Source organism: Cinclus cinclus, chromosome 11, assembly GCF_963662255.1.
Source record: "Cinclus cinclus chromosome 11, bCinCin1.1, whole genome shotgun sequence".
NCBI lineage: Eukaryota > Metazoa > Chordata > Aves > Passeriformes > Cinclidae > Cinclus > Cinclus cinclus.
Genome location: NC_085056.1, coordinates 21,369,398 through 21,510,575, shown reverse-complemented (window position 1 = coordinate 21,510,575; position 141,178 = coordinate 21,369,398). Strand labels below are relative to the sequence as shown.

The window sequence follows — 141,178 nt, the reverse complement described above, 5'->3', positions numbered from 1 at the left end:
CTGCTGCCAGCTTTGAGCATCGTGTGAGTGAGATCTGCACTGGCGTGAGGCCTCTGTTAGCTGGGTTAATCGGGACGCTCCTGAAGAAGCACTGTTTTGTTTCCAAAATCGTCCAAAATCGTACGCCGAGATCACATACAAACAAAAAACTCTGTAGCTATGAACTGCCCAGCACCTCTGGGCCACACTTTGCCCTCAACTTCCTGCTGTAAATCTGATTCTGTGCAAGTCAGCAGATTTCCTCTGCATTTATGTCATTGTAGTGAGATGAAAAATTTGTCCCTTAATTTGAATACAGTGGTGTGTAGAGCTTTCGTCTAATGTTTTAATTTAGTTGACCTATACCCTGATAGCAAGGTGTGTTTAACAAATCTGATATCGCCAGGAGTCTTTTGTTACTCTCAGAGACTGTGCTCTACACATGGACCAGCAGAAGAATTAAGGCAAAATCCTCCCTCTCCTTTAGCATGAAGAAAGAACTGGATGATATCACACGTGGGTAACGAGCTTTTGTAAGGAGGAATTTACTCCTCCCCTCTCTCCTCCCCTCCCTTCCCCTCTCTCCTCCTCTCCTCTCTCCTCCTCTCCTCTCCTCTCCTCTCCTCTCCTCTCCTCTCCTCTCCTCTCCTCTCCTCTCCTCTCCTCTCCTCTCCTCTCCTCTCCTCTCCTCTCCTCTCCTCTCCTCTCCTCTCCTCTCCTCTCCTCTCCTCTCCTCTCCTCTCCTCTCCTCTCCTCTCCTCTCCTCTCCTCTCCTCTCCTCTCCTCTCCTCTCCCCTCCCCTCCTCTCCTCTCCTCTCCTCTCCTCTCCTCTCCTCTCCTCTCCTCTCCTCTCCTCTCCTCTCCTCTCCTCTCCTCTCCTCTCCTCTCCTCTCCTCTCCTCTCCTCTCCTCTCCTCTCCTCTCCTCTCCTCTCCTCTCCTCTCCTCTCCTCTCCTCTCCTCTCCTCTCCTCTCCTCTCCTCTCCCACCAGGTGACCCTGTGTTCCAACACCGTGATGGATTTCTGCCGGAGAATGCTGGTGGACCTGGAGGGTATTGGCAATGGAGTGGCATCAGTGACCATCATGGCCAGGTACCAGCACTTCCCTGGCCTCCCCCAGCACGCTGCCTTGACCTGGATTTTCTGGCTGGAGCTGCCAAGGAGACGTGTTGTTTAATAACCTCATGTTCTGCCCAGCCGGATGAGAGAACAGCAGTGCTTGGAAAGCAGCCTGTGCTGAAAAGCACCCCTGCTCACAGCCCAGCATGGTCCTGGGCCTTTTTCTAAAGGGACCAGGAATGATGCGATTTATTGGCCTGGTTTTTGGTGCTTGAAGTGGAAGAAATTTCCCGGGGGACTCCTCTTGTCCTTCCTGCAAGAGGTGGAGTTGTGCTGGGTTGTAACCAACCTGCACTGGTTTGGGACACACCAAGCAGCTTGCTGAGAGTCAGGGCCTGCTTCTGTTAATGAGGGCACGTGACCGTGGGGAAGTGGCTCACAGCAAGAGTGGTGAGGGCAGGATCTTACAAGGGGGAAACAGCCCTTGAAGTGACAGGCCAGCTCTTGTTTTTCTCCTTGCCTCTGCTTCCCATTTTGAGCGTTAATGTTCTCAGACTAAAACCAAAAGTTGTTCTTGCTGCAGCAGCATTCCATCCTGCTATGCTGCCGCAGGCATCAGTTTAATGACAAGAGAGATGCAGTTCCCTGGTGCTGTTCCCTCTCCCAGGCAGAGCCATCCAGTCAGTGCCTGGGCTGCAGTTTTTTTAAGCACGTGCAACTGGAAACAGGCATAGACCTGTGGACTGAAGGACTGAGGGAGATGTAGGAACTGGGAAGGGGTGATCACCCACTCTGCAGGACAGGTGGTGTCTCATGCCCTCCAAGGTTAGGGCAAATTGTTGAGTTCTCAGGCAGGGCAACAGTGCCAAGGGAGAGAAGGGAATCATTTTTATTGAGACACTAGAGTCGTGTGTTCCTTGAGCCTTGGTGAACACTGCTCCTTGTTGGGAAGGCTCCCCCAGAGCTCATGGATCACTGGAACTGTTACAGGAGTCCTTGTAAGCCTTCTTGGGTAAAGGAGGGGCTGAGGCAGCTGTGAGACAGCTGTGCTCTGCTTGGGGCACTTGGCAGTCTCTGGGTGCTGCCTCTCAGGATTTGCCCCTCCTTGACAGGACATGTTTGAGTGGGAAGACTTTGAAGGCAATTTATCAGTGTCGGGCTGTTAAACGTCTATTTGACAGTGACAAACGTGTTATGCTCCATTTCACAATCTTCGAGGGTAAACGTTCCCCATCCTCTCAGTATCTCTGATTCCCCTGGGGTCATCTCATTGCCCAGATGTCTCGTTCCTGAGCTGCGAGTGTACCCTCACGTCCTGCTGCACGATGAGTGCCGCCTCAAGGTGCCCTACGAGAGGAAGTTCCTCGTTGTGAATAACACCGACCTTCCTGGCTGCTACGGGCTTATTCCCCAGGTTTGGCATCACATGCGCCTCCTTCTTGCAAATATTACTGAGGAGATTATTGCAGGGGAAAAGGGTTTGGATAAGTCCTTGCTGGTTTCTATTCAGTCTTAAAGATCTGCTGAGAACAGGATCCTACCTGAATGTAAACTTTAGGATGCAGTGTAATCTCCTGAGGAAACAGTTTATGTTTTAGTCTTCAGGGTCTTTTCTTGTGGGACACCTTAGAGGGCTGTGAAAAGCTGCTGCACACACAGACACCCATGCCTGTGTTGGCAGCCTCCTTGCAGGTCCCCCTGAGGATGCTATGCCTACAATTCTTGCATCTTGTTTCTGCCTTTTATCTTTGCCCTGGGGATTTTTAAAAATGTGTGTAAGTTGCCGTTGTGGTGGATGTTAAGGAGTTTGAAATTTCTTGAGAGGTCCCTCCTAAATTGCATTTGATTCTGTCCCTTCTAGAAACGCAAGGAGGACACTCCTGTGTTCTACTCCAGCCCCAAACCCTGTGGGATTGTCCAGCCTCACAGCATCGCAGAGATTCCAGTTACAATCGAAGTCCAAACATTGGGCGAGCATCGCACCAGTGTTCTTATCAGCGTGTTTGGGGATGAGAGAAACCCACGGGTGAGTGCAAGGGGAGATGTGTGCCTTTGTGCAACTCGTCCTGGCAGGCTGCAAAGGGTATGGGGATTGTTCTGGGGAAACCAGGCACAGGCTGCTTTGGAGGACAGGAGGGATTGGTGGCATAAACAGCTCATGCCTTATAGGTGGTAATCTCAGTGTCTGACACAGAAAGTAGCTCATCTAAGCTGGAATCGAGGATAATTCTAGTTAATTAACCTTTCAAATGCTAGTAACTTTGGAAACATCTGTTATAAAATGTCTTGTCATCTCTCTGAGCACAAAAGAAGATGTCAGAAGACTTCTGGGAACCTTGAGCTTTCTCTGAAAGAAAGGAAATGTGACATTTGAAGAGTTGTTGCAAGGATTTCAACTTCCATTAAAACCTATGCAAATGAGGATGCCAAATTCCCTGGATGGCACCAATCATCTGAACCTGGGCCACTGTGGCACTGCACAGAAATCAGTCACCAGGAAGGACTGGCAGTGCAGGCTGTGCCAGTGAACCTGAAGTTGGACAAAACAGTTGTTTCAACTCTCAGGCTGCTTACCTTTTAAGCTGAGTCTCTCCCCACCACAATAACTAGTTGTTCAACTGTCTGCCTGGTCTTAACCTGACATTTCTTCCAAAGCTTTTCCCTTGGGGCCAATAATTTGTACTTCGAAGGTTTGTCTTTACCTTGACCCTTTTGAATTAGGAGGTGAATGTGTAACTTTGTTTTCTTTTCCAAAAGCCCAGCATTTCAGCAGGAGAGTGGTAGCTGTCCCTAAAGAAGTAACTTAGGCAGTGTTGAGCTGCTTAAGCTTTTCTAGGTTTCCCTGTTGAGGTTTGTTTTGGTTTTTCAAAAAATCTTTCTTGCTTGCTTCCTGGAACAGAGACAAGAATTACAGAGCACTGGACAGCTGGCAGACATCTACCCGAGTCCAAGGCTGATAGAGTTTGGCATGATCCCAGCACTACAGCCTAATTCACAAACTTTTACCCTCTTCAACAAACGTCTTGTCCCTACAGACTTCAGGGCAGAGATAGTAAGTATCTGTGGGGCTGTTTTCCAGGGAAATTGACTGGTCAGTAGCAACCATTACTTGGTTTTTAGATGCAAGCTAGATCGCCCTGTGTGAGAGGAGGCAAGATACTCCAATATTCCATCTGAGCGAGGCAAGAGAAACCTGGTTCTGGAGGTTTTAGCTGGGGCACCCCTCAGTGAAATCAGGGGCAGAGATGCTGGAGCACAAATTAGTCTGGGTTGTGTTGACAAGTTCTCCCTTAATTTTACGGAAGGCCTTTAGCTGGGTGTGTCACAGTTTTGGAGCTCTGAGATCAAGAGAAACCTGTGGTCCTTTGCTCCCCGGAGCGCATGGATCGCCGTAATGGTTTCCCTACATTTCCCTAGGGGTTCCATCTATCCATTTGCTTTGTGCCAAACTGCTGTTACTAGAGGAGGGCAGGCTACAAGGTCTGTCCTCAGACTGCTTGCGGGGAGGCAATTTTCACAGCTCCTGTGGGTCGAGCCAGTTGGGCTGTCCACACAAAGACATGTCTGGGGGTTGTGCACCCCCACATCCTATGGTCTCTGTGCCTGACACGGTGCCAGAGCTGCTCAGCCAGCTCCCGAGCCCATGCCCAGAGTGGCTGCTCCCCAACCAACGCTGGGCTGGGTAGCAGGAGGGCAGGGCTTGCTCTCTACAGCACACAGATACGTGGAAGCGTGGAGGACAGAGGCAAAGAGAAGACAGGGATCTTCCCTGTGGAACCCAAGGCAGCCTATTCCAAGGAAGGCCCAGGCACAATAGACACAGACACTGAGTGTGCAGGAACTTTTATACAGGGGAGGTTCTAGGGGAGGGTACAAATCCTCAAGCAATAGGGGGAAGATTGGGGAGGAGCACAAGGCAGGGTTTACAATGCTTTAACCAATGAGGAAACACAGGGGGAGGGAGCAATTCAAACAAACCCATGGAGCTTCAAAGCTTAGGGGATTGCCCAAGGGGATTTCCAAAGCAGGGGCTTGGCACAAGGAGGGATTGACAGCTTGGCAGGGGGAAGGGCAAAGAACATTCCACAGCAAGGGGCAGGTACAATGTGGGATTGACAATTCAGGAGGAGGAGGGACAGAGAACATTCTGTAACAAAGGGGAGGTCTTAGGGAAGATTGACAACTGGGTAGGAGGGTACAACTTGGACTAGACCAGCAATAGAGGGGGGAACAGGGGCAAACCATTAAAGAAAAAACACACCGCAACATGTGCCGCTGAAGAGCATCTTTGGGGACCAGCTGCAGAGAAAGGCAGCTCCTCAATATGTGGAGGTTGCATTGGGCAGAAGGAGCTGGGGCTACTCCCCAGGCAGGGGGAGCAGGGCTGGTGCAGCCAGTGGAGGGCTTGTAGGCTGGGGCTGGGACTGGGGGGATGACTGATGGAGGGGGTGATCTGTGAGCAGCTTGAGATTTGTTCTTCTTCACGTTGGGTGTGTTGAACTTGTGGAGCTGGTTAAAACCTGATACTACGGACTTGTTTGAGTCTGTGGATAAAGCATCAGGCCGTGTGGGAGAGTCCAGGCTCAGCCTCCTGGGCCAAGGAGGAGGGCCGTGAACTTTCCTCTTGCTGCTTTTCCAGCTGTTTGGGGATAAATGTAACCTTAAAGTGAGGGATTTTTCCAGGACAGCTTTCTCTAGCTCCACAATGAAATTCTGCTCTCAGCCTGTGCAGGGAGCAATGCACCTTGGCTGGGTGGGCCTGGCGTGTCAAGGATGGGTTTCACAAGCTCGTACCAGGGCCGGACCTGCAGAGCTGTGTCCGTGCAGCTGTGCTGCTGCAAGGCCTTTCCTCCCTGCCTGGGGCAGCTTCCCACTCTCTTGCCCAATCCATGAAGTCCATGAGAAAGCAGATGAAGAGAAGAGTGGTGGGAAGAGTGGGCCATGTCCACACGGCGCATGTTATCCAGTTTCCTTTTTGCTTCCTGCTTTTCTGCCCTGCTGTAACCATTCAGAGGTGACTTTTCCAAAGCAGAGGGCACTGGGGCGCCTCTCTACAGCTGATGATAAGTGGGAAGTGAGGGCTTCAGTCCTTCAGGGGATGTTGAGAAGCACTGATGGCCCTTTGGGAAAGAACAGTTTGGTGTTGGGGTTTTGCTGAACTGGTTTTGCGGAGTTAATTCTTCAGGCTCTCAGCAGTATCCTCCAGCTCTGTGGTTTCTGGAGTGGGATTTGAACGGTCCTGGCTTCCTCTGGCCTCGAGCCTTTGTAAGAAGCCACGAGAGACAAAGCAGCTTTCCTTGGCACATAGTGCAGAGAAAGACTGGGGAAGGAACACTCTCCTGTGGAGGAGTGTCCCGTCGGTCGGGCAAAACTGGGATAATTAGGAGAGTCTGTTAAAGGAGGGGGAAATACAGGTTGTATAAGCTCTGCTGTTTCCCGATACTATAGCTTAAATTTAGGGAAATTAAGCCCTTACGATTTTTTATCCTCCCCCCTTTAGTCTTTCCTTTTCTTATATCCCCCAGAACACCAGGGTGTGTCATTTCCATCCTAAATGCGTAATATGCTTTTCTTACAGGCCTGCAATCTCCACTGCTATGTCATTGAACCCAGAGAAGGAGTGATCCCCGCTACGGGTGATATTCCTGTGACCATCACAGCAACGTTGGATGACACTGGGATTTTTGCTGACACTATTCAGCTTTTCATTGGGAACAGCCTTTGGACCACCTTCATGTTGCTGGCTGTGGGCACTGGCACCGCAATTGCCATGGACAAACCATTCATCCCAGAGCTCAGCTTGGGACACCAGTTCAGGTAGGAGATCTCTCCACTGCCACCTCTCCTCCTGTCTCAACAAGGAGCAGTTTTGCTGTAGTTCATCAGAAAAGATCTTCTTCAATTTACAAAGCCCTGACACCTTCCCCAAAGGCAGAGACTCCTTTAGAAACATGGGATGGCCAGTTGAATGTTGTTAGATACCCTCAAAAGCCACTGAAAGGGAAACCAGTTGCTAAATGGCCAGTGAATTGTCTTTAGTTCTCATACATTGTCCTGACTTGACCAAGTAATGCTCTCACAGGCTCCCCAGAACAAAAGGTTCTGAAATGGTGCCCGGATGAGGCGGTCCCTCCGTGTGGCTGAGGGACCAAGGGAAGATGGCATCACAGCCTTCCCTTCCAAAATGGTGCCTCTCAGGCAAGCAGGGGCCCTGGGAACAAAGAGACAGGAGGGTGATAACGCCCAGCCGGAGGGCAGGAGCCCTCAGAGCAGTTCCAGAGGCAGATGGAAACTTGCTGGTTTGTGTGGGGTCCACAGCACCGCTGCTGCCGCTTCCTCGTGCTGTTCGTGGGCTCTGCTGCTGCCCTGCTCTGCCCAGGACCTCGCTTGGTTTTTCGCTGCCAGCAGAGTTTGCAAAGTTCACTTTAAAACAGCCTCTAATTGCGAAATGGATACCAGTGCAAAAGTTTCTACAAATGGCTACCAGTGCAACCCAAAGGTGCTATGAACCTGGAGGAGAGTCCCTGCTGCCCTGGTTTCCGGTCCTGGAGCAGGCAGATGATTTTTACCAGCTTGCTGGGATCATTCAGAAAGTGCCTCTGAGCTGGCTTTTAAAAATGCCTGCAATCACACCCCCCCACACAAAAGGTCCCCAAGTGCAGGATCTCAAAGATTCAGTAACGGTTTTGGATGTAGAATACAATTATACAATATTCAGTCACAGTATGAAGCAGCCCAGAACAAGCATTTTGGAGGAAAAACCAGGGCCTGAAGGGCACCTTATCAGACACTGTTTCTGATCCACATTAAGAGTTGGAAATGCAGACAGTCTCCAAGCTATTAACACCTCAGACTGCTCACTGGGAGCACTCTGTTGACCAAGGAAATAGCTACTCCCATACTGTTTTCCATCCTGGCCTCTATTCTAGGCTCGTTCCCTGTATTTGTCAGTTCAAAGTAACAAACAGGGGCCACCATTTCCATCGGCTCTTCTGGAGTGTGGAATGTCACAGCCCCCCTAAGAAGAAGGGCCAGAGCATCCCAGCCCTCAGTAGCCCCCTGGCCGAAGATGATTGCCAGAGCCCCAAAGGCACCAGCCCCGTGTTTGGGCTGGAGCCACTGTCGATGGAGCTGCAGCCGGGCGAGTCTGTGGACATGGTGCTGCGAGGCTTCTCCCCCATCGAGCAGGTGAGGTCCCCACCAAGGGCTGAGCCTGGGGAGCCATCAGATGCCCTCCCCTGGGCTTGTTCCACATTCCTTGACACTCGCCTGGGGAGATGAGCAGGGGCCTTCAAGAAACTGGTTTAAGGCCACATGTTCCTGTGGCAGCACCAGTTGCTTTCCTTGCTGGCCACCATCAGACCAGCTAAGGCTTTCTTGTGATTCCACAGCTACAAAACCCAGGGCTGATCCCAAAGCAGGGGCGGAAGGAAATGTTGCCCTTTTGAGGCAAACAGTGTTTCATGCTTAGTCAGCAAAGAAGGGCAGAGAAATAACTTACAGTTAGACTAGGAGTCCAAAAAGAAAGTGAATTTAAAAAGTGCCAAGCGGTTTATCTGGGGTAAGAACAGAATAAAACATAAGCTGTGTGAAGGGATGGAGTTTCTCACAGGTGCCTTTTGTGGTTTTTGGGTGCACTGTTAGGGACAATTGAGTGGAGAATAAAGAAGCTGCCTCACAGGAAGAATAAAGGCACAGTGGCCATAACTCTAAGGCAACAATAGGGCCTGTGGTGGGTGGTGGGTGCTGAGCCAGGGCAGGGCATTTTCTGGAAGCTCTGCCACCACCCAGCAGTGACAAGAGACCCTTGCATGCAGGAGGTGCAGGATTATGTGATGTGTGAAGCTGTCACTGGGACAGCCAACAGGACAGAGAAGATAATGGAAACAACCATTACCTGCAAGTTTATTGATCCCTCCATAGAAATATCAGCCAGACAATTCTCTTTCTGGGTGGAGAAGGTAAGTTTCTGGATTGCATCCTGACATTTAACAGTATGGCTGAGGCGGGGTGTGTGCTTGTGTTAAAGCCCCTCTTTACCTTTCCTGAGGCACTTTGTGAAGTGAGTGAAGATGCTTTTAGGGATGAGAGTGGTATTTAACTTCCCCAATGTAAAATTGCAGTTACAGTTTCACTGCCAAGGGGGATTGTGGCCACTTCCAGAGAAATGCCAGTCTCTCTGCTCACTGTAAAGGGAGGTTTTTCAGGAACCTCCAAGGCACAGGGATGTCTGTACCCCGATGCTGTAGGGAGGCTGGGAAAAATGGAGATTCCTGTGAATTCCTCTGGCTGACAAGGAAAAACCCATCATCTCCTGTGTCTCTTTGCCCTCTCTGCTGTTGGCATGGATGCTTTATGATATAGCTATATGGTATAGCTCTGTGCATTTCCCTGAGCCTCACCTGCTTCAAAGGACCCCCAGACATCCTGCAGCTGCAGTGATGATAACACTGAGGCAGAGCAGGTGTCCTTTAGTCTCTGGATCCCAACTCCAGCATCATCTTCTCCTCTCCTGCCAGTTGTCTGAAAAAGAGAGGATGTTTCCTTATTTGGTGTCTGTAGTTTCAGGCCTCTCTTCCAATTCCTAGGCTTCCACTGAAGTACAGAATCCCTGGAACAGGCAGTTCAGGTGTAACTAGAAGCTTTTCAGCTCTCCCTGATTCTGCCTGGCTTCTGCTTGATGCCACACACACAAACTGATTCATTGCATGCCATGGCACAGCACCTGCCTGATATCAGTACATGCAGAACTAGTTTCCCAAACCCTCTGGTTTCTGCAAACCGTTCAGGAAGCCCATCACTATGGATAGAGAGGAAGGAGGAGCCTAGGCTGCTCATAGCTTTGAGACCAGACACTGTGTCCCTGTAGCAGAGGACACATGTTTCAGATGAACTGCTTTGATGAGGCTGCTAGAGCCATTAAGGTTGTAAGAAATGTCTGTATGTGAGTGATGACCATCTACTGCTGTTCTGCCCAACAGAGAGACAAAACTGGAGACAAATGGTCTGGATTGACTTTTCTGATTTAGATCTTGTTTAAGCAGTTGCCTCCTCTCAGGGGGCTATTCCCTCATCCATGTGTGGGAGTGTTTCCCTGTCCCCCAGGGAATGCTGTGGTTCTAAACATGAAAAACATCTGCTTTAAAGACAAATCTCCTGGAAGGGTAGAAACAAATAGAAGGGGGAAATAGAGATGTATGCACTTCTAGGGCTGAAAATTGTGAGATGCAGCAGAAGCAGAAGGAGGTCTGTGGCTAGCTGAGGCTTCTTTTTCCTTGTCTCCCGTTTCCATAGAAACCCAGTGATGATGTCCTGACTCTGCAGTACAAGCCTTTGGCTTTAAAGAACACCTGCTTGCTGCCACTCGACCTTATGCTGGACTTGGAGCAGCCGTTTCTGCTCTGCGATGCGGACCAGCAGCCCCTCCCAGATGGCCAGGTGAGCAGCCCTGGACTCCTCCAGTGGGGTCTGAAGAGGAGGGATGTGGTGGTGCCTTTCTGTTGGGAGAGCCTTGAGTCAAGAAGTTTATTCTGTAGTGTCAGCAGTGGATTGGCCTGAGCTGCATCAGCAGAGCTGCTGAAGGAATCAAAATCTTATCTGAATTGAGAAGGTCCATCCTGGCTTTAAGGCACAAGGAGAAGGAGCAGGCAACTAGGTCTGGGCCAGCCATGCAGTAAAGGTGTCTCCTGGAAAGCATCCCAGCTCTCCAGCAGCCACCCCCTTGTCTTGCTGCTGAGCACAGAAACAAGGTCTTGAGGGAATTCTGGACTAGACTGCTGTGGCTGCAGTCACACCCTTGCTGTAAAGAAATGCATGATGAACCAAGAAGCCCATGCTGGGAATCACATTTCAAGCATTTACTGTTTCAACTGTGAGACCTTGGGACGTCATCACTCGGGTGATTAATTACTGTTCATCTCCTTGCAGCCTGTGACAGTGGATGTAGGACAGACCTGTCATCTCTACATTGCATTTGACCCATCTTATAAACTGGATTTTCATAGCTGGAAGGAAGAGAAGGTTCTGAAGATAAACATGGTCAACGGCCATCCTTATGTGGAGTGTATCACCCTTCAAGGAGAAGTCCACTTCCCCAATCTCCAAATCCAGCCCAGCACCCTGGAGTTTGGCTGCATCCCAGCTGGCACTGAAGAAGTGCATTCTCCGGAGATAACCAACTGCAGCCCACGGCCTGTCCAGTACCACTGGTCATTCCATTCAGACGGCCAGGTGAGCAGGCTGAGGTATGTGCACCTTTGCCCTCTCCTTGAAGCTCTTCTTCCTGGCGTCCCGTTTGTACTTTGCAAAGAACAAAGCTGTTTGTGCACTGTACTGTAACAGTGGATAACAACTGGACATAGCCAGTAGGACAGCTGGATATACTTTTCAAACTTATTCTTAGTATTCATTGAAGTCTCATCCTTCTGTACACTTCAGCTCTGCTGTAAATTTCAGAGACTTTTTTTTTCATAAACTTCTAACAACTTACTCTGGATCTATAATCACTGAGACCAAAGTGAGCCAAAATGCCAAGTGGGATTACTCTTTCTCAAAGCCTGCAGTCACACAGAATGAAGCAGTAGATAAATCCTCGTGTGCATCCCCATACACATAATAGTCCAGTTACTGACAATACTACTTACAAAGGGAGATTCAACATGTGCAGTAACATTTTTACTTTTGCTACAAATTGCCTGAAAGAATAAGCTGCAAATAATAACTTGAACCTGTTTAAATTCAGGGATGGCATTGCAATACCCTAAAAAATTCTAAGGGTACCTGGTGCTGGTGCAGTATTACAAGAGAACTGTAAGTGTGTATTACTAGTTGTTATTCGTCTTAGGTAAAAATGGCTCAACTCAGCTTTACAAAGCAGGAAACAAGTCATGGAGAGTTGAAATGAAGGAGTTAGGACAGTGTCACCTGTCTGTTTTCTGTGAGAGATGCTCTTAAGCAGTAGCGGTAGTAATGTACTCATCTCCTATAAGTTTGCTCCTTGTCAACTACTATCCACCTCTGCAATTTTTTCTGACCTTTTTGTTTTCTCATTTCTGCAGTTGAGTGTCAAAAGGAAACAGAGAACTTAAATGTTACTTCCAAAATATTATGAATTGTTTTCAAAGTAAAAAATACTCAGAGCGTTTAGAAAACGCAACGGAAGGGTTGGAATGCATAAACAGTAGAAGATCTTGAACAGTATTTTTACATTATACTACGTCAGCCAAAGTTGCATTTACAAATTGGTTCACCTTGTTGGCAGCAGGACTGCATTTTTTCTTATAAAAGCTGCTCATCAGCTTGAGAGGGGAGAAGGTGCAAAAGGGTGAGAGGGGCTGATGGATCTCTGATGGTCTGAGGATCCAATGGAGCCAAGAGCTGGAAGGTGAAATACCATTTATTGAGTTCAGGGGTCTTTAGGGGAAAGGAATATGTGCCTGAAAGCTCTGTTCTGTCAGCCGCATTCACCTAGTCAAAGGGTTTTTTCCTGCACCCGTGTGTGTGGCCAGTGCCACGGGATGGCAGCTCTTTCTGCTGTGGGGGCACTGCAGCCTCCAGCTGCAGAGTATGCAAACTGAGCTGCATTGAAATGTGTTCCCCAGGGCTCAGTGTTGGGGCTGGTCCTGGTTAACACTTTAATCGACGATCTGGATGTGGGGATTGAGAGCAGCCTCAGTAGATCTGCAGGCTCCCGGTTGGGTGGCAGTGTGGATCTGCTGGAGGCCAGGAAGGCTCTGCAGGGAGACTGGGACAGACTCTATCCATGGGCCAAGCACAGAGGCGTGAGGTTCCACGAGGCCAAGTGCCACATCCTGCAGGTCAGCAGTCGCCTCAGCGTGAGCCAAAGCGTGCGCAAGGGGGCAAGAGGCCAATGGCCCCTGGTCTGTATCAGCACCGGTGTGGGCAGCAGGAGCAGGGCAGCGCCTGCCCCTCTGTGCTGGGCACTGGTGAGGCCACACGTCAAGTACTGTGTCCAGCTCTGGGCCCCTCACTTGGAAAAGGACATGGAGGGGCTGGAGTGTGTCCAGAGAAGGGCAGCAAGGCTCATGAAGGGTTGAGAAAATGTGCTGCGAGGAACAGCTGAGGGAGTTGGGTTTGTTCAGTCTGGAGCAGAGGCTCAGGAGGGGCTCCAGGGCTCTCTCCAACTCCCTGACAGGAGCGTGCAGTGAGGCGGGGCCAGTCTCTTCTGCTGGGCCTGCAGTGAGATCCAGAGGAACTGGCCTCACGCTGAGAGAGGAAATTCAGGTTAGATTTTAGGGAAAACATAAATTCAGTGTTCAGGTGTTCAGGCCTAGGAACAGGTTGGCCAGGCAGGTGGTGGAGTTGCTGTCCCTGGAGGTGTTCAAGAGGCCTCTGGATGTGACACTGGGAAATGGTTCATTGGTTTCGGGTTTGCAGTGGCAGTGCTGGGCTGACCTTGAACTGACGCTCTTCAAGATCTCTTCCACCCCTGACGCTTCTCCCATTCCAAGTGCTTCCCGCCGGGCTGAGGGGAAGGCTCAGTGCGGTCCCGAGTCCGAGGGTGGCCGCGCCCTGAGGCGCTCGGGCGGCGCAGCGGCTGCGGCGGATCCTGAGGGGCCGGGCCGGGCACCGCCCTCAGATCCCCTCCGCAGGGCTGCCGCTGCCCCTCAGTCCGGGGATCCTGTCCCTCAGCCAGGGGATCCTGTCCCTCATCCTGGTGATCCTGTCCCTTATCCCGGCGGGCAGCACTCGGCAGCGCAGACCCGCCTCTCCTCGGGGTCTGCCCGGAGCCCCCCGCGCCGCCGGATCACAGGTACCTGAGCCGTGCCCCATTTTCTCCCTCGGGAGTCCCCAGCCCTCCCACAGAAGAATGCAGCTGCCGTTTCATCTTTATAGACTGGTGCCTTCCTGTTCCACCCCACCCCCCCCCCCCCATTTAATCTTAAAATTTTGATATGTTCTTTTCCTTTTTTATATTCGGGCTGGAGTGCTTGCTAAGACTTCAAAGTGGAGCTCTGATAATGAGCTGTAAATCACACACGGCTCCTCTGAGGGAGGACGATGGGAGGGAGCTGAAATAGGCCAGGACACCCCCAAGTCCTGCTCACAGCGCAGCGTCCTCACGGCCTCAGCTGCTGCTGTGGGCTTTGGTTTCCATAGGGAGCCAACAATCCACACTTCTCCCCTCCGGGCTTTGGTCCCTGGATTCCAAAGGATGAGTCCCACCGAGGCTGCCTGGTCTAGTGACCGTGCCAGCCATGTGCTCTAGTGCTGCTGAACACACACATTGACAGATCTGCACTTCTGCGGGAATGGCTTTGGAGGTTTGAAGGGATGTTACTGGGTTATTTTCTGTAACTGATGGAGAAGAGGTAATCTGTTGTATATGCAACATTTGCCAGGTGTTTGTTGAAGCAAATCTAGTTGCTTGTCTTCCCACCTTGCCTTGTGATGGGACAACAGAGGTGTGCTATTTGCATCTAATGAATGGAGGCTGCCTTATAAATACTCTTTTGTGTACCTTCTGTAGGTTGGAAAAGTAAAAGATCCAGGAAAGGTCAAGATGTACCCTTGTATACCTACAGTTTTAAACCCCTTGTGCTTCCTATATTGTATAATTGCATAAACGTGTATTAAATTAAACTCTTCTGAAATGCAATTAGCTCCAGAGTGAAGTCTTTTTTACAGCCTTCCTTTTGTTTGGGTGATTTTTGTTGTATTTTAGGCTGGAGGGGTGGTAGCAGTAGGACAAAGAGGTGAGGAAGGCTCGCAAGCTTTTACCTGTTGTGGCAGGGTTGGATTTGCAGGAAAATGAAATGCAAGTCTGTTATCACTTCTGAAAGGCTAAAGGGAGATGAACTCTCTGAATTCTCCCTCTCTAATGGAAGCAGGAAAGGAACAGGGGCTATCAGTAACTCTAAACAGAAAGCAGGGCTGGCTATTTTCATTAAGATGACCATGATACTGCTTTGAGCCTTTGCTCCACTTTGAGAAGGTAAACAAATCCATTATTAAGCTGGATTTGCCACTGATAGGAAGTTTCTACCTGGAGCTAAGTCATTTTTTGAGTAAATGGCATAGGCTACTGTGATGCAGGACTCAGCACTTGGACTTGTTAAACTTCATGTTCTTGGATTCAGCCCCTCTATCCAGCCTGTCCAGGTCCTCCACAGAGCCCTCCTACCCTCCAACAGATGCTCCCAGATTGGTGTCATCTGCCAAATTACAGTCCACTCCCCTCTCATCCCACTTCTTTTTTAGTCCCTTCTTCAACCCCACCCCTCTCCCAGTTCACAGCAACACTGATCAAACCAAACAGAACAAGTCCAAACAATCCAAACAACAACACATAGAATCAACTACTTTCATTCTTTAACCTAATAACCTTTTGGCTTCAGCAAAATAGCGCCTCATCCCTCACAATCCACCCTTTCCTTTTATTCTCCTTTTCTGCTGAAGCCCTTGATTTAATTATCCCGTCTGGCCAGCTGTTGGGGATTGGTTCTTTCCCTTTTCCCTCTGTGGAATTTTCCCCATTGTCATGCTAAGATACCTGTTGGCTGGGCCCTGATGGCAAGGGGGAGGGGAGAGAAGAGGGAAACCCTGCGAGATTCAAACAGCCAGAAGAGGAAGCGGAAGGCTCTGGCTCGCCCCATTTCCCCAGCAGAGTTTGGACGAGAAGGACGATCGCCGCCTCTGACCCATTCCTGCCTTCCCAGCGGCGGGAGCCATCCTCACTGCTGTCGGACCCTGCACTGCTGCCTTCTCGCTGTAACCTGCCACCATCCAGCACTCTGCTGAGCATCGGGACCGACGCCGTGAGCGGAGGGCTCTCTCTCCATCTCTCTCTCCCACCTGGGACAGCGCTGCCATCACCCCCAGCCCTCCTGCAGCTCTGCGGGACCTGCCCGTCCCCAGAGCTGGGAACTGCAGCTCAGGGAAAAGGTGCCTGCAGCCAGAAAGGGACTGGGACTGAGTTACTGTCCTGTTTGTGGGCAATTTCATAGCTGTTGTTGTTCTTGTTTGTCTTGTTAGATATACTAGTAAAGAACTGTTATTCCTACCCCCATATCTTTGTCTGAGAGCTCCCTTAATTTCAAAATCATCATAATCTGCAGGAAGGAAGGAAGGATCATATTTTTCAGTTCAAAGGGAGGCTTCTGCTTTCCTTGGCAAACACCTGTCTTTCAAACCAGGACACCAGCATAAACGGACTGCTTTTGCGATGCAATTACAAATAAGATCGATCGGTCTTTTATTAGGTAGGTGTTACATTCAGTCTATTTAAAAGTTCCTGATTTGTCAGTTCACGTTGCTGTCCGTAGTTCTCCTCCAACTCAAGTAAAGTGAGCTGTAGATATACTTGTATGCAGTGCCTCCCATCAGCAGTTCCATCCGCGCTTGCTCGGATGAAGCAAAGCTCAGATTGTAACTGTGGCCACAAAGATAACCTTCCTCATCCATACCTGCTTCCTAAGTTCTGTGCACTAGAACAGCACGCTGTAGGGATATAGAGGTGAAGCACAGAAGCCGTGACACTCCACCCAGCAATTTCCAGAGTCTTGGAACATCATTTTCTATTCCTCTTTTGTCAAGGTCTGGTATGATTTCTATTCCCACTGCTCAACACCCGAGCGATTCAGCCCACAGTGGAGCAAAAGTCTCGCTGGTGGCAAATGCAGAGGTCAGTCCAGTCTTACCCTTGACTGTTTACTATTAAATTATCTTTTGAAGATTAACTTTCAAGGGTCACTTCCTTGTACCACTGTCCAGGTTTGGGGAGGAGGTTCCACTGGTCCTTTGACTTGAGAGGTGTGAGACCACTCCTTTTCTGCAGTCCTGATAATTGCTTTGAGATGTTAAAAGTGCCTTAAAGGGATCTTCCCATGCAGGTGTTGAGGTATCATCTTTCCAAGATTTTATTAGAACCAAATCTCCAGGTTCTACCTGGTGTACGTGAAAGTCTGGAGGTGATGCCTGGGGTAACAACCCTTTCCTTTGGAATTCCGTGAGAGAAAGTGTGATTGCCTGCAAATAGTTTCTGAGATACAAGTCATTAGTTTCAGCCCCTCCTCCCTTCCCAGATAAGGTAACCCAAGTAACATTTCTTAGGGAGAATCTCCTTTGTCCTTTCTTGGAGCAGTTCTGAGCTGTAATAATGCTAATCTGGTTTCAGTCATTAATTTGATAATATGGTTCTTAAGGAGAGCATTCATTCTCTCCACACATCCAGAGCATTGAGGGTGCCATGGGGTATGAAATTTCCAATTTACATCTAATGCAGCACAAGTAAAATGTGTTCCCTTATCTTAGTCCATTCTTTCAATGATCCCATGTCTGGGAATTATTTCTTCTAATAGCATCTTAGCCACTTTGGAGGTAGTTGCAGCTGAAGTAGGAAACCCTTCTACCCAGTGGGCGAGGTGATCAGCTATTACAAGAAGATACTTCCATCTCTGGAGTTTGGGAAACTCAGTGTAATCTATTTGCCTATTTTGAAAGGGTCTAAGGGCTCTTCCCTCACTAGGGTGTATTCTCATCACTTTCTTCTTTCTCTTTGAACAAATCAAGCACTGTTCAGTCACTATTTAGCTACTCTATAGACTCCCTCACAGCAATAAGTGTTTAAGAATTGATGACACAGCGCTCGACTTCTTCAGCGTATTCCTTGGTGTAGCTTAATTAAAACTTCTCTAGAAATTGCTTTATTCATTATTTGCCTCCCTTCCCTGCCCGGCTGGGACTGGAACTACACCACAGGGAAAGTGCCTGCAGCCAAGCGAAGGCTGTGGTTGGGTATCTGGTTCTGTTTGTTGTTGCTGCCAGTGCTGCTGCTTGTTTGTCTGGTTAGACATCCTAGAAAAGAATTGTTACTCCTTTTCCCGTATCTTTGCTGGAAAGCCTTTTAATTTCAAAGTTAGAATAATGTGGAGGGAAGGGGGTCACATTCTCCATTCCAGAGAGGTCCCGCAGAAACCTGTCTTTCCAAGCAAGACAAGCTGACAATTAACAATTTATTGCCAATTGTTTAATTAAAAATTAGTTAATTAACTTAGGTAATTAAAGATAGGATAAAGGTGTTCACTGGAGCTTGCAAGGGTAGCTGCAGAGGTCTCTGGTGAAGGGTGGAAGAAGCCAGCAGAAGACACGATGTTGCTGGCTCCTGCTGGATGCTGCAGCTAACACAAACGCTGTCACTCAGGTGTTAGTTTCCAGTGCACCTGCTTCTTGGGTCCTTGGCCTTTGTCTGTCTGCCGTAACGCAGAGCGTTTTGGTTTATCAAGACACTCCTGCTCCTGGGCTCTGCCTTTCACAATCACCTCTACCTTCTTCAGAGCTGGCTTCAGCTTATGAGTCCTAGGAAGAAAGGGACTGGTATTAGTCAGATGAACATTTCCAGCCAGCCACTTTTCTGTCTCCTTGCACTGCACACCGTGTTGCATCCTCTGTCTGTGCAAGCAGTGAGCAGCAAATTAAACAACTGCACTCGCTGCAGGGAGGCTGCAGAGGTGCAAGGGCAGCAACATGACCAGCTAAGTGCCTGGGGACCAACCACAGCACATGGGGTTCCATGTGGAGAAGCAGGCCTTGCTTGTTCCAAAAGGAAGCAGAGCTAGGGACTGGCTGGTCCCCGTATCTCTCGTTACAGATTTTGCAACCCTCCAGGAGCTTAATGTTTCATAGAGTGTCTTTTCACAGTGTCTCCCTAGCAAGGCCAGATGATGATCTTTCTGTGCTCCTCTGGGTGTTTTGCTGCCTCTCTGGGGCTGCCTGTCTCCAAGCCCACCTCCCCATCCCAGTCAGAGGGACTGAAGGGAGGGTCTTAAGGGATGAACCAGGCTGTGCTTGGTGATGGCCAGCAATAGGACAGGAGGCAATGGGCAGAATCTGAACAGGAAATTCCACTTGAACCTGAGGAAGAACTCCTCTCCTGTGCAGGTGACAGGTTGCCCAGAGAGGCAACAGTGAGGGAGTGTCCCTCACTGGAATTATTCCAGAGCCCTCTGGACACAACCCCGTGTCATGTGCTCTGGGATGGCCCTGCTTGAGCAGGGAAGCGGGACCAGATGACCTACTGTGGTCCTTTCCATCCCATGCCACCCTGTGACTCAGTGATACCCATCCGAAGCGGGAGTTCTGGGCAAGTGTGTAGACGTTGCCCACCTGAAGAGTATGCTGGTCCTAAACTTCCCCGCGTGCTTTGGGGAGAACAGCACGTGAAAGATCTGCTTTTGGCCAGGAGGGATGATGCCGTGGCAGGGGTTGATGTAGAACAGTGGCAGGTCTTTGATGTCATCTGGGCAGATTTCCAGGGAGGAACTAACACACTGCAAATAGAGGTGTTTTTGTTTGAAGCGCTGTAGCTTCTTGGAGTGGTCCTTCTGCTTGGGCTGCTGCTGAGAATAATGCTGCTGATGCTGCTGCTGCTCAGAATCCTGCTGCTGCTGATGCTGCTGCTGCTCAGAATCCTGCTGTTGCTTGGCAAGCTGCCGCAGTCCAGAAGGATGCATCTCAAAAGGATGGTCCTGCTGCCACCAGAAAGGATGCAGCAGCTTTCTGTGATGGCTCAGAGGATTGGAGGAGAGGAACTGACCTGCAGAGAAGAAGAGAACACCTTTCAAAGACCAATCCTATGTTCCCAGCAAATCTGCCTTCTGCTGCAGGTAACTGGAAGAGATCTGGAATGCACTTGGAACATCTCTAGCGGAGTACTTTCAGCAGGAAATAGAGCATCTGGGAGCAAGGTCTCTGCCTGCAGCACACATTCCTGTGCCAAATGAGAAGAGTTGGTTTTAGACAGTGACTTTACATTTGCCCTGGAGTGGGGAACTGCACACAGACAGTGGCTGCAGGGCAGCTCACTCATTACACCATTGTTTTTCCCAGTCTCAGACTTCTCAAAGAGATGACCTGATGTCCCCTTTCCCAGTCCTGACCCAGCGTGTGGCTCTTCCCAGAGCCTGGCTCAGCTCCTTTGCAGAGCAGAAGGGGCAGAGCAAGAACAGAAGGGGCTGAAAGGCAGAGGGGGACAAGGAGAAAAATCTCCAGCTGCACTTGGGAAGATGCTGATGAAAGTGAACGTGTGGACAAGGATGCAAAAGCAATTCAGGGTCAAGTGGCAGGGTCTGCTCCCCAGGCCCTCAGCCACCAAGTGAAATGCCCTTACCCGTCCGAGTGGTTGAGTATGGTTTCTTCACTGCTTTACTATCTGCAGCTTCCATCCAGCTGTATTCCAGGGCTATATTTCCTGTGTTGTGTATCCTGAAACTGAAAAGCAAGAAGGAGGAATAAAAAAACCAAGTCCAATAAATATAAAGCAAATAGTGCAATAACATTGTCTGATGGACTCCTGGTACCACTTTCTGCTGAGGACCATCTTCTTCTCCAGGCAACTCTACTGTGCTCAGACTGCTGTCCTGGGTGGCCCAAAAAGTATTTCGAAGTCTGGAAGTTTAAGAGGAAAGGGCCAACGCGGTGCCCAGGACATTGAAGCTAAGAGGCTTACTCTGCACTTTAGGTCTTGGCTTGACTGCAAACTTATTCTTGAGCAGATGAGGACAAGTGACATGCAGTAAAAACAAACCCATGGCTGGTCTCAGCAGAAAGATATGGCAGCACTGAACCTCTGCTGACCACCGTCTCCTGCTTGGCTTTGTATGCACATAAATGGGCTTGTGCTGGTTTTGGCTGGGGTAGAGTTCGGGGAAGCGGGCACTGGCTCAGCCCTGGCAAAGGCAGCTCCCGCTCACAGGGCCCTGCTGGCCTCCAGCACTCACATGTCTTTCCTTGTCTGGTTGGGCAAGGTATCCTTGAGCTGAACCACTATCAGGTTCCGTTTGAACTCGGTGTAGCCAACAACAGCACTGAGGTACACCTTGGCCTCCTGGATGCTCTCATCCACAGTGTAAGCCGGTGCCGGTTCTGGTTCTGGGGCTGTCTGGACCATCTGCAAACAGAGGAGGGAAGAATCACTGAGCAGAGCCCAGAAAGTCAGGCTGACAAGGGAATCTCTTGGCCCCCAAGATCAGCCTCACAGAGGGACTAGAAAGGACCATTCACTTTTACTTTCCTGGAAAGATGACAAGACTGGGACTGATCCGCTACAGTAGTTGTTCCTACCTGTTGATCAAAGCAGTCACTACCACAGCTGTTAATATATCCATGGAGACTATAGCTGCATTCCAGTCCCTGTACTTCAACCTTGTAAGAGGGACTGGCTTTTTTCCTGGTCCCCTACAAATCCAGCAGGTCTCACAATTAGGATTAAGTTTGCCTGCTGGAGCTCTGTGGATGGAGAACCCCAGGACTGAAGACCTCTAGAAAGCGCCTTTTTCTTCTTGTCTTAAGAGCAAGTGCTCTCCAGATGTCATGTGTGGAGCAACAGCCACACTGCTGGGAGCTGGGAGTGGGCACTTTGGGAAGTGAAAAATCTCAGTAGCAAAGTCTCCAACTGCAGATGTGCTGATAGAAAAGAGGATGGTTTAGAGGCCTTAAAATGGTCCAGATACTCGGACAGGACTTTCACCCAAGATGAGTATGTTTGGTAATAATGACAATAAAAGCAGGAGTCTCTGGAGATGATCCTTCTCCAGACTCCTCCATTCTGTCATACTGAGCCTGGGCTACTCCATGATGAGATATCCCACACAATACAGAGACCACAACCATACTCTGGTATCCATGCAGACAAAACTCGGAGTTCACCAGTATGTGCAGCAGAAGTGTATTTCTCTCCACTTCAAAAGAAGAGACATAGTGCAAGAGACTTAACTGCTCGTTGGTGAAAAGGCACCTAATGAGATGAAGAGATTTCTAACACCATTAAATGGGATAAAATCATATAACGTTGTCTCCCATTCAACATGGGCTGCAACACTTGTGCTTGTGGCACAGACTGATAGTTTGTGTGTGGCTAAAGGTCTCTTGTCAAAAGGCTCTTGTGTGATTGTATCTGGTCACTGTGCATCTCCCCTAGAATGCACTGCTGCTGAACCCCACGGCTGCCCAATGTCCAGAGGAAGCAGGAGCTGCTCAGCCAGCAGTGATAGTGTTAGGGTGGTCTTTTTGTAAAAGCTAGGTTGGCTTTTTGCTGTTTTGCTCCTTACCTTCTCTTTCTCAGGCCAGCTGGCTGACATGTCCTTCCTGGTGGTATCCTCCATTGTGACAATGCACATTCGGTCCTCCCAATCCTGAACCATCCTTTGTGGTAGCTCAGAGTTGGTCTTGATCACCTTACATTTCACAGGGTGCCTCCTGAAGGTGGCTGGGACATCTGATTTCAAGGTGACTGTGATGTCCTTGGCATAGCCAGGATGGAGGTGTCCCATCTAGGGAGAATCAGGCAGTCAAGACCAAACTGGAAGGAAGCACTGCCAAGGGCAGGACTGACAGCAAAAGGGACTGATGTGGTGAGGTGCTGTGCCAGGAATCTGCACCTCGGTGTGGATTTATGTGAACTCTGATAGACAAAAGTGTGAACAGAAGGTGCCACCTCCCATAACGTGAAGCCTTTTCTGCAAGGCTGGCAGCCTTGGCCCAGCCAAGCCAGGGACTGCATCTCCTACATGGATGGCACTGGAAGTGGCTATCACTGCTATGTCAGGACTCCCTGCCAGCGCCCAGGAACAGCAGGGCAGGGCTTGAGCAATGGGGAAAGGGAGAGCAGTCCACGCTCACCTTGGGGGAGAACTGGAATGCGGCGTCTGCCTCCCACTCAAAGCGCATGACCTTCATACTGGTATGGTTGGTGATGGTGAAGGTCCTGCGGTAGGGCCTCCCGACAGGACAGTCCCCAAACTGGATGTGATTCAATCTGACAGCTGTTAAGGAGGAGAGCAAGAGATCTCAGTATGCAGGGAGCTCCACCCGCCCCTTTCATGTGCACAGACAGCTGTATGTTCAATGCTTCCTTGCTCCAAGCCTTCCTCCCCGTGGGAGGGAGTTCCCCAGGCCTCTCCCCATCCCACCACTTTCAGAGAAACACTCTGACACATCCCTAAGCCAGCGACATGCAGCACAGCACATGCTGCTCTGCATGCATGGCTGCCACAGCCATGGGCCACCAAGTCCCGTGGCTGACAGCCCAGGCCTGGCTAGAGAAAGGACACACTTGATCAGATACTTTCTTCTTCCTTGCTCCACCTTGGCAGCCTCTCCTCTCTTACCATCAATAATGTCTTTCTTCAGACTGCGCTTAGCTCTCCTCTCATCTGTGTCTTCCTCTAGTCCATCAAGGGTGAATTCATCCTTGTGGCCTTCACCCACCAGCTCTATTAGGGTCTTCTTAGAGTAGATGTCTTCCAGTAACACACAAATCTTCCCTTCCAGATGTTGAGTCAAGGTGGGTTTGAAAATGACATCAATATTTGTCGATTGCCCATGATGCAGAAGGAAGAAAGGCTTCTCTGGGGGCTTGCTCTCTGCACAGCAATGGAAATCAGAGTTAAGTGATACAGCTCTACAGAGGAAATACTTCCATAGGATATATGAGGAAGAAGAGGTTGAAACCAGCTGCCCTCTAAGCACAGGTTCTACCCCAGTGGTTCCAAACCCTCTTCCTATGTTCACGAGACTGCCACCTCCAGACACATCAGCACTTAGAGCAGCTGAACCTCACGTTGATGCCCAGCTGTCATTCCATCTGCTTCCAGCCAGTTCCAGCCATATGGAAAGCTGAGCCAGAGAGTGCTTTTGGCTTCTGCTGGCTGTTTGTGTGCTCAGGGGCTGCATCTGTTCCAGCTGGTACCTTCCCAATGCAGCAAATACCTCAGAGGGTCCACTGAGGTAGTGACAGTCCCCCACAGCTCAACCCACCGTGTCTAGAAGAACTGAACAACTTCTCACAACTTTCTAGGAGGAAACCCTGCAAAAGGTCCCCAAGAAAAGCTGGGGGGACAGAGAGCCCAAGGAAAGAAACTGTGTCTAACATCTGGCTGCTGCTCAGAGAAGCCAAGAGCAGGGCACATGTTTTCCCTCTGTGCATGATCACGCTTCATGGTTAATAAATTTACCATTTCCAACGCAGTCCTCTTCCACATCTTCAGTGTAGAATCTCTCGAGTGTGGAGCCCCTGCCTTTCAAGAAGAATGCTCCGTGCTCATCCTCCAGGTGTAACATAAACTGAGAAAAGGGAACAGAGAGCACAGTGATACTGGTGTGAGTACAGGATGGCACAGGGACTGACACCGCAGTGCTGCTGGTCCCGCAGGGGAACCCAGCACCACTCCCACTACAAACAGCCCTTAGCACAATAGGTTAAGGCAAACCAGCCAGGAAAAAAAGGGTCTTCAGAGACATCTGGATACCACTAACACAGAACCAAACGGGACAGAAAGTAATGAGCAGATTGTATTTAAACCACAACTAAGTTTGCTTGAAATGTAGTAAACTAGGATCAAATGCAATCTAATGGAACTGGGAAATCACACATCACCGTGAGAACAAAAGGTGACGAGAGACAGGGGGGAAAACACTCCATCACCACTCCACCTGTGTTTAACTTAAAGAAGAAAGACTGGATGGAAAATTCCCAAGAACTCCCTTCTTGGATGTCAGTCACTTGCTTAAAATTAATTTCTCACACCTCTTCTTAGGTGTGCCATGTTTTCTGGGACCCTTCCCCTGTGCCACAGGCATTTGTTCCCAAATCAGACCATTCCTTGAGCAGGTTCTCACCTTGACAGGTACGATGCCATTGTTATGGATGACCAGGGGGAGCATCTCTGAATCCCCCACCCGGAGTCTCTTGAAGCGCAGCACAGCATTTCCCCTCTTGCTGCGAGCACTTGGGCACACGACTGTCACCTGTGGCTCATGCCCCTTCCCACTGATGGCGAAGGTCAGGGTTTGGGGCTTAATTTGCACAGAGCTGCAGGAGAGGCACAGAAACAATTTCAGCTGGCACTAACCCATTTCTCTCTGGGCAAGGGAAGCAGGAAGCGCCACCCACAATGTTTTCCCTGCCTGGTGCCCCTGTACCCCACAACACAGCCCCCCACCAGCCTCTTCCCAATCCACGCAGGGCCATTCACAAGAGGAATCTGCTCCAAAGAACCAGAGCCTTCCACAATAACAGTTAATAATTTCACTTAATTGAATCATGCAGTACAGCAGGTAAATAATGAGGCACTAGATGAGATATGGCAAATCCCCTGGCTGCAGGGAGATGAGACATCTGCAACAAGCAAAAGCACAGCAGGAAAGCAATATAAAAGCAAGGAGGCAAAAGTAAATCATCACCATCAATAAAGATAATTTCCAAGAACAGTAAAATAGCAATTTTGTATTAGGAATGAGACTTCTCTTGTTCCAATTCAGCCACTAAAGGGTTGAGGAAGAACAGGTCAAAGCCCCACTAGAGAGGTCCCAGGGCAGAGGAACTGGGCTCCTCTTTCAAACCAGCTCCAATCACTCACATAAAACCGCTTAATGAATGCCAGGGAACCACAGAGGATCACTTAATTTTACAGAATCTAAGAGGAAATTTTGACTGCTGACTTGCTGGCACCAAACTGTTCATCTCAGCCTTTGTCCTTGGAAACCTGCAGCTCAGCTGCAGCACATCTCAGTAACTTCCAGTTGGCTACCTAGTATTTCTGTGTCTTCATAGTTCCTCCTCCAGGCTAAACCATCAGCCTCATTTTTCTGCTCTTTCTAACAGCTACTGCCTCCCAGATCAACTCATGCCAAGTACTCTGCCTAAGGCTACTGAAAGCATTAGAGCTAACAAGAGATCTGTGCCTTCCCAGTGGAGAGGCAGTTTTCAGTGAGGCCTCCCCCAGTATTCCACTGGCAATTTACCTTTTTGGGATGACAAGGGAAGCCTTGAAAGTACAGCTGTAGTTCTGCTTCTCTGGTGGGGTGAAGGTCACCGTAGCAACGGCATTGGATGAGCCAGGAATGGACATCATGTCAGGATACAACTTGAAAATGTTATTGATAGGGCTTTTTTCCTTGGGGAAACCCAGAGAGAAAAGTTAGGAGAAAGCACCTTTCAACATGACACAGTTTTATTCATAAATGCATTACTGAGAACAGCCCCAGACAGTGTGTCATCCTTCCTGCTTCCCGAGGCAGGCTCCCTCTCTCCCAGGGAATGCTGACCTCGTGCTAAAGCATTGTGTGTTTTGAGTGCTGGCAGCTGCCCCAGCATATACGGAAGGTGGGCGCTGCATGGAAAAACCCTGCAAATAACCTAGAACTGGCCTTCAAAGAGAAGGAAAAGCCAGGGAGCCCGAGGAAATGCTCTGCTTTGAGCCCTGGCATGTCAGTTCATAACAGCCCCTCTCTGAGTGTGCTTCCCACTGAAGACCCAGAGGTGTGAGCCAAAACCTTGCCTGGGACATGCAAAATTCAACACAGCTGTTCCCTGGCTCTTCTGCTCTCCCTTGCAGTTTAACCTGCACTAAGCTAGACTAGTCTGGGCCACAGGAAGCAATCCATCTGGAGAACAAAACAAACTCTCACAAGGGCTTTAGAGGGCAGCCATCACCTTGGCCTCTTGATCTTACCTTTCCAGGCAGGGGTTTGTTGGAGAGGACCACGTCACATGGCAGACCACTTGTATTGTAGACACTGAAATGAGCTTCAGCCTCTTGCCCAACCAGAACCTTGGTGAAGACAAATTTGTTCTCTTCTCTGACAAACAGACCCGTGCCTTTGACTGACCGCAGCTTGCAGCTGAGGTTGGTGCTGCTGCAGATCGGGTACTCCTCGAAGGTTAACGTGACATCCTCAACAAGTGCTGTGGACAGACAAGAGGAATGAGCGTGGAAAAGCCTCCCTGATGAATTTATCTGCACCCTGCTGGCCTCTCAGAAGGCTTGATGAGCCCCTTCTGCCGATGTGACTGCTAAACCCAAGCTTGGGTGGGGGAGCAGGCTGTGAGGATGGAGCTCAGTCATCCTCAGTCTTAGAGAGCATTGCTTTCCTTTTATCCTTCCGTGCATCCCTCTCAGCCTGGGAGGGATGAGTCCACTGGTGGACTTGAAGAGGGCTGGAACGTCTTCAAGGATTTTAAGGTGGGACACCAGGGCTAGTGTGCCTCTCTATCCTAGCAGCAAGTTGAGGTGCTGATCAGCAGCAGGTGTGACCAAGGGAACCTATGGACAGGATGTACCTGGGAGGCAGGATTCGGCAATCAGGGTAAAGGGAATGCCCAGGGGATTGTCCATGGGGTCTCTGCCCATGATGTCAATGTAGAGCTGCTCCTCACATGTCCCCTCCTGCCCTGCGAGGCATTCCACTGTGATCTTCTGCTGGCCCCATGGAGCAACAGAGCCGGAGCAGGGGGACACCGTGAACATGCCAAGACTGAGGTAACCCTGCAGAAAAAGTTCCAAGAGAGGCTGATGGCTAATAGCTGTGCCCTGAGCACCCCAACAAAGAGTATGTCCTGCCTTGGCCTCCAGCTGGGGCCAAGTACCCAGTCCCAGGGCAGGGAAGGATGAATCCATGGCCCAAAGGCAGCTCCAGGCTGAGACCAACCAGCCAAGAGGAGCTGCAAGCATGTCACAAGTGACAGAGAGAAAGGAGTTTGTGTGTAAAGAATGAAGGTGGTAGCTGTGATCCTTCAACCTCCAGAGGTAACACAGGACAGTAGAAATGGCTGTGAGAAATGATGGGAGAGAGGTAAGGGACTGGGAAGAAGAAAAAGCAATGTGTTCTGAGCTCTGTGGACTGGGAGTTTAGTGGGGGATGTTTTTGCTTCTGTGGTGTTCACACACCTATGCTGGCTAGCAGCTGTCAAACACAGGACCTGCTCCCCTCTCTTGACCCCACAGCTCCAGGTCTGAGCCAGAGTACAGGACTGTCAGTGGGACTGAGCACATCCTGGACTCCATCCTGCAGACTACATCCCACCCTGTGGTGATCAGCCCCCAGCCTGGGCACAGCAGCATGTTCTCACATCCCCTGCAGCAGCACTGCTGGGGAGCAGGAGTCACCCACCTGTGTCAAGGAGCTTGATTTCAGCTTTGTCGCTGGTGGAGCGGATTCCTCTTGCTTTGAGCTGAGGAAGGAGAAAGGAGAGGTGTCTGTCATGCTGAGCTCCCCTGCCTTTCTCTGAGGTCAAAGCTGGCTTTCCTCCCCACAGAGGAAAGCCTTCCTGCTGCTGATGGCTCCCAGAGAGCAGCCTGCAGCACCCAGTGCTGCAGAGAGCAGCTCTACCACCAGCTTCATAGTACACATGGGGATACCAAGGTGATGTTTTGCTCCCTCTCCCCAAGCTAGGGATGCAGATGGATGATAGCCCAGGTCTCCTGGCTGCCTGCCACATACCAGCCATGGGGTGGTGCCTCCTCAGACAGGAAGGGTGGTGCAGGGCTTCTCATACCTTTTGCTTGCCAATGCAGATGCATCCTCGGGTGCTTGGAGGATGTGGAATTTGAAGTTGAGCATGCCTCTGTTCTCCAGCACAACAGTCTGGGTCTTCTTGGTGCCCTTGAGCATGGCCCCAAAGTTGATGGGTGAGGCAGGCTCAATACTGTACTTGCTGTACACAGCTTTTGCCGACACCCTCACTGGGATGGTGGCAACAGTCTGGCTTCCTTCCCCTGAGCTGGCATCTATCACCTGTGTGCACAGGAAGGGGTGGTAAACAAAGCCAAGAGGCCAGCTTGCTCTACCCCAGTCGCCAGCCTCCACCCCAGGCCTCCATCAATTTACCCTCCCTGTTTAAGCACCTCCTCCAGAGTCAGATTCTCAGCTCCACTTAGGAAGCCTCCCAATGGTTTTGAAAGACTTTGTGTATGTAGGAGAGAGGATTCTCCAGTTAAAGCCTTCCTTCCTTTAGATACCTATCCTGTTGATGCTCCCAAAACACCGTGTGATAACAGAGCCTGGCCCAGGGGGCTCACCTGGCAGTACAGGATGGGTTTGTTCTTGAGGAGCATTTCCCTTGTGGGGTGGAAGACCATCTCAACATTCACACCAGGCTGGGAGGCAATCAGCATGCCCGACTGAGGCTCAATAGTGAAGTGGGATGCCAAATCTTGCATCCTGGGACCTGCATTCTTCAGCACAAAACTGAAGGGGAGAAAGGGAAGGAATGGAGATCTCTGCAGTTAAAAGTATACATCCCACTAGCACAGCCAGGACTTTGTATAGGATTAGGGAAAAAAAAGAAAAGGGAGAGTCCAACTCTGCTCAGGGAATCCTGGATCTTGTCAGAGAGTGCAGGCAATCACGAGGTTACTGCAAGAACCCTTGACACCAAAATTTTTCATTCACTTCTTTACAGAGTTTCAGAAAGAGAAAGGAGGTGACCATCAAAGAAAGGCAATGAATCTCAGCATTTCAGTGGCTGACATTTCGGGAACTCTCTTTTGGGTTCCTCTTGGGCTGTGGAAAACTGCTGGTTTATGGCTGGGTTCTTTGGTAAAATAGTTGAGATTAGAGAGCCCAGGTTTTGTATTTATCAAGAGGTAGCCAGCATTGAAACACGTTCTAGCCATTGACAGATGCAGAAGGCAGGCCTGGCAACCCCAGGAAATGTTCACTACCAGGTAGATGGACTCACCGGTACTCAATGTTGTACATCCCTTTGTTCTTTAGACTCAGGACTTTCTTCACATTTTCCAGGACATTAATGGTTCCAAATTCCAAGCTTCCATCTGGACCTGCAGAAAACCCGCAGAACAAGGTCAAACACGGTATTTGTGAGCTGCTGCAGAATACACCAGGTCACAAGCTACATGGAGGTCTTGGCACAAAACCCTTTTCAGCAAGTTTCTGTTCTTGAAAGTGTTTTCCAGCTACTTGTCTGCCCATTCTCTTCTTACTCAAAATATCTGCAAGCTTAGTAGCTAAGCCTTAGGAGCTTGGCTTCCATTTCCTCACTTCCAAGCACAAATCCAATTACTTTATATGCTGTGCTGAGCCTGTGGCAGTTGCCAACTGCCTGTTCACATCTCTGTGGTTTCAAAGCCCCCAAATCCAATCTGCACGTGAAGCTGTACACTTGAAAGGTCAGAGGGGAGAGACTTAAGGCTGTAAGTGCCCTGATGAGGTTTTATTACACACAGCTTGCAGGGTATGTGCTTTATGTATCCATCCCATCCCTGCATCCCATCCCATTCCTGCATCCTATCCCATCCCTGCATCCCATCCCATCCCATCCCATCCCATCCCATCCCATCCCATCCCATCCCATCCCATCCCATCCCATCCCATCCCATCCCATCCCATCCCAAGTGCTTTGGTCTCCCACCTCCCAAGGCAGTGCAGTGCACCTGGACTGCTTTCTTTGGGAGGCATCCACTGACCTTCAGGCATGTCGATACTCAGAGAAACATCACAGACCTCTGCAGAGATCTCAATGTCTTCAGCCTGAACAATCCCCAGGATGTTTCCTGTATCTGAAACCTGAAGCAGCAAGAAACAAACATTGTTCAGATGATTCTTTTAGTAGACAGCCTGTAAGTCCTTGTCTCTGCTGGCGGCTTCCTCTGTGGCCTCCTTGGCTTCACAAATGTTGGTGGACTCCCATGCTTTGTTCACCTGCTGCAGTGGGATTCTGCTGCAGAAAAAAGCCCTATCACTCTGTGCTCCTACAGCAGGGAATGCTGCTGCCAAAGCATCCTTGAGAGGCACAGGGATGTAAGAACAACCACAAGAACTGTGAGGTGTCTCAGAGCAGATGGCATTGACATGCCTCTCCAATCACCTAGCACCCTCTCTGAAACGCAGCCCCTAAACCACGGGGAACAAAATCCCAGCGGGAGTGTTTGTTGCACTATGCAAGAGCTTCCGACAAAGTCCAAGAGGAATGTAGAGATAACACTGCAGTCTGTACAACCAAACAACAGCCTTCAACCACTCACAGGGACAAAGTGGTTGTGGTACAGGCTCAGGATGCAGTGTCTGGTTATCTGGGGGGATGTGGATGCACTGCACGTCCTGGCAAACGCTGTGTAGAGGCAGAGGTTGGGGTCACAGCACCCTTGAATCTGTCAGGTGCAGCTCTTCCTGAGTCCACCCCTAAGAGCACACAGCTGCAGGGCAGGGCCCAGTCCCTCTCACCTCTAGTTGCAGGGTCTTCTCAATGCTGCCAATCTGCTCGGCCTTGAAATTCAGGGTCACTTCAAACTCTGAGTGGGGATCAATGATGCCGTTATCTTGTGACAAGGAGAAGGCCTCAACAAGGTCATCCAGCCCAGTGAGCTGCCAGGCCATGGGCAGTAGGGTGTTGTTTTTCAGGACCAAGGTCCTGCTGTCAGTCCTGCAGAGACAGGAAGGCACTTGGCATCAGCTGCTGGACGGTCACACCAGCCTCACCACTGAATGCAACTTGCAGCAGCTCCATCCATGCCCTGGAAACCAGGTCAAACATTTTCTCTTTGTCACAAGTCCTGGAGTGCTTGTGGGAGGACTGACCTGTGCAGAAACAGCTTGTCAAAAGACAGCTCCAGGGGGCTGACCTCCAGCATCACGTGCACCCCATGGCAGCACAGGCTGAAAACCACTGGGTCTGGGTTCTTCTCAATGCAGCAGATGAGTTTGTCTTCCAGGAAGCCAGGGGAAGTGGGGTATGCCCAAATGGTCAGCTCCTAGACCCGGCCCCACAGAAAGAAATAGAAAGAGCACTGTGTGTGAGCAGGAGGAGCAGCTCCTGGGCACTTGTACAGTGCCAGCTCTACCTGCCCTCCTCCTACCTGCTTCTCCTTTGGTTTGAGTGTCATGCTGGGAGGGTCCAAAAGGAATGTCACTGCTTTCCCATCATTCTCAAAGGAGAACTGGACCTCTGCATCCACAGGGGAGTTGTTGAGGATGGTTAAATTCTCTGAGTTGCCGGGACAGTTCCGGGCCTTGTACCTGTCCACAAAAGGGGAAAAGGCTGCAGAGGAGACTGTTGCCTTTGCCACACGTCGAGGAGAGCTCCATGTGCACCCAAAGAAGCGGTGCTGGAAGACCCAGTTCTAACAAACAAGTGAGGGAAATGGATCCCAGTCAGGGGCATGGACGTGTGCTCATCCTTGCCTTACTTTGATGCCTTCCCCTGGACTTGGTGCCTCCACCCCAGAAGCCTGATGATGCTCAGGCCACTTCAAGAGTTTATAATACAATGTAAATTCAAGGGTGCCTAGAAAAGCAACAGTACACCAGGCACATGGGTTCTTTCCCCTTCTTGGGGTGCCTTCCCTGCAGGGTATAAAGAAAGAAAACTCTTTCTTTAAACTCTTCTCTTTTGGAAAAAAGTTCAGCTAATCTCTTTCATAAAAGTCATAAAAATCCCTTGGATTTCATGCGTTAGCTCAACATCTGAGAAGGAAATTTAAAGCATCAATTCCCAAGAGGAATGCAAATAGATAACAAATGACCCTTCTCTCAGGTGTGGAAATGACTTTGGAGTGAAAGGGTTAAAGAGGCAAAGAGAAATCCCAGATTATCCATCAACCTGGCTAAAGATTGTCTGGTTTTTTAAACTATTTTGATTTCATTTCCTTACATTGGCAAAATAGACCTAGCCCTCCAGATCTCCCATGGAGACAAGAACTTAATGTTAAATAGTATTTAAAAAAAAAAAGTGACAGTAAAAGTAGAAATACACAACAGCTTCAGTGACAGCATGTTTAGGCAGACTTTACCTAGCAGTGAGGATGCAATGTCATCACAGGAAAATGTACATGATGCTGTACATTCCCCCTGACACCCATTGGCAGGTGAACCATAAATCTTATTATTAATTACAGATTAATGAAAGGTTCACAAAACCATCTACAGAAGAATTGCTCAATCAGGCTACCTGCAGAGCTCAAAGCACCTCTAAAACCACCATACAGTTCATTCCCTACAGGGTGAAGCTGAGATGTGGAGGGGGACAGAAGTTGCCCCCCAAGTCTCCTTTGGTCTGGAAGCAGCATGCGGCTCTGGCCACCAAGGTGGCCACCAAGACACCCACCGGGTAGGCAGAGCAGCTCCTCCAAGGCCCATTTGCCTCTTATCTGCTCAAGTTCACACATCTGTGGTCCTTCAATCCCATGTGTCTCCCAGGACTCTGCTGGGGACTGCCCTGGATTGTGCCAGCAGGACAGCATGTCTCTCCAAGCATGTCCAGGAAAGAACAAGGCCCAGCAGGGAGCACATACCACTCTCTTGATTTCCCACACAGCAGAGGTCCAAAGTGGAATTGCTTTGTGCTCTCAACATATTCCTTGAAGATGATTTCATCTGCCTCCATGGTCTCCCTCCACTGTGGAAACACCAGCCTGGGCAGAGAAAGTGGGGAAGAAGGAATTACGAGATGCTCCAAGTAGGAAATGTAGTCAGAAAGCCATAACCCTTCCTGGTGGCTGAGGCACCATCTGCCTTCCCAGCTCCCAGCACAGGAAGAGATGCTGGGCGACCTCAAGCAGCACCACCTGCCCAGGCCAGAAGCACCAAGGGGCAGCCCTGGCTGTGAGTTCAGGGGGCAGCAGTGTGGGAGGCTGCCAAGGGCCAGCCTTACCGCGGGTTCTGGCTGATGCTGGGGTACACGCCCGTGCCACTGCAGGGCAGCTCGTACTGGCGCTTTGTCTCCACGAGCTCAAACCTCAGCGTGTGCTCAAACTTCCCTGGCCTTTTGGTGGAGAAGTGGACCTTCAGTTCCACCTCACCGTGGCCAGGCACTATCCATCGGTACCGTTTCAGCCTGGCAATTAAAGAGGAGGCTTCAGACATTGCTAAGGAGCAAATGAAACAAGGAGGGTGCACTGGCCATCCCGTGGAGGCACTGGCACAGGGTCACTGTGGAGCTGGGGATGACGGACCTTGTTTGGCAAGAGGACCAAGAAGCAGAGGCATCACCTCTTCCCATGTGGCTCACCTGTGGAATTCTGTGGGGGTTGAGGCTCTTTTCAGCACACTTTTGGATCTGGTTGCAGAGGAATCCTGGGGACTTTCTGTTCTGTGTGTGGAGATCTGGTTCTCCTTTGGAGAGTTGTCTCTGCTGGCTGCTTTATGTGTCTTTGGTTGGCCCTCGGCAGAACTGCCCTTGGCATCTGGGGCCTTGGCCTAAGGGGAGAGAGAAAAGGGAGGGACAGGTGAGCCCTAAGACATCCCCATCCTGGAAAGCAAAGCAGGTATTTCTCAACCAATGGAAGAGAGAATAAATAAACAAATAAGTCCACCTGCCCAGGGTCTTGGTCTTCCTTACTGGTGTTTGTTTTACCTAGGACACCCCTTCTCACTTCAGGACCCTGTTCTCAAAGGAAGTTGACAGTTTTAGGTGATTTTTTTCCCTCTTGTCTTACAGAACTGCTCTGTCTCCCGCAGAGCTGTCGCTTTTGTCCCATCCCTGACAGAAAGGAGACCTGCAGACATGGGGCCCCATCACATCTTCACTACCTCGCCACAGTGATCCTTCTCCATCCAACCTGTCCCCCATGCCCCCATCTAGCCTGGTCCCTGCCCTGGCACCTTCAGTGCCAGCACCACTGGAGCACCCACCCGATTGTCTTCCATAGCAGCACCTTCCGGTGCAACAATGGTGAAGGGCTTCACACACTCTGCAGAACCCAACCACTCCTCTGGGTAGTTGACTACGGAGAAGACAGCAGCAGGGGGCAGGGGAGGCCCTTCGGGATGCAGTCCCAGATGTCTCAGCATCTAAAACAGAAGAGAAAATCCTGCTTATACTTCTGTTGCCTTCATCCTCACAGCTCCTTCTTTCAAGGCACTGATCTTTTGGCAATGGGGTTTTTGATTTATCTGAAGTATACAAGTGCTTTGTTATGCCCAGTGGGGTGAGCAGGCTCCAGAGCAGAGGCAAGAGCTACAAGCAGGACTGGGACAGAAACCTCTCCCAAGTGACTCAGCTGAAGAAAACAATGACCATGAGCTGCCCTGTCCTGGGACCATTTCTAATGATTTCCAGGCTGGGAAACTCTGAACAGATGGGATACTTGTACACAGAGCACTCCCACTTTCTGCCCACTGAGGGATGGATGGTGATAACCTCCCCATCCACACAGATGCTACGGAGTCATTGTGGAACATCATCAGGGGCCTGGACAAGGCTCTGTGCCATTGTCACCTGGGGGGACACAATACTCCAGGATCCAAGACCACAGCATGCTCAAAATCTGAGCCTTGCAAGGTTTTATCTCATCTTTTGTTGGCAGCCTCCCATCCCTCAGGATCTCCCTAATCATGGCCTTCGGATTTGTGACCTGGATGTCCAAGCACCGCACCCTGACATGCTCATCTCTGACTGTCCCTTCTGCAACTTCACTTTGTGTCTCCAGCTGAGATGACTGAAGACTCCTTTGGCCTCCACATTTTTGTTCAGGCTTCTTCTCAACCTTCTCCTGAGACTTATAGGTCTTCTGACCTTTGTTTTCAGCTGAAGGCAGGGATGTATTTCTGTTTTGGATCACGGGTAACTGCACAGAACCCTGAACCTTGTCACCGTAGGAGAAAAGCTGTGTGAGGTCCTGCTGCGATGACTCATAGATTTGAAACCTCTGGATCAAGTTCTTATCCATCTCAGCTGGGTACTCTGGGATTTCGGCTTCCCCCTTGTCATGGGCTTTGGTTTCCCCCATCCCAGGGGCTTTGGTATCCTGCTTGTCAGGGGCTTTGGGCTCCCCCTTCTCTACGTCCTTGAGTTCCCCCTTCTCTGGGGATTTGGGTTGTTCCTTCCCTTGGGCTTTGGGTTCTTCCTTCTCTGGGGCTTTGGGTTCACCCTTCTCAGAGGCTTTGGGTTCTCCTTCTCTTGGGCTTTGGGTTCATCCTTCTCAGGGGATTTGGGTTCTTCCTTCTCTGGGGATTTGGGTTCATCCTTCTCAGGGGATTTGGATTCTCTCTTCTCTGGGGCTTTGGGTTCATTCTTCTTTGCGGCTTTGGTATCCCCCTTCTTTGAGTATTTGGGTTCCCACTTCTTTGGAGGTTTGGGTTCCCCCTTCTTTGGGGCTTTGGTTTCCCCCTTCTCAGGGGCCTTGGGTTCCCCCTTCTCAGGGGCTTTGGTATCCCCCTTCTTTGGGGATTTGGGTTCCCTCTTCTTTGGGGCTTTGGGTTCCCCCTTCCCAGGGGCTTTGGTATCCCCCTTCTTTGGGGCTTTGGGTTCCCCCTTCTTTGGGGCTTTGGGCTCCCCCTTCTCAGGGGCTTTGGTAGCCGCCTTCTTTGGGGATTTGGGTTCCCCCGTCTTTGAGGCTTTGGGTTCACCCTTCCCAGGGGCTTTGGTATCCCACTTCTTTGGGCCTTTGGGTTCCCCCTTCTTTGGGGCTTTGGTATCCCACTTCTTTGGGGCTCTGGGTTCCCCCTTTGGGGCTTTGGGTTCCCCCTTCTCTGGGGCTTTGGGTTCCTTCTTTTCTGGGGATTCTGTTTCCTCCTTTTCTGTGGATTCCGTTTCCTCCTTTTCTGGGGATTCGGTTTCCTCCTTTTCTGTGATTTCCCAGATCCTTTGGCCTTTGTATATACGCTCCTCTAGGATTTCAGTTTCCTCCTCTAGGATTTTGGTTATCATATCCTCTAGGATTTTGGTTATCTTTTCCTCTAGGTTTTTGGTCTCCTTCTTCTCTGGGGCTTTGGGTTCCCCCTTCTCTGGGCTTTTGGTCTCCTTCCTCCCTGGAGATTTGATTTCCTTCTTCTCTGGGATTTTGGTTTCCTTCTTCTCCAGGGCTTTGGTTTCCTTCTTCTCTGGTTTCGCAGACTGCTTCCCCAAGGAGACACCCTTCTTTTCCTTCTTCCGCTTCTCTTCCTCCTTCTGCCTCTCTTCCTCCTTCCACTTCTCTTTTTCCTCTAAGGCTTTTGCCTCCTCCTCAAGCTTTTGAGCCAGCTGCTTCATCTCCCTTCAGCAAACAAAATAGAAAACATCTCTGAGAGTCACCACCACAAACCTGGGCTCACTAGTCCTGGCTGGCCCTGCAGTTTATTCCTTGACCCTGAGGCCAGGCATAACCATGAGACCATTTCCCTGAATTTTCCTCAACCCACAGAGGTTGGGAACACCCCAAGTGAACTGTGGAAGGGGACCTCCAGGACCAGCCAAACCTAAGCATTGCCATTGTAAGGTCTCGACTGTGCAACCTCCCTCTTAAGGCACACCCAGACACCTCCAGCCCACTGCCAAAGGCTGATCCACCAGCTCTCTGCACTGATGACTGAAAACGCCCTTCGTCTCTTGATTTCCCAGTTTAAACCACTTCACAAATTGCTAACATCTGCTTGTCCCTCCCTACAATTCTTACTCGATTCATGCAGCCCCCTTCTCCCTGGACATAGCCTGCTCCTTAATGAGAATAATCCTATCAGTCAGAAAGCAAAGGCTGCAGGAACTCTTCTCCTGCAAGACAGGCTCTTGTCAGCCAGATTTCCTGCTGGAACCCAGCTGTAACCAAGGCAAACTTGTGCTATCTGCCATGGAAACAATTTGAAGCAGCCTCGTCTGTCTCCTCCCCATGAAACCAACTTCAGCCTGAGCTGAAAGAAGTCCTGATACACAGGCTTGCTTTAAGCAGCCTCACCTCCCAGCTCCACACTTTTCCTGTTTGTCCTGAGCTGGGCTGCCTTGCTGGAGCAGAGCTTGCCTACTTCTGCAGTTTCAGGGGAGCCTAAAGGACATGGGCTTTTATGGGTGGTGTCCCACCATAAGGAGAACCTTGGCAGGTCAGCATTGCAAGGATTTCATCTGTAGCAGGACCAGGACCCAAACCAAGGGTTTGTCTGTGCCCCACACCTGCCCGTACCACAATCCCACTGTTTTGGTGAAGAAGGGAGATGATGAATAAAGTGCAAATCAACACCATAGACTGAAATACACTTCTACAGGCAAGCCCTGAGCCCAGCTCCCTGCAGGCAGCATCTAAACTGGGAGAGCTCACCACTAAAATAGAGAAGATATTCTATCTCAGTAGAAGAAGGTCTTTCCTCTCTTGGGAGCCAGGGAGCTAAGAGTGGCCATCCCTGTGCTGCTTCTTGCCTTTGCTATCAAACTGAGCTCAGAGGCCTTGGAGCAGGGAAACCTTCCAGGGACACTACTCTAAGCAGTAACCCATGGAGGGCTTACTCACCTCTCCCTCCGTAGATGCTTTCTTCCCTGTATTATTTTATCCACTAGAGCTTGCTTCTCCTCAGGGAGGGCATAATACTCATCCTCATCCATTTTCAAGATACGTTGCATGTTCCTCTGAAAAGCTTTTGTCTGCTGCAATTCTTTAGCACAAACCAGAAGAGAAACCATGAGTGACCAGAAGCAGAGCTGGGTGCTCTGGGTCAGCCGCAAGGATTCACAGCTTTTCCCAACCCAGCCTATCATACCAGGAGATGTTGGGGAGCTCATAACCCTGCTCCAAAATTCAAACAATCACCCAAACTATGGCCGGGCAGTGAGTTCCTGTGCTTTGCCTGGCTTAAGCGCACCAAGGCTGAGGACAGTCATTTGTCACTGAGCTACAGCAGTTTGCACTTGTGCCCAAACTTTAATGTTAGAGATTAGGGTGAATCGTAAAACCTCAGATCTGCAACTCTGAGTTCTGGTTATGCTGAGGCAGAAGGTGGAAAGATTAATAAAAATGTTTCTTACAAGCTCTGCTGCAAACCCAGATACGCAGAGATAAGGTTGAGGGCTTGAGAAAGATTTGAGAGGGAGGGAGATATCTTACCTTCCTTCTCTCTTTTAGCGTCCCTCCTTTTTCTTTCATCTTCCTCCTTGGTTATCCAAGAAGCACAATCCTGATGCAGGTTCACTATGTAGATATGATGATGATTGTTAACAGCTTTGAGTACACAGAGCAGAGAAGATTCCAGGCTGCTTGTGAAGAGGCTCTCCAAGCCATCAAAGACCACTCCCTTGGAGCAGTCTTCATGCTGCAAATAAAGGGAAGAACAAGTCAGCCATTGCACGCAGGGGGCTCACAGCTGGACAGTTAAGAGATGTCACAGGGCACCAGCTATCCTTGTTCCAAGGGCATTAGCTAAGAACAGCTTGGATCTGTCCTTAGGCTCTGCCAACTAGGGGCATCTGCAGCTTCCCCCAAGGTTCCCTGCACACAGTCCAGATCCTCCAGCAGCATGTACAGACCTCCTCCTCTCCAAGTCATACATCTCTGCCTGTCTCTCCAGAGCAGGAATGTCTCCTTTTCCCCCACCCCACACACCTTCAGCCTCTCACATAGGATGTCCACCAGCAGGTCCTCGGGCAGCACACAGCTCAAGCAGTTCAGCTTTTCCCCATGACTGCTGATGATGTTCAGCTGTTGTGGTGCAGGAGCAGTGGAAACTGTGAACTGTAATGTGGAGCATTGTTAGGAAAATAAACCATGGTGGAAAGCCCTGAACAATTCCCACTGCTGGGCTTGCAGCTGGGGTTCCTCACTAGTGGAGAGTAGAACAACCCTGCAGTGCAGTATGTGAGGCTCCAGGGGATGGTCCTGGAGGGTCCATGCCTTGGCCAGCAGAGACCCAAGCTTGCAAGCCCCCAGTGCAGCCTTCCAGCACTTTACTCACTGCCTGCAGACATACTAGCCAGGACTGCACTTCACCAGCAAACCACTTAGAACCAGTATAGCTGTCTGCCAGAGCACATTCCCAGCTCAAGTCATACCCAGCCTGCCAGCTGGGCTTGGCACTATGGACCCACATAACAGGCCCTGGCTGGCACACAGCCTCCACGGTAAGCAGCCCCTGCCCATCTCAAAAACAATGCAAAGGTCCCAGACATCAACCAGAGCAGACTGTGTTTACCTTTTTGTTGGATTTGCTGGCTGGCTCCTTTTTCTTTTGTGCTGGAATGTTCTTGCCTTTGGCATTTTTCTTGATGATTTTTTCTCCAGAGGCTTGTTTATTCTTGGTCCGAGCAGTAAGCTTTTTACCTGCATAGGGGACAGATGGTTCAGGGGGGCTTTGAAAAACAATTAGGTACCTTTCCCCACAATGGGCGTAACCTTGGGCCCTTGAAGAAATGTGGCACTTTTTCCCCAGTCTGCCGGGCACTGGCAGCACTGTTTCCCAGAAGCAGCTCCTTCCCTCCTTCTCCTACCAGCATGGTAAAACATGCCATCCCGTATTTGATTTTAAAGCCAGCACTATGTCCCTCCTAACAACTGTGCATGCAGGTGACACTCTTGCACAGCAGCTCCCCTGCAGATCAAGCCAAAGATTTGTCCTTCAGGACCATTTTTCCATACACTGCACCCATCCTGCATTCTCATGTGGGGACCTGAAGCCCTACCCCACTTGCATCACCTGTCTCCACTGAAATGAAATCTTCCTTGTGGGAAAATCCCAGCTGGAACCCAGACTCTTCTTCCTTCCACCAGCTCCCAACCCAGCCAGGTTCAAAACTGAGCAATGCAAAACTTCCCCCTTGCACTGAGCCAGGTCTGCCTCACCCTGCAGAGCTCAGGGTACCAACTTCCCAGTAAGTTTCATTAAAGTCTTCAGTCTTACACGTAGAACAGCCCAGCATGCATGAGCTGTGTGCCCTGACAGTGGGCATAGGTAAATCTCTGGAGAAAAGAGCTCATCTGTAGCATGTCTCTCATTGGAAATTCCTCTGGGAGGTTGTCCTTCCCTTCTTCTCCTTTGCAAGGTTAAACCCATAGTCAGTCCTCTTGTGCTTAATGAGCCACTTCAGAAGGCTTTTTCCTTGTTAAAGTGGGCAGCAGTTCTGCCTGCTGCCCATGAGGAGCAAGCTTGACTCAGCTTAGAGGAAATATAAAATATTTGGGAAAGGGACAGAAGTGCTTCACCACCCGCAGAAAAATAAACATGTACCAATTATGTGCCAAGAACGGCAGCAAAGGGGCTATAAAAGAACCCCTGACTGAGCTCTTAAAATTTATTTCTTTTTTTTTAGACAAGCCAGAGATGCACTTCACCCATGTTCCCTAGGAGACCCAAGGACTGAAAAGGTGCTGCTCTGAGTAAGCAGAAGTGGACAGTTATGGTAGGTTTCTCAAGCACTGGCTCTGGGTCCAGCATTTCTCCTTACCAGCATCATCTTGGTCTTCGCCTCTCAGCTCCATGGCAGCCTTGGTGCAAAGCTCCCGGGCGCGGCGCCCTGCTTGGCTCTGATCATTGGCAATGGCCTCTTTCACCATGGTGTCAATGGACAAGTGAGCAGTGTCATAATAGTGACACAGGGCCGCCACTATCTCTGTCTTTCCTGAGAGAGAGGAGGACTGCTTGGTGACACTTGCATACGAGGAATTACAGGGACAGGCCTTGGAAGAACCTCAAACAAGATGTCGAAGTAAAAAGGACAGTGGGAAAGCAAGTGTCCCTCTGGGGAGGCCATGAGGGAGGCAGCTGGAGTGTGGGTACAAGATCTGAATTCTAGAGCCAAGAGGATCATCTCCACCTCCTGTTCAGCTGAGGACTTTGCCTTAAGCACCATGGTCCACCAGGATGTGTTCCTCCTGCCTGCCCCTCTCCCTGCAGCCCAGGGCTGCAGCTCACATACCTGCCCGGGGTGGCCCATGGACAATAACAACAATCCCTCTGTCCTGCTGTGCTTCACAACTCTCTGAAGATGGGTCGATGCCCAGGTGGCGCATGACAGCCTGAGAGATAGGGCTCCCAGTCACTTCCACCATGGGCTCAGGAGAGGGTGTGACAGCCCCATGATATGCTGCAGTGCAAAACCAGGGGGAAAAGTCAGCCTCCCGCCCTCCTTTGATCCTCATCATCCTCCCCATCTCCTCAGATCCCACGAAAGGAGACTTGGTGAAAGCAACATGAGCTTGTTTTTTTGTTGCTCGGAAGGTGCAAATATAAAAGAGCCAGGGATATTAGACCTGGTCCTACTGGCTGAAGAACTCATCCAATCCTAGTCTTTGTGGCTAAGGGACACAAGGGAATATCCTGATTTTATCCCCAGTCTATAGCAGCAGAGAGGAGCTTCCTTTGGTGACATTCAGGGTAGAGAGAGGATGCCCCAGCCCTTCACCCAAGAGTTCCTCCACCAAGCTGGGGAACAGGCAGCTGCTAAAAGCATGGGCTTTCCCTGGAGAACAAGGTGACAGACAGTTCAGGGTGTATGGGCTGGACTCCCTGCTGTGGCCACAATCAAGACAGACATGGCCAAACCCTCACTGTTTTCCTGACCTGGTGCTGCCTTGTCTATGGCCTCAGCCATGTCCTTGGCCTCTGCCATGGCCTTGAGCTCTGCCTGTTGAGCCTTCGGCCTCTTCTGTGCTTCACAGTCCTCCAGCACCTCTGGGGGCAGCATCCCACCCACGGTGCGTGGAGGCATTAGAAAGTTCTTTTGGTACTCAGACCCCGCTGCCATCCACAGGATCTGTGCAGGTAGGGAAGAGAAACCATACACAACGTTCCTTTTCTCGCCTCTCTTCACACACACTCAACAAACCCATTTTCTGTCTCCTCCCATCCTCCCAACAACACAAACTAGTTAAGTCCTCCCACAGCACATCAGCAGACTTGGCTTTACTCTGGGGATTGCCTCCATCTCCCTGGCACAAGCCTGGGAATGCTGGAGTGCTGTGAAGCTTGGGCAGCATATACATGGGGACCACACCTGCCTTCTCACCTTCTCTTCCTCAAGGTACTGCTCATCAAAATCCAGTGAGTAAAACTCAACAGGGAAGTTGCATGGGTTCTTCACCACTACTGTGGCATCCACCCCATCACTGTCCACCAGCACCCATCCCATCTTGAGTGCTGGGGGGCTAAACTCCAACCGTGGCTCTCGACCTTGTCCTGAGAGGTGCAGCTTTAAGTGATTGCTGCTTCCACAAATGTTAAGCTTCAGCTCATTCTTGTAAGACCTCTGAAAAGAGAAAAGTGCAGAAAACTCATCCACAGAGTCCCGGGTGACAGGACCCCAAATACAACGCTTGCCCCAAGGTCAGGGTGTTACCAGTCCCTCCAAGGTGAATGGAAACCAGGTATTTACTTATGCTAGATACTACAGCCTCTGTGTCCTGGGTCTGAGTAACTGGGATGAATCCTGGTGTGCATTCTAACTGCGTGTTTGGGTATCAGATGGAAGTACAATGGACTGTCAGGCGTTTCCACCTAGTCATGCAGGAGTGCAGTGCTCATGAGAAGGGCCCTCGGGGTTACAGTGTCCAGACACAGTCCTGGCACTGCCAAGTCAGGCAAACACCAGCTCCAGGAGAGAAGCAAATGAGCTCTCACTGGCTAGAAATAAGGGTCATCTTCTCTGCTTAGTGTCTGGCTCTGGTCATAGCCAGACACAAGATGGTTACATCTCTCGAGCAAATAAAGACCCCTGTGACTGTTAGCGGGCACAGAAGCACTTGTGTCCATACTGGTACACACTGTCAGTTTCCAAGAGCCAGCAGCCACAGGCAAACTGCTCTTGGGAATACTCCATCCTTTAAGTTGAATCCCCAGCTGCATAGGAATGAGCAGGCAGGCCAGAGCCCTGGCTACTGCTGGCAGCACACCAGTACAGGTGATTGTCCTGCCATGCCCAGGAAGGTGTCTGGTGACTGTTTTGTCTGTCAGTTCTGCAGCAGGACGAGCCTAGACTGGCCATTCCAGGACTGTCCTCTGCAAGTGTGCAGCGGCAAATACAGCCAGGCAAGAGGGAGGCACAAGGGGAGTTGGGCATATCCCCCTCCTTGTGCCAGGAGGCAGCCACAGAGCCCTGATGCTCTCTCTCTGTGCAAGCTCCCTGTGGGCATTTCGAAGCACATCTCGCAGGAGTACTCTTGGGGTGAACTGAGCCATGCTGAGAACGGGGCTTGCAGAAAGCTCCCTGTGAAGGCAGAGCTCATACCTCTGCACCAGGCCCTCATTTCCAGATAGCCCTGACAGGCCTCCTGGGCTGACACCTGCCAATCTCACCTCCTGCTTGGGTGTAAACTGGATTTGTAAGTTCTGCCACCTTCCTGGATTGAGGGTTCCTTTGGAGGGCGTCACTTCAAAGGGACAGGGCTCATCCTCCAGCACCTGCTGCTTCTGACGCATGGCTGGTGTAATGCGTTTGCGTTGATTGTCCTGGGCACAGAAACCAATTGTGTGAGGTCTCCTCAGTGTGTGAGGACAGAGCCTCAGTTCTTGTAGTGCTCTGAGGCACTGATGATACTGTGCTCAGAGTACCCACAGCCAAACCAAGTGTGGCCCCCATAGCCTGGAGCTGCAGCAAAAACCTGTGAACTGGGCAGGCAGATAGGGAACTACTGTCCTGAGAGAAGGAATGGGTGAAGATGGCAGAGAAGCAAAGCATCAGATAATGGAACAGGTCCAGGCAAAACAGTCTTGATTTAGACCCTCAGAAGCTTCCTCAGACACACTGTAGATCCAAGTGCTCAGGCAGCCACAGGAGCAGAAAGGGCAAGAGACACAAAGAAAACCCAACCAAGAAGTTACATGTTCGACGTCGCCTGTGCTTTACCTTCCTGACAGGCTTGATGGCAGTAATGAACCACTTGCAGGGTATTTGGAACCAGTTGTAGAGCTGGACTGTCTCAATCTGGCACTGCCCAACGAGGGTATCAGAGAACTGCAGCATGTTCTTGGAGAGGTTGAGCGACAGTCCCAACACAGTGGCATGGAGGCGGATGTTATACGTGGGGCCTTTTGCCACCTGGAGAAGGACAGAGAAGTCAGCGGAGGGTGCAGGTGACATCTGCTGCTGCACCCAGCCTGCTGCATGCCCCAAGAGCTCTGGTACCTCTATGGGCAGCAGCACATCCACATCACCCCATGGCCGGCGGGTGCTTTCAAAGCACACCTCAAACATTATGGTGTGTCTGTGAGGCAGACCCTGCATCTGGTCCAGATTCACTCTGAAACCTTGAACAGATGAAAACAAAGCAGCTGAGATACTCAAGAACCACAAAATGTGTCTTAAGCACGATAAGGTCTTACAGGTGCCCTGGCTGAGAAGTCTGGGAAAAACCCCATGCCATGGTGTGACCTGGACAAAAAAGAGTGCACCTGAACACCCCTCAGACACAGTGAGCCCTTGTGTGATGGAAACACAGCCCTGCCTCAAGGCCTCTTTTGGAAGACTCTTTTGATCCACCAGAGGATGTCACAGGCTGTTTCCTCAATAAAGGCTGAATACAAGTGCTGTGACAGTGTGGACTCCAACCAAAGCACTTCCAAAACACAGCAGAGTCTGCTGGTTTGCAAAACAAGCCCACTGAGTGCCCAGAGAGACTTGATGCTTGTGAGAGCCAAGGGCAGAAGATGCTGAGAGGTGATCAGGGTGATGAGCCCTTCTGGCCTCTGCACTGAAGCATTAGGGCAGTCACAGACAGCCCAGGTCCCCTGGGCATGGCTGGCCAGGAGAATTCTGCCTCTAAAGCTCCCAGCAGGGGCACTGAGAAGAAAAAGCTCAAAAACCTCACCAAGTTCAGTGGCTTAAGCTAATCTGTCTGAGACACCTCCTTCAAGCCCACAGGAAGTGTCTCCAGCACTGCTTACCTGTGTCCTGCAGGGCAGATACATCGACCTGGAAGGACACTGGGATCTGCCCAGGGTTGGTGATCACCAGAGTGCGTCTCTCAGTGTAACCCTTACGTACAGTGCCCATGTCCAGCACATATTCAGGCAGCTCAACTCTGCAAGGAGGAATAAGGACAGTCCTTAAACCACAGCCTGGCTGCATGTCCAAGTGGATGGGGGATACAAATAAAGTGGCTAGTTCTTTATTCTCTGCTGTAAAAACTCAGCTCAAGCCCATGAAATCCATGGCCTGATCACCTGACAATGACTTTGGGAAGTCAGGAGTACAGGTCCTAGGTTTTATCAGCTACTAATGGTACGTGAAAATGAAATTAGTTTTAAATGGACACCTGCCACAGCTGCTCTGCCATGAAAAGCCAGTATAGGTGAGTACACTGGGCCTTCACTGATCTCAGTGAAACTGCTTAGCCTGTGTATAGCCTGAGCCTGAAATTGCTTTGGGGCCTAGCAATAAGTTTGGCCTGCACAGGAGATCTTCATTGTTCTGCAACCAGATTACATGATCTGCTCTGCAGAGAATCTTCTTCCTGAATTGAAGCATCCTGTACTTGTGCTGCATCATGGTGGTGTAAAGGGACAGACCAAGTTACCTAGATAAGCCCTGCCTGCCCACCAGGATTCAAGCCATCTGATTTTGGGTTTTAAAGGGTTTGCTGACATGTGCAGTTCCCTTCCCTTCTCTTTTTTTTGTTTTGTTTTGTTATTGTTGTTGTTTTTGTTTTTGTTTAGTGTGCTCTGTTTCTTGGAACGAAGACATCAGCTGGGAGTTGTCTCTTTCAGAGCTAGTCAGCAGGGACAGAATTTGTGCTGTCTGGAAGGCCTTGAAGGTCTGCACTGGGTCCCCTCAGCTCAAGGGACAGAACCCCACACCTGTGGGGAGCTGAGCAGTCCAAAGCTCAGCGTAGTGCTGGGGAAAAGAGGACACTCCACTGCTCACATGGAGAGTGTCACAGCCACCAGGACCACATCCTGTCTCAAGTCCAGGCTATTCCCAGCTCTGCAGACACAAGGAGCTCTCAGGACAAGGGGACATTGCTGGGTGTTCCCCACGAGGCACCTGGTGATGGGGATGGGAGTCCCTACTCACTTGACAAGACTCTGGCGCAGCTTTTTGTCAGGGAACCTGCTGTATGGGGGATGGGATGGGAGCTTTTCCTGCAGCTCCAGGGCAGCCTCCTCTATCAGCATCATCACCGTCTCTATCTGCAGCTCAGTGTTTGGCTGAGGAAAGGGAAGACAGTGCCTGGTTAGCAAAGGTCTTTCCCAACGTTGGCATCTGAGAAAGGATCCCACCCTGCTCTTATGGACAGGGGGTGTGGGGTCCTCCTGTCTGGCTGCTCAGTGTCGGTGACACCTCCTGCTCTCTTAGCCAGGACCTCATCTCCACAGCAGTTAACTCCAGCATCTTCACCTGCCCAGCCACTGTTAGCAAAGTTTGCCTCATCTGGCCAGGCAGACAAGCCAGGAACCTTCCAGAGCTCCAGAGACTTGCCTGCCCCCAGCCAGTACCAAGGCAGCTTGGACAAAACCTGTCTTGAAAGGGAACTGGGACCAAGCTCATCTTGGAGGTGAGCACTACCAGCACAGTCCCAGGGCACAGTCAAGCAGCTGCTGTTCAGGTCTGTAAATCTAGCAGGGCTTGGGTTGGGACCAACAAACTCCCCAGCAATGACCTGCATCTCCTTCAAAGCACCATCAACTCCATCCCTTGAGCATGGCCTTCAGGATCTCTCCCTGGGGTAGCCAGGAATCTGGTGCAACCCCAGAAGAGAGCATGAGCAGAGTGGAAGCCCTAGGGGCAATGCTGTGGTGACACATGCTTGTAAGTGGGCAGGGAGGTCCCAGGTGCCATCAGGGCACCGGTGGGCTGTAAGGGGCTCGGGTGCCATGGAGAGGGTGGCATGTGCCAAACGGGGCTGCAGCTGCTCTTACTACAGTGCCAAAGCCAGGTGTGTGGGGCTTCAGGTTCTGAGTCTTCAGGGTCTGAGTCTTTGGAGTCTGAAACTTCAAGGCCTTAGTCTTCGGACTCTGAGTCTTCTGAACAACTGATTGATTCCTCTGACTGAATTGTTGCAGGGGTTTTATGAGCTTCTCATATTTTTCATTTCCTGAAGGAAGAAAACGTCCACAAAGTGAAGTGTGAGCAATGTACCAATCCCATTTAAGCTGGGAAGTCCCCACCTCTCAACACTGGTTTCTTCCAGAAAGAAATCCCTCCAGCCATCTATGGAAGGTGGATGCTGCTGTTCCTCTCTGAATCCTCATTGTATTTGCTCCCACCCATCAAGTTTGTCCATCCCCACAGAGGAGCATCTCATTGCCTGCAATGTCACGCAAATCCAACCCTGTCAGAAGCCCTGCCATCCTCTCTTACAGTTTTCCCAAGCCTTTCAGTCTAGCCATCATCCTTCAGGACCCTGCCAGATGTGCAGGCAAGCTCTGCAGGATGGCTTCTGAGACAAAGCCCACGTGGGATCCTCTGCTCAAGACTCATGAAGCAGTCAGAGGGCTTGAGTTGGTCTTGGAGTCCTGTAACCCTCAGGCTTGGTGGAGCTGAGCATGAGATACCCTATGTGCATATGGTAGGAAACAAAACCAGAAGGACCCTTCCTAGGGGCAGACAGGCAGTGCCCACCTTCGATGTTCCAGGGCAGGTTCACACTGATCACAGGAAAGAATGCTTCTCCTTTCAGGCAGATATTTTCTGGGTCCAGGTCACCCACTTTAAGCTGGAAAGTCCTGCTGAAGGCTCCTGGTACTCCTGGCATGTAAGAGAATTTCAGCACTTGCTTCTCACCAGGTGCAACGGAGCCCTGCAGGGATGGGAGAGGAGGGAGGGAATGCATCAGAGTGTTTGATGGGGGGATGGCTCAGGGGACAGACAGGCTGAGAGGACAGGTCCTCATCTAGAAGAAACCATCAGACCACATCACCTTCATGACAGACGTATTACAGTCTTGGCTTTGGCGATTGTTAAAGTGAATATTACGTGTTTCATAATGTTTTCTTTTGTAAAAGATGTTTTGCTAAAGTTTAGAGTTCTTTCAATGTGAATGTTATCTTGCATTGCAATACCAATGTTGGTGAAGAGTTGATGCAACATTAACATTTAACCAGTGGAGGAATGGAAACCTGTTGAATGTGCTGAAGAGTGACAAATGACCAGGACTAGGACAACTGCACGTGCTCCAAAAAGGTGGGACGGAGGAGGAACTATGTTAAAATATTTCAATACATATAACCATTTGTAAATATGTATGAGGCTGATGCAATACCCCGGGTATATAAGGGGTCTTGATGTGTGGTGTGGTGTGCCTCTGGCTGCAGCTAAGCACCCAAGTCAAGCACCCAGTGCTGTTACTTTTGCTTTATTGATTTTGTCCCCCTTTAGATTTTAACTGAGGAGTGGGCTTCGCTTCTCACACCTTCTACGTCTCTTGTGCCCATAAGGTCGAGCCTCCAGCCCCAGGGTGCAGTGTGTTTTCCCAAGGGCTCATAAGGCTGCAGCCTCAGCACAGCCTGATATAAACACAGCTCTGCTGCCAATGGGGTTTGCCCTCTGCCAGCAAGAGCCCGCCTCAACAAAAAAATTAAAAAAAAAAAAAACAAAAAAAAAAGGCTCTTTTGCTGCTGCTGTGGAAGAGAAATCCCTGCGCTCAGCAGGGCCAGCAGCTCCTCTCATCCCTTGTAGGAGACAGGCATGAAGAAATGGGAACGCCATCGGCTTCCTCCTCCCGCTGCAAGGAGGGACAAAGGCAGGAGTGCTGCTTCGGCTGGGAGACATCCAGGCAGGACTGAGAAGCTTGGACAGTGGTGGGATGCTGCTAATTTTTCTCCTTGCTCTTCCAGCCCTGCTGCTCCCTAGCTCCCTCACTGCCCCACAAAGCCGCTGCACAGCAGCAGAGCTGCAGGAGGCAGGGAGCAGCAAGCCTAGGAAGGGATATGGAAGTGCTGCTTAGCGCTGGCAGCAGGGAGGCAGGGCCAAGGGCTATGTCCTGTGTGATCTCACAGCCTGGCTAAGGTGACCCTCAGCAACGCTCCAGTGCCAGCACAGCCTGAGATCTCAGCTGTCAGAGTCCCAGAGTGACTGTGAGGAACCAGTTAAATTTTAATTTATGCCTCAATATATGTTAAGAAGACACTTTCTGATACGGGGTGAAAAATTACTATGGGGGCTGTACCCTAACCCTTAACACCCTCCACGAGGAAAGGAAGTTTCGAGGAGAAAATGCATGCAGGCTCCACCTCTGGGGGGCTGCGAGCAGACTCCAAAGCCCAGGAGAATTTTGCCTGTCTGAACAATAGTCTTCCTAAAAGGGCTGAATTACAGGAGGAATCTTTCCATATGAAAGCAGTCAACGCTGCCAGTTTTTCCCTGCCGTTTTTGGCTTTTTGTTGGGCTGGGAACAGCTGGAGGGTCCGGCTCCCGGCAGAGCCACTCCCCGCTCACCGCGGCACCCTGGTGCTCGGCTGTTTGCCCGCGGGCCAGCCGCGCCTGCTGCCGGCTGCGGGTGGTGGCCAGCACTGCGGCAGGCGTGCCCGCTCGGGGCGGCTGGCCGCACACAGCTCCATCTGCCGAGCGGCACACGGACAGAGCGCCCCAGGGTTACAGCAGCACCGCTCTGTGCCTGCCAACTGTTACTTTGCGTTTCTCACTTTCTCTCTCCGCTGTTTTATCCCCTTCTGGTTGGGACCGCACACTTTCTTCATGAAAAAACAGTTTTCAGATATAATACTTGTTTTGTTTACACTTTGTTTTCATCTGAGAAATCTAGCAAGTAGAATTGTTCTCTGTTCCCCTTACAGCAGCACAAGACAATAACTGTGAAGGGCAACCAGCCTGCTACTGGCACTGTACCACTTCAGCTCTGGAGAGGCAGAAGCAGGCAAGGAGAAACGCCCCTCCAGGCTGGGGTGAGAAGTGCCTCCCTCCCAGAGGCCTTTGCAGGCACATGTTAATATCTTGAGTTCTATTGGTTTGTACAGTTGTTCCACCCCTGTTCACCTTGGATGTACCCTTTCTGGAAAGTTCTTCCTTTCCTTGATGCCCCTTGGCTATAGTTTGCCCTATTGCTCCAGCCCTGTTACCCTATTGGTTCCCCTGGTTGGCTGCCCCTCCTCTGCACTGCTTTTCCCTGTCCCTATAGGACCTTGATCCTCAGGACTCGCCTCTTTCGTCCCATATTTAACCCTGTGCCCTAAACCCAGTTTTGTCTTTGTCCCTGGATTCCCTTCCAGACCCAATAAAGCTTCACTCAGATTTCCATACAAAGACCTGCCCTTCGCCTGTTTTGTCAGCCACTTCTTGTTTTTAGCAAGTGTGCTTGGGGCTCCAAAAGCACAGCTCGTTCTCAGAGGAACCCAGTGAAGCGCATCACTTGAGGTGACCAACAGACTTGTGCCTCCTCCCACTGGTGTGTGCCCTGTGACAGCAGAGCCACCCACCAGCCACGGCCATGAGGGAGTCTGTCAGGAGAGCACTTGCTTCTCTGCACCCAGCAGAAACAGCAGAAATTACTTACAGCCCTCTCTCTCTAACAGCTGGGTTTGGGATTTTCCCCTCTGTTTTTTTTTTTTCGCCCTTCCCCCCCTTCTTTTTTCCTTTTAACACTCTCCTGGGCCACTTGACACAGGACTGGGGTCGGTCACTTGTGGTACTTACAGTGGGGGGGATGACCAGAAACACGCCAGGCAGATGTTGCTCTGCAGTGCTAGGATTTAGCACCCAGTTGAATTCAGTGTTGCCAGTGTTCGCCAGGGTGACTGTGCTGTGACGAATTTCATTAAATATCTGGAGAGAAGGCATAGGAGTGGGAAGTTACAGACACAGGCCTGCTGCTGGGAATCTCCTTCCTCTCTCCTGGGGCTGAAACCAGACACATAATGGGAGCAGGGACCACGGAGGAGATACAGGCACGGGGGGACCTAAGGAACTCCCAGGCACAGGGCACCTGCACAGGAGCAGGGAGCTCTGGCAGCACACAGAGGTGTGGTAAACAACCATGTGAGGGCCAGTAATAAAGGAACCAGGGGACCCAGGCCCTCTGCACTGTGAGGGTTCACCAACAGCCAGGAGAAACAGAAACAGCACTGAGGCATCCCAGAAGAAAAGGCACCTGCATGCAAGTATTGGCAAGCAACATACATGCAACAAGGGAGTCACACAGGGCAAAACAGACAGGGCCAGCAGCTGGAAATATCTCTGTGCTTTCAACTGAAAAAGAGTGAAGTGGGAGTTATTCTGGGACAGACTCTCCAACTAGAGCAACTGGAAGCCCAACTTGTTCCCTTGATTATTGTGTGGATTAAGCAAGACCTTTAGACAAGAGCATGTCCTTGGGAGATCAGGCTTTAGGAGTGGATCAGCAAAGGGATGTCTCAAGACATGCCCCTCCGAGCATCCCCCCTGGGGCCCTGCCTGCCCCAGGAAGCAGTGTCAGGTACCCTGAAAAAGAGGCATTCCCAGCCTTTTGGAGAGGGTTAGAGATGGCCATTTCAAACCAGCTTGGATGCCAGATGTGTCCCTCAAAGGTTGCAATTCCAAGCCCCAGAGCCAACAAAGGGGCTGGGAAGGGGGAGGAGCCCTGGACTGAGGTGGGCAGGAACCCATCGGCCGTGGTTCAAAGGCAAGGAGCTGTGCCAGGGCACACGTGTGGTACCTGAAAGCCGCAGTTGATCTCCTGGAGGCTCAGGGCGTAGCTGATGCATGAGGCCTCCCCAGTCAGCTCCACCTCGTAGGTGGGGCCTCCCTCTACATGGCACAGCGCCGTGACACTGGCGATGGTGTTGAGGTGGCCAAAGAAGCTGAAGGAAACCTTCTGTCTCTCTCCTGGCTGCAGCACACCCGACTGCGGCAGGACACTGAAAACCTGGAGGACAGGAACGATTGAGATGTTCAGTGTGGAAATGGATGCAGAAGAGCACCTTGGAGCAAACTGCAGCTGTAGCTGGAGGTGCCTATTCCTCAAGCACAGCCAGAATCATCCTGATCTCATCCTGTGTCCATGCCACTGACCAGTGGAGAGACCACAGGGAAGATCTTTTCCCATACTCACAGATCAATGCATTAATTGTACATTCAAGTGAACTGGGATATCTCCTGGCAGTAGAAATTCCCTCTGATGCACAACTTGCCTTTAAAAAGCGTTTCCTACTGCTTTTAGAAAAGGAGGAGACTCAGAGTGAGAGCTCTTGGAGCTCAGGGATCTCAGTGAAGGACTCCAGCCCAGCTGCTCTGACTCCTGAGGCTTTTCCCCTTGCTCTCTGATTTATATGCTGCATTCTCAAGGTGCTACAGCAAAAGGCCCTGCAAAAATGTCCTATGGACCACCTGATGAGCTCCAGGGGGAACAATGCCCTCCATAGGTGCTGCACAGTGTCCTTGGGCAGCCCTATGACATGTCCTGCACGGCCTCTCCAACAACCAGTTGCTTCAGCAGCGCTTTGTGATAGGTCTAGAGGGATGTGAGGCCCCTCTGTGGGCAATGTTGAGGGCTTCCAACGGGACTGGGAGCTACAGCTCTGCTTGCCATACCGAAAATGTGGAAGTGAGACAGATTCCCTCTTACATTCTCCACTTTGAGGGGAGTGTGCAGTACGTCCGTGGATAACCTGAATCCCCCCCCAAGCCTAGTGGGATGTAATACTTTTCACAAATATATGGCAGCACCTGAAAAACAAGCCATTTTCTATGCTAGGAGGAAGAGACAGCCACTTTGCAAAGTCTCAGTTTATAAGACAGCTTCAGGGCCACCACTGCAATACCAGCTCTTGGGTAAAAGCAGAGACCTGAAAACACTTGGTTTTGGCTGGGTTGGGAAGAGGGTACATGGAGATCAGCACTCATCACAGCTTGCTCTGGGAAGGAAGCTGGAGGTCTTATCATCATGATGCAGATAAAAGCCTCATCTTACCTTTGTGAAGAAAACATGGCCACAAAGTCCCACACTCCGCACAGGTCTGTAGGATCTCAGCAGGCTTCTCCAAAGAAAACTCTCTCCCTCCCACACACCCCATGTCCAGCCACTGGCCCTGCTGCCCAGCGCACTCTCGGGGCACAGGACAGTAGGGCAGCAAAAAGGGAGGACAGCAGGAGCATGACTTGGTGGTGGTAAGCTGGGGAGGCAACACAAGCAGTAGGTGTACAAGAAAATCTACCTCTGCTCCTAAAGACTGGGCAGGCACCCACGATTCTCTGAGGGCTGTGTCTGGGTCCTCCCCATTTCTAATCTTGAAGCGTCTCCTTTGAGGTGCCGAGTAATCCAAGCAGGTTCTCTTCTCCTTTGGTGGTTGGGGTTTGAACTTAGGTGGGTAACGCTCATGCCTGGAAAATAATGTAACTATGAACAGGGACCTGCCATGGGAGGAAGGGACACCTGCACGAATAGCTCCTGGTCAGGATGCAGCTGCTGGGTGGGTGCTGGTGCGTTGAACTGAGAAATGGTTTGATCCAGCCCTTCTCAATCCAGGCTGGAGCAGCTCTGTTCTAAAGACAGCCCAGGGATGATACTGGTAGCAGTGGTGCAGGCAGCTGCAACTGCTTGCATTGAGGAACTCCAGAGGATGGGGATTAACACCTTGTGGGGATGCAAAAAGCACAGTGGGAGAGGAAAAGACAGAGAAGGCAAGCCAAGAAGGTGAGATCTGAGGCACCAAGGGGCACACCTGGCCAGTGATGAGCCAGCACAGCCCCCCCAGTGCCCAATGCCAGAAATTCTGCAGCTCTACCAGGTATTTATCAGGGATGTTTCCCTGACACTCTTGGGGGGTTGGATGATATTTTCCAACACTCCCAAGTGACTCAGGTCACATTCCCCATTTTAAATTGAAGCAGGTGCTCAGGGTAACTCTGCTTGTGTTTCTAATGCCACGTCAGAGACACAGTTGAGCCATGCCTGCCTGTCACCCTGCCGAGCTGCAAGTGCTCCCCACACAGTCAAACACAACCTGGATGTTCCATTCCCAGACCGGCATTCAGTGCCTATAATGACCTGCTCCCCAAAGAAGCCCTGTCTTTAGCTTTGTAGCTTGTTATCTAAAGCTGGGTTTTATTTCTGGATGAGGGGCTCTCTCATCATAACCCCCAAGAGCCCCCTAATCATCTGTTCAACTGTCTTTAGTTTTAATGAATGGTTTGAGGCAACTTCTCAGGACCATGGTGCCCAGACAATGACATTTTTCACTCTAAAGTAGAAACTCTCTCGGAGGCAGGGATAGGAGATGATGTGATGAACAAGTCCTGCTGTCAAGCAGTACAGTCCCCATAAGGGACATGTTGCAGTGGGGAAAAGTTAAAAATAGTAATAAATGTCACCAAAAAAGAATCCAAGGTGTCCACTGAAAGCGGAGCCCTGTGAAAGAAATCATCCTGACACTAAAAGAGTTGCCTCAGAAAAGAAGGAAAGGGAAGGTAACAAGATGTTCAGCATCAGCCCAGGCTCTAAGTAGCTCTTTCTCTGGTGTTGGGACTTTCTGGGCATCCTCCAGCACAATGCAAGGGAGGAAGATAAGGAGCAGACAGGAGCTCCTGCAAAGAGAACCCATCCCAAAGCAGAGGGGTCAAAAGGGCCTACCAGAAGCACTGTGGGAGCTGGGACTAGGGGCCCTTCATCAAGGTGGACATTGCCTCAGGCCACAGAGGTCTGAGAAAGCAGCTTTCAGCCCAGCTTTAGCTTTCTTTCCCAAGGAAACCACTACGGGTTTGCCCCAGGAAGTATAAAATTGGTGGAAAACCAATTCCCTGAGCATCCAGCTTGACCACGGCTGGTCACTGCTACTTACAAAAGGAAAAGTCAGAAGCAGTCTGTCAGATCCTAGGCAAACAGCTTTGTTCTTTGCAAAGCAGAAACAGGACACCAGGAAGAAGAGCTTCAAGGAGAGAGCAAAGGTGCACATACCTCAGCCTGTTCACCTGGCCGTCTGAATGGAATGACCAGTGGTACTGGACAGGCAGTGGGCTGCAGTTGGTTATCTCCAGAGAACGCACTTCTTCAGTGCCAGCCAGGATGCAGCCAAACTCCAGGGTGCTGCGCTGGATTTGGAGATTGGGGAAGTGGACTTCTCCTTGAAGGGTGATACACTCCACATAAGGATGGCCGTTGACCATGTTTATCTTCAGAACCTTCTCTTCCTTCCAGCTATGAAAATCCAGTTTATAAGATGGGTCAAATGCAATGTAGAGATGACAGGTCTGTCCTACATCCACTGTCACAGGCTGCAAGGAGATGAACAGTAATTAATCACCCGTGTGATGACGTCCCAAGGTCTCACAGCTGAAACAGTAAATGCTTGAAGTGTGATTCCCAGCATGGGCTTCTTGGTTCATCGTGCATTTCTTTACAGCAAGGGTGTGACTGCAGCCACAGCAGTCTAGTCCAGGATTCCCTCAAGCCCATGTTTCTGTGCTCAGCAGCAAGACAAGGGGGTGGCTGCTGGAGAGCTGGGATGCTTTCCAGGAGACACCTTTACTGCATGGCTGGCCCAGACCTAGTTGCCTGCTCCTTCTCCTTGTGCCTTAAAGCCAGGATGGACCTTCTCAATTCAGATAAGATTTTGATTCCTTCAGCAGCTCTGCTGATGCAGCTCAGGCCAATCCACTGCTGACACTACAGAATAAACTTCTTGACTCAAGGCTCTCCCAACAGAAAGGCACCACCACATCCCTCCTCTTCAGACCCCACTGGAGGAGTCCAGGGCTGCTCACCTGGCCATCCGGGAGGGGCTGCTGGTCCGCATCGCAGAGCAGAAACGGCTGCTCCAAGTCCAGCATAAGGTCGAGTGGCAGCAAGCAGGTGTTCTTTAAAGCCAAAGGCTTGTACTGCAGAGTCAGGACATCATCACTGGGTTTCTATGGAAACGGGAGACAAGGAAAAAGAAGCCTCAGCTAGCCACAGACCTCCTTCTGCTTCTGCTGCATCTCACAATTTTCAGCCCCAGAAGTGCATACATCCCTATTTACCCTTTCTATTTGTTTCTACCCTTCCAGGACATTTGTCTTTAAAGCAGATGCTTTTCATGTTTAGAACCACAGCATTCCCTGGGGGACAGGGAAACACTCCCACACATGGATGAGGGAATAGCCCCCTGAGAGGAGGCAATTGCTTAAACAAGATCTAAATCACAAAAGTCAATCCAGACCATTTGTCTCCAGTTTTGTCTCTCTGTTGGGCAGAACAGCAGTAGATGGTCATCACTCACATACAGACATTTCTTACAACCTTAATGGCTCTAGCAGCCTCATCAAAGCAGTTCATCTGCAACATGTGTCCTGCAGCCCCTGCTACAGGGACACAGTGTCTGGTCTCAAAGCTATGAGCAGCCTAGGCTCCTCCTTCCTCTCTATCCATAGTGATGGGCTTCCTGCACGGTTTGCAGAAACCAGAGGGTTTGGGAAACTAGTTCTGCATGTACTGATATCAGGCAGGTGCTGTGCCATGGCATGCAATGAATCAGTTTGTGTGTGTGGCATCAAGCAGAAGCCAGGCAGAATCAGGGAGAGCTGAAAAGCTTCTAGTTACACCTGAACTGCCTGTTCCAGGGATTCTGTACTTCAGTGGAAGCCTAGGAATTGGAAGAGAGGCCTGAAACTACAGACACCAAATAAGGAAACATCCTCTCTTTTTCAGACAACTGGCAGGAGAGGAGAAGATGATGCTGGAGTTGGGATCCAGAGACTAAAGGACACCTGCTCTGCCTCAGTGTTATCATCGCTGCAGCTGCAGGATGTCTGGGGGTCCTTTGAAGCAGGTGAGGCTCAGGGAAATGCACAGAGCTATACCATATAGCTATATCATAAAGCATCCATGCCAATAGCAGAGAAGGCAAAGAGACACAGGAGATGGTGGGTTTTTCCTTGTCAGCCTGAGGAATTCACAGGAATCTCCATTTTTCCCAGCCTCCCTACAGCATCGGGGTACAGACATCCCTGTGCCTTAGAGGATCCAGAAAAACCTCCCTTTACACTGAGCAGAGAGACTGGCATTTCTCTGGAAGTGGCCACAATCCCCCTTGGCAGTGAAGCTGTAACTGCAATTTTACATTGGGGAAGTTAAATACCACTCTCATCCCTAAAAGCATCTTCACTCACTTCACAAAGTGCCTCAGGAAGGGTAAAGAGTGGCTTTAACACATGCACACACCCCCCCTCAGCCATGCTGTTAAATGTCAGGATGCAATCCAGAAACTTACCTTCTCCACCCAGAAAGAGAATTGTCTGGCTGATATTTTGATGGAGGGATCAATAAACTTGCAGGTAATGGTGGTTTCCATTATCTTCTCTGTCCTGCTGGCTGTCCCAGTGACAGCTTCACACATCACATAATCCTGCACCTCCTGCATGCAAGGGTCTCTTGTCACTGCTGGGTGGTGGCAGAGCATCCAGACAATGCCCTGCCCTGGCTCAGCACCCACCACCCACCACAGGCCCTATTGTTGCCTTAGAGTTATGGCCACTGTGCCTTTTTCTTCCTGTGATGCAGCTTCTTTATTCTCCACTCAGTTGTCCGTAACAGTGCACCCAAAAACCACAAAAGGCACCTGTGAGAAACTCCATCCCTTCACACAGCTTATGTTTTACTCTGTTCTTACCCCAGATAAACCACTTGGCACTTTTTTAATTCACTTCCTTTCTGGGCTTCTAGTCTAAATTATCTCTCTGCTCTTCTTTGCTGACTAAGCATGAAACACGGTTTGCCTCAAAAGAGCAACATTTCCATCCACCCCTACTTTGGGATCAGCACTGGGTTTTGGTAGCTGTGCCTGCAAAGGCCTATGGGAGGGAGGCACCTGTCACCATAACCTTAGAGGGGTGCTTCTCCTTGCCTGCTTCTGCTTCTGCAGGACTGCAGCATATGGCCCTAGTGGCAGGCCCCTGGGCCTCCACACCCCTTCCCTTCCCTTCCCTTCCCTTCCCTTCCCTTCCCTTCCCTTCCCTTCCCTTCCCTTCCCTTCCCTTCCCTTCCCTTCCCTTCCCTTCCCTTCCCTTCCCTTCCCTTCCCTTCCCTTCCCTTCCCTTCCCTTCCCTTCCCTTCCCTTCCCTTCCCTTCCCTCCCCTTCCCTCCCCTCCCCTCCCCTCCCCTCCCCTCCCCTCCCCTCCCCTCCCCTCCCCTCCCCTCCCCTCCCCTCCCCTCCCCTCCCCTCCCCTCCCCTCCCCTTCCCTTCCCTCCCCTTCCCTTCCCTTCCCTTCCCTTCCCTTCCCTTCCCTTCCCTTCCCTTCCCTTCCCTTCCCTTCCCTTCCCTTCCCTTCCCTTCCCTTCCCTTCCCTTCCCCCCTTCCCTTCCCTTCCCACACCTTCCCACACCTTCCCACACCTTCCCTTCACCTTCCCTTCCCTTCCCTTCCCTTCCCTTCCCTTCCCTTCCCTTCCCTTCCCTTCCCTTCCCTTCCCTTCCCTTCCCTTCCCTTCCCTTCCCACACCTTCCCACACCTTCCCACACCTTCCCACACCTTCCCACACCTTCCCACACCTTCCCACACCTTCCCTTCCCTTCCCACACCTTCCCACACCTTCCCACACCTTCCCTTCACCTTCCCTTCCCACACCTTCCCACACCTTCCCTTCCCACACCTTCCCTTCCCTTCCCTATTCCAGCATGTGTTAGTAGTAGAGGAAAGTAATGACTGAAGGAGGGGTGAAATGCCACAGATATTTTTCTCCCTTTGTTTCAAATTAATACATCTTATGTATAACAATAATTAATTGTGTTACTGGGCTGCCAGGTTAGTGTCCTCTAATTTAATCCACTGACAATCTGGTTTTCTTTTCAAATGTGAAGGATAACTTAATTTTTTTAACCTTTCAGGACATTATTGAGACTGGTAGAATGTGGACACCCTGAGAGGCGTTCCCTAGTTAGGGAGACCCAAGAGGCTTCTCTAAACGCTGCTCTGATATGCCAATGTAGCCCTGTTTTGTTCCCTCAGTCAGCCCTGTGCCCCCTCCCTGTCCCTCCGTCTTTCAGTCACTCCCACACTGTTTCCCCATCGGCTCCCATACCCAAACTCCACCTTTGTGCCACCCCTATGTCCCCTGATAATTGATCTCTGATGCTCTCCCTGCCCCGACCACCCATATGCTTGAACCTAGACCCTCACCATGAGGCTTTTGCCTTGCCTTTGACCCTGGAGTATCCACGTGTGTGGCTGAAATAAACATCTCTGTGGAACCCATTCAAAGGCCCTTGCCACCTCTTTACCTTCCACCATATTAACAGCTAGCCAGGCTACAACAGTGGAACAATGAAAGCATTGCTTTCAAAAATAAAACACAAGGAACCAAGGATGGTAGAAGTTGTAAGGTGCAAGGATATAGCCACTCACTAACATATTCAAATCATCTGGGTGAATACTCAGTGTATGCTGACAGGTGCTTGTTTAACTTCAAGTTTGGGAGGGAGGAAGCAAATGCAGGATGTGATCCTTATGCAGCTGCTTAAAAATTAAGTTGCTTAAACTGGGAAATTCACCCATGCACCACCATCTCCACTGCTCAAATTAATAAAAAAAGGTTTTATGGCTCTTCTGTGTAGTCCATGATGTCTGATGGATTCCCTGTTTCTTACTTCATGTTTCAAGGAAATTCATCCCTTCCATAGATTTTCTAATGACAAGACCCCGGATATTTTTTAATATCCTTAACTGTAGGAGTTTCCAGAATTTAAGTGTCTGTCAGCACTTGGAAGTTGACGTCAAGTAGCATTCTAGATCTACTTTTAGTAGATCACTAAAACTAAATTTTGTGGAATATCCCTGAGTCTGTCAAGTAACTACAATGCTTTAGAAAAAAACATTGCTTTATGCAGCAGTTATTCAGACAGTACTTCTAGTGACTGTCCAGGAGGTTCTCAGTTTCTTCTGAAGTGCACAGGCAAACCAAGAATAGAAATTATTTTGCAGAAGAAATTGTCCTTTTCTCCCTCCCTTCCTCCCTACCCACTGAAATCATTACCAGTCATTTGGACATGCTTCCCCCTCTGTGCTATTCTAGTGTCCTGGGGCATTGCTACATGGAAGGGAAGTGATCTGAGACACAGGACTGGAGGGAACTGGAGGGAACAACGTAGAGCCACTTGGATATAGAGAATGGACTTAGATCAGAGCCTTTGCTTCTCCCTCCACTCCAAGGCTGAGCACTACTTCCTTCTCTGCAATAATCTCCCTGTTTTGACTTAAAAGCATGATTCTAGAAGCCTATGGGGAGGCGTGGCAGAAGGGAAGTCTACAGCTTAGAGCAAGAGGTATTTTAATAACCAACCTGCTCTGCTCTGCCTTACAGCCAGCTTGTTTAAAGGATATGTCAGGGTCCAGGTTACACACAAGACTGTAAGTATTGTGTTTTTCTAGTATCTTTTTTCTGTATTTTCCCAAACACAGTCTTACAATTTCATTTCAGGCAGCACATCTGACAACTGGCACATAAGTTTAATGAAGGCCAAGAGAAATGGGGAGAAAGGACATAAAAACCTGTGAACTAATGACCAGCTATTCCATCCTGAGACACCTCATGACCACCTTCTTTTTTTCCTCTGCTTGGCCTGAGCGCAGCTGTAGCTATTTGATATACAAATTTAACTATTTAGATAGCAGAAACAGAATCAAACCTTATCTCTTTTGCTTTGCTTTGACACTCGAGGGCATATGTTTTGATTCTGCATTATTAAACCTGCCTTATTCCCAAACTGAAAAGTCCTACTCAATCACAGTTCATCTACCGTCACTCAAGTAAAATCTCGCTCCTTGTCTCCTCTCCTAGTTCTAACTCATAACTAGGTTTTAAACAACTACTTTGTTAATAAAAATCATTCATTTAGCACCTTAATTATCTCACTGAGTAAAGGGAATAGTTCAAATTCTAACCTCTGCCATCAGTTCACAGCTCAGATTCTTAAGGAAGCATCCTGAAAGAGATGATGCCTATTACTCTTAGCTCGAGTATGTGTTGAATAGAAACTGTGCACTTAAAAGCTACTTACACCACTGAAGTATAAAAAGAACTGTATTTTCTTACAGATACAGGCTTTGAAATTCCAGATAAATTTGTGGTTGGGTATGCTCTTGACTATAATGAATACTTCAGAGATCTAGATGGAAGTACATGCACATTCCTCCACTGCCAGGTGCCAGGTACCTACCTACCACAGGTACCCAGGGAGAATATTTGCTTCTACTCAGAGCTTTTCAACAATTAAAAACCCTTCAATCCCAGCTAGAAACTTCCACTGAAAGAGCAAAACCACTTTTAAAGTGACGAGTTGGTAATGCAATGTAGGTGCATAAGAAATGTTTGTGCTTCACCTTTTTCTAATTCTACTGCACAAGTCTCATGGCTCAGCTATGCTGCAGGACATTCGGAGCGCCCAGGCTGTTGAGCAGCATACAGTCTGCAGCCCCATCTGAAAAGAAAATAACTTGTAATGTGACTTTAACTGGATGTTTGTCTGTCTTAGTTCAATCCCATGTTGCTCTTCTGTCACCAGTCTTTAAAGCAGCCACGCAGGAGCTCTGTGTGAAGGTTTTCTGTACACTGAGGGATAACACGGCTGTAAGATCCTTCTTCCCTTGTTCCATTACAGCTTCCTTAGGCTGCACAGAGTAGTAGACCCGGAAACATCCTAAATTAATAGGCTTGATGGGTTTTCTTCCCCCTCCTTTGTTTTCAAAAGTACTTCTAAAATTCTGGGGAACTTGGAAAGTGTTTCACTTCAAGGTCTTTTTACTAAGACAAACCACTTCTGAAGACACAAACGATCTGTGCTATTGCTCAACAGCATGAAGGAGTATGCAGTTATTTAACAAACCTAAGTTCTTTAAAATATATAAACCTATGTATTACAGATAAACTTGGAAAGAATATTAAAACCCCAAGTTTACTGCAAGTAGGAAACTTGGAACCATTATGGTTCCAGCGCGTTTTAACTGCAATGCTGGTAATACAAACTGAAAATCAGTCTTGCATTTCATTCGAAGATAGAGGTTGATAAATATTGTACTTTTTGGTTTTTCTTTTAGCACATCTTTATTCTGAAAGACAATGACAAAGAGAAATAAATACAGGATGTGGTAATGCCAGTCTTCTGGAGCACCAATTCCTGGCTGCTGATTAGGTGCTGAACCATGACACCAGGAAATTACTTCTGCTGCTTGTGTGTCCCTAAGAAGAACGGGAAGCTGCACGCTAGTGCCCAGGACCTGCAGCTCGCTGACTGGCACTTGCACGATGCGCCGAACACAAACTGTTGAGACCCTGGGTTTTCCCGTTCTGACGGGCGGCGCGGAGCTGGGTGCGAGGCTCTGGCGGTACCGAGCGCTGCCGCCGTGCCCGTCACGTTCCGGGCCCCGGAGCGGATCGCTCCCGCTCGGCCCGGGGACCGAGGGGCACCAAGGCTGGAACAGGCGGGGACCGAGCGGGGATCGAGGGGGGGAACGAGACGGGACCGAAGGAGGGAGCGAGGCCCGGCCGGCTCCGCCGCCCCCGGGCCGGCCCCGCCCCGCCTGTCGGGTGCCGCGGTTGCCCGGTAACCGCGAACGCGGCCCCTGCGTCTGCGGCGGCTTTGTGGCCTCAGCACCCGCTGAACGCGCTCCTGGCCCGCTGGTCGCAGCCTGAGCGTGTGCGGGCGGCCACACTGCGCCAGTGGCCAAGTGAATTGTTCTCAGAGCTTTGGTCTCTGAGGGCGAGAACTGAACTCGCAGAGCTTTGCTCGGGCCCTGCGAGCCGATGCTGAATTAGGTTTGAAGGTAAAGGTTGACTAAAGTTGCACTTTTTGGTTTTGTCACATCTGTGCTCTGAAAGAGAATGCCGAAGGGAAATACAGGATGTGATAATGCCAGTCTTCGGGTGCAGCAGTTCAGTGGCATGTACTGAACAGGGGCTGAGTGGATGAACAACATATGGTCTACTGATTGGGCTTTTTTTCACTGAAGACATGCAACTTTTCCGAAGTATACTAGTCCATACATTGGCTTCCCTATAGTGACTACTTACACTGCCTAAAGGTGAACGAGTTCTGTTCAAGTTTCAGTGAGTTGTTACCATCTGGTTACTAAAATTATTAGGGAGACACTCCTGAATTAAGGAGTAAATGAGACCATATGCCAAAGTAAAGAATCTGCATTTCATGGAAATGGGAGGAAGAGAGAGAGAAAAACAAGTAGAAAAAGGGAGGGAGGGTGAAAGGCGTTTGGGAAGGGGGGGGACAAAGAGTGTCAGAGACGATTAAGTAGAAAATATCACCATACCTCCCTGGGGTGGGGCAAGTTTGACTCTTGTCTCTTGGTACTTTTGAATAATATAGAATCTTTAGCACCAGTACATCCTTCGAGTCTGCCATGAACTGGGCTCTGGATTTTCAGATCTGTTGTGTTACTTTGCATCTCATGCAGTCATCTGGTGCAAGGCCTCAGGCGTGGGTCTGGGGGCACTTTGGTGGGCTATGACACCCCCTCAGCTGCCCCCGTGGGAACGTCCTCTGGATGTGGTCTCGTGGGAGTGGGGAGTTTTAGAGCTAAGCCAGTTTGTGTGATGGAGGATGGGTGTCCACTGCCTATTGCCAGAGGTTACACCACACCCAAAATTTCCTCCTCCTCCTCCCTCTCTTGACGGGAGGTTTGTGTGCAAACCTGGCCTCAGCAGAGGAGCCTGTGGCTATGACTTCCCCACCCTGAACCCAGACAGAGCTGATTTTCTGGACAGCTGCTGCGTTTGGCTTTGTTGTGGATACATTTTTCTCCCTCAGCCTTGTTTACTTCTCCCCAGACATGAGATAATAGGACAATAGTGTTGCCTGTACCTTGTCTCAAGTTCCTTTAGGCAGCTTAGCTCACAGTCCAAAGTTCCAGCCAGGAGGCATTTTCAGCGAGGGGTGAGCTTCAGTGGTCACAGCTTCTTCATACAGTTTTGTCACAATGGGCAAAAAGTCCTTTAAAACAATATTTAAGCCATTTGGCATAACATTCCAGTCTCTCACAAGTCCTGTGAGGAGCAGCTGAGAGAGCAGGGGTTGTTTAGCCTAAAGAAGAGGAGGTCCACTCTACCTATTTTAAAGTAGCATTTTAGCTACAGCTTTGTCTCTTTTAACTATTATTAATTTTCAGATTTTTAGCTCTGCTTTTCAGTATGATCCATCTTTGCATTGCAGAACATAGCCATATATTTAAAGTCCAACTAGAGGCCTAACAATACTAGCTACTTACCTCAGACAAGCACTTAGCTACTTTCAAATAATATAAAATTTTTAGCACCAGTATCCTTTGAGTCTGCCATGAATTGGGTTCTGGGTTTTCAGAGTTCCATTGTTGCTCCTTCCAGTTTTGTTGAGGCATTGTCGTTCATCTGTGACATCCTGCCTCCACAATGGCTTCTGCATCCCCGAAAAAGACGTCGACACCTCGTCTTTTGTCCAGGGAAAGACTGAAGTCTATTACTGTAAGTACCCACTGGGGCTGTGTTGAGGCTGGAAACCCCCCTCGTGTCCCTCCTCTCCCTGCCCTGCCTGTTGTGCAGCAGCACTGTGAAGCTGCAGAACCCCTCCCCACCTCTCTGTGCCGTGTTCCTGTGGCTGGGGGCTGTCCTGGTGCAGTAGGGAACATCGTGTGTTTCTTCAGGGACAGCCCAGTGTCTTGCCTGGCTGTGCCACCGCAGCCAAGTTAAGCCAGGTTCAGCCAATGTAAAGCTGAAGCCCTGAGCATGTGCTTCTTTCCCTTTCCATTTCCCACGGTGATTCCTTCTGTCAGGCTGGACACTCACCTGTGCTGCTCTGACCAACCTGCTCCTGGGCATGTGAGGATGGGGGGGGGGAAGCTCAAACTCTGCCCAAAGCCTTGAGAGACACGGCTGGTCCCAGCTGGGGGAGCTTCCACACCAGCTGCTCTGTCTCATCTCCTGTGTGGGACACAGATCCAGCCCTGCAGACAGCAGAGGAGGAGTCAGGGCCACAGAGGTCCCCTGGCTGGCTGGAGCTCACTTGACTGAAGATGCCCCAGTGCTGAGGTTCTGTCAAGGAGATCCCTTTGGCTTCTTCTGTGGAGGCATCTGTGAGCCCAGACAGAGAACACAAATGCTAATTAACAGAGAGGACTAAAACTTGGACACACTCCTGTGCACCTCACTCTTGGTACAACTTGGCTTTCTGTGTCTCTTGGACGCACCCGGCGGTGTTCTCTCCTCGCTATGAGTTTTGACTGTTGTGCAGGGATGGAGTTAGGGGAGTTCTGAGAGCTCCTCCCCACTCTCTGAAAAGGTCACTGCCTCAGGCCAATGACAGAAAAGAGGAAACAGATGCCCAAAGAGCAGAAATCCCCAAACATGTCACATCTAATCACGGAGAAGCTAATGGCACAGAGCCATGTGTTTGGAGCATGTGCATTATGAATTTACTGGTGCTAAGTATTTCAGCAGGTAACTTCCAGGGCTTCCAGAACTGTCCTAGATGATGGGGTCACAAATTATTCACCGGTGCCACTTGTTCAAGGAAAGCCTTTCTGAACAAGTGCATCTCTGAGTCTCTGAGGTTCTAGCTGGTTTTTTGTTTGTTTGTTTGTTTGTTTGCTTTTTGGGTTTTTTTTTGCGTTTTTTGCCTTTCAGCTGCTTCCTTCTCAGTTCCCGAAGGAGGAGTTTCTCAATGTGAAGAAGGTGGCCAGCACTGGGGCGAGTTTTCTGCCCAGAATTGGCCCATTTCAACACGTGAGTGAGACTCGTCAAAAGGTAGCCTTTTCCTGCTCTTTTCTGTTTGATGTGAAGTTTGAAGAGGGCGTGTGCTTGTGACAGGCTTGTCTCCAGCAAAATACCTCAGTGACCAGGTCCTGTTGACATTGCCAACTGCTGGTCGTGCTGGACTTGGAGTCCTGATCTGCACCAAGCCAACACAAATAACCTCTGCTGAAGCTGCTGGTGTTTACTGAATGTAGCTGCCATTGCTAAAGCAACAGGGGGAAGGCAGGGGGCACAAAGACACAAAATTGCCATCTGCCATTCTCCTGCTGAAATAGCCACCTCTTGCTTAGGTGTGGTCACCATCAAATGCTTGGGGTCATAGGATTCCCTCCAGAGTGGCAGTGTTGGCCTTTGAAGGCCAAGGACCTGCAGTAATTCCTTCAGATTTAACAAAATTTAATGTGTTAATGTTTTGGGTTGGAACAATGTGTTGGGACCCTGATGGGGTGTTCGATTTTGCAGGCTGCCAGATGTACAGGGGACTCCCCCTGGGCAGAGGCAATGGATGTGCTTTATCTGGATCAGTGCCTACACAGAGAGGTGTGTTTAAAGCTGCCTTTCTTGCAGGACTGGCTCAGTATAAAGCACTGTCCAAACAGGTAGGTGGCCGAGGTGGGCTGTTGAGCAGGAAATTGGCAGCAAGAGACATGTAATACATGGGTTAAGGATTGCCCTGGAGAGGGGCCTTAGGGACACCTCAGAGAGGGGCACAACTAAGGGACAAGTGTGCTGCAGCCATTCCCTTCAGCAGATTGTGTCTGCTGTGAAGGCACACAGGAGACCTGCTTGTGTCTCTGCACTGACAGCAGTGCAGCTGGAGAAGGCAGACAAAGCAGGGGAGAGTTTTCTCAAAGCAATGTCTGCTCCAGAAGCATTTGCTGCTGTTGTGTCATTCCAGACGTGCCTCTGCAATGATATCAAATAAGAGAGCAATAATAGATTACAAGAAAGCACCCATTTAAAGCTTATGGAAAAAGGAGATACCAACTCTACTCTTACCCAGGTTGCTGAGAAAAGAACTGAACCTTATCATCATTCAGCATTCACCTCATTTGTCATTTTCCCAACTTCTGCATTACTTTAGTTTTGCCTTTACCTCTGTTAGAAATGCACTGATGTTTAAATACAAGGGGACAAAATCATTGATGCAAAAGAAAACTGTTTATTAGTAACGATTCAGATGAGCCAGGTGTGTCACCTTCTCCCCCGAGACAAGCACACCCTCAAGTAAAATGGCAATCTTTCTATACCCTTTATACCTGTCCAGGGCACTCCCTGTCCTCTTTGCCAGTGGATGGGTACTGGGGAACTCACGTACTCTCCAGACCGCCAACTTTTCTGTGCCCTCCCCTCTCATCCTACTTCCTTTTGGTCAGGTCTTCAAGCCCATCCCTCTCCCAGCTCACAGCAATAACCAACCAACCAACCAGAACAATCCAAACCACAAACAACACACAGAACCAACAACTTTCATTCTTTCACTTAATAACCTTTTGGCTTCAGCAAAATATCACCTCATCTCTCACACCTCCTCTGGTACTGTTCTCTTCTTACTGATGTCTAAGTTCTAGATCAAAAAAGATATTTGCAGCTGTGTGGGCCTCGGTTTCTCAGAGTAAAGGACATCCCAAAATTGTTTCCCAAGGAGTCTGATGTAAATTTGCGGGTTTTACTGACTCCATGAGTGCTCAGTCAGTGCCCCAGACCTGTGTGATCACATGGGCACAGAGCTGTGCGTAAGGTAAGTGCTGCCTGGCATTCTGGAGAGGAAACCTGGAGAAATACATGCCAAAAGAGTAGCTTGGCTTGAACCTGCTCTGTGTGGCCCAGCAGCTCTTGATCAGCTCAGAGCAGAGGTGGGTGAGCTACTGTTTCCCCAATGTGTCCTGGGGCACATGTGCTCACCCAGAATGTGTACTTCAGTGGGGATCAGTGTAAAATTCTCCTTCATGAACCTTCCTCCCAGCAGCTGAACCTCTCCCTGCTCTCTCTTGCCTCTCCAGTTGTTGCCAGTTCCCCCGATAGAGAGCTTGCTCCAAGTTTCCCCACCAGAGATGGTATTTCAGAAATTCATCGCTCATGAGGTCTCGGAAATGGTACTGTCTCTCACAAACAAGGACAAGGTAAGTGCTGGCACGTGGAGCTTCAAGACTGTGCTGAATGAGGAGAGTGGTGTAATTCCCACAGTGTACAGCAAAGCGAGTTATCTGCTGCAGCACATGCAGAAGAAAATGTCGCAGGTGGAAATCTTTGTGTGCTGGGAATTCTCCACTGACTTTGGCCATGCATTGATGGTATCCACTTCAAAGGAGTTTCCTTCTCTTGAAAGCTCTGGATTAATAGGAATGCTGGGGGCTGTACAGCTCTTACCTGCTCTCATGCTTTGTCTTGAGTGTATGCCACATCCTGTGTCTCCTTGGCTAATCTGGGTTCCTGGGAGGACTCTCTGCCTCTCTCAGCCTGTTTAGCTCCCTTTGTGCAGCTCACAGTCAAAGCCCAGAGGCTGAGTCTTCTCCAATTTATGCTGGAATCACTTCTTATTAATGGCATTGGCACTGCAGGATATGTGTTCTGAAACAGCCCTCGAATCAGACTGATGTAGCAGAAGCAGCGGGAGGCCTTTAGGTGCCACTTCAGGCTCCTGCTAAGCTTCATCCAGCTCCACTCAGGTTTTCCAAAAGTGACATGGTGCTCTGCTTTCCCTTTGGAGAAACCACAGCACATCCAAAGCCACATGCTCTTAGAGGTTTACACATCTGCCTGAAGAAGTTGAGATTGTTTTGCAGTTTCCCAAGAGAGCTGAGAGGGGAAAAACGTGAAAATGTCAGCAGTTTTGTTCTACTGTAAAGAGGAAAACTGAGACCATTTGAATTTCAGTCAGGGAAACATTTTCTCAAATGAAGCTTGTGCCAAGAGTGGGCTGGTGGGAAGACACAGGAGGGTCTCAAAATCACCTGGTTTTGACTTTTTGAGAGCATGTTACAGGTGCTCAGGGTTGATTATCTAAGTGCTGCAAAATGCACGTTTGCTGTGTCTGTGGTTCCCAGAGGGCAGGACCTGTCAGGAATGCCCAGGAGCCCAGCTTGCCTGCACAGGCAGCAGGAACCCCTGGAGAGCCAAGACTGGCTTTTAATACTGGAACCAGAGTGTGAGTCAGTGCTGGTCATGTTTCTCCAGGAAGAAAATGCCTTTGTAGCCCATAGTCGATGGGCACAGCCTGGCTGTGTTTCTGTCACCTTTAACAAGCTGATTGCTCTCATCATTTTGTGATTCTTCCTTGCTGCTTTACTGCCCATTTAAATGCTCTTTGCCAGCTCCTTGTTTTAGGGATAGTCTTGCTGTATTCCTTCTTTTGCTTTTCAGTTTGCTTCTATTCCCAGTAAGGCCACAGTGTTTGGTCTCCTCTCTTGCTGCTCTGCCTGCATGACCGTATCCCCAGAACTGCCTTACCCAAACCTGATCTGCTAGAAGGGAATTTCTTCCTTCCCTCAGGACAATGTGCTGTTTTGCTTTCCAGTAGCACATCCCCCCTCTGGAACACAACAGCATGGCTGTGTGCAGGCAGAAGCCAGCAGGTGTTTTGGCCTTGTTGAAGATGCAGATGACTTGGTTCAGGGGCTCTGTCCCCATCCTTCTGGTGCTGACCTGCTCAGCCCTTCCTTCCCACCAGACATTGCCCTACTGCCCCTGGCCAAAATGCTGCACCCAGACAGAAGGGGTTCAAGTTCACCCTTGTGAATTATGTGCCTGTACCTCCACAGCTGCAAGTGCTTTGGAAAAGGGGTCAGGGAAGGATGTCACCAGGGCATGGACAGGTCTCCTCTCGTCCTGCTTCCACAAGTTGCAAAATCATTCTTTCATTCCTTTCCTGCAGTCTCCTCGGCTGGTGAAGGTCTACATGGAGAGATCACCTTATTTTGAGCTCGTGTGCCCCAGTGATGTACGCCACATCATCCTACCAGGCACTTCTTCCCATGTGCGCATTCGCTTCACCCCCGACGAGACCGAGGTGAGACTGGAGGAGCCAAAACACAGAATTATCTCCAATGCCATTGTTTTCCCTGCACTCTGGGTACGGCCCACTCCATGCTGTGAGCTTGGCTCCAGGCTGGGGACAGGCAGCCTGCAGCCAGTCACACCTTGGCATGTGCTGTCAGGCACTGCAGCCAGGCCTGACGGGCTCTGCCTGCCCTCCTTGCACATTGCTGAGCATTCCCGAGGGAAGATGCACAGGGAGCAGTCTGAAAATAACAGAGGGGTGTTGATGGATATTCAGCCATCTCTAGGTACACTGGAAAGGGTTTAATTAGATGGAAAACAGTAGCGGAACAAAGAGCTTTCCTCCTTCCTGGCTGGCAACAGCTTCCCTGCCTCACCCTGGGCTGCAGCAAAGATGGTGCTTTTTCACACCCTCTGTTCTCCAGCCTTGCAGCTGTGCTGTCCCAGAGCACAAATGACCATGACACAGCTGCAAGGCCAGGGCAGAGCACGTGCTATGCCTGTGAGCCCAGCCTGGCACAGGCACACTGAGCTCTAGGGGCCCTTAGTCAGCAGCAGGTTGCTGAGCTGCAGGGGACTTGGACACCTGCCTGAAAGAGCTCGTGTAGCACAGGTACAACCTGCGGGCAGACCTGTGACCCCAGAGCCTGTGGCAGTGACACTGCTGTGGCTGTGTCTTCATGCCTGTCACTGTGGTTGCTCTGTTAACTGGAACCCATTCCATGCCAAGCATGCTTTTGTGTGGAGATTTGAATACCAGTGCTGAGGCCCTGGCAAGTCTGATCTCAGCGCTGTGATCTGGAGGCTTGTTCATGCAGAAGGGTTTAGGACATGGCATGGAAGGGAGGAAGCCTTGCAAGAAAACAAAGACAGGCTCTTTCCAACAGCATCCTGCTACCTCTTAGCACTGTTCTTCCCGTCTTGGTTGGAGAGGCAAAGTTAGAGTGGAGTTCTGAGCCAAGTGATGTTCCTACACCAGGCCAGAGGTGCAGGAGCTCTTTGGGTACAACTATTTTCTCATCTTCCTTTTGCTTCTTAGTGTCAGTATAACACTTTGTCCTACACTCAAATAGCGGGGATAGAAACCTAAACAGGAATGTCCTGTGTTCCCTAGCTCCATGTTTCTTAGAAGGAACTTAGGAATTAACCTCATGAAAATTTAGAGTAAAAATTGTGATGGCCTAGAGCAGTTCTCTGTATGATCCAAGTGACACACGATTTTAGTGCCACTGAGACAGGTTTTGTAAAGTGCACTGGTGCCTTTAAAATGTCACAATTTAGTACAACTTAAGCATTCATTTTGGGGCGGAAGAGGCAAGTTGATGCCCTCGAAGGGTTATAGGAAATGGCTTTTCTTCTGCCATGGGGATGGCACTAAATGCCCTGTGCTGAGACAGTTTCTTTTCCTGCAGAATTACTCCCATGAGCTCGTCTGCCTCACTGCAAGGGACAGGATAATTGTGCCTATTCAGGCCATTGCTGCCCAAGCTATCCTCCTGGACTTCCCTGACCAGCTGGACTTCTCACGGTGCCCAGTCAAGTACAGCAGCCAGAAGACTCTGCTGGTTCGCAATGTTGGTAACGTGGAAGCTCATTACCAGCTGAGCACCCAGAGGTGAGGCAGCTCACGTGTCCTTGTGAAAAAACACCTGTGGGTGATAACAGAGCTGGTAAAGAGCAACAAAAGAACCAGAGCATGGGAGCTGCTGCCCTGCAGGCCTGGCTGGAAATGGGCAGGATGTGTGGGGTTTGCTGGTGCTTCTCATGTTTTAAGCAGGATGCAGCCTTTGAGTTTTCTCTGTTCCAGATTTCCTGGAGGCTGCTGGAACCCTCCTGGGCCCAAGCAGCTTCTGAAATGGTTACTCAGCACTGTCAGCCAAACAGACCCGTTCTCTGGGAGGCCAGAGGCATGTGGCTTTCCTGTGGTCCCTGCATCAAATGCCCAACATGAGCTGTGTTACAGGGAGCTGGTGCTGTTCCTGTCACTAAAAGCTGATCTGATTTCCCTTGTCAGCTGAGGGCATCAGTCACCTCTTCTGTTCTATGACAAGCCTTTGCAAGCCAGTTAAAATTTTCAAACAGATGATTTCAACCTCTGAATAAGGTCTTGCCCCCATTCTTTGAGATTTATTTTTAAATACTCTAAAGTTCCTGTATTTCTGCTGCTTTTTCATTTTGGCTTGTGTAAAATGTTTGCCAAAAGATCATGAATTCTTCCTTGGAAACCTTCATAAAGGGCAAGCTCCTCTAATGCCTATCAACATACCACATGCCCATAGGTACATGCACAGGTGTGTAGGAAATACGAGATAATTAGTGAATATGTGAAAAGCAATTGGGCTGATTTAGAAGATAGAAGTATAGAAGTACAGAATAACTTCTGCTGGATGGGACCTCTGGAAATCATCTGAGCAGACCCACTGCTCAAAGCAACACCGGTGTCTGGGGATTGCAAGGTTCCATTGGGAGATCTGGACCTGTCTTCAGATGCCATACAAGAAAACAAACATACAAATGGACCTAGTTAAAAAGCAGAAGAAAACAACCCATTAAAAACTCCCTCCCTACCTTCTCTTTTCTGCCTGTTGGGTGCAGTGGTGTTTCATTGAAAGGGTAGATCTAACAGGATGAGAACTATCTTAAGGAACAGCTCACAATTAACAGATAAAAGGCCAAAATTTAGCCTGCCAGCCCCATCTCTTGGTAGTGGTTTCTTTTGGTTCTAGCAGTGTCAGTGATGTCTCCTTCACAGCTCTTCTATCTGTGGCCTCAGGGAACAGCTTTGTGATGTTGACTGAAATTCCGAGGAATTAACTGCAGAGCTTGTGTCCTTGGGTCTTGGGGAGCCAGGTCTATGTGAGAGATGACTGCTACAGCACTAACAGGGGAGTCTGCTGGGTACAGCCTGGGGTGGGATGTAGGAGATGCAGGGGCTGATTTGCGCTCAGTTTTTAGTCCTGACAATTGAGTCCTGAACTTGGCTGTATCCTCTTCTCTTGATCATTTGAAAATAAGAAGATCCCCTCTTTCTCAGGTGACTTCTGAAGTCACACCCAGGATTGTTATTCCCATCCTGTCAGCTGAGGGCAGGAGTATGTAACATGGGGCAAGAGTGGGAATGGGATGGAATGGAATGGAATGGAATGGAATGGAATGGAATGGAATGGAATGGAGTGCTGAAGTGTGGCCAGAGATTCCCTTAACTGGGAGCTTCTCTCTTCCGGCAAAATTTTTGGCAAAAGAATATGTCCTGTGCCCTGCCCACACCAAGCTCCAGCAGAGACCTGCAGCAGTCCTGGCATCACTCCCGGGGCACATGCAGGAGCATGTACAGTAATCCAGCTCTGGGGCTGGTGGGGTCTTGTCTTCCCTCCCCTCTCTCCAAAGTCTCTCGTCCAGCACATGAACAGTGCTGGCCCAAGGCTTCTCCCTCAGCCAGCAGTGATGTTCTCACTGGTGGTAATGGGAACAGCCTTAATGAGCACAACCTGAAGCAAGTTCATCTGCTGTCATTGCCCACATGAATAAAGTTCAGCTTGCCATATGTTCTCCTTATTTTTGCATGTGATGCATTCATCACCAAACTCCCCAGAATTAAATGACAGATTGAGCACCAGCAAATCACCGAGGCCAGGAACTTTTCTTTCCTCAGTGGTGCTGCAGAAGAGCACGAAGCCCAGCAGCTGCTGGTCAGAAGCACATTTCATCGGAGCTGTCCCTGAGCATCAAAGTACTGAGCCTTGTGTTTGTCAGGCAAGAGCGTTTGACCTGGTGACCAATCCTAATTGCTCCTGTTAAATCCAAAGTGCACCAACACATCTGCATAATTATTTCCAACACATTGCACAGTTTGTCTGGTGGGCCAGGCAAACAGTTACCAGCCTGGATGACAACCTAGAGTCCCAGACTGCATTGCTGGTAAATACACAGAAACCTCCTGTTCTGCTTCCTTGATGTGCTCCTGATAAGGATGCTACATTTAGCTGTGATTGGATCCTTCACACTGTACATGGCATCCTCCTTTTGGGTCTTGTTTCCAAAGTCACTGTATTCTCTGCATTTGCCCTCTGTTTCAGAGTGTGGACTGCTCCTTTTCTTAGAGCAGCTTCCATTGAAATGCTGATAAAATTTGCTCTTTTAGGCTAAATCGGGATGTTATCAAGGTAAAATAAACCAAAGAACCACACTTTAAATTCACAGTAATTATTCCTTGCTCTTCAAAGAAAAGTTCATTCTCCCTGTCTGACTCCTAGGCTGTAATCTCACAGGACAGGTAATGCCCTAACATTTGCATCTCTTGAAATGAGGTTTATAGGCAGCAGGAAAAGGGAAATTCCTGAGGCAGTCGGTGTCAAGCTGTGCATGCAGATAGCTCTTAGCCTTCTCTGTGCTTTTCACAAACCATTCTCTGATGGGATTGCTGGCAGTCAGACCCTTGAGTCTCCTTGCAGGGGGCTGGATGCAGAGTATGGGGGAGATGAGGTAATTTTATCCCACAGGATCTTCTGAGGGCTGGATCTTCTCAGAAGTGGGTCAGTAGCTGTTCCTGATCCTGTCTGTTCTGTCTGTCTTCTGTTGACTGTGATCTGTTTGCTCCCTGCTTGCCCAAGTGAGCTGAAGTGACCTGCACTGCAGAAGGAGTATCATCCCCAGATGTGGCCCTGAGTCCTGATCCCTGTCTTTGTGTTGCAGTCCTTTCTGCGTGGTTCCAGACAGGGGAACTCTGGCCGCTGGTGACACCATGCAGGTGACAGTGGGATTTCACCCGCTGACGGTCGGTGACCATTCCGGGTCCCTGGTAGTGTGCTGCAACACAGGTGAGTGCTGGGCACTGCATGGGGCACAGGACAGTTCTCCACCATCACTCCCTGTTGTCCCATCCCCCTCGATTCCCTCTAGGTGTACCACCACCCCTGTTACAGCTTTACCCCAAAGAAATCTTGAGAACTCATTGGTGTTTAGGGGGTTGATAAAGTGGATCCCCTCTAACAGGGCTGGGATTTTTGGAATCCTGTTTTTCTGGGAGTTGCTGAGTGGAGGAAGGAGGAATCCTGAATCTCCACTATTGTGTGGCTATGCCTGGGTGCAGTTAAATTATTTTATTGTTGGGCAGTGCTGTATGTGAGGCGTGAGGTCTCCAGCACAGTCTCTCCAATGCAATGTATTCCTTGCACACCTCTGTCCCCATCTGCTGCTTCTCCATTGGCATGGACCCTTTTTCTGTGTTGGCTTCTACACACATATCTAGTTTCTGTCCAATAACATTTTCAGGCCCTCGAGTTCCTGTTTGGTGACAAATCAAGACAAATTTTTCCACATCCCCATTTCCTAGGCCGCTCATGATGTTGCAAATTTCTCACATCTCTCTCCCATTTGATTTGTAGACTGAGGAATCCCATTCATTCTTCATATAGACGCTGCTCTGTACTTATTAATATTTCTTTTGTCCCTTTTAAATTTAATTTTAAATGGGTCTTGAGATCAGAACAATACAAAATATTTCAAGACTGATGTGGCTGTGGGTTTGGACAGGGAGATAATGATGATGATGATTTTCATGGTGTTCATTTTGTAGAGGTTTGTCATCTTGCAGAGCCGGGCTGGTTGTGTTTCCTCACCTGTGTCCCCTCCTGCTGTGGGCTGTCACTTCACTGGTTCCTCTGGGCCTCCTTTTTCTGCCCACATGCCCCCAGGCATATTTGCTTGTCAGCAACAAGGGGTCCAAGGGATCAGGAGAGACAGGAGTCTCGTGGGATGCCCAGGGGAGACCCTGGGCAAGGCCAGACTGAACAGGGCTCCTCAGCATCACCTGGAGGGCTTTGATGCAGAAATCCTGGTGATCTGAGTGGGTCACCTGAGCACATCTGCCCAATCTCACTGTACATACTGTCACCTTGGGGCCAAACCTCTACCAACACAGTGAGAAATAAGGTGTTTGAGGAGGTGCCCAGGACATCCTCACGCTGTACACACAGAGCTGTCAGGATGTGATAAATGTACTGATCCATAGAATGGTCATTCAGCTAAAAACTGTGACACTTCCTTGTGCAACCTGTGGTTTGTTCTGCTCCTTGTGCTTCCATCAGCAACTGAGCTGAGCAAAGACTCCTCTTTGCTTTGTTCCAGGTGAAAAAGGTATCCGCACAAACCTTCACGGAGAAGCTGTAGATGTCAACGTTCGGTTGAGCACCAATTCCGTGAAGGTTGAGAACACTTTCATCACCACATCAAACTACACAACCGTGTTCATCAAAAACAGGAGTAACATCACAGCCCACTTCCAGTGGAAGACTTTTCCTACTGAGGAAGATGAGAATAAACTGAAGAGAAGGTTGGTTTGAAAGATGCGTTTCAGAGAGATACATGGCCCAAGACTAAATCTAACGTATCGCCTCAGGGGGGTGTTGGTGCTTTTGAATGGTTTAGGCCAAGTAAAGCATCTTTGGTATTAGGATGTGTGTCTTGGGCTTCAGGAGCTCAGCACTCAGCATTCCATTTCCATTTGTACTCCAGCCAAGGATGGCATTTTGGGAAGGAAAGGTTGATTGCAATGACTGGATTTCCTGAAGTTCTAATTGGGCTTTTGCCTCTCTAATCTTCTTCCTACATGACTTGGCAACATCCTCAAACATTTCCTGAGTTGCCAGGCACTCTTTCCAAAGGTGATACACCCACCTTTTTTTTTTTTTTTTTTTTTTTTTTTTCCCTTAGTTCCTTCAAAAGTTCCTTGCCCATCCAGGCTGGTTGTGGTTCCTGTCAGCTCATCTTTCAGCACGCAGGGACAGTCTGTTCCTGTGCCTCCAAGACTTCTTTCTTGAAGTATGTCTATCCTTCCTGGACCCCTTTGCTTTTAAGGGCTGTTTCCCAAGGTACTCTCCAAACCCGTCTCTTGAACAGGCTGAAGTCTGCCCTCCAGAAGTCCAGAGTGGAAGTTTTGTTGATGCCTCTCCTTGTTTCACTGAATATTGAGAACTCTTTCACAGTCACTGTACACCAGACAGTGGTGAACAGATGAAGTTCATTAGTTCTTAGGGAATCTCCTGCTGATATCCAGTACCTGGGTCCCAGGGAGGCAGCAGACTTCCCTGTGGAATGGATCTGGTCAATACACAGGGCCCTCAGTTCCCCTTACAGGGGAGTCACCCACTACCCTTCTTTTCTTCTTAATACTTGAGGCTGTGATCTGGCTGACAGACAAAGTGCAACTGGGACACTCTCCAGACAGAATTTTTTTCTTTAGTGCCATCTGTCTGACCCTCTGGATCCAGGGCCCCATACCTATTCTGTCAGGGCACTGGGTAGGTGATAGGGGTCAGGATGGAATTTTATTACCTCTCCAGTAGAGAGCCATTTCCATTCCCCATTGTCTCCTAGGTCTCCTCCTTCTGCCTGAGTGCAACAAGGGCAGGGCTCCTCTGACTCCCGCTGAGCTTCTCTCAGAGTTGGAAGGGTGTAACTCCACCAGTTAATTTCTGTTTTGTTCAACAATGCCCAACCGTAACTGTTGTGCCAGAACTGCCATGCCCAAATTGCCATGGCAAGCCCCAGCTTCCTTCGGGTCAGGTTGCTCACACTCCCCAGAGTCTTTTAAAATTGCCTAGAAAGCACCAGGAGACGCACCCTTGCCCACTTGAATGGATGGCAAGAGGATCCTTTAGTCCCCTGGACTTCTTGGTTTTCCACTGTTCTCTATCTACTTACATAGTATCTGACTTCCATACAAGCTCTCTGTGCTGAAAGAAAATCCTCTTACCTTCTCTGGCTACTTTCCTGGGCTGTTGATTTCCATTTTTTCTCATTTGGCTGCCTCAGCCTGAATGCCAGTTGATCCACTGTTCCCTCTGAAGCAACAAGGTTTCCCCAGGGTAAACTTCCAACTGGTTGTGGTTTTGTGGGCCTTTTCCCAGTTATATCTGTCTGCATGCTAGTTAAACTGTCACCAGGACATTTTCTCCTTCCTTCCTTCCTTCCTTCCTTCCTTCCTTCCTTCCTTCCTTCCTTCCTTCCTTCCTTCCTTCCTTCCTTCCTTCCTTCCTTCCTTCCTTCCTTCCTTCCTTCCTTCCTTCCTTCCTTCCTTCCTTCCTTCCTTCCTTCCTGCCTTCCTTCCTTCCTTCCTTCCTGCCTTCCTTCCTGCCTTCCTGCCTTCCTTCCTGCCTTCCATTCTTAGGGATAATTTTAGCTCCAAGACCACTGTCCTGCTGTCACAGAAGCTTCTGAGATCTCAGAGTAGAGAGGACTTGTTTATGAGAGGAGGTAGTGCAAGATCCTTTCCCTCTCAGGACATTCTACTACCATGTACTGGCATGGGACCCAAAAAGCTCTGGATCATGAAAAGGTCTCTCCAGGAGTTTGCTGTCTCCCTCCTGCACAACAAAGTCCCTCGCTCTCTCAGAGCCTCTCTTTTCATCCATATAAAACCTTGAATGTCACTGAAGGGGTGCGGTGTCTCAATTAATTGATTTCCTTTGGAAGTGCTCTGGGATGCTCTTGTGAAAGACAGAGTAGGGAACAGGCCAGGTCCAAAATGGAAGAAACAAAGAGTGATGCTGGTAACACGTAGCTGCAACCCAGAATTGTCTCCCCTTCCCAGGGAAGTCCTGCAGTGGGCAATCCATGATCTTTATCTGCCTTCCCTGAGCAGCTCAGGGGTAGGAAAAGACAGTTGAGGTGCCTGGTGGATTCTCCCTCAGTTTTGGCAGAGGCTTTGCGACAGAGGCTTTGGGGCTTCTTCTGAGGGGTGCTGGCTTTCCAAAACTCTCCTGAGCTTGCAAGTGTGAAGTAAAACTACCTGCTGTGCCAGTGAACAAGTTATCCTCTCATTGATTTGGGACCCCCGTGGCTTGGGGTCAGCGCTTGCTGGGGAGCTGCTGCTGCTCCTCCCCAAGTGCTTTGCTCTCCTGCACTCAGACTTCTCTCTTCAAATGCGTGGTTTATTAAATGATCTGCTGGCTTTGTCTCTCCCTGCGGCTGCAGGCAGTGCTATTTTCTGCAGCCACTGAAAGATGTGTCGCTGGAAAAATTCATTGAGGAGGAAAATATAGAGCAGGAGAAGGGCTATTGTGAAGATAACACTGCCCTTGTGAGCCACACAGTCCAGGAGGAGATGGCAAAGGTGAAAGAAGACCCCATGCTGTTTTCCGATGACATTTTTTCCATTGAGCCCGTGGTAAGTGATAGTTGAGAACCTCATTTTCCTCCTCTTCCTCCTCCCTCTCTTCCTCCTCCCACCCTCCCTCCCAATCCTCCTGGATGCCGATGCACTCACTCAGCAGATCCTCAGGTGGATCCATGTGCTGGGACGAAAGACATCAAGTCTCTGGTGGGGCTGCAGAGCTCGCTGCTAAAAGCAGTTCTGCCCTGCAGGCTCAAGGCAGGGCTGGGAGCCTGACAAAGCTGAGCTCTGCTGCCAGGGCTCCAGCTCAAGGGCACTCAGTGCATGTTCTTGCACTGTCCACAGGGACCAGTTCTTGTAGGTAGGGGCTCCCCTGGCTCGTGGTGTGCAGGGTTTAGCAAAGGGTGTTGGAGCTCTGCCAGTTCCCATCTTGACCTGAAGCATGCAATGGTTTGCCGGGAAAAGGAGGCCAAATTCAGCCCAAGGTTAATCCTAGAAATGACAATCCTTTCCTGCATCCATGACTATTTCTGAGTCTCCCTTCCTGTGTCATCTGTGAGCCTGGACTCAAGGCTGGAAGGTCTAAATGGGCCTTTTGAGTTCTCTTGCACACAGGGACAGAAAGCCTTTCCTGTTTGTGTAAGCAAACCCCCATGTCCTCCCATCAGCCAGAGCCCTGATTCTGAGTATTGGTATGGTGAGAGATGATGAATGCCTGGTGCCTGCACAGTGCAAAATCCCTTCTCATCCTGGAGTAAACCCTAGAATAATCCCAACCTCCGCTTTCTTTCAGAACACGGGAAACTATTCTTTTTATTTCCAAGTAAGGGGATCATGGTCTCTTCTTGAGAAGAGCCACCAGTGCACAATGGCAGTTCCACACCGCTGTAGCTGACAGCAGCATGATGTGACCAAGAGCTTGCTGTGTCAGAGCAGTAGGATTGTTGTGGAGAGTGGGAGCTGATCAGCTGAGCATGAAGAGCTTCCAGCAGTGTGCTGAGCTGGGTTTGGAGTGCTTCCTTGGGCTCCTTGTGTTCTTCACTCATCACTGACGCTCTAAATAAAGGCTTAGAGGACTGAGGTTGAAAACAAGAAATGTGAAGTTGGAAGATTAACGTTTTGCTGTCTCTTTGTGCCTTAGGAGGGAGAAATTGGGCCGAACTGTTGCGCCAAAATCAAGGTGACCTTTAAACCTCTAGAAGCACTGGAGTATCGAAGTGTGGCTTACTGCAACATCTCAGGTACAGCTCCTTTCCCCTGCTTGTCTCACCCACAGTGAAGCCATGGTGCAAGCCTGAGCCCGCTGGGCTCCCCTGTAACTGCTGGGAAGAGTCCCTGCTCAGCAAGGCAGAGCTGGCACATTCCCACTGTCCCTGCAGCTTCCAGGGAGTCTCTCGTGCAAGGCCAGGGCTCAGAACACCTGTGTCTGGATTACTGATCCCAGAACAAGCCAGGCAGTGCAGGGAGACGTTTTCATGCCATGACTTTGCCAGCATTTCCACAAAGGCCAAAGAGCTACAGAGCAGAACAGCTTTAGTGAACCAGCACTAAGCCCCTCTAGACCACTGACCTCCAGGATGGGTCCATTTGACATGGATCCATCATCAGGCAGTAGGAGCTGAGTTAGAAATGTGCTCCCTGCCCCTGGATCACATCCCACTGCCCAGACACCAGCAGACCAGAGGTGGCTGAGCCCTGCTGAGCCCAGGGTGTTTGTAGAAGGACCACCCTCAGCCAGCAGCTTCTTCTCTCCCTGTGTGGCAATTGTCACCTTGCAGCTCTGTCTGTGGAAATGGAACAGAGTGCCGAGTGTCAGAAGTTGAGGGCTTTGGCAACAAAGTTGTGTGCTACTGGGCTAGACAGTTTGGCAGTTGCCAAACCATGAGCTTTGTGCCTTCATTGAATGGATTTCAAAGCTCCTCTAAGTGCATGAGAAGGAAAGCATAGAATCTTAGTAAGTTAATGATATTAAGGATGGAATGGACCTTAGTGGCAAGACCAAGTAGCTCCAAGCCCCATCCAGCCTGGCTTTGAACACTTTGGGGCTGGAACCTCCACAACTCCCCTGGGGAACCTGCTCCAGTGTCTCCCCACCCTCACAGTACAAAATTTCTTCCTACTATCTAACCTAAACTTCCTTTCTTTCAATTTTCCTCATTACTTCTTGGCCTGTCACTACAAGACATCAGAGATGTTTTAAACTCGGCGGATTGGTGGCTAAAATTGGAAAGCAGCCCAAGGAATGGCTTAGAAATTGGAAGTCAGCCCCAAGGGATATCTCCCAAGGGAAGAGAAGAGTCCAGATCTTCTCCTGTAGCAACAGGAGCTGGTTGCATCCAGCTCAGAGTCAGGGACTAGCATTGAGGTAGCCTGGAAAATGCAGTATAACAGAGAGAATTATTGTACTGAAATGGACATCTCTCCCCAGGCCGAGAGAGCAGGCTGCCCCTGCGCCTCATCGGGGAAGGCCAAGGACCCTTCGTTGAACTCCGCTCTCATACACTGAACCTTGGGAACATTTTTGTCAACACCCCCTACGTCTATGAGGTGAGCAGCAGGCCTAGGGATGGATCCTGATGGCTCCTGAGGCAGCAGCAAGCCTGGTGGATCTGTGGAATTCCTGCCAACCTGGCTAGTTGTGAGCAGGGAATATTTGATGTACTGGTCAAATCTGGGAGGTCAGGAAGGTGTGTCTGTTGTTCATGAAACCCCAATCCCTGCTTTTGTGTGGCCTTCCTTGGGGATCAGCTGGGAGGCTTCCTGCAAAACAGCCCCCTGGCATATGAAACCAGCACTGGGTTCAAAAAGCTGCATGTTCAGAGGCTTTTGTGGCAGCTCCAGACACAAGGCACCTTTGTACTGAGCTGTTCAGAAGCAGCTGGAACAAACTGGCTACGTTTGAGCTTCGGTCCATTGCAAACGATTTTCAGTCAGGTGTCTCCTGCTTATTCCTGGAAGTCACAGGAAAGCCATCCAGCCCTCTGGCTCAGTGCTGGCCCTTTCAAAGGGCTTGGCAGTTCTTCCCTTGCTGACCAGTCCCGCACCACACTTCAGCCTTGGTGCATCTCTGACTCTAGAAAGAGAAGAGTGTTCCTAGGAATAAAGCAAAGGATTTTTCTACCTATTTGCCTTCCCCCTCCCCGCCACAGTAGTGTCAAGTTTGCAAAAGAAAACGGAGAACAACTAAAAGAGGTAAAAAATGAGGCACTACATCATGCTAGACACTTTCAAGAGCTTGGCTGTGGAAGAGAAAGACATGCTGAGTTTTCTTACCAAAAGATGGTGCTGTCTATACATTTTGATGCTGATGCCTCATTTTCAATGTATTGTTTTCATGATATGGGACAAGGTGAATGAGTAGATGATACTGCTGGAGCTGTGTTAACTGGGGCAGCAGCAGCAGCTCTGTGGTGATTCACTGTGCAGCTGCAATCACCCCATGCTGCTCTCAGGGCCAGATCTGAATGAGCTTGCTGATGCTGACCAGAGGTGGACTGCTCTGTGTCCATGGGATAGCCCCAGAGTGACTCCGGTTATGTGGAGTTAACACTGCTTTGCATGAAAACCCAAAGGCAGAACTTGTCCTGTTGTATTTTTTTGCTTTCTGCCATTCAGCAGCACAAAGCATCTTCTGCCTTTTCTGGGTGTTAATTGTGTCATTAGACAACAATTCACACAAAGGGAAGACTGCACGTGCATTTCCGTTTTGCTTTCTTGCTGCTGCAGGTGAAACTGATTAACCAAGCACCTATTGATGCTCCCTTCACCTATATCTGTACAACTGCAAACGTGGGCTACTGCTTCAAGTTTGCACCTGAGGAGGGCATCATTGCACCAGGTGGGATCCAGACCATCCAGATCTCCTTCAATGCCACCGTACTGGGGAGGTTTGAGGAAGAATTCCAGTTCAGTGTGGCTGGATCTCCTACGCCTGCAATCCTGACAATCAAGTAAGGACTCTGGGAGCTTGCTGGGCACATCTGTAGCTGTCTCTGGGACATCCCCCACCGACCTCATTTTGGGGTCAGGAGGAGAAGAAAAGTGCTGCCTGAGGTCCTCATCTCTCCTCTGATTGTGGCATTGCCTTAGGGGGGAGGTGCCTGCTGCCCTGTGTGCTACCTGAGAGCTGGAATGACACCTCCCTGCAGGGATCTCCCTCTGCCTTGGGCCATAGCAGGCAGTGGGAGGGATCAGCTTTGGGCAGTAGCTGCTCTGGGATGTCCCACCTGAACACCCAGCAAGGCTCCCAGGGCTTTGGAGATGGGCCAGCCTGGGTGATTCTGCACCAGCAGCAGTGATTTTAAAAACTTCTGTGAATAATCCATCCCAAATGGGCAGCAGCAGCCTCACCTCACCTCTCATGGCCATGCTGTGGGGGACAATCTGTGCTCCCAACTCCTGTGCAGAGAGTGCTCTGGTACCTCCTTTCCACAGCCAGGAAAGGGCTGATCCCGTGGGCTGGTGCCATTGCAAGAGATAATCCTGGTCCAGTAGAAGGGAGAAGGGGTGATAACAGGGGAGGCCGAGCTCAGTCCTCAGGACCACAGCAGCATGAGGGCTTGTCCCTGCTAGCCCGAGCCATGTGCTGGAAGGATGATGTAGTGTAAGCAGGAAAGCTGATGCTGGCTGCACTGGAGCTTTGGAGCTGGGCTGTTGCTGTTGGGAGGCCCTGGATCAAGGCAGCAAAGAAACAAAAACAATCTGCAGTCCATTATACCAATGAGATAAGGGAGATGGATAAAAAAGGACAAGCAAGTGATCACTTAGCAAGAGAAAAGTAGTGAGTAGATCTTCTCATAGTAGAGAAACAATTATGCTGGCTTTGTCTTTGGATGAAAAGTACTGCTTTTTTATTTTGGAAATTAAGAGGGAGCCTTCCACCATCAAATGACTGATTCTCCTCTGTCCCTGCCCCAAACTGGTCACAGGATGTTATTGCATAAGCAGCTTTCTCCTTGAGCAAGGGCAGGTGTGCCCTGTTGAGGTGTGTAGAGCAGAGCCAGTGGCAGTCCCGTGAACACAACAGAAGGCACAGTTCACTGGTCCTGGATTTTTAACCAAAGGCCAAGTGGGCATTGATTGGCATCAGCCATGAAATAAACTCGTGAGTGTTGTGCAGCTTCAAGTGCTGATTTCAGTGGATGTTGGGGCCTGTCTGCTGAGTTCAAGCACAGCTGAGGTGGTGTGGTAGATTCAGGACATCCACGTCCTGAACGGATGAAGTGCAGTAGCTGTTGGCTGTGCCAGCTGGTGCACTTGTGACAAGCTGATCCTTTCCTGAAGCGATGCACTTCACTGGGCTCCTCTGAGAACGAGCTGTGCTTTTTGGAGCCCCGAGCACACTTGCTAAAAACAAATAGTTGCTGACAAAACAGGCGAAGGGCAGGTCTTTGTATGGAAATCCGAGGAAAGTTTTATTGGGTCTTGAAGGTAGTCCAGGGACAAAGACAAAACTGGGTTGAGAGCAAAGGGTTAACTATGGGACGAAAGAGGCGCGTCCTGAGGATCAAGCTCCTATAGGGACAGGGAAAAGCAGTGCAGAGGAGGGGCAGCCAACCAGGGGAACCAACAGGGTAACAGGGCTGGAGCAATATGGGCATATCAGGAGCAATAGCGATCAGGAGAAGGGAGAACATTCTAGGAGGAATAGCAATGAGGTGAACAGGGGCTGGACAGGGGTGGAACAACTCTACAAGCCAAGAGAACTTCAGACATCACCATGTGCCTGCAAAGGCCAATGGGAGGGAGGTACTTCTCACCCCAGCCTGGAGGGGTGTTTCTCCCTGCCTGCTCCTGCCCCTCCAGAGCTGAAGCGGCACAGCCCCAGTGGCTGGCTCCTGAGCCTCCGTGCTTTCCTCTAGGATTCATCTGTTGACTGGGTAGAATTGTTGCTGCTGTTTCCAGAGAATTCTTGAGGCTCCCTTGACTCCATGTCTCAAAACTCTGTTAATGATTGTGTGGGTTAAAACCTGCTGAGAAAGTTCCTGCATGGGAACACCAGTTACAGCTAAGAAGCAGCCAAGCAGGGAACCTGTGGCTGGAAAGGCTGGTTACAGAAGTTTGTGGGGACACCTTTATGTCCGTCATCTTACAGATGGGGAAACTGAGGCACAGAGCCATGTCTGGGTGTGTGTTCAGGGTCCTTCATGGGACCACCAGCAACTTGGGGGCTTTTCCTACCTGCCCTGTGCCCAAAGCCCCATCCGTGGCTGTGGCTGCTAGCCACTTGGGCTTTAGCTGCCTCCTGTCCACATGACACTGTGCTGAGCACATGGTGGTGTGTTGATCCGAAACCCACAGTGCACCCGACTAGGTTTTCTGCCCCCAAGCCACTACAGCCAGACACTTTGCAATTGCCTTTAACCAAGCCATTTCCTCCTCATCGCAGGGGAAATGTCTGTGAACTGACTGTATACTTCAACGTCGATGAGCTCAACTTCGGTGACGTTTCCTTTGGTGAGTGTTCCCTGGGCTTAGACACAGCATGAGGGATCTGTGCATTCCAAAGTGGAACGCTTGAACGTGAAGGCATCCGTCACTCATGTTCTACCACTGCAGCAGCCTCTTCAGGGTGTGAACTCCAGGGCTGCTGGTGCCTCAGGTAGCATTTTGCCATTGTGAGATCAAATAGTACCAGGGAATAGAAAGGCAGTATTTTCTGATGGCTCTGTCCTGGTTTAAAAGACAGATGTCTGCCAAGAAAGGAGGAAGTCTTGCTGAATGGGAAGATGACCCCCTCCCTCCAAATTATTGTACCTGTGGAATTCCAGGGGTTCCAGGCAAAACTATGGGAAAAGGAATGACAGTTCTTTACTAGAATATAGCAGAATAGCACAAACAACAAGGCAGTAGCAGAAGTTTCCAACCAGCCAAGTACTGTTTTTCCCCTTTGGTGTAGTTACGATCACAGGCAGGAGGAACTGTGGGATCTGGCAGGGCAGTGATCCCCTCCCAGCTGGCAGGGAAGGAAGGAAGGGAAGAAGGAAGGAATTGTGCAAACTCACGGGCAGCAGGGGATCTCGGCAGTGCCAAACAGCAGCAGGCAGAAGCAGGGAAGGCAGGCGAGTTTGATGATGGTGCTGAGCTGCAGCCTAGTGAAGTGCTGGGGACAAGCACTCAACCTCCCACAGCACCACACGGCCGAGCTTCCCCATCCCCGAGTGGAAGGAAGGAAAGGTCCACTCCCTGCAAAACCTCAGGTCCCACTTCAAAACCGCCCATGGCATCATGCCACAACTCACAAAAAACCCTGAACAGAAAGACCCACCCCCCCACAGCCAAAACCCCCCAAACCCCTATCCCCCTTCCCAGACCAAGGGGAAAATTCACTACAAAGCCTAAACCCATAACAATGAAGTACATGAACTTTTTAAGAAAACTAATTGCCTTTCCTGAGCTGCTGCTTCCCCACACTTCATCACCTCTGAGGCACTTGTTAAGTTGCCTTTTGAATCAATGAAGCAAGAAAGGCAACAGGTAGATCTATGGTTCTGTAATAGCAGATTCATCCTGCTTAATCCAATTTCATTCCTGAGGTCTCTTCAGCTGAAGGCAGCTATTATAGTTTTGCTTCTTTTTAACTGTTGATTGCTGTCTGCATGTGGTGACCTCAGTCTCATTGGAGGTTTTGAAATCTGTGTTTGTCCTTCTTGTGGCCTCTCTTGTCTCCCTGCTGGAGTCACTGCTGGAGCTGGCACTGATCACTGTTGATGTGCACAGAGAAGCCCTGGGCTGTGCCCGCAGTTGTTTTTCCCCCCCATCTGTGTTCAAATGACTCTTGGTGAGCAGGCCTGGAGAGAAGTCTCCTCCCCACCGAGCTGGCCAGGCAAGCCAGACGTCCACTGCAGAGCAGGTTGTGGCTGGTGTCCGGGCTCTGCAGGACATCCTCACCGTAGCAGCGTGCACTAGAGGGTGAAGTGCCGCTACCTTCCTGAAAAGTGCCTTTAGTAGAAGGCGGTCAGGCAGGCACACAAACACACACTAAGTCCACACGGCCGCAAGGAGCAGAAAGGAGCCCACGGAGAAAAGACGAGAGGGATCTTCTGTATGGAGTTCTGATGGAGGTTTATTGTAGCCACACACCAAAGGGGTCCAGGAGCAGAAGAGCCAGAACAAAGGAGGGTCGAGGCTTAAGTACAAGGCAAGAGGGGGCAGAGTAGAACACGAGGTTCCAAGGGGCTGAGAGCACAGGGGCGATACAAAGGTGGGGCAAAGGGCAACAACCAACAAAGAAATGGGGGTGGAACACTGTGGAAAATTTGGGCCAATGGGTAAAGAAGGAAAGGAGAACTTTGCAGAACTGGGGAGGACATTAGGGATGACATAACTGGGGTACATTAACATAGAGGAGCAAAGAACTGTGGGGAGAATCCCTTTTTGTCACCCTGGGTTAAATGCCCTTTAGACGTCTCCTTGTCTTTCCTTCCAGGGCATGGAGATTGGTATCTCCCTGGCAGGCCCCTGGGTCTCCACGCCACACCATGTGTGGCTGTATCTCTGGCTTTCCAGCAGGGAAAGCAAATCTCAGAGCTAAAGCGGGGTAAACACTTGCAGGCAGCAATCACAGGGAGCAGCACGGGTGTGATGTCCGGGTTTTTTGGGTGAGGTGGGACATGTTATTAATTGCTAATCTCAAAGCAAGGCTCGGGTTTGCCTCCAGCTGAGTGGGCTCTGAGCTGTCACGTGCTCAGTGTGTTTGGCCCAAACCAAGAGATGCCTTAAGGATCCTGCAGAGAGAAACTGCATTAGGGTGCTTTGCATCATATTCCAGTTCCTGATTCCATCCTCGCTTTCTTTGATGTAGCTTCTCTCAATGACAACTCACTGTTTATGTACCTTGAACATGGTGGGAGTTTTGGCAGATTATCAGGGAATTCGACAGCTTGGATTTTCAGAGTAAATGCTTGGTGTGGGTGCACACTCATCAGTGGGAAATAACTGGTGCTGGTTTGGGGCAGGTGAGGGAGCTCCTCCCCATCAGAAGGAGAGAAGCTTGCAATACTCAGCAGGGCTCAGAGTGGGCGTTTTCAAGGCTACAGTCTGGAATCAGCGTCAAAGAGAACTAAATGACAATTAATTTCTCATGCAGCTTCTCGGTGAGCTGTAGTTCAGACAATAAAGAGCTGAACTCCAATCACACTTTCATCCTACCAGGATATTCACAGCAGTAGTCATGATATAATTGGTGCCTAAATGGAATTTTGTGTCCTTTTCCTAGGCTTTCCCTACACCATGACCTGTCGCCTCACTAATGCCTTCCCAGTGTCCCAGAGGTTTAAGCTCCGCATGTCTGACGATGGCACTCAGCCTGCTGTTAGTAGCTTTGATCAAATACAAAAGCAGAGTGACCCATCCTGGAGGCAGGGAATTCATTTTTATGTGGAGCCAAGGGAGTTTACAATGAATCCCAGCCAAGGGACCATTGCTCCCCAGGGACACCAGGATATCAAGGTATGGGGGGAGTCCAGCTGAAGCTTCACTGCTGTGTGGGAGGGCTTTAGCTCTGCTGCCAACTTTGAGCATTGTGTGGGTGAGATCTGCACTGGCGTGAGGCCTCTGTTAGCTGGGTTAATCTGGACGCTCCTGAAGGAGCACTGTTTTGTTTCCAAAATCATACACCGAGATCACATACCAGATGGTCAAGTACTGAACCATTCTTGTGTTCTTGAGAGTGATTTCTTTGATTGCAAATGGGCAGAGGAAGGATGAGGAGAGAGGGCAGCTGTTAGAGAGATGTCATTGTATGAAGCAGTTTGCTTTTCTGCTTGGTCTCATTTCTCCTCTCCTGGGAAGCAAAATGATTCGTGTTTATGGCAGGGATCACCAGTGGAAGACAAAAAACTCTGCAGCTATGAACTGCCCAGCACCTGCTGAGCCACACTTTGCCCTCAACTTCCTGCTGTAAATCTGATTCTGTGCAAGTCAGCAGATTTCCTCTGCATTTATGTCATTGTAGTCAGATGAAAAATTGGCCCCTTAATTTGAATACAGTGGTGTGTAGAGCTTTTGTCTAATGTTTTAATTTATTTGACCTATACCCTGATAGCAAGGTGTGTTTAACACATCTGGTATTGCCAGGAGGCTTTGGTGACTTTCAGAGACTGTGCTCCACACATGGAGCAGCAGAAGAATTAAGGCAAAATCCACCCTTTCCTTAGCATGAAACAAGAACTGGAGGATATCACACGTGGGTAACGAGCTTTTGTAAGGAGGAATTTACTGCCCTCTCCTCTCCTCTCCTCTCCTCTCCTCTCCTCTCCTCTCCTCTCCTCTCCTCTCCTCTCCTCTCCTCTCCTCTCCTCTCCTCTCCTCTCCTCTCCTCTCCTCTCCTCTCCTCTCCTCTCCTCTCCTCTCTTCTCCTCTCCTCTCCTCTCCTCTCCTCTCCCACCAGGTGACCCTGTGTTCCAACACCGTGATGGATTTCTGCCGGAGAATGCTGGTGGACCTGGAGGGTATTGGCAATGGAGTGGCATCAGTGACCATCATGGCCAGGTACCAGCACTTCCCTGGCCTCCCCCAGCACGCTGCCTTGACCTGGATTTTCTGGCTGGAGCTGCCAAGGAGACGTGTTGTTTAATGACCTCATGTTCTGCCCAGCCGGATGAGAGAACAGCAGTGCTTGGAAAGCAGCCTGTGCTGAAAAGCACCCCTGCTCACAGCCCAGCATGGTCCTGGGCCTTTTTCTAAAGGGACCAGGAATGATGCGATTTATTGGCCTGGTTTTTGGTGCCTGAAGTGGAAGAAATTTCCCGGGGGACTCCTCTGCTCCTTCCTGCAAGAGGTTGTGCTGGGTTGTAACCAACCTGCACTGGTTTGGGACACACCAAGCAGCTTGCTGAGAGTCAGGGCCTGCTTCTGTTAATGAGGGCACGTGACCGTGGGGAAGTGGCTCACAGCAAGAGTGGTGAGGGCAGGATCTTACAAGGGGGAAACAGCCCTTGAAGTGACAGGCCAGCTCTTGTTTTTCTCCTTGCCTCTGCTTCCCATTTTGAGCGTTAATGTTCTCAGACTAAAACCAAAAGTTGTTCTTGCTGCAGCAGCATTCCATCCTGCTATGCTGCCACAGGCGTCAGTTTAATGACAAGAGACATGCAGTTCCCTGGTGCTGTTCCCTCTCCCAGGTAGAGCCATCCAGTCAGTGCCTGGGCTGCATTTTTTTTAAGCACGTGCAACTGGAAACAGGCATAGACCTGTGGACTGAAGGACTGAGGGAGATGTAGGAACTGGGAAGGGGTGATCACCCACTCTGCAGGACAGGTGGTGTCTCATGCCCTCCAAGGTTAGGGCAAATTGTTGAGTTCTCAGGCAGGGCAACAGTGCCAAGGGAGAGAAGGGAATCATTTTTATTGAGACACTAGAGTCGTGTGTTCCTTGAGCCTTGGTGAGCACTGCTCCTTGTTGGGAAGGCTCCCCCAGAGCTCATGGATCACTGGAACTGTTACAGGAGTCCTTGTAAGCCTTCTTGGGTAAAGGAGGGGCTGAGGCAGCTGTGAGACAGCTGTGCTCTGCTTGGGGCACTTGGCAGTCTCTGGGTGCTGCCTCTCAGGATTTGCCCCTCCTTGACAGGACATGTTTGAGTGGGAAGACATTGAAGGCAATTTATCAGTGTCGGGCTGTTAAACGTCTATTTGACAGTGACAAACGTGTTATGCTCCATTTCACAATCTTCGAGGGTAAACGTTCCCCATCCTCTCAGTATCTCTGATTCCCCTGGGGTCATCTCATTGCCCAGATGTCTCGTTCCTGAGCTGCGAGTGTACCCTCACGTCCTGCTGTACGACGAGTGCCGCCTCAAGGTGCCCTACGAGAGGAAGTTCCTCGTTGTGAATAACACCGACCTTCCTGGCTGCTACGGGCTTATTCCCCAGGTTTGGTATCACATCCACCTCCTTCTTGCAAATATTACTGAGGAGATTACTACAGGGGAAAAGGGTTTGGGTAGGTCCATGCTGGTTTCTATTCAGTCTTAAAGAGTTGCTGAGAACAGGATCCTACCTGAATGTAAACTTTAGGATGCAGTGTAATCTCCTGAGGAAACAGTTTATGTTTTAGTCTTCAGGGTCTTTTCTTGTGGGGCACCTTAGAGGGCTGTGAAAAGCTGCTGCACCCACAGACACCCATGCCTGTGTTGGCAGCCTCCTTGCAGGACCACCCTGAGGATGCTAAGCCTACAATTCTTGCATCTTGCTTCTGCCTTTTATCTTTGCCCTGGGGATTTTTAAAAATGTGTGTAAGTTGGCATTGTGGTGAATGTTAAGGAGTTTGACATTTCTTGAGAGGTCCCTCCTAAATTGCATTTGATTCTGTCCCTTCTAGAAACGCAAGGAGGACACTCCTGTGTTCTACTCCAGCCCCAAACCCTGTGGGATTGTCCAGCCTCACAGCATTGCAGAGATTCCAGTTACAATCGAAGTCCAAACATTGGGCAAGCATCGCACCAGTGTTCTTATCAGCGTGTTTGGGGATGAGAGAAACCCACGGGTGAGTGCAAGGGGAGATGTGTGCCTTTGTGCAACTTGTCCTGGCAGGCTGCAAAGCGTACGGGGATTCTTCTGGGGAAACCAGGCACAGGCTGCTTTGGAGGACAGGAGAGATTGGTGGCATAAACAGCTCATGCCTTATAGGTGGTAATCTCAGTGTCTGACACAGAAAGTGGCACATCTAAGCTGGAATCGAGGATAATTCTAGTTAATTAACCTTTCAAATGCTAGTAACTTTGGAAACATCTGTTATAAAATGTCTTGTCATCTCTCTGAGCACAAAAGAAGATGTCAGAAGACTTCTGGGAACCTTGAGCTTTCTCTGAAAGAAAGGAAATGTGACATTTGAAGAGTTGTTGCAAGGATTTCAACTTCCATTAAAACCTATGCAAATGAGGATGCCAAATTCCCTGGATGGCACCAATCATCTGAACCTGGGCCACTGTGGCCCTGCACAGAAATCAGTCACCAGGAAGGACTGGCAGTGCAGGCTGTGCCAGTGAACCTGAAGTTGGACAAAACAGTTGTTTCAACTCTCAGGCTGCTTACCTTTTAAGCTGAGTCTCTCCCCACCACAATAACTAGTTGTTCAACTGTCTGCCTGGTCTTAACCTGACATTTCTTCCAAAGCTTTACCCTTGGGGCCAATAATTTGTACTTCGAAAGTTTGTCTTTACCTTGATCCTTTTGAATTTGGAGGTGAATGTGTAACTTTGTTTTCTTTTCCAAAAGCCCAGCATTTCAACTGGACAGTGCTAGCTGTCCCTAAAGAAAGTAACATAGGCAGTGTTGAGCTGCTTAAACTTTTCTAGGTTTCCCTGTTGAGGTTTGTTTTGGTTTTTCAAAAAATCTTTCTTGCTTGCTTCCTGGAACAGAGACAAGAATTACAGAGCACTGGACAGCTGGCAGACATCTACCCGAGTCCAAGGCTGATAGAATTTGGCATGATCCCAGCACTACAGCCTAATTCACAAACTTTTACCCTCTTCAACAAACGTCTTGTCCCTACAGACTTCAGGGCAGAGATAGTAAGTATCTGTGGGGCTGTTTTCCAGGGAAATTGACTGGTCAGTAGCAGCCATTACTTGGTTTGTAGATGCAAGCTAGATTGCCCTGTGTGAGAGGAGGCAAGATACTCCAATATTCCATCTGAGCGAGGCAAGAGAAACCTGGTTCTGGAGGTTTTAGCTGGGGCACCCCTCAGTGAAATCAGGGGCAGAGATGCTGGAGCACAAATTAGTCTGGGTTGTGTTGACAAGTTCTCCCTTAATTTTACGGAAGGCCTTTAGCTGGGTGTGTCACAGTTTTGGAGCTCTGAGATCAAGAGAAACCTGTGGTCCTTTGCTCCCCGGAGCGCATGGATCGCCGTAATGGTTTCCCTACATTTCCCTAGGGGTTCCATCTATCCATTTGCTTTGTGCCAAACTGCTGTTAATAGAGGAGGGCAGGCTACAAGGTCTGTCCTCAGACTGCTTGCGGGGAGGCAATTTTCACAGCTCCTGTGGGTCGAGCCAGTTGGGCTGTCCACACAAAGACATGTCTGGGGGTTGTGCACCCCCACATCCTATGGTCTCTGTGCCTGACACGGTGCCAGAGCTGCTCAGCCAGCTCCCGAGCCCATGCCCAGAGTGGCTGCTCCCCGACCAACGCTGGGCTGGGTAGCAGGAGGGCAGGGCTTGCTCTCTACAGCACACAGATACGTGGAAGCGTGGAGGACAGAGGCAAAGAGAAGACAGGGATCTTCCCTGTGGAACCCAAGTCAGCCCATTCCAAGGAAGGCCCAGGCACAATAGACACAGACACTGAGTGTGCAGGAACTTTTATACAGGGGAGGTTCTAGGGGAGGGTACAATCCTCAAGCAATAGGGGGAAGATTGGGGAGGAGCACAAGGCAGGGTTTACAATGCTTTAACCAATGAGGAAACACAGGGAGAGGGAGCAATTCAAACAAACCCATGGAGCTTCAAAGCTTAGGGGATTGCCCAAGGGGATTTCCAAAGCAGGGGCTTGGCACAAGGAGGGATTGACAGCTTGGCAGGGGGAAGGGCAAAGAACATTCCACAGCAAGGGGCAGGTACAATGTGGGATTGACAATTCAGGAGGAGGAGGGACAGAGAACATTCTGTAACAAAGGGGAGGTCTTAGGGAAGATTGACAACTGGGTAGGAGGGTACAACTTGGACTAGACCAGCAATAGAGGGGGGAACAGGGGCAAACCATTAAAGAAAAAACACACCGCAACATGTGCCGCTGAAGAGCATCTTTGGGGACCAGCTGCAGAGAAAGGCAGCTCCTCAATATGTGGAGGTTGCATTGGGCAGAAGGAGCTGGGGCTACTCCCCAGGCAGGGGGAGCAGGGCTGGTGCAGCCAGTGGAGGGCTTGTAGGCTGGGGCTGGGACTGGGGGGATGACTGATGGAGGGGGTGATCTGTGAGGGGGTTGAGATTTGTTCTTCTTCACGTTGGGTGTGTTGAACTTGTGGAGCTGGTTAAAACCTGATACTACGGACTTGTTTGAGTCTGTGGATAAAGCATCAGGCTGTGTGGGAGAGTCCAGGCTCAGCCTCCTGCGCCAAGGAGGAGGGCCGTGAACTTTCCTCTTGCTGCTTTTCCAGCTGTTTGGGGATAACCTTAAAGTGAGGGATTTTTCCAGGACAGCTTTCTCTAGCTCCACAATGAAATTCTGCTTTCAGCCTGTGCAGGGAGCAATGCACCTTGGCTGGGTGGGCCTGGCGTGTCAAGGATGGGTTTCACAAGCTCGTACCAGGGCCGGACCTGCAGAGCTGTGTCCATGCAGCTGTGCTGCTGCAAGGCCTTTCCTCCCTGCCTGGGGCAGCTTCCCACTCTCTTGCCCAATCCATGAAGTCCATGAGAAAGCAGATGAAGAGAAGAGTGGTGGGAAGAGTGGGCCATGTCCACACGGCGCATGTTATCCAGTTTCCTTTTTGCTTCCTGCTTTTCTGCCCTGCTGTAACCATTCAGAGGTGACTTTTCCAAAGCAGAGGGCACTGGGGCGCCTCTCTACAGCTGATGATCAGTGGGAAGTGAGGGCTTCAGTCCTTCAGGGGATGTTGAGAAGCACTGATGGCCCCTTGGGAAAGAACAGTTTGGTGTTGGGGTTTTGCTGAACTGGTTTTACAGAGTTATTCTTCAGGCTCTCAGCAGTATCCCCCAGCTCTGTGGTTTCTGGAGTGGGATTTGAACAGTCCTGGCTTCCTCTGGCCTCGAGCCTTTGTAAGAAGCCACAAGAGACAAAGCAGCTTTCCTTGGCACATAGTGCAGAGAAAGACTGGGGAAGGAACACTCTCCTGTGGAGGAGTGTCCCGTCGGTCGGGAAAACTGGGTTCATTAGGAGAGTCTGTTAAAGGAGGGGGAAATACAGGTTGTATAAGCTCTGCTGTTTCCTGGTACTATAGCTTAAATTTAGGGAAATTAAGCCTTTATGATTTTTTATCCTCCCCTCTTTAGTCTTTCCTTTTCTTATATCCCCCAAAACACCAGGGTGTGTCATTTCCATCCTAAATGCGTAATATGCTTTTCTTACAGGCCTGCAAAGCCCACTGCTATGTCATCGAACCCAAAGAAGGAGTGATCCCTGCTACGGGTGAGGTTCCTGTGACCATCACAGCAACCTTGGATGACACTGGGATTTTTGCTGACACTATTCAGCTTTTCACTGGCAACAGCCTTTGGACCACCTTCATGGTGCTGGCTGTGGGCACCGGCACCACAATTGTCATGGACAAACCATTCGTCCCAGAGCTCAGCTTGGGACACCAGTTCAGGTAGGAGATCTCTCCACTGCCACCTCTCCTCCTGTCTCAACAAGGAGCAGTTTTGCTGTAGTTCTTCAGAAAAGATCTTCTTCAGTTTACAAAGCCCTGACACCTTCCCCAAAGGCAGAGACTCCTTTAGAAACATGGGATGGCCAGTTGAATGTTGTTAGATACCCTCAAAAGCCACTGAAAGGGAAACCAGTTGCTAAATGGCCAGTGAATTGTCTTTAGTTCTCATACATTGTCCTGACTTGACCAAGTAATGCTCTCACAGGCTCCCCAGAACAAAAGGTTCTGAAATGGTGCCCGGATGAGGCCGTCCCTCCGTGTGGCTGAGGGACCAAGGGAAGATGGCATCACAGCCTTCCCTTCCAAAATGGTGCCTCTCAGGCAAGCAGGGGCCCTGGGAACAAAGAGACAGGAGGGTGATAACGCCCAGCCGGAGGGCAGGAGCCCTCAGAGCAGTTCCAGAGGCAGATGGAAACTTGCTGGTTTGTGTGGGGTCCACAGCACCGCTGCTGCCGCTTCCTCGTGCTGTTCGTGGGCTCTGCTGCTGCCCTGCTCTGCCCAGGACCTCGCTTGGTTTTTCGCTGCCAGCAGAGTTTGCAAAGTTCACTTTAAAACAGCTTCTAATTGCGAAATGGATACCACTGCAAAAGTTTCTACAAATGGCTACCAGTGCAACCCAAAGGTGCTATGAACCTGGAGGAGAGTCCCTGCTGCCCTGGTTTCCGGTCCTGGAGCAGGCAGATCATTTTTACCAGCTTGCTGGGATCATTCAGAAAGTGTCTCTGAGCTGGCTTTTAAAAATGCCTGCAATGGTACCCCCCCCCACAAAAGGTCCCCAAGTGCAGGATCTCAAAGATTCAGTAACGGTTTGGGGCCTAGATTAATACAAGATACAGTCACAGTATGAATCACCCCAGAACAAGCATTTTGGAGGAAAAACCAGGGCCTGAAGGGCACCTTATCAGACACTGTTTCTGATCCACATTAAGAGTTGGAAATGCAGACAGTCTCCAAGCTATTAACACCTCAGACTGCTCACTGGGAGCACTCTGTTGACCAAGGAAATAGCTACTCCCATACTGTTTTCCATCCTGGCCTCTATTCTAGGCTCGTTCCCTGTATTTGTCAGTTCAAAGTAACAAACAGGGGCCACCATTTCCATCGGCTCTTCTGGAGTGTGGAATGTCACAGCCCCCCTAAGAAGAAGGGCCAGAGCATCCCAGCCCTCAGTAGCCCCCTGGCCGAAGATGATTGCCAGAGCCCCAAAGGCACCAGCCCCGTGTTTGGGCTGGAGCCACTGTCGATGGAGCTGCAGCCGGGCGAGTCTGTGGACATGGTGCTGCGAGGCTTCTCCCCCATCGAGCAGGTGAGGTCCCCACCAAGGGCTGAGCCTGGGGAGCCATCAGATGCCCTCCCCGGGGCTTGTTCCACATTCCTTGACACTCGCCTGGGGAGATGAGCAGGGGCCTTCAAGAAACTGGTTTAAGGCCACACGTTCCTGTGGCAGCACCAGTTGCTTTCCTTGCTGGCCACCGTCAGACCAGCTAAGGCTTTCTTGTGATTCCACAGCTACAAAAACCCAGGGCTGATCCCAAAGTAGGGGCGGATGGAAATGTTGCTCTTTTGAGGCAAACAGTGTTGCCTGCTTAGTCAGCAAAGAAGGGCAGAGAGATCATTTAGCCTAGGAGCCCAAAAAGAAAGTGAATTTAAAAAGTGCCAAGCGCTTTATCTGGGGTAAAATTAGAGTAAAACATAAGCCGTGTAAAGGGAGGGATTATCTCCCAGGTGCCTTTTGTGGTTTTTGGGTGCACTGTTAGGGACAATTGAGTGGAGAATAAAGAAGCTGCCTCACAGGAAGAAAAAGGCACAGTGGCCATAACTCTAAGGCAACAATAGGGCCTGTGGTGGGTGGTGGGTGCTGAGCCAGGGCAGGGCATTGTCTGGATGCTCTGCCACCACCCAGCAGTGACAAGAGACCCTTGCATGCAGGAGGTGCAGGATTATGTGATGTGTGAAGCTGTCACTGGGACAGCCAGCAGGACAGAGAAGATAATAGAAACAACCATTACCTGCAAGTTTATTGATCCCTCCATAGAAATATCAGCCAGACAATTCTCTTTCTGGGTGGAGAAGGTAAGTTTCTAGACTGCATCCTGACATTTAACAGCATGGCTAAGGGGGCTGTGTGCTTGTGTTAAAGCTCCTCTTTACCCTTCCTGAGGCACTTTGTGAAGTGAGTGAAGATGCTTTTGGAGATGAGAGTGGTATTTAACTTCCCCAGTGTAAAGCTGCAGTTACAGCTGCAGTTACAGCTGCACTGCCAGGGGGGGATCGTGGGCACTTCCAGAGAAATGCCAGTCTCTGCTCACTGTAAAGGGAGGTTTTTCAGGATCCTCCAAGGCACAGGGATGTCTGTACCCCGATGCTGTCGGGAAGCTGGGAAAAATGGAGATTCCTGTGAATTCCTCAGGCTGACAAGGAAAAACCCATCATCTCCTGTGTCTCTTTGCCTTCTCTGCTGTTGGCATGGATGCTTTATGATATAGCTATATGGTATAGCTCTGTGCATTTCCCTGAGCCTCACCTGCTTCAAAGGACCCCCAGACATCCTGCAGCTGCAGTGATGATAACACTGAGGCAGAGCAGGTGTCCTTTAGTCTCTGGATCCCAACTCCAGTATTATCTTTTCCTCTCCTACCAGTTGTCTGAAAAAGAGAGGATGTTTCTTTCTTTGGTGTCTGTAGTTTCAGGCCTCTCTTCCAATTCCTAGGCTTCCACTGAAGTACAGAATCCCTGGAACAGGCAGTTCAGGTGTAACTAGAAGCTTTTCAGCTCTCCCTGATTCTGCCTGGCTTCTGCTTGATGCCACACACACAAACTGATTCATTGCATGCCATGGCACAGCACCTGCCTGATATCAGTACATGCAGAACTAGTTTCCCAAACCCTCTGGTTTCTGCAAACCGTGCAGGAAGCCCATCACAATGGATAGAGAGGAAGGAGGAGCCTAGGCTGCTCATAGCTTTGAGACCAGACACTGTGTCCCTGTAGCAGGGGCTGCAGGACACATGTTGCAGATGAACTGCTTTGATGAGGCTGCTAGAGCCATTAAGGTTGTAAGAAATGTCTGTATGTGAGTGATGACCATCTACTGCTGTTCTGCCCAACAGAGAGACAAAACTGGAGACAAATGGTCTGGATTGACTTTTGTGATTTAGATCTTGTTTAAGCAATTGCCTCCTCTCAGGGGGCTATTCCCTCATCCATGTGTGGGAGTGTTTCCCTGTCCCCCAGGGAATGCTGTGGTTCTAAACATGAAAAGCATCTGCTTTAAAGACAAATGTCCTGGAAGGGTAGAAACAAATAGAAAGGGTAAATAGGGATGTATGCACTTCTGGGGCTGAAAATTGTGAGATGCAGCAGAAGCAGAAGGAGGTCTGTGGCTAGCTGAGGCTTCTTTTTCCTTGTCTCCCGTTTCCATAGAAACCCAGTGATGATGTCCTGACTCTGCAGTACAAGCCTTTGGCTTTAAAGAACACCTGCTTGCTGCCACTCGACCTTATGCTGGACTTGGAGCAGCCGTTTCTGCTCTGCGATGCGGACCAGCAGCCCCTCCCGGATGGCCAGGTGAGCAGCCCTGGACTCCTCCAGTGGGGTCTGAAGAGGAGGGATGTGGTGGTGCCTTTCTGTTGGGAGAGCCTTGAGTCAAGAAGTTTATTCTGTAGTGTCAGCAGTGGATTGGCCTGAGCTGCATCAGCAGAGCTGCTGAAGGAATCAAAATCTTATCTGAATTGAGAAGGTCCATCCTGGCTTTAAGGCACAAGGAGAAGGAGCAGGCAACTAGGTCTGGGCCAGCCATGCAGTAAAGGTGTCTCCTGGAAAGCATCCCAGCTCTCCAGCAGCCACCCCCTTGTCTTGCTGCTGAGCACAGAAACATGGGCCTGAGGGAATCCTGGACTAGACTGCTGTGGCTGCAGTCACACCCTTGCTGTAAAGAAATGCACGATGAACCAAGAAGCCCATGCTGGGAATCACATTTCAAGCATTTACTGTTTCAGCTGTGAGACCTTGGGACGTCATCACACGGGTGATTAATTACTGTTCATCTCCTTGCAGCCTGTGACAGTGGATGTAGGACAGACCTGTCATCTCTACATTGCATTTGACCCATCTTATAAACTGGATTTTCATAGCTGGAAGGAAGAGAAGGTTCTGAAGATAAACATGGTCAATGGCCATCCTTATGTGGAGTGCATCACCCTTCGAGGAGAAGTCCACTTCCCCAATCTCCAAATCCAGCCCAGCACCCTGGAGTTTGGCTGCATCCTGGCTGGCACTGCAGAAGGGCGTTCTCTGGAGATAACCAACTGCAGCCCACTGCCTGTCCAGTATCACTGGTCATTCCATTCAGACGGCCAGGTGAACAGGCTGAGGTATGTGCACCTTTGCTCTCTCCTTGAAGCTCTTCTTCCTGGCGTCCCCTTTCTACCTTGCAAAGAACAAAGCTGTTTGCCTAGGATCTGACAGACTGCTTCTGATTTTTCCTTGTGCAAGTAGCACTTACCAGCCGTGGTCAATCTGGATGCTCAGGGAATTGGTTTTCCACCTATTTTGTGCTTCCCAGGGCAAACCCCTAATGGTTTCCCTTGGGAAGGAAAGCTAAAGCTGGGCTGAAAGCTGCTTTCTCAGACCTCCGTGGCCTGAGGCAATGTCCACCTTGATGAAGGGCCCCTAGTCCCAGCTCCCACAGTGCTTCTGGGAGGCCCTTTTGACCCCTCTGCTTTGGGATGGGTTCTCTTTGCAGGAGCTCCTCTCTGCTCCTTATCTTCCTCCCTTGCATTGTGCTGGAGGATGCCCAGAAAGTCCCAACACCAGAGAAAGAGCTACTTAGAGCCTGGGCTGATGCTGAACATCTTGTTACCTTCCCTTTCCTTCTTTTCTGAGACAACTCCTTTAGTGCCAGGTCGATTTCTTTCACAGGGCTCCGCTTTCAGTGGACACCTTGGATTCTTCACTCCCTTTTTTTGTGACACTTGTTACTAATTTTGACTTTTCACCACTGCAACATGTCCCTTATGGGGACTGTACTGCTTAACAGCAGGACTTATTCATCATATCATCTCCTATCCCTTCCTCCCAGAGAGTTTCCACTTTAGAGTGAAAAATATCATTGTCCGGGCACCATCGTCCTGGGAAGTTGCCTCAAACCATTTATTTAAACTAAAGACAGTAGAAAAAATGATGAGGGATCTCTTGGGGTCATGATGAGAGAGCCCCTCATCCAGAAATAAAACCCAGCTTTAGATAACAAGCTACAAAGCTAAAGACAGGGCTTCTTTGGGGAGCAGGTCATTATAGGCACTGAATGCCGGTCTGGGAATGGAACATCCAGGTTGTGTTTGACTGTGTGGGGAGCACTTGCAGCTCGGCAGGGTGACAGGCAGGCATGGCTCAACTGTGTCTCTGACGTGGCATTAGAAACACAAGCAGAGTTACCCTGAGCACCTGCTTCAATTTAAAATGGGGAATGTGACCTGAGTCACCTGGGAGTGTTGGAAAATATCATCCAACCCCCCCAAGAGTGTCAGAGAAACATCCCTGATAAATACCTGGTAGAGCTGCAGAGTTTCTGGCATTGGGCACTGGGGGGGCTGTGCTGGCTCATCACTGGCCAGGTGTGCCCCTTGGTGCCTCAGATCTCACCTTCTTGGCTTGCCTTCTCTGTCTTTTCCTCTCCCACTGTGCTTTTTGCATCCCCACAAGGTGTTAATCCCCATCCTCTGGAGTTCCTCAATGCGAGCAGTTGCAGCTGCCTGCACCACTGCTATCAGTATCATCCCTGGGCTGTCTTTAGAACAGAGCTGCTCCAGCCTGGATTGAGAAGGGCTGGATCAAAGCCTTTCTCAGTTCAACGCACCAGCACCCACCCAGCAGCTGCATCCTGACCAGGAGCTATTCGTGCAGGTGTCCCTTCCTCCCATGGCAGGTCCCTGTTCATAGTTACATTATTTTCCAGGCATGAGCATTACCCACCTAAGTTCAAACCCCAACCACCAAAGGAGAAGAGAACCTGCTTGGATTACTCGGCACCTCAAAGGAGACGCTTCAAGATTAGAAATGGGGAGGACTCAGGCACAGCCCTCAGAGAATCGTGGGATCCTGCCCAGTCTTCAGGAGCAGAGGTAGATTTTCTTGTACACCTACTGCTTGTGTTGCCTCCCCAGCTTACCACCACCAAGTCATGCTCCTGCTGTCCTCCCTTTTTGCTGCCCTACTGTCCTGTGCCCCAAGACTGGGCTGGGCAGCAGGGCCAGTGGCTGGACATGGGGTGTGTGGGAGGGAGAAATAGGAGTTTTCTTTGGAGAAGCCTGCTGAGATCCTACAGACCTGTGCGGAGTGTGGGACTTTGTGGCCATGTTTTCTTCACAAAGGTAAGATGAGGCTTTTATCTGCATTATGATGGTAAGACCTCCAGCTTCCTTCCCAGAGCAAGCTGTGATGAGTGCTGATCTCCATGTACCCTCTTCCCAACCCAGCCAGACCACCTGTTTCCAGGTCTCTGCTTTTACCCGAGAGCTGGTATTGCAGTGGTGGCCCTGAAGCTGTCTTATAAACTGAGACTTTGCAAAGTGGCTGTCTCTTCCTCCTAGCATAGAAAATGGCTTGTTTTTCAGGTGCTGCCATATACTTGTGAAAAGTATTACATCCCACTAGGCTTGGGGGGGGGATTCAGGTTATCCACGGACGTACTGCACACTCCCCTCAAAGTGGAGAATGTAGGAGGGAATCTGTCTCACTTCCACATTTTCAGTGTGGCAAGCAGAGCTGTAGCTCCCAGTCCCGTTGGCAGCCCTCAGCATTGCCCACAGAGGGGCCTCACATCCCTCTAGACCTATCACAAAGCACTGCTGAAGCAACTGGTTGTTGGAGAGGCCGTGCAGGACATGTCATAGGGCTGCCCAAGGACACTGTGCAGCACCTATGGAGGGCATTGTTCCCCCTGGAGCTCATCAGGTGGTCCATAGGACATTTTTGCAGGACCTTTTGCTGTAGCACCTTGAGAATGCAGCATATAAATCAGAGAGTGAGGGGAAAAGCCTCAGGAGTCAGAGGAGCTGAGCTGGAGTCCTTCACTGAGATCCCCGAGCTCCAAGAGCTCTCACTCTGAGTCTCCTCCTTTTCTAAAAGCAGTAAGAAATGCTTTTTAAAGGCAAGATGTGCATCAGAGAGAATTTCTACTGCCAGGAGACATCCCAGTTCACTTGAATGTACAATTAATGCATTGATCTGTGAGTATGGGAAAAGATCTTCCCTGTGGTCTCTCCACTGGTCAGTGGCATGGACACAGGATGAGATCAGGATGATTCTGGCTGTGCTTGAGGAATAGGCACCTCCAGCTACAGCTGCAGTTTGCTCCAAGGTGCTCTTCTGCATCCATTTCCACACTGAACATCTCAATCGTTCCTGTCCTCCAGGTTTTCAGTGTCCTGCCGCAGTCGGGTGTGCTGCAGCCAGGAGAGAGACAGAAGGTTTCCTTCAAGTTCTTTGGCCACTTCAACACCATCGCCAGTGTCACGGCGCTGTGCCACGTGGAGGGAGGCCCCACCTACGAGGTGGAGCTGACTGGGGAGGCCTCATGCATCAGCTACGCCCTGAGCCTCCAGGAGATCAACTGCGGCTTTCAGGTACCACACGTGTGCCCTGGCACAGCTCCTTGCCTTTGAACCACGGCCGATGGGTTCCTGCCCACCTCAGTCCAGGGCTCCTCCCCCTTCCCAGCCCCTTTGTTGGCTCTGGGGCTTGGAATTGCAACCTTTGAGGGACACATCTGGCATCCAAGCTGGTTTGAAATGGCCATCTCTAACCCTCTCCAAAAGGCTGGGAATGCCTCTTTTTCAGGGTACCTGACACTGCTTCCTGGGGCAGGCAGGGCCCCAGGGGGGATGCTCGGAGGGGCATGTCTTGAGACATCCCTTTGCTGATCCACTCCTAAAGCCTGATCTCCCAAGGACATGCTCTTGTCTAAAGGTCTTGCTTAATCCACACAATAATCAAGGGAACAAGTTGGGCTTCCAGTTGCTCTAGTTGGAGAGACTGTCCCAGAATAACTCCCACATTCACTGTTTTTCAGTTGAAAGCCCACAGATATTTCCAGCTGCTGGCCCTGTCTGTTTTGCCCTGTGTGACTCCCTTGTTGCATGTATGTTGCTTGCCAATACTTGCATACAGGTGCCTTTTCTTCTGGGATGCCTCAGTGCTGTTTCTGTTTCTCCTGGCTGTTGGTGAACCCTCACAGTGCAGAGGGCCTGGGTCCCCTGGTTCCTTTATTACTGGCCCTCACATGGTTGTTTACCACACCTCTGTGTGCTACCAGAGCTTCCTGGTCCTGCAGGTGCCCTGTGCCTGGGGGTTCCTTCGGTTCCCAAGTGCCTTTATCTCCTCCGTGGTCCCTGCTCCCATTATGTGTCTGCTGTCAGCCCCAGGAGAGAGGAAGGAGATTCCCAGCAGCAGGCCTGGGTCTGTAACTTCCCACTCCTATGCCTTCTCTCCAGATATTTAATGAAATTTGTCACAGCACAGTCACCCTGGCGAACACTGGCAACACTGAATTCAACTGGGTGCTAAATCCTAGCACTGCAGAGCAACATCTGCCTGGCGTGTTTCTGGTCATCCCCCCCACTGTAAGTACCACAAGTGACTGACCCCAGCCCTGTGTCTGGTGGCCCAGGAGAGTGTTAAAGGGAAAAAGAAGAGGGGGAAGGGGGAAAAAAATCAGAGAGGAAAATCCCAAACCCAGCTGTTAGAGAGAGAGGGCTGTAAGTAATTTCTGCTGTTTCTGCTGGGGACAGAGAAGCAAGTGCTCTCCTGACAGACTCCCTCATGGCCTTGGCTGGTGGGTGGCTCTGCTGTCACAGGGCACACACCAGTGGGAGGAGGTACAAGTCTGTTGGTCTCCTGAAGTGATGCACTTCACTGGGTTCCTCTGAGAACGAGCTGTGCTTTTGGAGCCCGGAGCACACTTGCTAAAAACAAAAAGTTGCTGACAAAACAGGCAAAGGGCAGGTCTTTCTATGGAAATCCGAGGGAAGGTTTATTGGGTCTTGAAGGGAATCCAGGGACAAAGACAAAACTGGGTTGAGGGCACAGGGTTAAATATGGGACAAAAGAGGCCAGTCTGAGGATCAAGGTCCAACAGGGACAGGGAAAAGCAGTGCAGAGGAGGGGCAGCCAACCAGGGGAACCAATAGGGTAACAGGGATGGAGCAATAGGGCAAACTATAGCCAAGGGGCATCAAGGAAAGGAAGAACGTTCCAGAAAGGGTACATCCAAGGTGAACAGGGGTGGAACAACTGTACAAACCAATAGAACTCAAGATATTAACATGTGCCTGCAAAGGCCTCTGGGAGGGAGGCACTTCTCACCCCAGCCTGGAGGGGCGTTTCTCCTTGCCTGCTTCTGCCTCTCCAGAGCTGAAGTGGTACAGTGCCAGTAGCAGGCTGGTTGCCCTTCACAGTTATTGTCTTGTGCTGCTGTAAGGGGAATAGAGAACAATTCTACTTGCTAGATTTCTCAGATGAAAACATAGTGAGAACAAAGCAAGTATTACATCAGAAAACTGTTTCTTGATGAAGAAAGGGTGTTGTCCCAACCAGAAGGGGATAAAACAGCGGAGAGAGAAAGTGAGAAACGCAAAGTAACAGTTGGCAGGCACAGAGCGGTGCTGCTGTAACCCTGGGGCGCTCTGTCCGTGTGCCGCTCGGCAGATGGAGCTGTGTGCGGCCAGCCGCCCCGAGCGGGCACGCCTGCCGCAGTGCTGGCCACCACCCGCAGCCGGCAGCAGGCGCGGCTGGCCCGCGGGCAAACAGCCGAGCACCAGGGTGCCGCGGTGAGCGGGGAGTGGCTCTGCCGGGAGCCGGACCCTCCAGCTGTTCCCAGCCCAACAAAAAGCCAAAAACGGCAGGGAAAAACTGGCAGCGTTGACTGCTTTCATATGGGAAGATTCCTCCCGTAATTCAGCCCTTTTAGGAAGACTATTGGTCAGACAGGCAAAATTCTCCTGGGCTTTGGAGTCTGCTCGCAGCCCCCCAGAGGTGGAGCCTGCATGCATTTTCTCTTCGCAACTTCCTTTCCACGTGGGGGGTGTTAAGGGTCCCGGCACATGTACAGCCCCCATAGTAATTTTTCACCCCGTATCAGAAAGTGGATTTTTAACATATATTGTGTTTGAAAAGGCCAGGAGACCAGCTCCTTTTTAAAGGCCTTTATTAAAGGTCAGCTCTGGGTGGGGAGCCCAAGGGGTCACGCACACCACTGCTGCTGCTCCTTCTGGACAACGCTGAGGGCGAGAATGCACAGCTTTGTCTCTTGGCGGAGCTGGGGCTTCCATCCTCAGGAGAGTCCCTAGGAATACACCTGTTGGCTTGTGGTCTAGGGCTGTTATTCTGGCCAGATGCTATTAAGGTTATGTGACGAGATGGAAACCAGCTCTGGCTGATGATTTGATGTTCTTTATTGTTTTGCCGGCTCAGGATTGTTATTTTCAGTCTTTAGTTTTACGCTTCCTCATTGTCTTTGGGGGTCTTTTGGTCTATAAGATGCTGGATGTCTCTAATTTGCATATAGGCTTGGGCACACAATCTCTTGGGAGCAGCGGAAGTGATACCCGACAGAAGGGGGTACAGGTATGGGGTGGGTGATGGGAAGGAAGACAAACACAGGATCAGCAGAACACCTCTTAACTTATCAAGGGATATTAACACTTAACAATGACAACAAAAGGTAAGTTTTAGAATTTAAACATTAACATTCAATAGCAAACAAAGACTTTAAAGGTAAGTGTTAGATTTTTCACATTGAACATTCAACAGCAAACTAGCACTTTAATTAAGAGCTTATTAACACTTGATATTCAAAGGTAAACTGACACCTTAAGAGTTTGTGGCTTTGGGGTTTTATTCTTTACATATTGAGGCATAAATTAAAATTTAACTGCTTCCTCACAGTCACTCTGGGACTCTGACAGCTGAGATCTCAGGCTGTGCTGGCACTGGAGCATTGCTGAGGATCACCTTAGCCAGGCTGTGCGATCACACAGGACATAGCCCTTGGCCCTGCCTCCCTGCTGCCAGCGCTAAGCAGCACTTCCATATCCCTTCCTAGGCTTGCTGCTCCCTGCCTCCTGCAGCTTTGCTGCTGTGCAGCGGCTTTGTGGGGCAGTGAGGGAGCTAGGGAGCAGCAGGGCTGGAAGAGCAAGGAGAAAAATTAGCAGCATCCCACCACTGTCCAAGCTTCTCAGTCCTGCCTGGATGTCTCCCAGCCGAAGCAGCACTCCTGCCTTTGTCCCTCCTTGCAGCGGGAGGAGGAAGCCGATGGCGTTCCCATTTCTTCATGCCTGTCTCCTACAAGGGATGAGAGGAGCTGCTGGCCCTGCTGAGCGCAGGGATTTCTCTTCCACAGCAGCAGCAAAAGAGCCTTTTTTTTTTTGTTGAGGCGGGCTCTTGCTGGCGAAGGACAAACCCCATTGGCAGCAGAGCTGTGCTCATATCAGGCTGTGCTGAGGCTGCAGCCTTATGAGCCCTTGGGAAAACACACTGCACCCCAGGACTGGAGGCTCGATCTTCGGGGCACAAGGGATGTAGAAGGTGTGAGAAGTGAAGCCCACTCCTCAGTTAAAATTTAAAGAAAATTAAGTAAGAGACAACAGGGGACAAAGTCATTAAACCAAAAGTAACAGCACTGGGTGCTTGGCTTGGGTGCGTAGCTGCAGCCAGAGGCACACTACACCACACATCAAGACCCCTTATATACCCGGGGTATTGCATCAGCCTCATACGTATTTACAAATGGTTATATGTATTGAAATATTTTAACATAGTTCCTCCTCCGTCCCACCTTTTTGGAGCACGTGCAGTTGTCCTAGTCCTGGTCATTTGTCACTCTTCAGCACATTCAACAGGTTTCCATTCCTCCACTGGTTAAATGTTAATGTTGCATCAACTCTTCCCCAACATTGGTATTGCAATGCAAGATAACATTCACATTGAAAGAACTCTAAACTTTAGCGAAACTTCTTTTACAAAAGTCAACATTATGAAACACATAGTATTTATTTTAACAATCGCCAAAGCCAAGACTGTAATACGTTTATCACGAAGGTGATGTGGTCTGATGGTTTCTTCCAGATGAGGACCTGTCTTCTCAGCCTGTCTGCACCCTGAGCCATCCCCCCATCAAACACTCTGATGCATTCCCTCCCTCCTCTCCCATCCCTGCAGGGTTCCGTTGCACCTGGTGAGAAGCAAGTGCTGAAATTCTCTTACATGCCAGGAGTACCAGGAGCCTTCAGCAGGACTTTCCAGCTTAAAGTGGGTGTCCTGGACCCGGAAAATATCTGCCTGAAAGGAGAAGCATTCTTTCCTGTGATCAGTGTGAACCTGCCCTGGAACATCAAAGGTGGGCACTGCCTGTCTGCCCCTAGGAAGGGTCCTTCTGGTTTTGTTTCCTACCATACGCACATAGGGTAGCTCATGCACAGCTCCACCAAGCCTGAGGGTTACAGGACTCCAAGACCAACTCAAGCCCTCTGACTGCTTCATGAGTCTTGAGCAGAGGATCCCGCGTGGGCTTTGTCCCAGAAGCCATCCTGCAGAGCTTGCCTGCACATCTGGCAGGGTCCTGAAGGATGATGGTTAGACTGAAAGGCTTGGGAAAGCTGTAAGAGAGGATGGCAGGGCTTCTGACAGGGTTGGATTTGCGTGACATTGCAGGCAATGAGATGCTCCTCTGTGGGGATGGACAAACTTGATGGGTGGGAGCAAATACAATGAGGATTCAGAGAGGAACAGCAGCATCCACCTTCCATAGATGGCTGGAGGGATTTCTTTCTGGAAGAAACCAGTGTTGAGAGGTGGGGACTTCCCAGCTTAAATGGGATTGGCACATTGCTCACACTTCACTTTGTGGACGTTTTCTTCCTTCAGGAAATGAAAAATATGAGAAGCTCATAAAACCCCTGCAACAATACAGTCAGAGGAATCAATCAGTTGTTCAGAAGACTCAGAGTCCGAAGACTAAGACCTTCAAGTTTCAGACTCCAAAGACTCAGACCCTGAAGACTCAGAACCTGAAGCCCCACGCACCTGGCTTTGGCACTGTAGTAAGAGCAGCTGCAGCCCCGTTTGGCACATGCCACCCTCTCCATGGCACCCGAGCCCCTTACAGCCCACCAGAGCCCTGATGGCACCTGGGACCTCCCTGCCCACTTACAAGCATGTGTCACCACAGCATTGCCCCTAGGGCTTCCACTCTGCTCATGCTCTCTTCTGGGGTTGCACCAGATTCCTGGCTACCCCAGGGAGAGATCCTGAAGGCCATGCTCAAGGGATGGAGTTGATGGTGCTTTGAAGGAGATGCAGGTCATTGCTGGGGAGTTTGTTGGTCCCAACCCAAGCCCTGCTAGATTTACAGACCTGAACAGCAGCTGCTTGACTGTGCCCTGGGACTGTGCTGGTGGTGCTCACCTCCAAGATGAGCTTGGTCCCAGTTCCCTTTCAATACAGCTTTTGTCCAAGCTGCCTTGGTACTGGCTGGGGGCAGGCAAGTCTCTGGAGCTCTGGAAGGTTCCTGGTTTGTCTGCCTGGCCAGATGAGGCAAACTTTGCTAACAGGGGCTGGGCAGGTGAAGATGCTGGAGTTAACTGCTGTGGAGATGAGGTCCTGGCTAAGAGAGCAGGAGGTGTCACCGACACTGAGCAGCCAGACAGGAGGACCCCTCACCCCCTGTCCACAAGAGCAGGGTTTGAAGGAGGACCTCTCACCCCCTGTCCACAGGAGCAGGGTGGGATCCTTTCTCAGATGCAAACCGTGGGAAAGACTTTTGCTAACCAGGCACTGTCCTCCCTTTCCTCAGCCAAACACTGAGCTGCAGATAGAGACGGTGATGATGCTGATAGAGGAGGCTGCTCTGGAGCTGCAGGAAAAGCTCCCATCCCATCCCCCATACAGCAGGTTCCCTGACAAAAAGCTGCGCCAGAGTCTTGTCAAGTGAGTAGGGACTCCCATCCCCATCTCCAGGTGCCTCGTGGGGAACACCCAGCAATGTCCCCTTGTCCTGAGATCTCCTTGTGTCTGCAGAGCTGGGAATAGCCTGGACTTGAGACAGGATGTGGTCCTGGTGGCTGTGACACTCTCCATGTGAGCAGCGGAGTGTCCTCCTTTCCCCAGCACCGCGCTGAGCTTTGGACTGCTCAGCTCCCCACAGGTGTGGGGTTCTGTCCCTTGAGCTGAGGGGACCCAGTGCAGACCTTCAAGGCCTTCCAGACAGCACAAATTCTGTCCCTGCTGACTAGCTCTGAAAGAGACAACTCCCAGCTGATGTCTTGGTTCCAAGTAACAGAGCACACTAAACAAAAACAAAAAGAGAAAGGAACTGCACATGTCAGCAAACCCTTTTAGAACCCAAAATCAGATGGCTTGAATCTTGGTGGGCAGGCAGAGCTTATCTAGGTAACTTGGTCTGTCCATTTACACCACCATGATGCAGCACAAGTACAGGATGCTTCAATTCAGGAAGAAGATGCTCTGCAGAGCAGATCATGTAATCTGGTTGCAGAACAATGAAGATTTCCTGTGCAGGCCAAACTCATTGCTAGGCCCCAAAGCAATTTCAGGCTCAGGCTATACACAGGCTAAGCAGTTTCACTGAGATCAGTGAAGGCCCAGTGTACTCACCTATACTGGCTTTTCATGGCAGAGCAGCTGTGGCAGGTGTCCATTTAAAACTAATTTCATTTTCACGTACCATTAGTAGCTGATAAAACCTAGGACCTGTACTCCTGACTTCCCAAAGTCATTGTCAGGTGATCAGGCCATGGATTTCATGGGCTTGAGCTGAGTTTTTACAGCAGAGAATAAAGAACTAGCCACTTTATTTGTATCCCCCATCCACTTGGACATGCAGCCAGGCTGTGGTTTAAGGACTGTCCTTATTCCTCCTTGCAGAGTTGAGCTGCCCGAATATGTGCTGGACATGGGCACTGTACGTAAGGGTTACACTAAGAGACGCACCCTGGTGATCACCAACCCTGGGCAGATCCCAGTGTCCTTCCAGGTCGATGTATCTGCCCTGCAGGACACAGGTAAGCAGTGCTGGAGACACTTCCTGTGGGCTTGAAGGAGGTGTCTCAGACAGATTAGCTTAAGCCACTGAACTTGGTGAGGTTTTTGAACTTTTTCTTCTCAGTGCCCCTGCTGGGAGCTTTAGAGGCAGAATTCCCCTGGCCAGCCATGCTCAGGGGACCTGGGCTGTCTGTGACTGCCCTAATGCTTCAGTGCAGAGGCCAGAAGGGCTCATCACCCTGATCACCTCTCAGCATCTTCTGCCCTTGGCTCTCACAAGCATCAAGTCTCTCTGGGCACTCAGTGGGCTTGTTTTGCAAACCAGCAGACTCTGCTGTGTTTTGGAAGTGCTTTGGTTGGAGTCCACACTGTCACAGCACTTGTATTCAGCCTTTATTGAGGAAACAGCCTGTGACATCCTCTGGTGGATCAAAAGAGGCTTCCAAAAGAGGCCTTGAGGCAGGACTGTGCTTCCATCACACAAGGGCTCACTGTGTCTGAGGGGTGTTCAGGTGCACTCTTTTTTGACAGGTCACACCATGGCATGGGGTTTTTCCCTGACCTTTCAGTCAGGACACCTGTAAGACCTTAACGTGCTTATGACACATTTTGTGTTTCTTGTGTATCTCAGCTGCTTTGTTTTCATCTGTTCAAGGTTTCAGAGTGAATCTGGACCAGATGCAGGGTCTGCCTCACAGACACACCATAATGTTTGAGGTGTGCTTTGAAAGCACCCACCGGCAACGGGGTGACGTGGATGTGCTGCTGCCCATAGAGGTACCAGAGCTCTTGGGGCACGCAGCAGGCTGGGTGCAGCAGCAGATGTCACCTGCACCCTCCGTTGACTTCTCTGTCCTTCTCCAGGTGGCAAAAGGCCCCACGTATAACATCCACCTCCATGCCACTGTGTTGGAAGGGTGGCTCAACCTCTCCAAGAACACACTGCAGTTCTCTGATACCCTCGTTGGGCAGTGCCAGATTGAGACAGTCCAGCTCTACAACTGGTTCCATGTACCCTGCAAGTGGTTCATTACTGCCATCAAGCCTGTCAGGAAGGTAAAGCACAGGCGACGTCGAACATGTAACTTCTTGGTTGGGTTTTCTTTGTGTCTCTTGCCTTTTCTGCTCTTGTGGCTGCCTGACCACTTGGATCTACAGTGTGTCTGAGGATGCTTCTGAGGGTCTAGATCAAGACTGTTTTGCCTGGACCTGTTCCATTATCTGATGCTTTGCTTCTCTGCCATCTTCACCCATTCCTTCTCTCAGGACAGTTGTTCCCTATCTGCCTGCCCAGTTCACAGGTTTTTGCTGCAGCTCCAGGCTATGGGGGCCACACTTGGTTTGGCTGTGGGTACTCTGAGCACAGTATCATCAGTGTCTCAGAGCACTACAAGAACTGAGGCTCTGTCCTCACACACTGAGGAGACCTCACACAATTGGTTTCTGTGCCCAGGACAATCAACGCAAACGCATTACACCAGCCATGTGTCAGAAGCAGCAGGTGCTGGAGGATGAGCCCTGTCCCTTTGAAGTGACGCCCTCCAAAGGAACCCTCAATCCAGGAAGGTGGCAGAACTTACAAATCCAGTTTACACCCAAGCAGGAGGTGAGATTGGCAGGTGTCAGCCCAGGAGGCCTGTCAGGGCTATCTGGAAATGAGGGCCTGGTGCAGAGGTATGAGCTGTGCCTTCACAGGGAGCTTTCTGCAAGCTCCGTTCTCAGCATGGCTCAGTTCACCCCAAGAGTACTCCTGCGAGATGTGCTTCGAAATGCCCACAGGGAGCTTGCACAGAGAGAGAGCATCAGGGCTCTGTGGCTGCCTCCTGGCACAAGGAGGGGGGTGTGCCCAACTCCCCTTGTGCTTCCCTCTTGCCTGGCTGTCTTTGCAGCTCCACACTTGCAGAGGACAGTCCTGGAATGGCCAGTCTAGGCTCGTCCTGCTGCAGAACTGACAGACAAAACAGTCACCAGACACCTTCCTGGGCACGGCAGGACAATCACCTGTACTGGTGTGCTGCCAGCAGTAGCCAGGGCTCTGGCCTGCCTGCTCATTCCTATGCAGCTGGGGATTCAACTTAAAGGATGGAGTATTCCCAAGAGCAGTTTGCCTGTGGCTGCTGGCTCTTGGAAACTGACAGTGTGTACCAGTATGGACACAAGTGCTTCTGTGCCTGCTAACAGTCCCAGGGGTCTTTAATTGCTCGAGAGATGTAACCATCTTGTGTCTGGCTATGACCAGAGCCAAACACTAAGCAGAGAAGATGACCCTTATTTCTAGCCAGTGAGAGCTCATTTGCTTCTCTCCTGGAGCTGGTGTTTGCCTGACTTGGCAGTGCCAGGACTGTGTCTGGACACTGTAACCCCGAGGGCCCTTCTCATGAGCACTGCACTGCTGCATGACTAGGTGGAAACGCCTGACAGTCCATTGTACTTCCATCTGATACCCAAACACGCAGTTAGAATGCACACCAGGATTCATCCCAGTTACTCAGACCCAGGACACAGAGGCTGTAGTATCTAGCATAAGTAAATACCTGGTTTCCATTCACCTTGGAGGGACTGGTAACACCCTGACCTTGGGGCAAGCGTTGTATTTGGGGTCCTGTCACCCGGGACTCCATGGATGAGTTTTCTGCACTTTTCTCTTTTCAGAGGTCTTACAAGAATGAGCTGAAGCTTAACGTTTGTGGAAGCAGCAATCACTTAAAGCTGCACCTCTCAGGACAGGGTCTAGAGCCACGGTTGGAGTTTAGCCCCCCAGCACTCAAGATGGGATGGGTGCTGGTGGACAGCGATGGGGTGGACGCCACAGTGGTGGTGAAGAACCCATGCAGCTTCCCTGTTGAGTTTTACTCACTGGATTTTGATGAGCAGTACTTTGAGGAAGAGAAGGTGAGAAGGCAGGTGTGGTCCCCATGTATATGCTGCCCAAGCTTCACAGCACTCCAGCATTCCCAGGCTTGTGCCAGGGAGATGGAGGCAATCCCCAGAGTAAAGCCAAGTCTGCTGATGTGCTGTGGGAGGACTTAACTAGTTTGTGTTGTTGGGAGGATGGGAGGAGACAGAAAATGGGTTTGCTGAGTGTGTGTGAAGAGAGGCAAGAAAATGAATGTTGCGTATGGTTTCTCTTCCCTACCTGCACAGATCCTGTGGATGGCAGCGGGGTCTGAGTACCAAAAGAACTTTCTAATGCCTCCATGCACCGTGGGTGGGATGCTGCCCCCAGAGGCACTGGAGGACTGTGAAGCACAGAAGAGGCTGAAGGCTCAACAGGCAGAGCTCAAGGCCATGGCAGAGGCTGAGGCTGAGGCCGAGGCCATAGACAAGGCAGCACCAGGTCAGAAAAACAGTGAGGGTTTGGCCATGTCTGTCTTGATTGTGGCCACAGCAGGGAGTCCAGCCCATACACCCTGAACTGTCTGTCACCTTGTTCTCCAGGGAAAGCCCATGCTTTTAGCAGCTGCCTGTTCCCCAGCTTGGTGGAGGAACTCTTGGGTGAAGGGCTGGGGCATCCTCTCTCTACCCTGAATGTCACCCAAGGAAGCTCCTCTCTGCTGCTATAGACTGGGGATAAAATCAGGATATTCCCTTGTGTCCCTTAGCCACAAAGACTAGGATTGGATGAGTTCTTCAGCCAGTAGGACCAGGTCTAATATCCCTGGCTCTTTTATATTTGCACCTTCCTAGCAACAAAAGAACAAGCTCATGTTGCTTTCACCAAGTCTCCTTTCGTGGGATCTGAGGAGATGGGGAGGATGATGAGGATCAAAGGAGGGCGGGAGGCTGACTTTTCCCCCTGGTTTTGCACTGCAGCATATCATGGGGCTGTCACACCCTCTCCTGAGCCCATGGTGGAAGTGACTGGGAGCCCTATCTCTCAGGCTGTCATGCGCCACCTGGGCATCGACCCATCTTCAGAGAGGCATGAAGCACAGCAGGACAGAGGGATTGTTGTTATTGTCCATGGGCCACCCCGGTCAGGTATGTGAGCTGCAGCCCTGGGCTGCAGGGAGAGGGGCAGGCAGGAGGAACACATCCTGGTGGACCATGGTGCTTAAGGCAAAGTCCTCAGCTGAACAGGAGGTGGAGATGATCCTCTTGGCTCTAGAATTCAGAGCTTGTACCCACACTCCAGCTGCCTCCCTCATGGCCTCCCCAGAGGGACACTTGCTTTCCCACTGTCCTTTTTACTTCAAAATCTTGTTTGAGGTTCTTCCAAGGCCTGTCCCTGTAATTCCTCGTATGCAAGTGTCACCAAGCAGTCCTCCTCTCTCTCAGGAAAGACAGAGATAGTGGCAGCCCTGTGTCACTATTATGGCACTGCTCACTTGTCCATTGACACCATGGTGAAAGAGGCCATTGCCAATGATCAGAGCCAAGCAGGGCGCCGCGCCCAGGAGCTTTGCACCAAGGCTGCCATGGAGCTGAGAGGCGAAAACCAAGATGATGCTGGTAAGGAGAAATGCTGGACCCAGAGCCAGTGCTTGAAAAACCCACCATGACTGTCCGGGAATGTGAGTGAAATGCATCTGTAGCTCGTCTTAAATAAAAAAAAATAAAAAAAAAATAAAAAAAAATAAAGAAAGAAAGAAACCATTTATAAGGGCTCAGTCAGGGGTTCTTTCATAGCCCCCTTTCCCCTTTGCTGCCGTTCTTGGCACATGTTCATTTTTCTGCGGGTGGTGAAGCACTTCTGTCTCTTTCCCAAATATTTTATATTCCCTCAAAGCTGAATCAAGCTTGCTCTCCATGGGCAGCAGGCAGAACTGCTGCCCACTCTAACAAGGAAAAAGCCTTCTGAAGTGGCTCATTAAGCACAAGAGGACTGACTGTGGGTTTAACCTTGCAAAGGAGAGGAAGGGAAGGGCAACCTCCCAGAGGAATTTCCAATGAGACATGCTACAGATGAGCTCTTTTCTCCAGAGATTTACCTATGCCCATTGTCAGGGAACACAGCTCATGAATGCTGGGCTGTTCTCCATGTGAAACTAAAGACTTTAGTGAAACTGACTGGGAAGTGTGTACCCTGAGCTCTGCAGGGTGAGGCAGACCTGGCTTGGTACAGGGGGAAGTTTTGCATCGCTTGGTTTTGAACCTGGCTGGGTTGGGGGCTGGTGGAAGGAAGAAAAGTCTGGCTTCCAGCTGGGGTTTTCCCACAAGGAGGATTTCATTTCAGTGGAGACAGATGATACAAGTAGGGTAGGGCTGCAGGTCTCCACATGAGAATGCAGGATGGGTGCCGTGTATGGAAAAACAGTCATGGAGGACCAGTCTTTGGCTTTCATCTGCAGGGCAACTGCTATGCAAGCAGTGTCACTTGCACGCACAGTTGTTAGGAGGGACATAGTGCTGGCTTTAAAATCAAATATGGGATGGCATATTTTATCATGCTGTTAGGATAAGGAGGGAAGGAGCTGCTTCTGGGAAACAGTGCTGCCAGTGCCCAACAGACTGGGGAAAAAGTGCCACATTCCTTCAAGGGCCCAGGGTTATGCCCACTGTGGGGAAAGGTGCCTAATTGTTTCTCAAAGCCCTCCTGAACCATCTGTCCCTTGTGCAGGTAAAAAGCCTCTGCTTACTGCTCAGACCAAGAATAAACAAGCCTCTGGGGGAAAAAACAACATGAAGAAGAAGAGTTCCAAAGGCAAGAACCCTCCAGCAATAAAGAAGAGGAAGCCAGCCAGCAAACCCAACAAAAAGGACACCAAGGTAAACATGACCTGCCCTGGGACCTTTGCATTGTCTTTGAGATGGGCGGGGGCTCTTATGTGGGTCCATAGTGCCAAGCCCAGCTGGCAGGCTGGGGATGACTTGGGCTGAGAATGTGCTCTGGCAGACAACTCTGACACGGCTACTGGAGTCCGGGCTAGCTCAAGAGAAACACTGGCACCACAAAAGGTGCGGGGAACTGCCTCAGTGTGGGTTTACTGCAGGCAGAACCTTATGTGCCACTTGCTCAAACGGTATAATAGCATCAGAGGTCAGGCAAAGGAGAAAAGGGAAGGCTCTCAGCTGCTGAGGTTCCAACAAAAGGCTTATTAGGCCTGAAGGGAGCAGGAGCAATAGAGCCCCAAGCACTGCTGTGCCCGGGATTTGTACCCACTGGGGGGGTGGGTACAAACGATCAACCAATAAGGAATTCTTAGGGGACGAGTGAATGGCAGGGTCTAACAAAGTACAAACCAATGAGGGAAGCCGGGGGGGAGGGAGAAAGGGTGACATGGGCCAATGGGGCCAATGGGGCCAATGGGGCATCGAGTATTAGGGGATTTCCAGGGGGGCAGAGCAACAAGGGATTGGCCCAGGGTATTCTCAGAATGACAGGGAAGGTTTGGGAACAAGGGGTGGGGAATGTCAAACAAGGTAGTTTCAGGGGCGGGTAGAACTTAGGGATAAACCAACTTGGGGAAAACACAGAAAACGACACGGAAAAGTAAGAACAAGCCATTATGACAACTTTAACAATGAACTGAATGAAACAAATATGCACCGCAACAAACTCCACTGGTTCTCAATGGTTTACTGGCAAGTATTGGCTGCAGGCAGTAAGCAAAGTGCTGGGAGGCTGCACTGGGGGCTTGCAGACTCAGGTCCCTGCTGGCCAAGAGATGGGCCCTTCACCTGGAGCTCCAGCCTGCACTGCAGGGTTGTTCTACTCTCCACTAGTGTGAACCCCCAGCTCCGAGCCCAGCAGTGGGAATTGTTCAGGGCTTTCCACCGTGGTTTATTTTCCTAACAATGCTCCACATTACAGTTCACAGTTTCCACTGCTCCTGCACCACAGCAGCTGAACATCATCAGCAGTCATGGGGAAGAGCTGAACTGCTTGAGCTGTGTGCTGCCCGAGGACCTGTTGGTGGACATCCTCTGTGAGAGGCTGAAGGTGTGTGGGGTGGGGGAAAAGGAGACGTTCCTGCTCTGGAGAGACAGGCAGAGGGGTATGACTTGGAGAGGAGGAGGAGGTCTGTACGTGCTGCTGGAGGATCCTGGACTGTGTGCAGGGAACCTTGGGGGAAGCTGCAGATGCCCCTAGTTGGCAGAGCCTAAGGACACATCCAAGCCGTTCTTAGCTAATGCCCTTGGAACAAGGATAGCTGGTGCCCTGTGACATCTCTTAACTGTCCAGCTGTGAGCCCCCTGCGTGCAATGGCTGACTTGCTCTTCCCTTTATTCTCAGCATGAAGACTGCTCCAAGGGAGTGGTCTTTGATGGCTTGCAGAGCCTCTTCACAAGCAGCCTGGAATCTTCTCTGCTCTGTGTATTCAAAGCTGTCAACAATCGTCATCATATCTACATGGTGAACCTGCATCAGGATTATGCTTCCTGGAAAGCCAAGGAGGAAGCTGAAAGAGAGAAGGAAGGTGAGATATATCTGTCCCTCTCAAAGCTTCTCTCTCAAGCCCTCAACTTTATCTCTGTGCATCTGGGTTTGCAGCCAGAGCTTGTAAGAAATGTTTTTATTAATGTTTCTACCTTCGACCTCAGTGTAACCAGCACTCATCTCAGAGTTGCAGGAGATCTGAGGTTTTAAGACTCACCCAAATCTCTTAACATTAAAGCGTGGGCACGAGTGCAAGCTGCTGTAGCTCAGTGACAAAAGACTGTCCTCAGCCTTGGTGCGCTTAAGCCAGGCAAAGCACAGGAGCTCACTGCCCAGCCATAATTTGGGTGATTGTCTGATTTTTGGAGCAGGGATATGAGCTCCCCAGCATCTCCTGGTATGATAGGCTGGGTTGGGAAAAGCTGTGAATCCTTGCGGCTGACCCAGAGCACTCAGCTCTGCTTCTGGTCACTCATGGTTTCTCCTCTGGTTTGTGCTAAAGAATGGCAGAGGAAAAAACCTATTCAGAGGAGCACAGAATATGTCTTGCAAATGGATGAGGATGAGGATGATGCCCTTCCTGAGAAGAAAGCTCTAGTGGACAAAATAATACCAGAAAGGAAGTGTATACAGAGAGAGAGGTGAGTAAGCCTTCCATGGGTTACTGCTCAGGGTAGTGTCCCTGCAGGGTTTCCCTGCTCCAAGGACTCTGAGCTCAGAGGTGTTTGATAGCAAAGGCCAGCAGCAACACAGGACGGCCACTCTTAGCTCCCTGGCTCCCAAGAGAGGAAGGATCTTCTTCTGCTGAGATAAAACATCTTCTCTATTTTAGTGGTGAGCTCTCCCAGTTTAGATGCTGCCTGCAGGGAGCTGGGCTCTGGGTTTGCCTTGGCACTACCTGTAGAAGTGTCTTTATGATGTTGATTTACACCTTCTTCATCATCCCTCTTCTTCACCCATACAGTGGGATTGTGGTATGGGTAGGTGTGGGGCCCAGACAAACCCTTGGTGCTGGTCTTGCCACAGATGAGGTCCTTGCAATGCTGATCTGCCAGGGTTCTCCTTATGGTGGGACACCATCCATAAAAGCTCATGTCCTTTAGGCTCCCCTGCAGCTGCAGCAGTAGGCAAACCCAGGAGAAGCTCTGCTCCAGCAAGGTAGCTCAGCTCAGATCACACAGGAAAAGTGTGGAGCTGGGAGAGGAGGCTGCTTAAAGGAAGCCTGTGCATCAGGACTTTTTTCAGCTCAGGCTGAAGTTGGTTTCATGGGGAGGAGACGGACGAGGCTGCTTCAAATAGTTTCCATGGCAGATAGCACCAGTTTGCCTTGGTTACAGCTGGGTTCCAGCAGGAAATCTGGCTGACAAGAGCATGTCTTGCAGGAGAGGAGTTCCTGCAGCCTTTGCTGTGTGACTGATAGGATTATTGTCATTAAGGAGCAGGCTATGCCCAGGGAGAAGTGGGGTGAATGAATTGAGTTAGAATTGTAGGAGGGATAAGCAGATGTTAGCAATTTGTGATCTGGTTTAAACTGGGAAGTCAAGAGATGAAGGGCGTTTTCAGTCATCAGTGCAGAGAGCTGGTGGATCAGCCTTTGCAGTGTGATGGGGTTGTCTGGGTGTGCCTTAAGAGGGAGGTTGCACAGTCGAGACCTTACGATGGCAAAGCTTAGGTTTGGCTGGTGCTGGAGGGCCTCTTCCACCATTCCCCTCACTTGGGATGTTCCCAATTTGTGTGGGTGGAGGAAGATTGTGCTTCTGCCTGGCCTCAGGGTCAAGCAGTAAAGTGCAGGGCCAGCCAGGACTAGTGAGCCCAGGTTTGTGGTGGTGACTCTCAGAGATGAGCGCAGGTTTGTGGTGGTGACTCTCAGAGATGTTTTCTATTTTGTTTGCTGAAGGGAGCTGAAGCGGCTGGCTCAAAAGCTTGAGGAGGAAGCAAAAGCCTTAGAGGAGGAAGAGAAGCGGAAGGAGGAAGAGAAGCGGAAGAAGGAAAAGAAGGATTTCTCCTTGGGGAAGCAGCCTGCAAAAACATGGAAGAAATTAAGGAAATCCCCAGAGAAGAAGAAAAGCAAGCCCCCAGAGAGGAAGGAAAGCAAACAGCGAGAGAGGAAGGAAAGCAAAACACCAGAGAGGAAGGAAATCAACATTCTAGAGAAGGAGGGTACCATAATCACAGAGAAGGGGAGACCGAAAGCCACAAAGAAGGACGAAGCCAAAGCCCCAAAGAAGAGGGAAACCAAAGCCCCAGAGAAGTTGGAAACTGAAATCCCAGAGTACTCTGCTGAGATGGAGAAGAGGTTTCAGATCTATGAGTCATCGCAGCAGGACAATGCACAGGTTTTCTCCTCCTGTGACAGGATTCAGGGTTCTGTACAGTTACCTGTGATCCAGAATGGAAACACATCCCAGCCTTCAGCTGAAAACAAGCTTCACAAGACCATAAAGCCTCAGGAGAAGGTGGAGAAGAAGCCTGAACAAAAATGTGGAGGCCAAAGGAGTCTTCAGTCATCTCATCTGGAGACACGAAGCGAAGTTGCAGAAGGGACTGTCAGAGATGAGCATGTCGGGGTGTGGTGCTTGGACATCCAGGTCACAGATCCAAAGGCCATGATTAGGGAGATCCTGAGGGATGGGAGGCTGCCAACAAAAGATAAGGTAAAACCTTGCAAGGCTCAGATTTTGAGCTTGCTGTGGTCTTGGATCCTGGAGTATTGTGTCCCCCCAGGTGACAATGGCACAGAGCCTTGTCCAGGCACCTGATGATGTTCCACAATGACTCTGTAGCATCTGTGTGGATGGGGAGGTTATCACCATCCATCCCTCAGTGGGCAGAAAGTGGGAATGCTCTGTGTACAAGTATCCCATCTGTTCAGAGTTTCCCAGCCTGGAAATCATTAGAAATGGTCCCAGGACAGGGCAGCTCATGGTCATTGTTTTCTTCAGCTGAGTCACTTGGGAGAGGTTTCTGTCCCAGTCCTGCTTGTAGCTCTTGCCTCTGCTCTGGAGCCTGCTCACCCCACTGGGCATAACAAAGCACTTGTATACTTCAGATAAATCAAAAACCCCATTGCCAAAAGATCAGTGCCTTGAAAGAAGGAGCTGTGAGGATGAAGGCAACAGAAGTATAAGCAGGATTTTCTCTTCTGTTTTAGATGCTGAGACATCTGGGACTGCATCCCGAAGGGCCTCCCCTGCCCCCTGCTGCTGTCTTCTCCGTAGTCAACTACCCAGAGGAGTGGTTGGGTTCTGCAGAGTGTGTGAAGCCCTTCACCATTGTTGCACCGGAAGGTGCTGCTATGGAAGACAATCGGGTGGGTGCTCCAGTGGTGCTGGCACTGAAGGTGCCAGGGCAGGGACCAGGCTAGATGGGGGCATGGGGGACAGGTTGGATGGAGAAGGATCACTGTGGCGAGGTAGTGAAGATGTGATGGGGCCCCGTGTCTGCAGGTCTCCTTTCTGTCAGGGATGGGACAAAAGCGACAGCTCTGCGGGAGACAGAGCAGTTCTGTAAGACAAGAGGGAAAAAAACCACCTAAAACTGTCAACTTCCTTTGAGAACAGGGTCCTGAAGTGAGAAGGGGTGTCCTAGGTAAAACAAACACCAGTAAGGAAGACCAAGACCCTGGGCAGGTGGACTTATTTGTTTATTTATTCTCTCTTCCATTGGTTGAGAAATACCTGCTTTGCTTTCCAGGATGGGGATGTCTTAGGGCTCACCTGTCCCTCCCTTTTCTCTCTCCCCTTAGGCCAAGGCCCCAGATGCCAAGGGCAGTTCTGCCGAGGGCCAACCAAAGACACATAAAGCAGCCAGCAGAGACAACTCTCCAAAGGAGAACCAGATCTCCACACACAGAACAGAAAGTCCCCAGGATTCCTCTGCAACCAGATCCAAAAGTGTGCTGAAAAGAGCCTCAACCCCCACAGAATTCCACAGGTGAGCCACATGGGAAGAGGTGATGCCTCTGCTTCTTGGTCCTCTTGCCAAACAAGGTCCGTCATCCCCAGCTCCACAGTGACCCTGTGCCAGTGCCTCCACGGGATGGCCAGTGCACCCTCCTTGTTTCATTTGCTCCTTAGCAATGTCTGAAGCCTCCTCTTTAATTGCCAGGCTGAAACGGTACCGATGGATAGTGCCTGGCCACGGTGAGGTGGAACTGAAGGTCCACTTCTCCACCAAAAGGCCAGGGAAGTTTGAGCACACGCTGAGGTTTGAGCTCGTGGAGACAAAGCGCCAGTACGAGCTGCCCTGCAGTGGCACGGGCGTGTACCCCAGCATCAGCCAGAACCCGCGGTAAGGCTGGCCCTTGGCAGCCTCCCACACTGCTGCCCCCTGAACTCACAGCCAGGGCTGCCCCTTGGTGCTTCTGGCCTGGGCAGGTGGTGCTGCTTGAGGTCACCCAGCATCTCTTCCTGTGCTGGGAGCTGGGAAGGCAGATGGTGCCTCAGCCACCAGGAAGGGTTATGGCTTTCTGACTACATTTCCTACTTGGAGCATCTCATAGTTCCTTCTTCCCCACTTTCTCTGCCCAGGCTGGTGTTTCCACAGTGGAGGGAGACCATGGAGGCAGATGAAATCATCTTCAAGGAATATGTTGAGAGCACAAAGCAATTCCACTTTGGACCTCTGCTGTGTGGGAAATCAAGAGAGTGGTATGTGCTCCCTGCTGGGCCTTGTTCTTTCCTGGACATGCTTGGAGAGACATGCTGTCCTGCTGGCACAATCCAGGGCAGTCCCCAGCAGAGTCCTGGGAGACACATGGGATTGAAGGACCACAGATGTGTGAACTTGAGCAGATAAGAGGCAAATGGGCCTTGGAGGAGCTGCTCTGCCTACCTGGTGGGTGTCTTGGTGGCCGCCTTGGTGGCCAGAGCCGCATGCTGCTTCCAGACCAAAGGAGACTTGGGGGGCAACTTCTGTCCCCCTCCACATCTCAGCTTCACCCTGTAGGGAATGAACTGTATGGTGGTTTTAGAGGTGCTTTGAGCTCTGCAGGTAGCCTGATTGAGCAATTCTTCTGTAGATGGTTTTGTGAACCTTTCATTAATCTGTAATTAATAATAAGATTTATGGTTCACCTGCCAATGGGTGTCAGGGGGAATGTACAGCATCATGTACATTTTCCTGTGATGACATTGCATCCTCACTGCTAGGTAAAGTCTGCCTAAACACGCTGTCATTGAAGCTATTGTGTATTTCTACTTTTACTGTCATTTTTTTTTTAATTTTAAGAATATTTAACATCAAGTTCTTGTCTCCATGGGAGCTCTGGAGGGCTAGGTCTATTTTGGCAATGCAAGGAAATGAAATCCCGATAGTTAAAAAAAATAAAAGACAGTTGTTAGCCAGGTTGATGGATAATCTGGGATTTCTCTTTGCCTCTTTAACCCTTTCACTCCAAAGTAATCTCCACACCTGAGAGAAGGGTCGCTTGTTATCTATTTGCATTCCTCTTGGGAATTGGTGCTTTAAATTTCCTTCTCAGATGCTGAGCTAACGCATGAAATCCAAAGCAATTTCATGACTTTTATGAAAGAGACTAACTAAAGCTTTTTTACAAAAGAAAGGAGTTTAAAGAAGGAGTTTTCTTTCTTTATACCCTGCAGGGAAGGCACCCCATGAAGGGGAAAGAACCCATGTGCCTGGTGTACTGTTGTTTTTCTAGGCACCTTTGAATTTATATTGTATTAAAAACTCTTGAAGTGGCCTGAGCATCATCAGGCTTCTGGGGTGGAGGCACCAAGTCCAGGGGAAGGCATCAAAGTAAGGCAAGGATGAGCACACGTCCATGCCCCTGACTGGGATCCATTTCCCTCACTTGTTTGTTAGAACTGGGTCTTCCAGCACCGCTTCTTTGGGTGCACATGGAGCTCTCCTCGACGTGTGGCAAAGGCAACAGTCTCCTCTGCAGCCTTTTCCCCTTTTGTGGACAGGTACAAGGCCCGGAACTGTCCCGGCAACTCAGAGAATTTAACCATCCTCAACAACTCCCCTGTGGATGCAGAGGTCCAGTTCTCCTTTGAGAATGATGGGAAAGCAGAGACATTTCTTTTGGACCCTCCCAGCATGACACTCAAACCAAAGGAGAAGCAGGTAGGAGGAGGGCAGGTAGAGCAGGCACTGTACAAGTGCCCAGGAGCTGCTCCTCCTGCTCACACACAGTGCTCTTTCTATTTCTTTCTGTGGGGCCGGGTGTAGGAGCTGACCATTTGGGCATACCCCACTTCCCCTGGCTTCCTGGAAGACAAACTCATCTGCTGCATTGAGAAGAACCCAGACCCAGTGGTTTTCAGCCTGTGCTGCCATGGGGTGCACGTGATGCTGGAGGTCAGCCCCCTGGAGCTGTCTTTTGACAAGCTGCTTCTGCACAGGTCAGTCCTCCCACAAGCACTCCAGGACTTGTGACAAAGAGAAAATGTTTGACCTGGTTTCCCGGGCATGGATGGAGCTGCTGCAAGTTGCATTAAGTGGTGAGGCTGGTGTGACTGTCCAGCAGATAATGCCAAGTGCCTTCCTGTCTCTGCAGGACTGACAGCAGGACCTTGGTCCTGAAAAACAACACCCTACTGCCCATGGCCTGGAAGCTCACTGGGCTGGATGACCTTGTTGAGGCCTTCTCCTTGTCACAAGATAACGGCATCATTGATCCCCGCTCAGAGTTTGATGTGACCCTGAATTTCAAGGCCGAGCAGATTGGCAGCATTGAGAAGACCCTGCGACTAGAGGTGAGAGGGACTGGGCCCTGCCCTGCAGCTGTGTGCTCTTAGGGGTGGACTCAGGAAGAGCTGCACCTGACAGATTCAAGGGTGCTGTGACCCCAACCTCTGCCTCTACACTGCGTTTGCCAGGACGTGCAGTGCATCCACATCCCCCCAGATAACCAGACACTGCATCCTGAGCCTGTACCACAACCACTTTGTCCCTGTGAGTGGTTGAAGGCTGTTGTTTGGTTGTACAGACTGCAGTGTTATCTCTGCATTCCTCCTGGACTTTGTCTGAACCTCTTGCATAGTGCAACAAACACTCCCGCTGGGATTTTGTTCCCCGTGGTTTAGGGGCTGAGTTTCAGAGAGGGTGCAGGGTGATTGGAGAGGCATGTCAATGCCATCTGCTCTGAGACACCTCACAGTTCTTGTGGTTGTTCTTACATCCCTGTGCCTCTCAAGGATGCTCTGGCAGCAGTGTTCCCTGCTATAGGAGCACAGATTTGGGCTGATAGGGCTTTTTTTCTGCAGCAGAATCCCACTGGGGCAGGCAAACAAAGCTTGTGAGTCCACCAACATTTGTGAAGCCAGGGAGACCACAGAGGAAGCAGCCAGCAGAGACAAGGACTTACAGGCTGTCTACTAAAAGAATCATCTGAACAATGTTTGTTTCTTGCTGCTTCAGGTTTCAGATACAGGAAACGTCCTGGGGATTGTTCAGGCTGAAGACATTGAGATCTCTGCAGAAGTCTGTGATGTTTCTCTGAGCATCGACATGCCTGAAGGTCAGTGGATGCCTCCCAAAGAAAGCAGTCCAGGTGCACTGCACTGCCTTGGGAGGTGGGAGACCAAAGCATTTGGGATGGGATGGGATGGGATGGGATGGGATGGGATGGGATGGGATGGGATGGGATGGGATGGATACATAAAGCACATACCCTGCAAGCTGTGTGTAATAAAACCTCATCAGGGCACTGACAGCCTTAAGTCCCTCCTCTCTGACCTTTCAAGTGTACAGCTTCACGTGCTGATTGGATTTGGGGGCTTTGAAACCACAGAGATGTGAACAGGCAGTTGGCAACTGCCACAGGCTCAGCACAGCATATAAAGTAATTGGATTTGTGCTTGGAAGTGAGGAAATGGAAGCCAAGCTCCTAAGGCTTAGCTACTAAGCTTGCCGATATTTTGAGTAAGAAGAGAACGGGTAGACAAGTAGCTGAAAACACTTTCAAGAACAGAAACTTGCTGAAAAGGGTTTTGTGCCAAGACCTCCATGTAGCTTGTGACCTGGTGTATTCTGCAGCAGCTCACAAATACCGTGTTTGACCTTGTTCTGCGGGTTTTCTGCAGGTCCAGATGGAAGCTTGGAATTTGGAACCATTAATGTCCTGGAAAATGTGAAGAAAGTCCTGAGTCTAAAGAACAAAGGGATGTACAACATTGAGTACTGGTGAGTCCAGCTGCCTGGTAGTGAGCCTTTCCTGGGGTCGCCAGGCCTGCCTTCTGCCTCTGTCAATGGCTAGAACGTGTTTCAATGCTGGCTACCTCTTGGTAAATATCAAACTAGGGCTCTCTAATCTCAACTATTATACCAGAGAATCCAGCAGTTCTCCACAGCCCAGGAGGAACCCAAAGGAGAGTCCCAGAAATGTCAGCCACTGAAATGCTGAGATTCATTGCCTTTCTTTGATGGTCACCTCCTTTCTCTTTCTGAGGCTCTGTAAAGAAGTGAATGAAAAATTTTGGTGTCAAGGGTTCTTGCAGTAATCTCATGATTGCCTGCACTCTCTGTCAAGATCCAGGATTCCCTGAGCAGAGTTGGACTCTCCCTTTTCTTTTTTTTCCCTGGTCCTATACAAAGTCCTGACTGTGCTGGTGGGATGTATACTTTTAACTGCAGAGATCTCCATTCCTTCCCTTTCTCCCCTTCAGTTTTGTGCTGAAGAATGCAGGTCCCAGGATGCAAGATTTGGCATCCCACTTCACTATTGAGCCTCAGTCGGGCATGCTGATTGCCTCCCAGCCTGGTGTGAATGTTGAGATGGTCTTCCACCCCACAAGGGAAATGCTCCTCAAGAACAAACCCATCCTGTACTGCCAGGTGAGCCCCCTGGGCCAGGCTCTGTTATCACACGGTGTTTTGGGAGCATCAACAGGATAGGTATCTAAAGGAAGGAAGGCTTTAACTGGAGAATCCTCTCTCCTACATACACAAAGTCTTTCAAAACCATTGGGAGGCTTCCTAAGTGGAGCTGAGAATCTGACTCTGGAGGAGGTGCTTAAACAGGGAGGGTAAATTGATGGAGGCCTGGGGTGGAGGCTGGCAACTGGGGTAGAGCAAGCTGGCCTCTTGGCTTTGTTTACCACCCCTTCCTGTGCACACAGGTGACAGATGCCAGCTCAGGGGAAGGAAGCCAGACTGTTGCCACCATCCCAGTGAGGGTGTCGGCAAAAGCTGTGTACAGCAAGTACAGTATTGAGCCTGCCTCACCCATCAACTTTGGGGCCATGCTCAAGGGCACCAAGAAGACCCAGACTGTTGTGCTGGAGAACAGAGGCATGCTCAACTTCAAATTCCACATCCTCCAAGCACCCGAGGATGCATCTGCATTGGCAAGCAAAAGGTATGAGAAGCCCTGCACCACCCTTCCTGTCTGAGGAGGCACCACCCCATGGCTGGTATGTGGCAGGCAGCCAGGAGACCTGGGCTATCATCCATCTGCATCCCTGGCTTGGGGAGAGGGAGCAAAACATCACCTTGGTGTCCCCATGTGTACTATGAAGCTGGTGGTAGAGCTGCTCTCTGCAGCACTGGGTGCTGCAGGCTGCTCTCTGGGAGCCATCAGCAGCAGGAAGGCTTTCCTCTGTGGGGAGGAAAGCCAGCTTTGACCTCAGAGAAAGGCAGGGGAGCTCAGCATGACAGACACCTCTGCTTTCTCCTTCCTCAGCTCAAAGCAAGAGGAATCCTCTCCATCAGGAACAAAGCTGAAATCAAGCTCCTTGACACAGGTGGGTGACTCCTGCTCCCCAGCAGTGCTGCTGCAGGGGATGTGAGAACATGCTGCTGTGCCCAGGCTGGGGGCTGATCACCACAGGGTGGGATGTAGTCTTCAGGATGGAGTCCTGGATGTGCTCAGTCCCACTGACAGTCCTGTACTCTGGCTCAGACCTGGAGCTGTGGGGTCAAGAGAGGGGAGCAGGTCCTGTGTTTGACAGCTGCTAGCCAGCATAGGTGTGTGAACACCACAGAAGCAAAAACATCCCCCACTAAACTCCCAGTCCACAGAGCTCAGAACACATTGCTTTTTCTTCTACCCAGTCCCTTACCTCTCTCCCATCATTTCTCACAGCCATTTCTACTGTCCTGTGTTACCTCTGGAGGTTGAAGGATCACAGCTACCACCTTCATTCTGTACACACAAACTCCTTTCTCTCTGTCACTTGTGACATGCTTGCAGCTCCTCTTGGCTTGTTGGTCTCAGCCTGGAGCTGCCTTTGGGCCATGGATTCATCCTTCCCTGCCCTGGGACTGGGTACTTGGCCCCAGCTGGAGGCCAAGGCAGGACATATTCTTTGTTGGGGTGCTCAGGGCACAGCTATTAGCCATCAGCCTCTCTTGGAACTTTTTCTGCAGGGTTACCTCAGTCTTGGCATGTTCACGGTGTCCCCCTGCTCCGGCTCTGTCGCTCCATGGGGCCAGCAGAAGATCACAGTGGAATGCCTCGCAGGGCAGGAGGGGACATGTGAGGGGCAGCTCTACATTGACATCACAGGCAGAGACCCCAAGGACAATCCCCTGGGCATTCCCTTTACCCTGATTGCCGAGTCCTGCCTCCCAGGTACGTCCTGTCCACAGGTTCCCTTGGTCACACCTGCTGCTGATCAGTACCTCAACTTGCTGCTAGGTTAGGCACACTAGCCCTGGTGTCCCACCTTAAAATCCTTGAAGAGGTTCCAGCCCTCTTCAAGTCTACCAGTGGACTCATCCCTCCCAGGCTGAGAGGGATGCATGGACGGATAAAAGGAAAGCAATGCTCTCTAAGACTGAGGATGACTGAGCTCCATCCTCACAGCCAGCTCCCTCACCCAAACCTGGGTTTAGCAGTCACGTCGGCAGAAGGGGCTCATCAAGCCTTCTGAGAGGCCAGCAGGGTGCAGATAAATTCATCAGGGAGGCTTTTCCACGCTCATTCCTCTTGTCTGTCCACAGCACTTGTTGAGGATGTCACGTTAACCTTCGAGGAGTACCCGATCTGCAGCAGCACCAACCTCAGCTGCAAGCTGCGGTCAGTCAAAGGCACGGGTCTGTTTGTCAGAGAAGAGAACAAATTTGTCTTCACCAAGGTTCTGGTTGGGCAAGAGGCTGAAGCTCATTTCAGTGTCTACAATACAAGTGGTCTGCCATGTGACGTGGTCCTCTCCAACAAACCCCTGCCTGGAAAGGTAAGATCAAGAGGCCAAGGTGATGGCTGCCCTCTAAAGGCCTTGTGAGAGTTTGTTTTGTTCTCCAGATGGATTGCTTCCTGTGGCCCAGACTAGTCTAGCTTAGTGCAGGTTAAACTGCAAGGGAGAGCAGCAGAGCCAGGGAACAGCTGTGTTGAATTTTGCATGTCCCAAGCAAGGTTTTGGCTCACACCTCTGGGTCTTCAGTGGGAAGCACACTCAGAGAGGGGCTGTTATGAACTGACATGCCAGGGCTCAAAGCAGAGCATTTCCTCGGGCTCCCTGGCTTTTCCTTCTCTTTGAAGGCCAGTTCTAGGTTATTTGCAGGGTTTTTCCTTGCAGCACCCACCTTCCATATATGCTGGGGCAGCTGCCAGCACTCAAAACACACAATGCTTTAGCACAAAGTCAGCATTCCCTGGGAGAGAGGGAGCCTGCCTCGGGAAGCAGGAAGGATGACACACTGTCTGGGGCTGTTCTCAGTAATGCATGTACGAATACAACCATGTCATGTTGAAAGGTGCCTTCTCCTAACTTTTCTCTCTGGGTTTCCCCAAGGAAAAAAGCCCTATCAATAACATTTTCAAGTTGTATCCTGACACGATGTCCATTCCTGGCTCATCCAATGCCATTGCTACGGTGACCTTCACCCCACTGGAGGAGCAGAACTACAGCTGTATTTTCAAGGCTTCCCTTGTCATCCCAAAAAGGTAAATTGCCAGTGGAATACTGGGGGTGGCCTCGCTGAAAACTGCCTCTCCACTGGGAAGGCACAGATCTCTTGTTAGCTCTAATGCTTTCAGTAGCCTTAGGCAGAGTACTTGGCATGAGTTGATCTGGGAGGCAGTAGCTGTTAGAAAGAGCAGAAAAATGAGGCTGATGGTTTAGCCTGGAGGAGGAACTATGAAGACACAGAAATATTAGGTAGCCAACTGGAAGTTACTGAGATGTGCTGCAGCTGAGCTCTGGGTATCCAAGGACAAAGGCTAAGATGAAGCAGTTTGGTGCCAGCCTGTCAGCAGTCAAAATTTCCTGTTTGTTTCTGTAAAATTAAGTGATCCTCTGTGATTCCCTGACATTCATTAAGCTGTTTTATATGAGTGGTTGGAGCTGGTTTGAAAGAGGAGCCCAGTTCCTCTGCCCTGGGACCTCTCTAGTGGGGCTTTGACCTGTTCTTCCTCAACCCTTTAGTGGCTGAATTGGAACAAGAGAAGTCTCATTCCTAATACAAAATTGCTTTTTTACTGTTCTTGGAAATTATCTTTATTGATGGTGATGATTTACTTTTGCCTCCTTGCTTTTGTACTGCTTCCCTGCTGTGCTTTTGCTTGTTGCAGATGTCTCATCTCCCTGCAGCCAGGGGATTTGCCATATCTCATCTAGTGCCTCATTATTTACCTGCTGTACTGCATGATTCAATTAAGTGAAATTATAACTGTTATTGTGGAAGGCTCTGGCTCTTTGGAGCAGATTCCTCTTGTGAATGGCCCTGCATGGATTGGGAAGAGGCTGGTGGGGGGCTGTGTTGTGGGGTACAGGGGCACCAGGCAGGGAAAAACATTGTGGGTGGCGCTTGCTGCTTCCCTTGCCCAGAGAGAAATGGGTTAGTGCCAGCTGAAATTGTTTCTGTGCCTCTCCTGCAGCTCTGTGCAAATTAAGCCCCAAACCCTGACCTTCACCATCAGTGGGAAGGGGCATGAGCCACAGGTGACAGTCGTGTGCCCAAGTGCTCGCAGCAAGAGGGGAAATGCTGTGCTGCGCTTCAAGAGACTCCGGGTGGGGGATACAGAGATGCTCCCCCTGGTCATCCATAACAATGGCATCGTACCTGTCAAGGTGAGAACCTGCTCAAGGAATGGTCTGATTTGGGAACAAATGCCTTTGGCACAGGGGAAGGGTCCCAGAAAACATGGCACACCTAAGAAGAGGTGTGAGAAATTAATTTTAAGCAAGTGACTGACATCCAAGAAGGGAGTTCTTGGGAATTTTCCATCCAGTCTTTCTTCTTTAAGTTAAACACAGGTGGAGTGGTGGTGGAGTATTTTCCCCTATTTCTCATCACCTTTTCTTCTCACGGTGATGTGTGATTTCCCAGTTCCATTAGATTGCATTTGATCCTAGTTTACTACATTTCAAGTAAACTTAGTTGTAGTTTAATTACATTCTGCTCATTACTTTCTGTCCCGTTTGGTTCTGTGTTAGTGGTATCCAGATGTCTCTGAAGACCCTTTTTTTCCTGGCTGGTTTGCCTTAACCTATTGTGCTAAGGGCTGTTTGTAGTGGGAGTGGTGCTGGGTTCCCCTGCGGGACCAGCAGCACTGCGGTGTCAGTCCCTGTGCCATCCTGTACTCACACCAGTATCACTGTGCTCTCTGTTCCCTTTTCTCAGTTTATGTTACACCTGGAGGATGAGCACGGAGCATTCTTCTTGAAAGGCAGGGGCTCCACACTCGAGAGATTCTACACTGAAGATGTGGAAGAGGACTGCGTTGGAAATGGTAAATTTATTAACCATGAAGCGTGATCATGCACAGAGGGAAAACATGTGCCCTGCTCTTGGCTTCTCTGAGCAGCAGCCAGATGTTAGACACAGTTTCTTTCCTTGGGCTCTCTGTCCCCCCAGCTTTTCTTGGAGACCTTCCTAGAAAGTTGTGAGAAGTTGTTCAGTTCTTCTAGACACGGTGGGTTGAGCTGTGGGGGACTGTCACTACCTCAGTGGACCCTCTGAGGTATTTGCTGCATTGGGAAGGTACCAGCTGGAACAGATGCAGCCCCTGAGCACACAAACAGCCAGCAGAAGCCAAAAGCACTCTCTGGCTCAGCTTTCCATATGGCTGGAACTGGCTGGAAGCAGATGGAATGACAGCTGGGCATCAACGTGAGGTTCAGCTGCTCTAAGTGCTGATGTGTCTGGAGGTGGCAGTCTCGTGAACATAGGAAGAGGGTTTGGAACCACTGGGGTAGAACCTGTGCTTAGAGGGCAGCTGGTTTCAACCTCTTCTTCCTCATATATCCTATGGAAGTATTTCCTCTGTAGAGCTGTATCACTTAACTCTGATTTCCATTGCTGTGCAGAGAGCAAGCCCCCAGAGAAGCCTTTCTTCCTTCTGCATCATGGGCAATCGACAAATATTGATGTCATTTTCAAACCCACCTTGACTCAACATCTGGAAGGGAAGATTTGTGTGTTACTGGAAGACATCTACTCTAAGAAGACCCTAATAGAGCTGGTGGGTGAAGGCCACAAGGATGAATTCACCCTTGATGGACTAGAGGAAGACACAGATGAGAGGAGAGCTAAGCGCAGTCTGAAGAAAGACATTATTGATGGTAAGAGAGGAGAGGCTGCCAAGGTGGAGCAAGGAAGAAGAAAATATCTGATCAAGTGTGTCCTTTCTCTAGCCAGGCCTGGGCTGTCAGCCATGGGACTTGGTGGCCCGTGGCTGTGGCAGCCATGCATGCAGAGCAGCGTGTGCCGTGCTGCATGTCGCTGGCTTAGGGATGTGTCAGAGTGTTTCTCTGAAAGTGGTGGGATGGGGAGAGGCCTGGGGAACTCCCTCCCACGGGGAGGAAGGCTTGGAGCAAGGAAGCATTGAACATACAGCTGTCTGTGCACATGAAAGGGGCGGGTGGAGCTCCCTGCATACTGAGATCTCTTGCTCTCCTCCTTAACAGCTGTCAGATTGAATCACATCCAGTTTGGGGACTGTCCTGTCGGGAGGCCCTACCGCAGGACCTTCACCATCACCAACCATACCAGTACGAAGGTCATGCGCTTTGAGTGGGAGGCAGACGCCGCATTCCAGTTCTCCCCCAAGGTGAGCGTGGACTGCTCTGCCTTTCCCCATTGCTCAAGCCCTGCCCTGCTGTTCCTGGGTGCTGGCAGGGAGTCCTGACATAGCAGTGATAGCCACTTCCAGTGCCATCCATGTAGGAGATGCAGTCCCTGGCTTGGCTGGGCCAAGGCTGCCAGCCTTGCAGAAAAGGCTTCACGTTATGGGAGGTGGCACCTTCTGTTCACACTTTTGTCTATCAGAGTTCACATAAATCCACACCGAGGTGCAGATTCCTGGCACAGCATCTCACCACATCAGTACCTTTCGCTGTCAGTCCTGCCCTTGGCAGTGCTTCCTTCCAGTTTGGTCTTGACTGCCTGATTCTCCCTAGATGGGACACCTCCACCCTGGATGTGCCAAGGACATCACAGTCACCTTGAAATCAGATGTCCCAGCCACCTTCAGGAGGCACCCTGTGAAATGTAAGGTGATCAAGACCAACTCTGAGCTACCACAAAGGAAGGTTGAGGACTGGGAGGACCGAATGTGCATTGTCACAAGGGAGGATACCACCAGGAAAGACATGGCAGCCAACCGGCCTGTGAAAAAGAAGGTAAGGAGCACAACGGCAAAAAAGCCAACCCAGCTTTTACAAAAAGAACCACCATAACACCATCACTGTTGGTTGGCTGAGCAGCTCCTGCTTCCTCTGGACATTGGGCAGCAGTGGGGTTCACCAGCAGTGCATTCTAGGGGAGATGCAGTGACCTCATACAATCACACAAGAGGGGGAAGCCTTCTGACAAGAGACCTTTAGCCACACACAAACTTTCAGTCTGTGGGGTTCAGCAGCAGTGCATTCTAGGCGAGAGGTGGATGCACAGTGACCAGATAGAAACACACAAGAGGGGAAAGCCTTTTGACAAGGGACCTTTAGCCACACACAAACTAGAAGTCTGTGCCACAAGCACAAGTGTTGCAGCCCATGTTGAATGGGAGACAACGTTATATGATTTTATCCCATTTAATGGTGTTAGAAATCTCTTCATCTCATTTGGTGCCTTTTCACCAACGAGCAGTTAAGTCTCTTGCACTATGTCTCTTCTTTTGAAGTGGAGAGAAATACACTTCTGCTGCACATACTGGTGAACTCCGAGTTTTGTCTGCATGGATACCAGAGTATGGTTGTGGTCTCTGTATTGTGGGGGATATCTCATCATGGAGTAGCCCAGGCTCAGTATGACAGAATGGAGGAGTCTGGAGAAGGATCATCTCCAGAGACTCCTGCTTTTATTGTCATTATTGCCAAACATACTCATCTTGGGTGAAAGTCCTGTCCGAGTATCTGGACCATTTTAAGGCCTCTAAACCATCCTCTTTTCTGTCAGCACATCTGCAGTTGGAGACTTTCCTAGTGAGATCTTTCACTTCCCAAAGTGCCCACTCCCAGCTCCCAGCAGTGTGGCTGTTGCTCCACACATGACATCTGGAGAGCACTTGCTCCTAAGACAAGAAGAAAAAGGTGCTTTCTAGAGGTCTTCAGTCTTGGGGTTCTCTATCCACAGAACTCCAGCAGGCAAACTCAATCCTAATTGTGAGACCTGCTGGATTTGTAGGGGACCAGGAAAAAAAACAGTCCCTCTACAAGGCTGAAGTAGAGGGACTGGAATGCAGCTATAGTCTCCATGGATATATTAACAGCTGTGGTAGTGATTGCTTTGATCAACAGGTAGGAACAACTACTGTAGCGGATCAGTCCCAGTCTTGTCATCTTTCCAGGAAAGTAAAAGTGAATGGTCCTTTCTAGTCCCTCTGTGAGGCTGATCTTGGAGGCCAAGAGATTCCCTTGTCAGCCTGACTCTGTGGGCTCTGCTCAGTGATTCTTCCCTCCTCTGTTTGCAGATGGTCCAGACAGCCCCAGAACCAGAACCGGCACCGGCTTACACTGTGGATGAGAGCATCCAGGAGGCCAAGGTGTACCTCAGTGCTGTTGTTGGCTACACTGAGTTCAAACAGAACCTGATAATGGTTCAGCTCAAGGACACCTTGCCCAACCAGACAAGGAAAGACATGTGAGTGCTGGAGGCCAGCAAGGCCCTGTGAGCGGGAGCTGCCTTTGCCAGGGCTGAGCCAGTGCCCGCTTCCCCGAACTCTACCGCAGCCAAAACCAGCACAGGCCCATTTATGTGCACACAAAGCCAAGCAGGAGACGGTGGTCAGCAGAGGTTCAGTGCTGCCATATCTTTCTGCTGAGACCAGCCATGGGTTTGTTTTTACTGCATGTCACTTGTCCTCATCTGCTCAAGAATAAGTTTGCAGTCAAGCCAAGACCTAAAGTGCAGAGTAAGCCTCTTAGCTTCAATGTCCTGGGCACCGCGTTGGCCCTTTCTTCTTAAACTTCCAGACTTGGAAATACTTTTTGGGCCACCCAGGACAGCAGTCTGAGCATAGTAGAGTTGCCTGGAGAAGAAGATGGTCCTCAGCAGAAAGTGGTACCAGGAGTCCATCAGACAATGTTATTGCACTATTTGCTTTATATTTATTGGACTTGTTTTATTTTTTTTATTTTTATTCCTCCTTCTTGCTTTTTAGTTTCAGGATACACAACACAGGAAATATAACCCTGGAATACAGCTGGATGGAAGCTGCAGATAGTAAAGCAGTGAAGAAGCCATACTCAACCACTCGGACGGGTAAGGGCATTTCACTTGGTGGCTGAGGGCCTGGGGAGAAGACCCTGCCACTTGACCCCGAAACATGAATTGCTTTTGCATCCTTGTCCACACGTCCGCTTTGATCAGCATCTTCCCCAGTGCAGCTGGAGAGTCTTCTCCTTGTCCCCCTCTGCCTTTCCACCCCTTCTGTTCTTGCTCTGCCCATTCTGCTCTGCAAAGGAGCTGAGCCAGCCACTGGGAAGAGCCACACGCTGGGTCAGGACCTGGAAGGGGGTCATCTCTTTGACAAGTCTGAGACTGGGAAAAACAATGGTGTAATGAGTGAGCTGCCCTGCAGCCTTTGTCTGTGTGCAGTTCCCCACTCCAGGGCAAATGTAAAGTCACTGTCTAAAACCAACTCTTCTCATTTGGCACAGGAGTGTGTTCTGCAGGCAGACCCTGCTCCCAGATGCTCTATTTCCTGCTGAACGTACTCGGCTAGAGATGTTCCAAGTGCATTCCAGATCTCCTCCACCTACCTGCAGCAGGAGGCAGAGTTGCTGGGAACATAGGATTTTGTCTTTGAAAGGTGTTCTCTTCTTCTCTGCAGGTCAGTTCCTCTCCTCCACTCCTCTGAGGCATCACAGAAAGCTGCCGCATCCTTTCAGATGGCAGCAGGAGCATCCTTTTGAGATGCATCCTTCTGGAGTGCGGCAGCTTGCCAAGAAGCAGCAGCAGTCCAAGCAGCAGCAGCAGGATTCTGAGCAGCAGCAGCAGGATTCTCAGCAGCAGCAGCCCAAACAGCAGGACCGCTCCAAGAAGCTACAGCGCTTCAAACAAAAACACCTCTCTGTGCAGCGTTTTAGTCCCTCCCTGGAAATCTGCCCAGATGACAAAAAAGACCTGCCACTGTTCTCCATCCACCCCTGCCACGGCATCATCCCTCCTGGCCAAAAGCAGATCTTTCACGTGCTGTTCTCCCCAAAGCATGTGGGGAAGTTTAGGACCAGCATACTCTTCAGGTGAGCAACGTCTACGCACTTGCCCAGAACTCCCGCTTCGGATGGGTATCACTGAGTCACAGGGTGGCATGGGATGGAAAGGACCACAGTAGGTCATCTGGTCCCACTTCCCTGCTCAAGCAGGGCCAATCCAGAGCACATGACATGGGGTTGTGTCCAGAGGGCTCTGGAATAATTCCAGTGAGGGACACTCCCTCACTGTTGCCTCTCTGGGCAACCTGTCACCTGCACAGGCGAGGAGTTCTTCCTCAGGTTCAAGTGGAATTTCCTGTTCAGATTCTGCCCATTGCCTCCTGTCCTATTGCTGGCCATCACCAAGCACAGCCTGGTTCATCCCTTAAGACCCTCCCTTCAGTCCCTCTGACTGGGATGGGGAGGTGGGCTTGGAGACAGGCAGCCCCAGAGAGGCAGCAAAACACCCAGAGGAGCACAGAAAGATCATCATCTGGCCTTGCTAGGGAGACACTGTGAAAAGACACTCTATGAAACATTAAGCTCCTGGAGGGTTGCAAAATCTGTAACGAGAGATACGGGGACCAGCCAGTCCCTAGCTCTGCTTCCTTTTGGAACAAGCAAGGCCTGCTTCTCCACATGGAACCCCATGTGCTGTGGTTGGTCCCCAGGCACTTAGCTGGTCATGTTGCTGCCCTTGCACCTCTGCAGCCTCCCTGCAGCGAGTGCAGTTGTTTAATTTGCTGCTCACTGCTTGCACAGACAGAGGATGCAACATGGTGTGCAGTGCAAGGAGACAGAAAAGTGGCTGGCTGGAAATGTTCATCTGACTAATACCAGTCCCTTTCTTCCTAGGACTCATAAGCTGAAGCCGGCTCTGAAGAAGGTAGAGGTGATTGTGAAAGGCAGAGCCCAGGAGCAGGAGTGTCTTGATAAACCAAAACGCTCTGCGTTACGGCAGACAGACAAAGGCCAAGGACCCAAGAAGCAGGTGCACTGGAAACTAACACCTGAGTGACAGCGTTTGTGTTAGCTGCAGCATCCAGCAGGAGCCAGCAACATCGTGTCTTCTGCTGCTGATGGTCTCCCACCCTTCACCAGAGACCTCTGCAGCTACCCTTGCAAGCTCCAGTGAACACCTTTATCCTATCTTTAATTACCTAAATTAATTAACTAATTTTTAATTAAACAGTTGGCAATAAATTGTTAATTGTCAGCTTGTCTTGCTTGGAAAGACAGGTGTCTGCAGGATCTCTCTAGAATGGAGAATGTGACCCCCTTCCCTCCAAATCATTCTAACTTTGAAATTAAGGTGCTTTACAGCAAATTTACGGGAAAAGGAGTAACAGTGCTTTTCTAGGATGTCTAGCCAGGCAAATAAGCCAGAAAAAACCCAGAAAAGGCTCTCACTCAGTGGCTCTTGTCCAGCACACTGTTACTATGGGAAGAGAGAGAGAGATGTATAGAAAATAGCAGGCCTTTTTGAACCCAGGGATAGGGGAGGGAAGAATAACATCACAGCCAAGGGGACGGCGCTGAAGGGGAGAGATTGGTAAGAGGGATAAACCATGCTACAAACAGAACAAGGGGAAACAGAACAGACCATTTTCCATGCAATATAAAACAATGATTATAAACTGCAACAAACACTGAAATATTTTTTTCCTAACAGCTAAATTTCCTCTCTCAGCGTGAGGCCAGTTCCTCTGGATCTCACTGCAGGCCCAGCAGAAGAGACCGGCCCCGCCTCACTGCACGCTCCTGTCAGGGAGTTGGAGAGAGCCCTGGAGCCCCTCCTGAGCCTCTGCTCCAGACTGAACAAACCCAACTCCCTCAGCTGTTCCTCGCAGCACATTTTCTCAACCCTTCATGAGCCTTGCTGCCCTTCTCTGGACACACTCCAGCCCCTCCATGTCCTTTTCCAAGTGAGGGGCCCAGAGCTGGACACAGCACTTGACGTGTGGCCTCACCAGTGCCCAGCACAGAGGGGCAGGCGCTGCCCTGCTCCTGCTGCCCACACCGGTGCTGATACAGGCCAGGGGCCATTGGCCTCTTGCCCCCTTGCGCACGCTTTGGCTCACGCTGAGGCGACTGCTGACCTGCAGGATGTGGCACTTGGCCTCGTGGAACCTCACGCCTCTGTGCTTGGCCCATGGATCGAGTCTGTCCCAGTCTCCCTGCAGAGCCTTCCTGGCCTCCAGCAGATCCACACTGCCACCCAACCGGGAGCCTGCAGATCTACTGAGGCTGCTCTCAATCCCCACATCCAGATCGTCGATTAAAGTGTTAACCAGGACCAGCCCCAACACTGAGCCCTGGGGAACACATTTCAATGCAGCTCAGTTTGCATACTCTGCAGCTGGAGGCTGCAGTGCCCCCACAGCAGAAAGAGCTGCCATCCCGTGGCACTGGCCACACACACGGGTGCAGGAAAAAACCCTTTGACTAGGTGAATGTGGCTGACAGAACAGAGCTTTCAGGCACACACTCCTTTCCCCTAAAGACCCCTGAACTCAATAAATGGTATTTCACCTTCCAGCTCTTGGCTCCATTGGATCCTCAGACCATCAGAGATCCATCAGCCCCTCTCACCCTTTTGCACCTTCTCCCCACTCAAGCTGATGAGCAGCTTTTATAAGAAAAAATGCAGTCCTGCTGCCAACAAGGTGAACCAATTTGTAAATGCAACTTACCCTGCCAAAAGCATCTACTGCCCTTTTCTTTCAGAGGTGAGTCATCAGAAGTAATGAGAATGTGTTGCATTTTAAACCAAAGAGGAGAAGAAACGAAAGCACTCACACAGGATTTTGCAAAGCCAATATATGCCAATATGACTTATCCTGTTGGCTGCTCAGTTATTGCAGCCCTTTTCTACTTTGCCGTTTGTCTTGTTCGGACATTGTGCTCAGATGATTCAGTGATGGGTACAACAGAAATTAAAAAAATCACGGCTGATCGCTAAATAATACAGCCTAGGAAAATTTAAATGGATTGTGAAGTATTTCCATCATGGGGATGACAGTTATCACATAGAGACCAAAACAAGCCCTTTTAACAAAACTTCATTTATATCCTTGTTGCTCAAGCCCTACTGTCCATTTGTTTGGCTGACGTAGTATAATGTAAAAATACTGTTCAAGATCTTCTACTGTTTATGCATTCCAACCCTTCCGTTGCGTTTTCTAAACGCTCTGAGTATTTTTTACTTTGAAAACAATTCATAATATTTTGGAAGTAACATTTAAGTTCTCTGTTTCCTTTTGACACTCAACTGCAGAAATGAGAAAACAGAAAGGTCAGAAAAAATTGCAGAGGTGGATAGTAGTTGACAAGGAGCAAACTTATAGGAGATGAGTACATTACTACCGCTACTGCTTAAGAGCATCTCTCACAGAAAACAGACAGGTGACACTGTCCCAACTCCTTCATTTCAACTCTCCATGACTTGTTTCCTGCTTTGTAAAGCTGAGTTGAGCCATTTTTACCTAAGACGAATAACAACTAGTAATACACACTTACAGTTCTCTTGTAATACTGCACCAGCACCAGGTACCCTTAGAATTTTTTAGGGTATTGCAATGCCATCCCTGAATTTAAACAGGTTCAAGTTATTATTTGCAGCTTATTCTTTCAGGCAATTTGTAGCAAAAGTAAAAAAGTTATTGCACATGTTGAATCTCCCTTTGTAAGTAGTATTGTCAGTAACCGGACTATTATGTGTATGGGGATGCACACGAGGATTTATCTACTGCTTCATTCTGTGTGACTGCAGGCTTTGAGAAAGAGTAATCCCACTTGGCATTTTGGCTCACTTTGGTCTCAGTGATTATAGATCCAGAGTAAGTTGTTAGAAGTTTGTGAAAAAAAAAGTCTCTGAAATTTACAGCAGAGCTGAAGTGTACAGAAGGATGAGACTTCAATGAATACTAAGAATAAGTTTGAAAAGTATATCCAGCTGTCCTACTGGCTATGTCCAGTTGTTATCCACTGTTACAGTACAGTGCACAAACAGCTTTGTTCTTTGCAAAGTACAAACGGGACCCCAGGAAGAAGAGCTTCAAGGAGAGGGCAAAGGTGCACATACCTCAGCCTGCTCACCTGGCCGTCTGAATGGAATGACCAGTGGTACTGGACAGGCAGTGGGCTGCAGTTGGTTATCTCCAGAGAACGCACTTCTTCAGTGCCAGCTGGGATGCAGCCAAACTCCAGGGTGCTGGGCTGGATTTGGAGATTGGGGAAGTGGACTTCTCCTTGAAGGGTGATACACTCCACATAAGGATGGCCGTTGACCATGTTTATCTTCAGAACCTTCTCTTCCTTCCAGCTATGAAAATCCAGTTTATAAGATGGGTCAAATGCAATGTAGAGATGACAGGTCTGTCCTACATCCACTGTCACAGGCTGCAAGGAGATGAACAGTAATTAATCACCCGTGTGATGACGTCCCAAGGTCTCACAGCTGAAACAGTAAATGCTTGAAATGTGATTCCCAGCATGGGCTTCTTGGTTCATCATGCATTTCTTTACAGCAAGGGTGTGACTGCAGCCACAGCAGTCTAGTCCAGAATTCCCTCAAGCCCTTGTTTCTGTGCTCAGCAGCAAGACAAGGGGGTGGCTGCTGGAGAGCTGGGATGCTTTCCAGGAGACCCCTTTACTGCATGGCTGGCCCAGACCTAGTTGCCTGCTCCTTCTCCTTGTGCCTTAAAGCCAGGATGGACCTTCTCAATTCAGATA

General features: G+C 50.2%; 1 protein-coding gene across 1 annotated transcript; it reads left to right on the top strand.

Moving 5' to 3' along the window:
- Positions 1-62,592: 62,592 nt before the first annotated feature.
- LOC134048158 (hydrocephalus-inducing protein homolog) lies at positions 62,593-137,579 on the top strand. The gene is made up of 70 exons (XM_062499758.1): positions 62,593-62,890; positions 65,956-66,054; positions 66,547-66,683; positions 68,088-68,207; positions 69,959-70,093; positions 71,496-71,698; positions 74,776-74,906; positions 76,219-76,414; positions 79,057-79,249; positions 80,337-80,436; positions 81,624-81,742; positions 82,922-83,145; positions 85,584-85,651; positions 88,413-88,507; positions 89,586-89,686; positions 90,927-91,062; positions 91,511-91,675; positions 92,550-92,702; positions 95,220-95,458; positions 96,566-96,824; positions 97,028-97,086; positions 97,498-97,591; positions 98,942-99,085; positions 99,575-99,891; positions 101,445-101,640; positions 102,934-103,143; positions 104,011-104,139; positions 107,735-107,912; positions 108,440-108,615; positions 109,368-109,501; positions 110,459-110,595; positions 111,231-111,352; positions 111,440-111,631; positions 112,029-112,181; positions 113,228-113,467; positions 113,720-113,912; positions 114,389-114,556; positions 114,785-115,027; positions 116,136-116,284; positions 117,360-117,458; positions 117,753-117,936; positions 118,399-118,537; positions 119,794-119,856; positions 120,253-120,550; positions 121,048-121,206; positions 121,642-121,829; positions 122,004-122,186; positions 122,426-122,545; positions 123,827-123,986; positions 124,092-124,264; positions 124,420-124,618; positions 125,283-125,382; positions 125,948-126,047; positions 126,530-126,698; positions 126,983-127,221; positions 127,546-127,606; positions 128,232-128,436; positions 128,808-129,040; positions 129,599-129,750; positions 130,684-130,876; positions 131,430-131,538; positions 132,116-132,370; positions 132,716-132,858; positions 133,208-133,429; positions 134,719-134,888; positions 135,409-135,509; positions 135,711-135,812; positions 136,360-136,492; positions 137,300-137,435; positions 137,484-137,579. Exons 1-70 carry the CDS (start codon positions 62,593-62,595, stop codon positions 137,577-137,579), a joined length of 11,289 nt encoding a protein of 3,762 aa, XP_062355742.1.
- Positions 137,580-141,178: the final 3,599 nt, after the last annotated feature.

What these genes read in the sequence shown, in the direction of transcription:
- LOC134048158 (XM_062499758.1), top strand. Translation starts at nt 62,593, where the DNA reads ATGCGCCGAACACAAACTGTTGAGACCCTGGGTTTTCCCGTTCTGACG. An exon ending in GGGATGAGAGAAACCCACGG is followed by an intron (nt 91,676 to 92,549) that starts GTGAGTGCAAGG and finishes TTCCTGGAACAG; the next exon opens with AGACAAGAATTACAGAGCAC. An exon ending in AGAGGACTGCGTTGGAAATG is followed by an intron (nt 131,539 to 132,115) that starts GTAAATTTATTA and finishes ATTGCTGTGCAG; the next exon opens with AGAGCAAGCCCCCAGAGAAG.